General features: G+C 38.0%; 1 protein-coding gene across 1 annotated transcript; it reads left to right on the top strand.

Moving 5' to 3' along the window:
• Window positions 1-13113: 13113 nt before the first annotated feature.
• scel (sciellin) lies at window positions 13114-107796 on the top strand. Its single transcript, XM_039746316.1, has 38 exons — window positions 13114-13320; window positions 31471-31531; window positions 35462-35567; window positions 39589-39651; window positions 40593-40658; window positions 48107-48139; window positions 50373-50396; window positions 52018-52050; window positions 53578-53643; window positions 56038-56106; window positions 56846-56908; window positions 61722-61799; window positions 66920-66994; window positions 69373-69441; window positions 77146-77223; window positions 77446-77523; window positions 81906-81938; window positions 84251-84319; window positions 84540-84608; window positions 84720-84794; window positions 85591-85659; window positions 86004-86057; window positions 87449-87481; window positions 87998-88063; window positions 88147-88227; window positions 90216-90281; window positions 90793-90858; window positions 90942-91022; window positions 93051-93116; window positions 93200-93280; window positions 95990-96055; window positions 96139-96219; window positions 97431-97508; window positions 99208-99273; window positions 101002-101073; window positions 101186-101294; window positions 107411-107513; window positions 107610-107796. Exons 1-38 carry the CDS (start codon window positions 13114-13116, stop codon window positions 107624-107626), a joined length of 2670 nt encoding a protein of 889 aa, XP_039602250.1. The 3' UTR covers window positions 107627-107796.
• Window positions 107797-144179: the final 36383 nt, after the last annotated feature.

Consider the following 144179-nt stretch of genomic DNA (forward strand, 5'->3'; position numbering starts at 1 on the left):
TGTCGCTTCGTACCGCAAGCTGCAAGTAGTAAGTCTGTGATAAGCGGAATACCGCTACGCTTTCCACTCACAGGACGGAGGGACAATCCCGACCACTTTTATATAGTAAGAAAGAAGAAGAAGATATCGCACAGTCTGGAGTAGAAAATCATCTTTTACCTAGAAAAACAAAACTACAAATCCCATCGTGCATTGCAAGCTGGACGGGGCGTGTGAAACTCCGCGCCTGCGTAGCACTCACGGGACGGAAGGACAATCCCAACCGCTTTTATATTAGAAGGATAACATGGTTTGTGGAGTACAAGTCCAAGGAGATTAAGCTCAAGCTTTATAACACACTGGTGAGGCCTCACCTGGAGTACTGTGTGCAGTTTTGTTCTCCAGGCTACAAAAAGGACATAGCAGCAAAGAGACGAGGCATGTTCCAGGGCTCCTGTTACGAAGAAAGATTAAAAGAGCTGAGCCTTTTCAGTTTAAGTGAAAGAAGATAAAGAGGAGACAAGTGTTTAGGAGATTGAAGTGTTTAAAATTATGGAGGGAATTAGACTAGTGGATTGAGACTGCTACTTTAAAATGAGTTTATCAAGAACACAGACATTTCGCACAAACATTTGGAAGTTTTATTTTACACAGAGAACCGTAGACACTTGAAATAAGCTACCAAGTACTGTGGTGGGACTTTAGGGACTTTTAAAATTAGACTTGATGTTTCTTTACAAGAATTAATTAGATAGGACTGGCAAGCTTTGTTGGATTGAAAGGTCTGTTCTCGTCCAGATTGTTCTAATGTTCTAATAACAGCTGCACAGAAGCAGAGTACAGTATGTGTGCAGCTGTAAACACTGAGTTGTATTAAAGGACACTCTATTATCTTATAACTGTACTGTGTATTTTGGCAGGTTTATTCAACGTTCATAAAAGTGAAAAGTGACAGTCTGGACTAGAATAAAGTTAAAGATTTGGCCTACTTTTGGATAGTTTGGATAGTTTATCACTTGCGCCTAGAATATTTGGTCCTTATTATTCAGGATTCTTTGGGTGCTGAAATTGACAACCAGGCTGCGTTTCCAAGAAGAGGATATTTCTGCCTAAAATGTATGGCATATCTTGGCTGTCTAGAGAACTTCTACGTATAGGGCTTGACAGATTTTATTAAAATGATATTGTATGGTTTTACACATTTCACATAGCACAAATTAAACCAATCTTTTATAAGTTGTTTCCATTCCTCTAAGTGAGATATTAGGACAGCTTGGCTATTAGCTAAACAAAGAAGTTTAATACACTGAATGGTTTCCTTTCATTTGTCAAATTTCTTATGTTCTAACTGAAGTAGTGCTAATCTTCTCTGATCTCATTATGACTGGACTAATGCCCAGTCGTTGTCTCCTTATTTACACCTGATCTAGGACTTCATAAGTCTGTAATCAGTCAGAATTATAACCCTTTTAGACCTTTATGGTGATGTTTTCATTATTAAATATACTACTGTAATAAAGCACCAGGGGTACATACAAAGGTAAAAAATAAAATAAACAGAAGGATGAACACTGAATAAAAAAATGAAACATATGAAATAGGAATAAAAACAAAGGAATAAAAAGCAAAACACTTTGATGGACACAGAATAAGGAGTAAGATACAAGACATCCAAAGGGTGAACACTGAGTAAAGAATAAAAACATGAGATTGATCGTCTAAGCATATGAAATAACAATGAAAGAAATGAATGGGCACTGAATTAGGAATAAAACGTAAAAATGAGGTAGATGGGCACTTAATAATGAATAGAACAGGTGAATGGACACTGAATATAGAATAAAACACAAAAAGGTATGGGTGCAAAAAAGGAACAGAGAGAAAATTAATAAGGAATATAATACAAAAACAGATGAAGACTGAATATGGAATAAAACATGCACAAAATTGTATAGAAAAAGAATCACAAATAATATAAAAGAAATGGGAGGACATTGAATATCTTTTATTATACTAAGGCTATTACCACTGTACCCTTGAACACAGCACTCTATGCATGACATCGTCTTTCTCCAAGAATAAAAACCAAATGAGTCTATTTTGAGCAAAAGTCACAAACTAGTGACACTGATGATAGAAATCTCCCTACAGATATCCCAGGTTTGCTAAATGTATACTTTTCAAACATTTTTGAAGTATTCAGCAGGCAGACTATACAGATGCTCCACACCCTTTTAAAGGGAATAATGATATGCTAATATTGTGAGTGTTTTACAATCCCTGCATGCTGTTTTATTAAATACCAGAAACAGCACAGAAACCAAATTCCTGTCCACCCAGATGTTTGTAAAGCAAAATATATAATTATGAAAAGTAAACAAACATGTTCATAGCAATGCATCCCATAACTCTTCAAGATCTGCAGAACTGCATACTGAAGTAACCTGATTTTCTCTTTAAAGAATCTCCAATGCAGAACATATGTCAGAGGGGGACATTTTTTTGTACGCTGGGTGGTTCCATTAGGCACCCATTGTTGGGCTGGGGTGAGACGTTTAAAGGCTGTCTGCACATTGTAGGTATTTGCTGTATTGCAAAAGAGTCACCACTTTGAAGTTTTAGGCTGGTTGAGATTACAAACAATACCAAATTGTGATAACAGAACTGCTCCTTCCTTGGAGGATGTCTGTATTTACCTGACTTGGAAATTAACATGTTTGACAATATTGGTTTCTAAATAGCAGATCTGTACTCATTAATGGTTGGTAACAATACATTTTGTTAACTTGTGTTTTCATTATTTGTTAAACCTAGGAAATTTAGATGTGCCATTGTTTAATCCGATTGTTCAGAACTGATAATGGCAGGAACTGAAGGAGATTTAAACTTCTGGGCAGGAGAAAGAAAAGAGAGGGACGGTCCACTGAGAACGCTGCCAAGACACTCAGACAAAGCACAGGGGCTCTTAGGCAGACTGGGGTACGAGGCTGGTGCGACGTGAGGGACACGGATGACAACACTTACTTCCAGGGAGAAAGAGACAGCTCCACAAGAAGACGCTGGTTGTGGGTCCAGCGAGAAGCCGCATGAAAGGACCGAGCAAAGCTGGCAGACGAGAAATGAGGCGTGCCTAGATCACAGCAACACAAGGAGCCCAGAGCGGAAAAAATGAACGACGAAGAGACGCTGACAGGGATTCAACAATATGACAAAACTTCTGTTGGGAAACGAGTGTCCGGTGAACAGACTGCATCGGTGGACAGTTGGACGATTAATTGTTGGGGTAACAGTGCACAAGCTGGACTCTGCACCACTAAAGGTTGTATCCTCCAATCCTTGTTTTAAATGGACTTTTAGAGGGTGGACTGTGTGCTTTCCTTTCTAAAAAAGGAAATTTGGTCCTGATATTATTAGATTTTGTTTAAGTTCATTTATCTTTTTAATGTACTTATTATTGTCTGGTGTAATAGAAGTTACTGTTGCTTTTCCTAAAATTACTGTTGTGTCTGTCATTGAGTGTTTACTCACCGCCCAATTTAAAGAACCCTGTGTGCTATTTTCTGTAAATCTCAAGAGTTCCCAGTCTCTTAATAAAACTGGGTGGCGTAGCCTGATATTTTAACGGTGTCTGTTAGATTACCTGTAAGTGTGACCAGACACCTGTCACACATATAGTGATTTAAAATGAAACACACCCAGATTAACACACAAGACTCAAACACATGCTAATATGGCAACATTGTTAGGCAAAATAAAAACTGGCAGGGTGGGTAGTCGAATAAACAAAGATAAAAAAAAAAAACCTGCCTGTCTGGGTTGACTAAAACAGGCTTTGAACCCCTGTCTTCTCGATGGAGCAGCTCACCCTTTTGCCCATCAATCTCGCCTCTTCTTATCTCCTCCAAAACTTTGCACTCAGTTAACCTCTGGCACCAAGAGAGTTATAAACTTCTCCCTGAGGTACTTCCAGCCTATCCCAGCAATTACTTCTGATGATAGATAGATAGATAGATAGATAGATAGATATAGATATAGATATGTATATGTATATATATATATGTTATAGATATAGATATCTATATAGATAAAGTATCTATCTATCTATCTATCTATCTATCTATCTATCTATCTATCTATCTATCTATCTATCTATCTATCTATCTATCTATCTATCTATCTATCTATCTATCATCAGAAGTAATTGCTAGATAGATAGATAGATAGATACTTTATTAATCCCAAGGGGAAATTCACATAATCCAGCAGCAGTATACTGACACAAAAAAAAAACAAAACAAAAAACAATATTAAATGAAATAGAAATAAAAATGCATTTAAAAGCAGACAATAACTTTGAATAATGTTAGCATTTGCTCCCCCGGGTGGAATTGAAGAGTCACATAGTGTGGGGGAGGAACGATCTCCTCAATCTGTCAATGGAGCAAGACAGTGACAAAAGTCTGTCACTGAAGCTACTCCTCTGCCTGGAGATGACACTGTTCAGTGGATGCAGTGGATTCTTCATGATTGACAGGAGTTTGCTTAATGCCCGTCGCTCTGCCACAGATGTTAAACTGTCCAACTTTAATCCTACAATGGAGCCTGCCTTCTTAACAAGTTTGTCCAGGCGTGAGGCGTCTTTCATCTTTATGCTGCCACCCCAGCACACCACCACGTAGAAGAGGGCACTTGCCACAACCGTCTGGTAGAACATCTGCAGCATCTTATTGCAGATGTTGAAGGACGCCAATCTCCTAAGAAAGTATAGTTGGCTCTGACCTTTCTTACATAGAGCATCAGTATTGGCAGTTTAGTCCAATTTGTCATCCAGCTGCACTCCCAGGTATTTATAGGTCTGCACCTTCTGCATGCAGTCACCTCTGATGATCACGGGGTCCATGAGGGGCCTGGGACTCCTAAAATCCACCACCAGCTCCTTGGTTGGGATGGCCCTCTATGCCTCAGCTCAGAAAAAGTCGGGAAGATAAGGAAAATGCAAATAAAATCAGAAAGCAGTACTTAGTAAATGATAGTAAATGATCTTTGACCTTAAAACATTTTAGCAGCCCATTATTTTATTTTACAACTACTGGATTTTATAGTTTTTTCAAAAAGAAATGCTTACTTTGATTTTGATATTTGCAGCATATTTCAAAAAAGGTTGGAGAGCAAAGTATTTACCACTTTGTAACGTTGCCTTTCCTTCTCACAACACTTAATATATTTTTAGGTACAAGGACACCAATTTATTGACTATTTCAGGCATATTTATTCCCATTCTTCTTCAAAATAAGACCTAAGGTACAGTATGTAACAGTATGGGGTTTTCATTGTCGCATTCTGTATTTCGAAATATACCACACATTCCCAAGTGGGGACAGGTCAGGACTGCAGGCAGGCTAGTTGAGCACTCACACCCTCTTCCTATACAGCCATGCCTTTGTAATGTGTACAGAACGTGATTTTGTACAGTCTTGCTGAAATATGCATGGGCGTCTATGGAAGAGATGTTGACTTGAAGACAGTAAAGGTTGCTCCAAAATGTTTATGTACTTTTCGGCATTAATGGTACATTCACGGAAGTGCAAGTTACTCTTACCCAGGGCACTAACACAAATGTCAGTCTGGATGGTCATTTTCTTCTTTGGTCAGGAGGACATGATGTGCATTTCTTCCAAAAAGCCCTGAAATATTGATTTGTCTGACCACAGTACACATTTCCACTGTGTGATGGTTCATCCCAGATGCCAAGTCCAGAGAAACCGACAGCACTTCTGAACACTGCTAACATATGGCATCCTTTTTGCACAGTACAGTTGTAACCAGCATTTGTTGATGCCACTATGTATTCTGTTACTTAATAAAGGCTTATCAAAGAACTCCTGAGCTCATTTGGTCATATCACTTAATGATGAATGGTGGATCTTGATGCAGTGCCGTCTGAGGGATCGGAGATCAAGAGCAGTCAGCTTAGCCTTGTGCCCTTGCCCTTTATGAACCAAAGTTTCTCCAGATTTCTTGAATCTTTCAATTATATTATGCACTATTAATGGTGAAATACCCAAATCCTTTCTGATCTGTCTTTAAACTATAGAAAGAATCTTGGTGATTCTGGGGCCATCCTTGGTTCTAAAGGACCGGATGCAGCTTTTATACAAAAGCATGATTACAATCACCTGCTGAACATCATCTGCTTCTACTCACATCATTATGTTCTTTTTTGAACTCATTATTGGCCCTAAATTACCACATCCCAACTCTTTTTGGAATGTGTTGCAGGCTCTCAATGGCAAGAATGGATGTATATTTACTAAAATGAAGCTGACCAGACTAAACATTAAAAATCTTGCATTTGTACTGTTTGTGATGAATTACAAGTCAAAGTAAATTTTAAAATGAATGCTTTCTATTTTTATTTGCATTCTCCATACCATCCCAACATTTTTTCAGCAGGAGTTATATCTTCTCCTGGGACAGCAAGATAGAACTTCCTCAGGTGTTCTCTTAATACTACAAAACCTTTGAACTTTCTGTTGGCTTTTCAGGGTCAGGTCTCCAAGGTGGCAGCCCAGCAGCCCAACCCTTCTGAAGGACAATAGAATTTGTTATATTCCATTGTAGACTTTGTGTCCTCTAGTAGCCACAAGGTCTTTCCATCTCTGATGTTTCCTCCTTGACCTCTATCTTTTACTTGTAGGTGGGCCACTGGAATGCTAGGGTTCTGAGAGAATATATGCTTCCTTCTGGGCTGCTTCTCTCATCTCCGTTTACTTTAAATAGATAGATAGATAGATAGATAGATAGATAGATAGATAGATAGATAGATAGATAGATAGATAGATAGATAGATAGATCTTTAATTGTCCCCAGGAGGAAATTTGGATTCTTATAGAAACTATTTTAATAAATAAATGTATAAATATATATATATATATATATATATATATATATATATATATATATATATATATATATATATTGTCAGGGATGCCAGGGGCAACGGCCCGGCCGGTACGCCGAGAGGGACCGGATGTGGGTCAAGGCCCACCCTGGATCACGTGGGGGCCGCCTTCCTGGTTGCTTTGGGGGCCACGGGTTAAGGGCATGGAAGCCCCACCTGCAGGGGCCCGTGGTCACCGCCAGGAGGCGCCCAATGCCTTGGGACCTGTTCCCTCAGCACTTCCGCCACACCAGGAAGTGCTGGGGAAGATTAGAAGGACACCGGAGAGCTGCCGGGAGAACAGCCGGCACTTTTGCCACGCTGGGGCGTGGCCAACGAGGGAATGCCGGGAGCCACCTGGAGCTCATCCGGGAGAGAATAAAAGGGGCCGTCTCCCTTCATTCGAGGCTAGAGTCGGGTGGAAGAGGACGAGGCAAGAGAGGAGAGTGAAGAAAGGCATTAGAGTGGCCAGGACTGAGTGTTGGGGTGTTTTGTGCACAGAACTGGGTCTGAGTGACCATAATATTGTAAATATTTGTAAATAAACACGTGTGGTGGTTGAAGAACAACATGTCCCCCTGTCTGTGTCCGGGTCGGCTCCACATCTGGCGTAGTCAGCAGGATGCTCCGCCTGTTTCAAGGGGGGGGACCTGAAACAAAAAATCTTGTTGTGGATGGCCCGGTGCAGCAGGGGACCCCACCCACGTGCGTTTCCATACTTCTAAAAAAATAAGACATTTGCTCTCCCCTTGAGTAATGGAAGGTGGGTTTGGGTAATTCCAATTAAGCAAGATAGGTCGGCATGCAAGCAGTGTAGTGTAGTGTAGGAGATCACACTAGATATATCATTGCATAGTCTTACCCCAACTACTCTGTAGCTCCAAATAATGATTTTGGGTGTTCAGTGCTATATGACACATAAGCAAGTATTTACCATATCATACCATTTTCTAAGCCTGTTTAATCCTGAGCAGAACTGCAGAGTAAGCAAGTATTTGCCTGAAAAATGATCTTAGTGTCGAACGTTCACAAATACAAACTTAATATAGATGGTACATGAAGAAACTGTTTCTTATATATTGTAGATATATGTAATCTTGAAAAAATAATTTTAAGATATATATGGAACATTAGTCCATCACAGAAAACACTCATGCACACATGCACACCTACAGGCACACACTGGGGCAATTTAGAATTGCCAGTTACCTTAACACATACATACACTGTGTTAGTTTACAATTCATATTCAAAATGCATGTATCATGTGGATATTATGAAGGTGTTGATGTTATGCTGATTTTGTTAACTGCTGAAGTTAAATATAACCAAACTGTCAGTGTGTGATCCTGCAGTCTCCTCCTGGCTCTTGTCTGGCAGTATTCAGTAGTCAGAACTCAAAAATGAAGGTATGCTGAATGTCGAACACCTTATTAATCACTGTACTCAGTCATTTATAGATAGATAGATAGATAGATAGATAGATAGATAGATAGATAGATAGATAGATAGATAGATCGATGACACTGTTAAGTATTGGGGTCTCCCACATATCCATGTTTATTAGCTGCAAGGCTAATAAAGAAACAAAAACAAAAGCTATATTTTAGTCAGGTATTTTCAGTGTTTCTGTGGGCAAATGTGGTGCCAACAGTATGTATCTGAAACTGAATGCCTACTTCTGGCTATCATCCTCATTGCTTCATTTTGCTACATGCCTTCAACACCCAGTCCATACAAGCATTGAACAAAGCAGGAGCAAGAACACACCACTGATGAACCCCAGAATCAACTGGAAAAATGCAGATGTTCTGCCTTCACTCTGCACAGCACTCACAGTACCAGTGTACAGGCTGGCCATGATATCCAGCAACTTTGGAGGGATCACGTAAAGTCTCAGGATGTCCCACAGGACAACTCGATCAATCGAGACGAACACTTTATGAAAGAAACTCTGCCGATATTCATGTTTCTACTCAATGCTCCTGGTATCTATGCGAAAAGGATGAAGGTCTAAGTGTTCAGAGTCCTGGTGCTTCTCGTTTTGCTATATGGTTACGATGCATGGAAGCTATCCAGTGATGTGAGATGAAGACTGAACTCCTTCAGAACTGTGCCTAGTCGGAGAATCCTTGGGTACCGTTGGTTTGACTTTGTGTTGAATGAGCGGTTGCTCACAGAGTCCTAAATGAGACGCATTGTGAATGAGCATCAGTTAGGACACTATGGCCAATGTGACATGTTTCCCTCAGGGTGATGTGGCTTGCAGGATCCTCATTGTTGAAGACCCAAGTGGTGGGACCAGGCCAAGAGGACACCCACATAACACCTGGCCATGGCAGATGTTTCCGGAGGGTGGGACTGGACCACGTGCCTGCCTTGGGGGTTGCAAATTGGGATCCTAAGCTGTTTTGTTGTGTGTTGGGGATGTCAATTTGCTGTACCAGTGCATACTTCCCAATCTGACCTGACTTGTATGGTATTTGCATGTTCTCTTCAAGGTAGTGGAGCATTTATCTGGGCCCTCTGGACACAAGTACTACAGTTCAAAACGTGAAGACTAGAAGTCAGTATAAAAAGATCATGTCCTGGATGGTCAGGTGACATCTGGCTTGAAGCCACACCCTGTGACTTCTGAGGAAGGAACTTCTGGGGTCAAGAGAACTGAGGTAAACGAAAGACTGGAAGAAGGGCAGTCAGCTAGCTGCAGTTGAATGAACTCCATACTTTAGGTGGAGGGTAAATGTTGAATCCAGTGGGATCAAGCCTACAGACACTAGGACAAGCATAAATGGACTTCCTCAAAACACTTTAAGAAACTCTACTAGACCCTTATATATTACTGAAAGAGCCTTGAAGAATTCTATTGTTTGACTAGACTTAATAAACCTTGTATCATTTGGTCTTTGAAAACATAGTTTGGTCCTTAAATCAGTTCTGTTTGTGATGGTCAGAGCACCCCTTATGATACTGCAGTATTAAGAACAAAAATATGTACTGTGAACGAAAAGACAAACCTGGTGGGGGTCCAGCGGACTCTCCATTAAAGTCCAGATTGACAGATGTAATGAGATAGATGCTTATTAGGTACCTATTGTCAGCTCTGTGGTTATGAGGAGCACCACTAAATAATGTAATAATCTAGTTTAGCAAGGCTCTACTTGGTACTGGTTTAAGGGAGCACCAGGAACACTTATGGTCATAAGTCCAACACCATAGATGACACATTACTGACACCCAAGAGTCATTTTTTTTGTTCCTTTTGAACATTTTTTCATTTTTGCCAGTTCAGCCTATTGCAGTTTAAATGGTGTTTTCCATCTGGGCTGCCAACGCCTCTCACAATTTCCTCCTCCTTTGTCTTGCATGTTCTATTCTGTTATGTCAAAAATGTACCTTTTAGCTTGTCAATATCTGGATAGTTGTCAAAAAAGAATGTAGAGAACGCTGAGATTTATGGAATGTCAGGTTGTTTGTTTACATCACAGAAAGTCAACCAACCTTTGAGCCTTGTGTTTTAAAATGGCCGTGTCATAAAATATTTTTGTAGAGGAAACTCCATTACAGTAGAGTAATCAGTACAATAAGAATAAAAACAAACAAATACAAATACAAGGTACAGCACAGACAGATGCCTTAAAGAGATAAGAACAGCTAATTTTACCAGCAAACTGAGCTTTAGGAATAAGACATGCTACAATATGAACCTCTTAAAAAAGGAGACGTACCAGAGTTTACTCTACAAAGATCAACATGGGTAGAATGTTCATGGACAGAGTAAGAATACAGTGTGGTGGCAGTGTCATTACTATCAAAACAGTTTTTAAATGAAGGTAAAAGTTAAGATTTATAGCTATAATGACATACTTAAAGCTGCAGTAGGTTCAAAATGTATCAATCTAAACATCTGCTAAAGTGATTTCTCTATTTGTGGGTCACAGAGAGTGTCACTCATTTTTTATCTTTGGTAGGATGGGGTGCAAGTGAGTACCAGTCCCGGATGGTAGACTCTAATTTGGACATCATGGAAAATTATAATTGCTAACTCTTATGATATGACAGGCAACCTAATATTGAGAAGAAAACTGCAGCTGAAATGTGAAGACAGGCAAACATGACAGGAACCATTCTCACACAACTGTGAGGAAACAGAATTAATATCCCACCTAGATTGCAAAAGGGCTCAAAATAAACTTTATACAGTATGTTCCACATAAGTATTATTTTCAAACCCCATAAAAGTTCTGGTAATCTTTTGTCTGCCTTTTTCTATTCTTCAGCTGCCCCATCACGGAACAAGCACTGCGATTCTTATGAAATAAAGTTCAATCACACCACACACTCTGCTCTCTTTTGAAACTGCATAATCCATTTTAGGCTTGGAGGCCATCCCAGCAGCCCTGAGGCTACAAACAGAAACCAGGTCAGTTTGGAGATGACAAACAACTTTACAAGCACACTTGGGATTTGGGAAGAAACCGGAGTATCTGATAAAAATCCCACATTGGCTTGGAAAAAGTGTCCCGACACATCTTTAACACGTAAATGGAATAGAATATCCACCACAATAAAAGTCCATCCTGTTTTCATGTCTCTGCAATTCCAGCAGATATCAAACATTGTAGTAATGAAACACGTTGCATTTGGCATCACAAACATTTGTAGTAATGCATTTTATTATTACAAATGTTTGCGATACGCCATCTGTTGGAAAGAAAAGCACAATGAATTTTATTTTTATACTGTATGTCTTGTAATTTTCTAACTAACTTGATCCAGACTAGGGTCAATGGGGGTTCTGGTGCCTATCCCAACCAAGATAAAAGGCAAGAACAAACCCTGGACAGGATGTCCACCCATTTCAATTTTATTACTATATTAATTACAAAATGCATTCCAAAAGATGGAGCACTGTAACATTAATGCTGAGGTCTATGTTGACCATCTTAGACAGGTAGCCCAGCTAGAGACTACAGTATATAAATTCTTATTACTTTGATGAGTTGCATGTTTTGTGTTTGAAGGGTCAGAGTCATGAAAGAGTAAAGTCTATTATTTCAGCCTGTTTATTGTCAGTATAAAGTTAAGATGTTCTCCTGCATCCATCCCTGCATGTAGGCCCTCCAACCTGCAGGGAAAAACTTGGGGGTTGGTGGCAGAATTGGTACTCCAGCCACCATAAAAAACCTCACACTGGTCCACTCCATCTGAACTAGTGTGGTGTTGAGGTGTCACCATGTTGCATGGCTGCACTTTGGTCCTAATCTGGAGATCCTGAGATGGTTTGTCATGTGGTGGGTGCGACAATGCACTGTATCAGTGCGTGCTCCTAACCACCTCCTCATGCCCCCTAGTGGACCCACGGAGCGGAACAGCAGCTAGCTAGAGTTTTTGTTTTCTTGTCTTTTGTACTCAACAAGCTCAATTATAATGTTAATGGACTTTCTTTCATGTGCGTAAATAATGCATAGTGTGAATGTTTTGTCATTGCCTTACAGTTAGAACCTGTACTCACTGAAGCGAACTATACAAAAAAAAAAATTAATTCAATGTGATTGGCTACTCCAAAATAAGAACAAATGCAGACATAAATTGTATGCACATGTAATACTTTATAATGCTGTGGTTTTTGTTTTGTTGCACTTTATTTAATTTTATTATAGTATATTTACAAATGAATGCAAATGCTTGTTAAAGGAGGGATGATGCATTGAAGTAAGTTAAGTTGAATTGAATTGAAGGGTTTTGTGTTCAGTATTCATGAAATTACTGGAGAAGTGATCAGATGCTGGTGCACCCCTTATCAAGTGCATTCCTCTTTACCATTTAGAAATTTCAAATTGTGGACATACTATTGCCATGAAAATTGTACATCCACATACAAGCCCAAGCAGAACTACCCATTCTCATCACATTTTGTGCCTGACTTTCTTTCGTTAGTGACACATTGTTCTCTCTCTGTCTGTGTTACACGTTTCTCTTTGAGTTAGTGTCCTCTTCATTACCCTGGAATTGCTTTATCAACAACATGACACCATTAATTTTGAGAAGTGCTAACAATCGACTTTGTCAGACTGTGATTTTCACTTGTGAATATTCCGAAGAAGAAAGATGTTTATTTGTGTATGGTGGTCGCTCACAGTGATCAGTGAAACACCTTGTCAGATGACTTTTGCAGCAGTCAATGAGCCGGCATGCGTCAATTCTCTGGAGTAGACGGTGTCTGGCAGGTGCAGAAAAGCGACATTTCAGGTTTGAGTAGTTTCAGGCACACCTATTCTGCTCCACCTCGTGCCGCCACCCTGAATGAGTCAGGTATCAAATTTTTAGTGGCAATCACAGGAAGGATTCCTGAGGAGATCAACACAGAGACTGTAAGAGAGAGGCAATTCAACAAGGAGGTGAGTTCTTGCTGTCTCCTTTAATTCGATTTCTTTAATCTACCCTCAGTACTATTTGACACTGACTAATAAGAATTTAGCGTTTGACAACTTTGTTCTTTACTGGGCTTAAGGGTTCTGAATATTGCACTGCAAGGTGTAAGGTCCAAGTACCTAAACCTCAGGTAAACTGGGGTTAATAATGTATGGAGTTATGAGTGTGTCCTAACAAGTGTGTTTTTCCACCAAGTCTGTCACCTATTTTAATGTGACTTGATATCTCTAATCACTAAGTGTCTTGTTTTATTATTTTGTGTAACACTAGGCCTTTTCCAGATTTCTAAATAAAAGTCAATTTTGGCTCCATTCTTGTTTGACGGAAGGGTAGAGGGTATCATTGTTTTTTATAAATGAAAATGTATGAGAACAAGCAATAGAGTTCAGCTGACTTTTTAGCTTTTATGTAAGTGTAAACAGTTTGTGACAGTATCTGCGTGTTAAAGTGGCAGTTCGAATACCTGGGTGTACTCGGTCCACACCTTGACAAACCAGTCAGGGCTGGAGGCGTCACTGAGGATCCTGAGAATTTGTTTCATTGTTTTTGTTTGCACAGTCCCTCCTGGGTGTTTCAAAAATCTCACATATGTACAGAATGACATTCCTACCTATCCATCACAGAGACGTCTATTAAACCCTGCCTTCTACTTTTAATTCTGTTACTTGATGCACAGTTTCAGCAATTTCATATTTTTTGGTGATTCTCTCAGTTTGCATTTATTTGCATGTACAGCACTATGTGAGGAGAAACATGTTACAAGGAAACCTTTTTATAGGGTGGCATGAATTCTGTTGTTAAGCCAAAGTTTTGTCCCAGACTCAAGTAAAGTTTTCTATAATTTAATATTTTCGCTATTTGTGAAATAAAATTTATATATTTAGTTATTGATAATGTGTCCTCTTGTGTGTTATGTGTTCTGACTAAAAAGACAGTCATATAAGAGAAAAACACTGAGTGAGGATCAGGAGAAAAATCTGAATCAAAAATCAAACAAAGATTCAAACCAGAAGTTAAAACGAGAGTCGTCGAACCAAATCGTAAACCAAAATTCAGAGTCAAAAGACAATGCTTTGTTTCAATAACCAGTCATCAGAATATTAAAGAAAATAAATCGTTAGGTTTGGTTCAATTTTGGAATACAAGTAGCTGTTTAGGGGGGATCTTTATACTTGTGCACTGATGACATCACAAATGGCACAGTCCCAGTGCAGCATGGGAGAATCCCCATGGAATCAAAAGATGCAAAAGCCACAAAATAGTGTCATACCAACACCAAAACAGAATGGTGCTGGTAAAAAAAATAATCGACTCTAGTGTGGAAGCTTGAAATAATATTCCAAACAACACCAAGATGATTTTCTAAAAATCCAAGAAAAACTAATAACTAAAACATAATGTTTTGAATATTGTTTATTGATTATGTTATATATATATATATTATGTCTATCTAGGTTTGAATGCATTTATGCTTAGTTATGTGTCCTGTCCCCTTAAAGCAGACCATCTGGTGACAGGGCCATGATGACAATCAGCTTTATTTATTTGAGACAGAGTGTCAGGATCCTCCAGACTGGCATTGTGAAGTAAAGTGTTGTATTATTGGATTTTCTGTTTTTTGTTTTCTGAATTTTTCTACTAGTTATTGGATTTTGTGTTTGGTTTACAGATTGGATGTTTGTCTTGGGTTGCCTTTTTAGGTAAACCGATTTTGCATTAGTTTTCCCAAGCTTTTCTATATTTGATCTTCTTATATTTAATATAAATAAATAATTTCATTGGCATAGCACATTTATGCCAGTGGTTCTAACAATTTCCTTTACCGTGAAGGACATTTTTGATACATTTTGGATATTTACGATATTTTTTTGAACTTCAAAAAACTCTTCCCCATTATTGGGGCCTGGCCAAGTCAGATCCTGCCAGGAGATTTTGGTGTCTGGATGCATGGGGTGAGGCCTATTCTGGGAGAAAGACTCTTGTGTGTCTTCAAATCTTAATACCCTTTTCACGATTTTGTGCTGCAGTGTTTACAACATTAAAGTCCAGGTGTGAAGTACAGTATTTTAATTGCATATTTGCCTCATGCTCTTATCAAAGAGATCTAGAGGAATACATGCATTTTGTACAGTTGGGGAACAAGAGAGTTAAATCACTTGCTCAGGGTTGCACAGTGAGTCAGAGGCAGAACTTGAAGTAGCAAGCTTGGGGTTTCAAGTTTGATGACTTAGACCTGACAAAACACTAACTGGGTGGATTTTACATTTGTTGTACCAGTTACTCCTGTTCCCCTCCCACTTACACATTGCATATTTGTTAGACTACCTGGCTCCAAATTTGCCTTTTTTGGGCGAGTGTCTGTCCCACCTATACAGTGGCCTATTTTCAACTTAGATCTAATGCTGGCAGGATGGGCCTTGGATCATCTTGCAGTTGTAAAACTGAAATAGATTGGTTTCAGGAAATTGATACATGAATGGATGGACACCTTTATCCACAGCAACTTACAACATTTCAAATACAACTGGTTACATTTCTTTTGTTTTTCCAATTGGCGCACGCATAGGTGAAGTGACTTGCTCTTGGTCAAATGGTGTCAATAGCAACGTTTAAACCCACAGCCTTAGGGTTTGAAGCCCCAAGCCTTAACTAATACAATACACTGTTTGCCTTGCCATGTATAGATAGACAAATTCCTATAATCTGAATGGATTTATTCTTATCATTTTGAGATGAGGAGGTTAAGAATATTAATAGTAGCTCGGTCTGCAGTCCAGTGACTTAAAGTTGAGCTCTTTGTCCACCACCCAGTGACTGAAATATCTAAGCTACTGGCAGAATGTTTGGCCCATGTGGATTGTTGTTATACTAATGGTTTGCATGGGAGCTAGATGCGAAATTACATTACAAATGATCTCAGTATAATTACAGGATCTTAACAGTTCTCTAGTATAATACTCCTCACTTAGCGTTAATTTATCTGCTTTGTGAACTGAGTATTATTCATACAGATGTTAGCTGTGCTCACCATCTAAGACAAGTTAAAATCTGAGTAATCAAAGTAGATCTCAGTGTTAATGCTTGCAGCGCATCATCTACTAGAATGTATTTTTAATGTATGTGTAATAAAATGCATTGCATTTATCATTCCAACATTTCCACAAATATTTGTGATGCACCATCAGATGAAATGACAAATTCAGTGTATATGTCTCTGTTGTATGTCTTTTGGTATAGCAGTGTTAATCTTTGTAATGTGCCATCTGTTGGAATGAGAAATATGATGTATTTTATTACTACTAATTTTTGATATTTACCATCTGTTGTAATGACAGAGACATAGCAACCGAACCAACAGATAGATACACAGACACTTATTAAGGTAGATAACACCTTTACCGAATTAAAACATTCCTTCTTGACAGTTTTTGTATTTGTATTGCTTTGGGTTGAAATACAATTTGCTTTATGAAAACGTTTTTTTTAATGTTGTCTCTCATCAACAGATTTATATAAAACAAAAATCAATTACTTGCTTGGTTTGTCTAGTGGCTTTTAATCCTTTATTCACCATATACAGTTTCATGTATTAGGATTGTGTCATTTTTTTGCATACCCCAATTTACTCTCCAGAGAGTTTTGGGGTCAGAACGCAGGGTCAGCTATTTGTACAGCACCTCTGGAACAATTGCAGGTTAAGGGTCTTGCTCAAAGGCCCAACAGAGTAGCATTCCTTCTGTCCATGTCAGGATTCCAACCAGCAACCTTTGAGTTAGCTAATGACAATGTGGCTAACACTCCACTTCATTAAAGCCAGATCCTCTTTGAACATGTTGCAAGTGTAGGTCTCCAAATGTTCAGCAAGTGCCTTCAGCATTTGGCTGTGGATTCCTCTTACAACTGAAAATTTCTTTATGCACTTCAGGTTTATAGTGACACTGACAATTACGCTTGGATGTCGAGCAAAAGGGCATGCTTCAAGCACTTATATACACACCCATATACACACTGGCCTCGATGATTTTGAGGCAGTTTTAACATATCCTCCTTATCTAGGATTCCTATCTCCACCCAAGAGTCCACCCACCTGGCAAGTAAGACAATAAATTAAAAGTATTTGTATTTTTGTTTTCTAGAAAACAAACAAACAAACAAACAAGCAAAAAAGCATAAACTCTTACCTTGGGATTAATAAAATATCTATCTATCTATCTATCTATCTATCTATCTATCTATCTATCTATCTATCTATCTATCTATCATATAGCAAGTTGACGTTTCATGACATGAGGTGAATGATTATGTACAAGCTCCTCATCACTGTGCAGTGGTCTTCCTCCTCTGTGGAAAGAGTTTATTATTACTTTGTGGGTCAGTCTTGGAAATGCTGTGTCTTTCTGTAGCAGGCTGGTGTTAAGCGCTACTAGTTGGAAATGTTAAAATGGAGAAAGATTTCATTGTGAATGTGACTACTGGGAATAACTGGGGGCATTCTTAAACCATCAAAGAATCAAAATGAATGTGCCAAGATGCCAAGATTCACGTAACATAAAAAGATTTTTAAAAAAGTAAATAAAGCACGCAGAACACAATGGGAGTTGCTCAGAGTAAAAAACTGGGATATGACATCAGAATCCAGAAGCATCTAGTTTTATTTTGCCGTTAATTTCTTGATGTGTTGCACTGTATTGTTTGTGAGAAACTGATTTTATTAACAGGTTTGTTTATATTTTGTGTCATGATTGTCCTGTGATGTCTCCACCTTCTTCTTCTTTCTAAGCATGTGTTGTGCATTGTTCAAATTCTGCGTGACAACAGGGAGTGCCAAGTTAAATAAAGACAGGGGCTGCTTGCAGGTTAGATGTAAACTTTGAATAAAATAAAGAAAAGATATATTTTTGCTAAAGAAATGAGCTGTAGCTTAAGAATTTCAGGTTGTTTTGCCCATCTAGGGATGTGTTTCTCATCTTTATGTTTCTGTTTCTAATTTTGTGATTGTATCCAGCAGGGGGCACATGCTTTCTGGGAAGAAGTTTGTTAGGGATTGCAGCTTTTACTAAACCCATAGGTATATATATATATATATATATATATATACTAGCCATGTGCGCCCAACTACATTGCGTGTGTTAAAGTTGTCTGTGAAGGGCTCCCTGTTTAAATGCAACTGCCAGTTGTGAACTGGGCCCTTCATCGCACAGCATTATGATTTTTTATAAGGGAAACAAAATTACAAAAGAAAACCCTTGGATATTGATTCGATAGGAACGGCCTATTCGGAATCACTGTCCGAATAGTAATTATGTGGTGGTGTAGGAGCATTTCTGCTTCTGTCTGTTCACAGTCCGTCTCGTTATCACAATGCTGTTGTTTCCTCTCACGATCTTTTTTCAACCTTTCTCCAATCTCGCAGGTTGCTTTGTGGCAATCCAGAGTAAGGCAATATACACAGAGCAATGGTTATAAAAGGGGGACACATAGGTATCCAGGCTCTTTAAAGCATAAATAGGGATCACTTCACTGACATGTGAGCAAGCCACGGTACAACTGTGAGACGCGCAGCACTCGCTGGCTACAATGTAACAATAATAATTTCTGGAATGTGCTGTTACGTTGTCATTCATTTTACCCACTGTCTTTCTTTCAGTCATATGTTACGTAGGCACGTACCTTTTATCTTCGGAAATCTCATTTTCTAACCAGGCCTCAGGAGCTAACCAGCGTAACACTGTCCACCACCCCTTTCGTTATTCCGGCACATTGTTGACATCCGTGAGTAACAACACCGTACTAAACTGGAAGGTGGTCTACGCATGCGTGGAATTCGCGGACAAGCAAAGATCAAGATCTAAATGAAGATCTCTTTAGTTAATTTAAAGCACAACAATTTGTTTAGTTTGAATGTCTGTGTTTTGAGGTGTGACTGGCGTACTACAGTCTTCAGTAGTATAAGCCTGGAGAAGATTCTTAATGCAATGCCTATGTTTTAGCTGTCTCTCTACTGCCATCTAGTGCTTCTTCTTCTAATTCTAATTCTGATCCACACTGGGAGGACCGGGGAGCAAGCGTGGATGGAGCATTACCTCCCTCTGGACGCTAGATGGCAACCCCTCTGGGTTGTAGCGGTGCCTTGGAGTCCCGCAGGGCTTCATGGGAGTTGGAGTTTGATACAGCTCTGTTGGGATCCACAGGCGCCACCAGGGGATGCTGCAGCAAGAGTTGCTGAGTGCTTATGGGCTGTTCTTCCACCACACCCGGAAGTTCTGCCGGAAATGCATAATCAAACACCTGGAGCACTTCTGGTGCAATATATAAAGGACCAGCAGACCCCGATCCGGGAGTCAGAGTCAGGAGGACAGGGACTAAGCTTGCCAGAGAGGAGTAGAGGAGAAAGGAAAAGAAGAAAAGTGTGTGTGTTTCAGTGCTTATTGGGACTGTGTTGTGCCTGTGGGAAACGGGGAAGGCATTTCCCACATGGTGGAGAATAAATAAAAACATTTATTTGTTTTATAAGTGTGCCGTGCCTGTCTGTGTCAGGTCAGGCGTTGCTATAACTATATATATATATATATAGTGATATGGCGGTGATCAAAATAATCAGTAACGCTAACAGAAGATTATTGCTTGCTTCTGTTTAATAATGGTTTAACACAATAACGTAATAGTCAAAGGAGAGCTATATCATTCAAGCTCTAAGCATCGGTACATTCTGCTCTGCTGGTTCATCACTCACAGAAAATAGAACAGCCACTTTAAACCAGAAACTGAACTTTTGGGTCACTGTACACTCCTTCTTTCCCTGAATATCCTGCCTTGATTTATTTGGTTATCTTCTTGTCATATTGCTAACCTAGCGAATCTGCCTCCCCCTCCATCAGCCAGCTTGTCTTGTGTGTTATGTGAGAGGCACATATTCTTTTCTCTCAGCCATCTTACCTAAATATATCTGGTTTCTGTTCATATGAATAAAAACAGATACAATGGCTACCTCAGCCCCACAAACACATTCTAAAGTCTCCACTCCTCTCCTATAACTTCCTTTCATTATTGTGGCCTTTCTAATCCCCTCCATTTGAACCCTTGTCCTGACTCACCACCCAGAAGCCTATAATAAACAAGCTGCTTTATACCTTATATTGAACTTACTTCTGGGGCAAACTCCAGCGATACATAGAGGGGTCACACATGTGCTGTGATACCCCTGAGAAGTAAAGGGGACACCAAGTGACTTGTATTCTGCTCTGTATGACAAAAAGGGCTCCTTGCTATCATCTGGCAAATATTAAATTTTATGTTTATGGTGCATTTCTTTTTTATATATAAAGCATGTCTAATTATTTTGTAGTGCACTGGGCTCATATGTACAAGTGGGCTTAATAAGTGTAAATTAAAATTAAGATATAGTGGAGCAGCAGCTATTTTTGTGTGCTATTTACTGTATATTTCCCTGCTTCCAACTTCTTGCATTTGTTTCCTTGGAGTCAATACTTTCTCTACAACAAAGGAAACTACAACCCATGGTGGTATTCTGTCTCATAGCCTGGCATGCTGATTAAAAACTGTTCCTGCCAGGGACTTTTGATCTGAAATTACAAGGTTCTAGCATGGCTCTGCTCTTATCCTGAGGTGGTCTCTTTACCCTGCAGTGTCATTCCTGACTGGGCACCTTTACACTACTTTAAGATTTCATGTAAATGTCATCAAATTTAAAGTGTTAGTTCACTCTTTTGCTATTGCACGTTTTAATCTTTGACATAACATGTTGGTCAAAAGCAAAGGGTTCATTTAGCATTGAATTGTGATAATTCTATTTATTTCATTGGATATACAGTATGTTATTACGAGAGGAGGCAGCTGTCTCCTCTCTGAAGAAAGACATAGATTAGAAATTTTTAGGCAGATCATATTATCCTCAGCAATATGAAGCAAGTGAACACTGCGTTCTGTACCATTAAAAAGAAGTGGATAGTTGGTGTTGTGTGATAGGCTGGCAAGTACTACTGGAGTTAACAGTGGCTATGCAATACATAACACAGTGGTTCTCAAACTGTGGGGCGGGCCCCCCTAGTGGGGTGCGAAGTAACAAAAATGGGGGCACGAAGATGTGAAAAAAGAAAACAAGAATCGAAAATATGAAACCAAAACAAGTTAACTTAAACTACATTCTGATACTAGAAAAATAAATATAGAGTTAGATAAATGTCGAGTAAAAAAAAGTTAAGTAGATATAATAAAATATGCATCTATGATATATCATTAATTAAAAAAGAACAAATTGGTATTAGTGGGCTCCTTTCAAAAAAACGTTGTGCAATTAAAACTGTTATGAAAATACTTAAAGGTTGAGAAACGCTGACATAACACTATTTTGAATTTCTTAAATATCTAAACAGTTTTTTTTTTGATTGTTCATTTTCTGTACCTCCTTCTTTTTAAGACGGGGGAAATGAAGGAACCCACCGAGATGGGGTGGCTTTTCATTACTGGGCACATTTACTTGGGCACTCTACAATTATTCAATGTAACCCTCAGGACTCCAAAGCAAATGTGTTTATGCTGCCATTACTACCCAGCTCTTTTGCTTGCAGGCACACATTTATATACAGTATATACTCTTCCCTTCTCTCTCTCTCCATATATATAGAAATGAATGTGTGTGTGTGTGTGTAAATCTATCTAGTGTAAAACAAATCATCATTACCTAACTTAGTAAATAGTACATAAATCAACAGACAAAGGACAGATAAATGAAAATGGCAATAATCTGAGCCAGCTTTGTCTTGATGGTGCCACCCATATCATATTGCATTTCTAGGAGACAATATTGTTTTGCATTCAATTTTTTTTTGTTTTATCCTTGAATTAATAGTGCTTTGATTGCCTGGAGGTACAATCAGAATAATGAAACCAGGAATATAGAAACCAAAGATCAAACAAACAAGTATATAGTCAGGGAAAGGCAAGATGGCAAAAACCAGAAGGTAGAAAGACAAAGATGATCTTCAAAATCAGGGCAATAAACTAAAACTGCGGTAAATGATCAAAATTAAAGGTCATAACACTAATATCTTCTACGAAGTGCTTTTAAACTTCCTCTGCACTAGTAAAAATCAAAAAGAAAGGATAAAGTGATCAAATACTGGGATGCTTGCTCAGCCAACATTTAAAGTGAGTGTGTGAAGACAACACAAATAGTGACAATGGAGGTGACGTCATATCAACAGATGCTGCTGGCCTCAGGTGTCCCTCCAATCCTGAATCCCACCTTAAGGTCACTTGCTTATTACAAGGAGTAGGAGAGGGCTCTTTGTAACTAAAAGAAGACCTTTGCTGCCACCCATCAGCATGGAGGACTCTTAATCTAAATCCTTCCATTCTTGTTATTCAGTGAGATCAGGGTGCTTAACAGACAGAATCCTCCTATTAAAAAAAGGTCAACCAACTCTTTTAAATACTGGATTGACAGCCCTCTGCCACCCCGGGGGAACGTATTGCTTACTTCACAAGGACACACTTGTTTCTTCTGCTTTTGGGCACCCTTACTATCAGCCCTTTGAAGGCACTCTGCATAAATAAAGTTGATAGCACTCCCTACTAATGGTAGACCAATATATTAATATGGCAATATACTTTAATATTATAAAAGTTAGCTCCACCAGGGTGTCTTACGACCTGACTCCTGGTCTGTATGGCACATAATACACTGCAGCCCAAGTCCCAGACTGAGACATCTGTCACAAAGACTTAAAATAAGCCCCATCTACACAAACAAGCTTCTGTAAAAAAATAGATTAGATTAGATAAATTGTATTAGTCTCACAGAGAAAATTCAATGTATAAAGCAGCAGAAACATAAAAAAAACAAAGATACAGACTCACAGGATAAATAATGCAACAATTTAACAGATAGATAAATAAATAAGTAATTAATAATAAATACATATTTGTACAGAAATAGCAAATTAAAGAGTATAAGTATTTAATCTGGGAAGGATGTCTTGAACAGCATGACAGCAGCAGGCAGAAATGACCCTCAGAGGCGCTTCCTAGCACATCGGGGTGGAGTGAGCCTGTGGCTTAAAATGCTTCAAGATAGCACCTCCTGGAGGGGAGTTGGAGATTTTTCATGATGGCATTCAGTTTTGCCATCATCATCTTTTCAACAACTGTTTCCAGCATGTTCACGGTTAGCCCTTTGATGGAGCAGGCTTTCCTGATAAGATTGTCCAGGCATATGTCTTTTAAACTCAAGTTGCTTCCCAGGAGACCACAGTATAGAACAATACACTGGCTACTACGGACTGCTAAAACATCTCAGTTGGCTTTCTGCATACATTAAAACTCCAGAGTCTCTTCAGGAAGTACAGTCTACTCTGTCCTTTTTTTGTACAGCGTGACCGTACAGACTAATTTGCTGTTGATGTGAACTCCCAGATACTTGTAGCTCTGCACATCTTCCATGTCCTCCCTTTGATTGATGGCTGGTCTCAAAGGCTCCTTAGCACACCAGAAGTCCACCATCAACTCTTTTGTCTTGTTGATGCTGAGGTGCAGGTGGTTCTCCCTGCACCACAAGACAACGTCCTCCTGTACTCTGTCTTCTCCATTATTAATGCAGTGTGTTATGTAGAAGTCATCTAATAACCTCTTTAGATGGCAAGCACTGGCATTGTACCTCAAGTCCATTGTGTAGAGGGTAAACAGGAAGGAAAACAGGACAGTTCCCTGAGGTGCTCCAGTATTACACACCCAAATTTCTGACAAGTAGTCCCTCATCCTCACAAACTGATGTCTGTTACCCAAGCGGTCCATGATCCAGGAGATTGTGGGGGAATCAAAATGCATAGTCTTCTGTAGTCCATAAGGCAGAATGGTGTTAAAGGCACCGGAAAGATAAAAAATATTATTCTGACTGTGGTGCCAGCTTTGCCCAAGTGGGAGTAGGCACTGTGGAGCATGTAGATTAGAGGATCTGACATACGATGTTTGTGAAGAAAAAGCAAAAACTAAAAAATACTAAACTTATCTTTTAAGGGATCACCCCAGCCCTACAAGAACAAGCTGGGAATCGATGTCCTGCGCACTATGGTGGTATTATCATTTTCTTTGATTGTTTTTCATTGGTTCTTGACTTTTTGCTTCTTGATTATTCTTGAGGATTTTGATTTGGATCTTTTTGTTGTATACTCTTATTTTTGTCAATAGGTGCCACCATTATGAAGATCTTTTACGACCTCACTCGATACAAGCCAGGGGTTGGTGGTGATTCCCGCATTTTGAGAGTGTTTTTGGACAAACAATTAGTTTTTCCTATTTTTGACAGTGAAGCACATTTTGCCATATGTAGGCTGAAGCCTGGCACTCAAGTAGACATGAGGCTGTCCTTTGTGTGCACATTTTCTGGACAGGTCTTGTGACCAAATCAATTACAGCTATATTTTGGAGTTTTCAAGCTTACAAGTTTCATCAATGAAGAAAAAAAAATCAAATAAATAATAAATCTATTTTGGCACTTTTGATTTGTTATAATAGACTCAGTGTTTTTAGCAAAAGGCTGGATTTGACCAAGACTCAGCACAAATATCATCACAAATTACATCTAATGGTGTTTTAAACTACTTTCTTTTCTTGACAGTCTATGAAATCACACTGGTTTGTGTGATTGTGTGGTTTGTAAGCAGCACCACTTTTTCTATGAGACTGTCTACTTCAATGTAATAGAAAAGTAAATTTTAGTGAACAGGAATGCCCTTTTACTCTCACTGTTCAGTGCCTTCTTCTGAGCACAATACCTCTGGCAGCTCCTTTGAACTTGCGACACCTACAATCAATCATCAGATTAGCGACTGATTTGAGGTTTTAATGAAACTTCTTGCTCAATTAGGCAGCTGAGCACTGTGGACGCAATACCAATGAAATGAAGTGACATGTGACTGATTTCATTGGTCTTTTATGCAGTTGTGTATTATTATGTATTCATATTTGTGAACCATTCACCATCAAGGATGTACTTATTATCTGCTAAAGAAAATTAATATATCATTCTTAAATGGATAAGGTTTACAAAACAACATGTATTTCAATACTATAATTATTTTTGGCCAGATGCATGTACAGTGTATGAAGCTGAGAAATGTAAAAAGTGTCAGGTCAGGGTCAAAGCTGGAATGAATAAGGGGTGCTATGCCATAAGAAGAGGGCCCTACACGTCCTTGTCCTTAAAACAGATAGCTTAGGCAAGCGCAATAGACATGGCTGTACAAGGAACATAATGGGGTTTTCAGCAAAGAGTGTAATGACAACTCCAGAAATGGATGACAGATGGCAGCATCACTCTTGTTATAACGGTCAGGTGACTTGGGAGGTGTCTGTTCCTTTAAGTGAGACCTGGGGTTCTGGATGGCATGGGAATCTACAAATGTTTAAAGGATGGTTAAGGAAAGGGTCAGGAGCATGGTCTCAGTTGTTCTGGAGGGTAGTCCTCCATCCATCCATCCATTTTCCAACCCACTGAATCCGGGGGTCTGCTGGAGCCAATCCCAGCCAACACAGGGCACAAGGCAGGGACCAATCCTGGGCAGGGTGCCAACCCACCGCAGGACACACACAAACCAAGTACACACTAGGGCCAATTTAGAATCGCCAATCCACCTAGCCTGCATGTCTTTGGACTGTGGGAGAACATGCAAACTCCACGCAGGGAGGACCCGGGAAGCAAACCTGGGTCTCCTAACTGTGAGGCAGCAGCGCTACCACTGCACCACCGTGCCGGGAGGGTAGTCCTGACCAAGGAAATGGTTACATGACTGATTAAGCTTGGAGTTGGGAAGATTTGGGGAAACAGAGGCCAGGGAGGACACAGGCAGCCAACTCAATTCAATTAACTTTATTGTCATACCATCCATACACAGCATTATATCCTACAATGGTGGAAAATAACATTCTCAGAGACCGCAGTGCAACATATACATAAACACAGGACAAGGCAAGACAACTAAAGAATTATACTATAATATAAACAGATCAAAAAATAATAGATAAGTGAATAAGTGAATAGTAATAATTTGAAATAGATAGTAAAAATGAATAAATAATAACAACAACTAATAATAAAAACAACAGTAGTAACAAATGTAACAAAGGTACCACATATAAATTTGCTACAAGAAACAGAATATGAAAGCAAGGGGACAGCACAGAGTTCAGAGTCTGGGTAGCCAAAAGGTAGCAGCTGTTGCAGAACATGGCAGTACTGGTTTAGATGCCACAGTACCTTCTGCCAGATGGAAGTGGGACAAAGAGACAATGGGAGGGGTGGGAGTGTTCCTTCATAATGCCATAGGCTTTGCAGATGCAATGTTTTATAGAGATGTCCTAATGATCTCTTCTGCTGTGTGCATGATCCATTGTACTGTAGGACCTTACTGTCAGAGATACTGCACTTCCCTAACCAGACAGTGATGCAGCTGGTCAGAATGCTCTGGACAGTGCCACTGTAGAATGTGATGAAAATGGGGAGAGGGAGAGCTGGGAAGGAATGTGTTTGGTTTAATATCGGGGTAAAAAGTGAATTAGCAAATCTATCGAACAGAAAGTAAATAGTCCCAGAGGGCCATTAAATCAGATTAACTTTGAGAAACTTCATCCAATATAAACCCTCTTCATTTGTCTTTACTTTTTGGCCACTTGGTTATTTGTTTTTATGGATGTCTCAAAGGTATCATAGATGGGAATGGGCTCTTAGGAACTATGATGGTCACCTGTCTAGGCTAAACTAAAGCTAAGCAGATTTCAATTTCATCAGTGTATGTTAATTTGTAATTTTTTTAGCATCATGGTTTAAACTGTGTACAGCATTAAGTTTTTAATTATTTTTAAAACCAATTTTCCACAGAATTAATTGATTTAACCAGGATTAATGTCCTGTGGTTTTGTACCGGGGTCCATCTCCTGGCATAAGGGAGGGCTGCGTGCCCACAACCAATGTGCCCCCCTCCCCCCCAAACCCTATTAGAGAACAGGGTGAAGAGGGCTGGGGCACCAAACTTGGAGTTTGATTAGAAGTCCTAAAAGGGCTAGAAATGGATGGGGAGAATAATTTTCCCGTAAATGTAACCTTTTTGATTAGTATCACTTAGTATATCAGTGGTTATCACTGCTGCTTTAATTTTCCCACGTTGTGTTGCTGCTTTTGAGTTTGTTCATTCCCTTTGTACATGAGTAGGATTTTTTTTGGCTGCTCAGGTTTGCCTCCCACATCTCAAAGACACCTAATATGTTAAACTGATGGTTGCTATCTAAGTGAGTGTCTATGTGTGTTTATGAGTGTGCCCTGTGATGAACTGCAGCAAACATGGCACACAAACAACAGGAAACAGGAACAATCCCTGGATAAGTAACCAATCCACACACGTACACATACAACCACATATCAGGGCCAAGATAACAACGCCAAATCACTCATCATTTTCAGGCTGTAGGAAGAAACCAGAGCACCCAAACGAAAGCCGTACAAACATGGGGAGAAAATGCAAACTCTATTCACAGACCATTTGTGACTTCAATTCTGGTGTCCTTGATTTGGTGCCAGCAGCACTATCACTGTGCCACTGTGTCGCCCCATCCATGAAGCAAGAAAAATCAGATACTTACAGGTCCCAGCATCAGGGTGGCCCTGCCTCCTGGGGCTCTACCCACAAAGTACAATGACAATTAAAGATACAAGGCATAAACACTAAACAATAATTACATGGGGAAAATACTTCAAACACAACAATGAAAAGGAAAGTAAACAGAAGGCAGGGAATAAACCCTGACTGTGATAGAACAGAAATATGGGGCACCAACACAGTAACCACCTTGCCATCCTATTATTATTATTACAGCCGTGCTACCCATCTAAAAAGGGCTGAAATCAAATTAATCAACATAGACCTCAGTGTTAACATTTGCAGTGTACCATGCAATCCCTACTTTTGGTACACTGTATTCATCCCCCTGTTATATGCCATTTGGTATGGAAGTCAGAAAAGCAGTGTTAATGTTTGTAATGTACCATCTATCAGAACGATGCAATGCATTTTGCTGCTAAAAATGTTTGTAATGTGCCATCTTTTGGAATGACAGAGACTTAGCAACTGGATGGACACACAAAAAGACAGACACTTATCTTTTTGTTAAGGTGAATTATTATTATTGCTTGTACTGCTTTAATTATTATTAGCAACATACAGTATATGACATAATAACTGCAGAATCTGGCAGACAGGTGAATGAACTTTTTATGCACAATAAAGGAACAAAGGTTATTATGTTCATTCAGAGAAAACTGTTTATTTTGCATGCAAATATAATCTGCTTATTACTTAATATAGCCCATAATGTAAATAATGAAAACAATATATCCGGAACATGTGTACAGAATTTGAAATGTTTGCAGTTCTGGGAATATTTTTTATTAAAACTTGAGTTTTAATTAAACATTAACTCAGGTGCCTATTAACCCCTGACAGTGTATACTTTTGCTAAATATGCTGCCTTTTTCTAAAGTGCTTGTGATTAGGGCTTGGTTCGAATAACTTGATAAACCTACATTCTTTCACCATTCTTTGGTGTCTGTAAGTCTAACTTTATTAACTATAAACCCGAGCCTAATGTTATCCACTTTTCAAAAAACAGCATAAGTTCTCTCACAACCATAATTTATGAATAATTGCAGGAAACCCTGCAGGTACATTTTTTAATTTCCATGCCACTTTAAATTTCTACACTCCAATATTTCATCACTATTTAAAGAAGTATTCAGTGGCCCACTGAATGAAAAACAATCGCCTGCTCTTGTGCCCTGAGGATTTGCTTTCTTGACACTGATGTTGAAGACTGTCATTTGAGGCTGATGATCTTTGCCTTTTGTTTGTGGAAATCTACTTATACTTTAGGAAATCTGATTGACAGATATGATCTGAAACAAAAAGGCCCAGATTTATGTCTAAAAATCCAGACAGTCATTTTTCAGCAGGATTAACCTTCATTTAGTTACTAATGCTTTGTCAGTGCTTTAAATGGTTTTACCTTTGCAACAATGCAGCAAGTTCATCACACAATGGAAGAACAGACTTGACGTCACTCAAAGATCAAAAAAGTCACATTGAGTCAATGAGGAGCATTGTCAGGGCATATAAGGCACTGCATAGCAGGGACTGCAAAGACAGGAGTTTAAGGTGCAGTATAGGGGCACCTGGGTTAGAGAGGTACTGGATATCACAATGAGCCAGAACTTTGGATACAAACGTCAATTAAGTAGGAGCTAGACTGCCTTTAAAGGAATGTGATTATGATGATGACAGTTGTAAATCACAGTGCCCTGATGCCAAATATGAAGGGTCCTTCTGTATGCCATACACTCTACAGTGTAATTGCAATTGAAGTGGGTTTATGCATCCTTACTGGAGCACATTTTGAAAATAAAGTCATATTTGTCTTATTTTTATGAGAATAGTAGATTTGTCTCACATTTTGCAGACTGCCTACTTCTCAGATGTAAGTAGTGCTTAATTTGTAAATCACGAGGTGCCGGAGGTCATAGTGACTGTCTGGCAGTGGAATAGGGTGCGCTGACAATGGCAACTTAGGTACTGCAGCACAGTGCTGTTATGTTGAATTACATCCTTGGCCTGATAGGTGCATGAAATCAGTATTGTTATTGCTACTATATTGTATTAGTATTACATGTGGCTATCTTGAAATCTTAAATCGTTCTACTGTCCGCACTCTCTGTAGCACAGTCATATGAGAGTTTCCACTCTGCTCAGCCAGTTCATTCCACATTTCCTCACTCCTGTTCCTTTTACCTCTTAACCTACATGTCACAATTTACATCCACTACATTAGAGTCACTCTTGTTTTCTTAGCTACACTGACCTGACAGTTTATTTTGATTTGCACTGCCTCCAGTGGATTAAAACACTTTTTTCCTTTTTCCATTAGCTATGTAAAAAAACATAGTACTTTTTTAAAGTTTAAATAAAGTCGACATAATAAACTTTTGTTATTTTAAACATTGTTGATTTTGGTGGTCCTGGAGCAGAGAAAGAACAAAATTTAGAGGAGTAGAAGCTCCACTATACGTGAAGCTGTGGATGTAACAGAGAACCCTTACTGGAGGGTCATCTATTGCGTGTAGGGAATCCATTCCCGGATGGATTTATCCATTCCCGGGAATTCAGGAATCCCAGGCTCCCAGGGATGACACAGTGCATGGGCATCTAACATGTGAACGGTTTTAGAACGACCAACACTTATTTTTAATAAAACTACTGCAATGTGTTGACACCAATAAAAGACTAACCTTATCTACAAGCAGTTCATGCTGTCATACAAGTACATGTGTCTAGTTAGTTGCGGTAATAAGAGCGTAGAAAGCACAACATGTCTAGCGTGTGGTCGTCCAGGTGAGAGCACACTTTGTGCAGAGTACATCAGCCGCTGAGAAAGCATGCTCTGCCTCCACTGAAGTAGGCGACACAGTCATAAGATACAGATACGCTTGTTCTACACAATGCCCGCGCTTGCCGTTGCTCTGAAACACTGTCATTTCAGCTTTTACTGATGCATCCAGTTTCTTGTCATCATTCTGTGATGGCAAGTTTCTTGGCACAGATAATGCTGAAGCAACAGACTGACGCATTGCAATTTCAAGTTGCTGTTCAAAGCTGTTGTCTGACAGACGTCAATGAAGTCTGCCCTGTCCCGGCATTCGTGAGCTGCAGAGTGCAGACTCCTCCCAGTCCACTATACCCAGTCTTAGTCGGAGCTGGGAAACTGACGACTGCTGCTGGTCTGTTGTTGACTGAATTAATCGGCAACACACTACACCGTGGGCCAAAAAACCGGGCCACTTAATTATTTTCAACTATAACTCTGTTATTTCTTGATTGATTTTTACACTTTTACACGCTATATATGTGAGGTTGGCCGTTCCCGGTTTCCCGGGAATTATAGCAGTTTCATTCCCGGGAATGTGGGAATGAAAAATGCCCGGGATTCCCTAATTGCATGTTTTGTTCAGAACAAACAAGCAGCATTTTCATTGTTTTTCTCTTTCTGTTCTCTTTTAGATCAGACGTCCAGCAGGAAAGATGTCTTCTATATTCAAAAAAACAAATGACTCTGACATAGGTAACGTATTTCTTTCTGAATCATTAAGTTAAGTTTACATTTTGTTAATTTTTCTATTATTGTTGTTCTTTTTCTGTTAACTTATTTTCTTGGTTTAAATAGGTTTGTCTCTCTTTTTTAATGTCATTAAACATGTTTGTGTTTTTGATGGAAGTGGGAGCAATTCTCCCAAACGGATTACAAGCCCCAGGTGCTCCAAATCACCCTCCTTATTTAGAGGACCCACAGCCCCTGCATGTTTGCGGTTGTATTAACATTGGTTTGTGTTCTTCTGCTCCCATTTTGTTCCCTTGTGCATTTTTTTTGTTTGCAACTCTTCTGACTTTTACTTTCAGCTTAGTCTTGTGCAGGCCTTTTGGATTTTAACTTAGGATTTTAATTTTTGGATTCTGGACACTTGGTTTGGTATTGTAAATTGTTTCCCTTATTACTCACACACAAGTATTGTGCAAAAGCTTTAGGCACTTTAGTTCATAGACATACTTGTCTTAGAAGATTATTTTATGTCTTCTACACTAGTGTGTTAATAGAAAAATATATTTCAGAATTTCAGATGTTCCTTTTGCAAAATGTGAACTAATACAATAAGATATTTTATATTAAAGAAAGAAAAAATATTCATAGACAACTTTCCGGTTAAAAATAATGAAATATTTGGAGGCAAATAGCCCAGTGCTTGATTAACCTCCTTAGTGTGTCTGAGTGTAGGCTTTCACTAATTATGAAATATTTGCTGTAAAAAGGCGCTATAAAAGCACCCGACCCAACACAGATTCACATTAGAGGCACATATAAAATAAAGAGACTTCTATATTTCTTCACCTGTGGGGTACGTCTTCCCTGTAATCCCCACAGACACAACACAGTCCCAAGTGTGCAAGCACCACCAAACACACCACACTAATTCTTTTCCTTTCTCTTCCACCACCACTCCTCCAAGCTTTGTTGTCCTCCTCCCAGTTCTGGCCATTGAGTGGTGGCTGCTGGCCCCTTTTATAGTTCACCGGGAAGTGCTCCAGATGCTTGATTGCCGAGTTCTGGCTGCACTTCCGGGTGTGGTGAATATGCTGCCCACAAAGGCTCAGGAGTTCCAGCCGCAGCCTCCCCTGGTTGCGCCTGCGGGATCCAACAGGGCTGCCCCCAACTCCAATTCCCATGGAGCCCTGTGGGAAACCAAGGCACCGCTCCAACCCTGGGGTAGGCATTGCACCGTCCATGGCTGCTCCCCCTGAGCATATAACGAAGGGGCGTCCCGGCTGGTCATGGACCCTGGCCGTATGCCACACTGCACTTTACCAACAATGAAGACTTTGATGAGAATACCCATCCAGCACCTAAAATGAAGAAAATTTTGGAGATATAAAAGACAATTGTAGTAAAATTACATTCTGGACCATGAGTTCAGCATCGATGAAAGTCTCATGGCTTATAAGGGTAGACTGTCATGGATACAGTACATTGCATTTGGCATAAAGCTTTACGAGCTTTGTGAATCTAAATTGGGATCGTATGGTCCTCACAGGGCCCTGAGCACAACATGATTTAGCCAGTCTTTTATTACTTGCAGAGACAGAAGTAAGTAAGACAGCCAAAGTCTACAGTGGAGCTGTGGCAAGTTTTTTGAGAGAACTACTGTATGTCAGTACCTTCAGAAACTCAATGCAAGTGGACCTAAGAGAATTGCTGCAGTTTTTAAGGCTAAGGGTGGTGTCTTTGTGTGTATATATATATATTTATATATATTTTTCATCACTATCTTTTAACATCTATTCCATTGGTTTCTAACAGTTCTATTCAGTGCCCTTTTGCATACTACGCTAAGCACTGAAAAGCTCCTCTAATTATTTCATGTTTGTACTTATGTAACTGTCTGATGCTTAAACACTGAAAGGTGGGCTTTCAAATGTGCAGCCTGCATTCGCCTGTTTGTTATTAGGATGTTTTTCCCAGTTTCCCATTCTTGGTCTCTCCATACCAGAAGGCAGCAGCACAGAAAAGATGAAAAGGATGGCTTATGACTTGCTTACAGATCTTTAGCTTCATTTCAGCTTGCTAAAATGGGAATAAAGAAGGAAGGAATTTAAATGATAGTTTGGGGTAAACTTTATGAAACTAAGTAAAATGTATTTACACAAACCAGAGTACACCAGTTTTTAGTTTACAGAAATGTGCGCTCATTTCCTGTTACAATAAGAAGTAAGTGACCTGTGTAATAAAGAGTTAAACTTAACAAATATTAATCAAGGCTATTCCACATTGAAAAAGAATAAACAGTTTCCAAAGACAAAATTTGCTTACTTAATAGGTAAATGAAAACACACAATCTCATATAAAGTAAATACTTTACACAAAATACTGAGGAAACATAAGGAAGGGGAATCATCCTCCAAAATGAAAGATCCATCCATCTATCCATTATCCAACTCACTATATCCTAACTACAGGGTCACGGGGTTCTGCTGGAGCCAATCCCAGCCAACACAGGGAGCAAGGCAGGAAACAAACCCCAGGCAGGGCACCAGCCCACCGCAGGGCACACACACACACACAGTCCAAAATGAAAGAGCTAAATCAAACCTGTAAAATATAACCAGTCACTTAATATATTTCTTACTGAATCACGACTTATTAATAAAAAGAATGCAAAGATTTTCAATGCACTCTTTTAAAGAAAATTGAATTAGTTACAGAGTACAGGCTCCTGGACATTTAGATAGATAGATAGATAGATAGATAGATAGATAGATAGATAGATAGATAGATAGATAGATAGATAGATAGATAGATAGATAGATAGATAGATACTTTATTAATCCCAAGGGGAAATTCACAAATTCCAGCAGCAGTATACTGATACAAAGAAACAATATTAAATTAAATAGAAATAAAAATGCATGTAAAAGCAGACAATAACTTTGAGTAATGTTAGCATTTACTCCCCCTGGTGGAATTGAAGAGTCACATAGTGTGGGGGAGGAGAGATCTCCTCAGTCTGTCAGTGGAGCAGGACAGTGACAGCAGTCTGTCTGCTGTCTGTCTCTGTCTTGAGATGACACTGTTCAGTGGATGCAGTGGATTCTTCATGATTGACAGGAGTTTGCTTAATGCCCGTCGCTCTGCTACAGATGTTAAACTGTCCAACTTTACTCCCACAATAGAGCCTGCCTTCTTAACAAGTTTGTCCAGGCGTGAGGTGTCCTTTACAGTCATAGGAGCGCCACCCTGTCACAAATAGGCTAGGAGCAAAGACAGAGTGAAAACAGTAAGAGCACAAATGCTTTGGTTTTAGATGTAGCACTTTAAAAACTCCAATATCATTATTTTAAAAGGAGTAAATCAACATACTTCTCTGCCCATCACCATTGCTTCCATGGCTATATTATGAAAGGTGCCAGGTTAAAAGCATATACTGAATTTAGAAATTATCATTGTGCACTTCATCAGAATGCACAAAATAAGTAGAACTGATGATGAAGGATTCTCCAACCTGTTTTAACTGACGTAAAACCTGAGGTCAGAGGTCAGTTTGCTTTTTAGAATACCTAACTTGATTCAGCTTGTGCAATTTTGATTTGTAGTATTGTTATGCTATTTGATAAGGTAGCTATATTGAATATATTTATTGGAGTGAGTAATTGGAGGGAGCAGCAGATGCTTAGGTGCTAATAGTTTTGTAATTTCCTAGATTGTTTCCATCGTCAGCTGTTATTCACTTGAAGTGAAATGTCATTTGTTTCGCAATTTCTTTGAGCAGTGAAACACTGAGTTTTGGTGCAAATTCATTTTTGCACAAATTGTTTCACTTCTGTTAATTCTGTTAGTCCATTTGTATTAATTACTACATACCAGTTTAATTACATTTGAAGCTAAACTGTGCAATATTTGAAAACAGTCAATTGCAATTCAATGTTTTGTTTTCTCCTCTTGCAGACAAAAATAAAAGTGACAGAAGCCGAGTCCTTCAAGACAGCAAGAGGAAGACAGCTGTTCTTCAAGATAACAGCTGGATAAGGAAAAGACAAGACGAGGAGGTTGTGTAAGTGCAGTATCAAGACAGAAAAACAGAACTAAAACCTAATGCTTTTTGTATGTCATAAAGTCTGTAAATGCAAACATAAAAAAGGTCAATTTTTTCCTCATTTGCTGGGAGTTGCCAACTTTTAATCTAACTTTCATTGTTTTCTGTGTGATTTTTAGAGTTCTTATTTGAATGGACAATGAATGGAAATGATAAATGAGATAGAATTGAGTGACTTTACATGCACATACAAAAGCTGGATAAGTTCAGTAACCTGGTTAAGGCAGAAACCAGGTTTCTATGAAAAACTGGGTTATTGAAGTGCATGTAAACAAACTCATTGACTGGTTAAATTAAGAAAAAAATGTAAAACATTCTTATCAAAAGTGAGGTCATATTAAAATGGAAAATTCCTTCATGCACACACAGTAACTGACCACGTAAAGTCATGTAAATGATTTTATATTAATATGCTATTCTCTTAGTGATCTCACAAGCAATGATATGAATCAAAGCAGCCCAATCTGATCCACCTCTCGCTTCGCTCGCTCACCCCCAGGTTTGGTTTACCGGATATACAATTTAAAGAGATTGTTAGTTTCATGGGAATTGTTACATATACATTATTTTCACTTTTATTTTAAAACTTTTGTAAAAACAATACTTTATTTCCGGCCCCGGGCGTGGTTACATGTCTTTCTCACAGGACGTATAACGCTGCTCGCGTTGTGAAGGGGGTGCGGCTGAATGCACGCTAAAGAGATGCTGTCAGATCATCTGCTGTCTTTCTGCTCCTGGCGAGCTGCCTGTTCTCCTTGTCTCGCTGCCCGATCATTTCAAAGCCTGTACAGCAGCTGTCCTTTTGCCATGTTGTATCTCTGTCACTCGCGTTGTTGAAGGGGGTGGGGGGGGTGAGGGTTAGTTTGGCTTCACGCACGCTAAGGAGAAGCATTCTGATCATCTGCAGGCTTTTTGCTGCTGGCGAGCTGCATGTTTTGCTTGTCACTTGTCGTTGTTTTAAGAGCTGGGAGCAGCTGAAGCGTGCCTGCCAACAGCAATCCAACAACTACTAGATTTAGATGTCCGTGGACTTGTTTTAAATGATGTCTCACTGCGTTGTCTCACGTGACGTTGTAAAAACAATACTTGTCCTTTATTTCCGGCCCCGGGCATGGTTCAATCTCTTTCTCGGGACGTATAATGCTGCTTGCGTTGTCAAAGGGGGGGTGGGGAGCAGCTGAACGCATGCTAAGGAGGTGCCGTCGGATCATCTGCTGTCTTTCTGCTGCTGTCGTGCTACTATCAGTCTTCTGTGCTGTACTCCACCCTCCCTCAATCGGACCTAACAGTCACTTAAAACAAAGAAGGCTTCAACCTGGCTGGGACGCTACAATACTTTTGAATTTTACTGCTTTCATATACTTTACCTTTCTCTGCATGTGTATCACACCATCGTTTGTTTGAGCCTTTCGAATTCCACTGCTTTCATAATCTCTTATCTGCCTTTTTTTCTCTCCAGTGCTTTTGGGTCTCTTTTCTCCACGCTGCTCTTTCTTCTTTGCTTAGTCATTGACGTTTAATTTAGAACGCATTGTCCTTATACTCTCTATATGTGCTGAGTGCACAGGATCTGTGTGTGCTACGTGCCTTTACACGACTGAGTGTTATTTGATATTTTTTATGTCTCCCGGGTCTTTTAAGTGTCTTCCGAGAACTTCCGAGAAGATCACGCATCATCGCCCTGCTTTTCCTTTCCAGGATTTTTTTTTATAATGAGATGTGCTGTATATTTTATACATTTTGAATACCTCCCTTTATATTTCTTTGATGATAGAGATCTATTTTCCTTATTCTGTGATGGTATATATATTATTGAGTTGACGGTGTTATCATCCTCTTTAATAAAACCCCTGTGTGCGTCCAGGTGTCCGTGTATGTGTCTTCTGTTGAAGTGCGCATGCGTGGGGTCACACGGCACGTGTTCAGTCTCTTCCTGTGCATTCCCTGTGCAGACACACACACAGGCGCATGAGAGACAGACACACGCACGCACGCACACACACACACACACGGGACACACACACAGGCGCGCGAGGGAAGCACACACACACACACACACACACAGGCGCGCGCGGGACGCACACACACACAGGTGTGTGCGTGCATTGTTGCAATGTTACTTTTCTTGGTTGTTTATTAAATTATCAAATGTTCATTTTTTCCCCTGTGCTTAAAACTCACTAAAAAAAAGTGTTTTTAGCGAGCGGGTCATAAGGCTATAGCGTGAACTCATCCAGTCTTAGTTTTCTCAGTTGTTCAAGGTTTTCTTAGTATTATTCAATGTTTTTACATTTAGTTTACTATTACGCTGTGCATTCAGTGGTGTAATTAACTATATTTGTGCTTAAAAACATAAAAAATATATATTTACATACAGTTCATACGGTCTGGAATGGATTAATTGTATTTACATACAATCCTATGGGGGAAATTACTTCGGTTCACGACCAAATCGGGTTACAACCAGAGTTTTGGAACGAATTATGGTCGTCAGCCGAGGTTCCACTGTAATACTGTCATACAAAATTACAGGCATTTTATGGAAATACAAACCAGTATTACTGAGAGAGAAAATTAAAGGCACACAATACAGTGACGCATATTTCAGCCACATACCAGGTCTGTTCCTACTAATGTTTATGCACTACTGTTCTAGCCTTAATGTCTAGTGGATTAATAAAGGTTGATTGTTACATCTGTCATTTCATCTCATTTTCATTCCAGCAGAAACACTGAGGTGGGGTGGGCAAAAAAAAAACAAAAAAACACCAATACTGTGAATTACAGGAAACAGTGCTAGACAGACTGCCAGTCTATCACGGGGCTGATACTCACACTGGAGCTGATCTGGATTTAGCAATTAATCTAACATGCATATCAGTGAGAAAGTAAAACCCATGCAGACACAAGAACTACTTGCAAACTACAAATGGAGAACAAGAGAGCATGGGATTCAAACCCAGGACACTGTATACTGTTCGGTGGCAGCACCAGTCTCTGAACCACCCAAGTATGTTACTTATAATCTTCAGTTCTATGATGAAACTTAGATAGTTGGTATCCCAGCAGGACGTCCAAGTTGTTAACAGCCACAGTTTAGATTGGATTAGGCGCAAGCAGGTTTCCATTTGGTTATTACTGAAATAATGCTAGATAAGATAGATACAGCATAAATAAATAACCAAGTTTGGGTCTTATAATGAGTTTAAGTACAACACGAGACTTACTGGTCTTAATATCAGCTGTGGTCTATGGCCGGCTTGTCACCACGGCCAATACCCCCAGGCCACCAGATGGAGCTCTCCCTGCAGCATGGAGGTGCCCTGGATGCCAGCAGGGAATCATGGACCATGGAGTTTTCCCTTACAAACCAGCTGGATACCCCAGGGGCCAACAGAGGATGCTGCAGGGAGGAATAGAGAGTCATATGTGCCCTATAACCCGGAAGTGCATCATAGGCAGAGCGACAGCAGAAGTGACGTACTTCTGGGATGAAGGAAAGGACTTTTTATCTGACCCAGAAGTGATAGCTAGATAGATAGGGAGCTGAGCTGGGTGGAAGGGTGGCAACGCGTCTGGGAGTGGTGGAGAGTTTATTATTGTGTATTGTGATTGATTAGATGAGTATAGTGGAGGAGAGGGTGCTTTGTGTACTGCTGTGTAAAAATAAAGTCTATTATTGGACTTTTACTTGGTGTCTGGCGTATTGGACAAGGGTTCAAGGGAGCGATACTGCCCCCTATCTGTCACACAGCATATCAGCAAAAGTGACCCTTGTTGCTTTACTTTACCATAAATTATAAACCATTGATATTTGTTTTATTTATTTATATGTACATGATTTAATTTCTCAAGAAATTAAAGTGATATATCATGATATCACTCTACAAAAATCCAAGATATATGATTGGAATCCCTAAAAAATGTCTAAAATTTGGGAAACAAACTTTGAGAGCTTTTTTTTTCTTTTGTTTTGTAGAAAAGATGAAAACTTTGGAAAGACTGTGCTTCACCGATATAAATCTGAAGATTCCCTTGGACAGTAAGTAAATCTGCAACATTGATTGTATAGCGAAAAGGGTGTCTAAACATCCGCTTCAGTGGAAACAAATTCCTTCTAAAACATAATTTCTAGCTTCTTAACAGATCTGCATGCTAAAATTCTGAAGAGACGCCCAACCAACTTGTTGAACGCTTCACCGATCCCTTTTTTGCAGTATAGCCCTTTTCAATGGAAATATCATTCCATAGATGCTGATCATTGAAGATTTTTACAGAGCAAAGTTTAAAATTTTTTCTGGATTTCCTTCATCCTGTATTTTTAACAGGCTGTAAAGTAGCCGAGGTGCATATAATACACACTTTTTGTCATAAAATCACACTACAATCCATCCCAGAATGCACATTTTGCCATTTTGTTTGTAGCACCGCCACTACCTTTAACTCATCCACAATGAAAATGCTGCCGAATACACCAAGTGTTCCATCATGCAACACTACAATCCATTCCAGGCTAAACAGTTTGCACTATGGCAACAGTGCCACCACTACAAATTATTGTCAGGTTTTAGATATTAATGTCTCAGATAAAAATGTGTCCTTCAAGACTGTAACAGGAGGAACGAGTTCAAAAAGGGAGACATATCTTGTTATTTTGTTGCTACGAACTGTCACAACAGAATACTATCCAGCTGTATTTCATTCAAAGCTAGAATCTTAAATGATTTTGTGTCACAAAATGATTATTTTTGTTCTGTCAGTTTAAATAATTTCAGAATTATTGAACATTTTGCTTGTGAAGAGTTTAACAGTCTGTTCCATTGCATCATGAATTGAATATCAAATTTCTGTTTATGCAAAAAATTCAGTTTTCTTTGTTGATTTTGAAAGTAAATACGTTTAAGCTACACCTATTATGTGTGACTTAGTTCTATTAACATTGAAACTTATTAATACATAATATACGCAATGTTCTTGACACAGAAACAACAGTCCCCAGGCTGACGAAAGAGATGGCTCAACTACATCTGTGACAAAATTAATGAAAAGGTAAGAAAATGTAATTTTACACATTTTGTTACTCCTGGTTTTACTGACCTAAAGACCATGGTTTTTTAAATTCACTACAGATTCTTGTTTGTTTGAAATGCTTGTGGCCAGAAGTAGTTTGGAATTAAAATTTTTTATATTTGAACTAGAGTCCACCGTGGGTATGGGTACAAGTAAGAAGATACCAATAACCCTGTGAGGATGGGTTATGAGACACTCATAGGCAATGTCATGTTTGAGAGAAAAAGCTGTGGGTCTCCATAGGCATGGACTTGATGTTTGTAATTTATTCCACAATAGTGTAAACTAACAAGAGGTACTTGGTGCTGCCCAAGGTGGCGGTGTGGGTTCACAGACAAAAACATTACCTGATGTCTTCCCATTTACAAATGGGGAATCTGTGCAAAATGGATTCAACCATCTACACTTGCATACTGGTCAAACACACAGAATTGTACATTCAGTGAAATACACTGAAAAAAATAACTGAATAATGAAATGTAAAGAGCTGGACTTGAAAGTAACAAGGCTTCAAATCTGAGCAAAGTGCTGTTCATTAGGTGAACTTACTGGGGACATTTACTTCCTTCTCAACGGCAGTTGAGAGTATGTAGGCCTACTTGAGAAATGCCAAACAATAGTAATTGGCCTACTCTGCCTTAGTGTTGTGAGGAGTCCACTAAAACACTAATTGGTATTAATATACAGCTCTGCACCGCTTAATGTCTGTTCGTGCATATACGTCCATCCACGGTCCCATAATAATATATAGTTATAATAGAGTTTAGACATCCCTATTGGAGAACAGGACATAGCAGACGTAACTGAAACAGCTTCCTGCACACAACACGTATACCTCATGTCTCTCGTATACAAAGCGATTGAGCTGCCAGTACTATACTGAGCTTTCTATCATTATTTCCCTACAAATAAAAAGTTTACCGTATAACAGTGCATGCTACGACTTATAGGGAGTAGCAGCCAATCATACATATTGCACTGCAGTATCTCATATAGCTTTGCTAAGTACTGTATAAAATATGGTGTTTACACAACGTCCAAATCTCATAATATCCTATGTTACAGAACATGTTGTGGATGTTAAGTGGCACATACTTGTACTCAGAAATCAACTACTGAGTTACTGTACATCTTTGGCTTCCTCACACACCACAATATCTGTCCCTTGATCAACTTATTCATACCTTGAACTTCCAAAAAACTGAACTACTACTTCAACTATCAATTCATTCTTTAGTCATTTATGCAGAACTTTAAAGTCCATAATTGCGTTACTTTCCAGCTTATAGGTTACTCTTAAATCCCCATTACTACCAAGAAGCATTCGAAAAGCTGTTAAAGAACCAGTGTCCAGTATAAATTCCCTTTCAGGCCCAATGTCTGAGACAAACATGGCACATGAGACGTTAAGTACTAATGACAGTCTTCTTTCTGGAAGAGTAATCAGTCAGACTGTGATACTGTCTGGTTTAATACTCAGCTCTGATTGTACGAGCCTCTGTTCTCTTAGGAATCGCAGTATCTGGTCTCATGTTACACATTGTGATGCACAACTCCACCTGCCTTTAAAAACATGCATTGCCAGAGCTAATTTATAGGTCTTAATGGAAATGACCCTTCCTCTGGGACACAGATGTTCTGTATGGAGTGAGAAAACAAGCAGCAAGAAAAGCCGGACCAGGAAATTAAAAAAAAATAATTAACATTTAAAACGTACAAGGTGTCAAAAGCCAGAAGGCAAAATGAAAATGAAAGTTCCAAAATCAAAGCATTGACTGGAACATGTTGTCAAAAAAGGGAAAAATTCTCTCTCGGGTTGACTTGTTCTCAATCCTACTTTTTGTAAAAATTGATTGATTTGTATGGAATGATTGCAATAAAATTAATAAAATTTCAAAAAAAAAAAAGAGTTTTGGAAATAGCTACATGCAACATAAAGAATTGTATCCAGAAATATAGACACTTAAAAGTATATTATGTATGCTGGGAGTGATGACATACTGTGTGATGTGACCTCCAGGAATGGCATGTTGAAACTTTAATTACATGTACTGAAAACTAAAGAATAATATTCAGGAGGCTCAAAAACTGATTTATAACAGTAGGTCAATGACACTTCTTTATGTCATTTCTTAAGATATTTTGTTTTCTTAAAAGTAACTGTTCTTTTTCAGAGTAGCTCATTTTAGAAAAACAAAATGCCATCAATCTGGTTAGCATTTTGTTTTTTCCTACAGTCTGGAAACTTTCATCTAAATTTTGCATTTTTTTTTATTCCTTTAATTTTAAATTATTGATTAATCGTGTTTTATAATAATAACTGAATCCATCCATCCATCCATTATCCAACCCGCTATATCCTAACTACAGGGTCACGGGGGTCTGCTGGAGCCAATCCCAGTCAACACAGGGCGCAAGGCAGGAAACAAACCCCGGGCACGGCACTAGCCCACCGCAGCAAATGAATTAACAAAGTGAAAAAATGAATAACAAATGCTGGAATAAATGTAAAAAAAATCATGCATCATTGCTAGAATAAAGAATGAATTAAAACATCAGTTGAACCTTACAACGATACAGTATCTATTTGCAGGTGTAGTCAGTCTTTGATAAGCTTTTATAAATAACTGTTTCCTTGGTAGAAAAACGGCCAAATGCCAAAGCTGCTTACTATGAAGGATTACAGAGAGCTGATTCTAGTTAGCTAAGGTGCAGTGGACAAACACACAAAGAATGGGGCCTCCAAGTCAGTTTATGTCTGTCAAATAGAAATTGATACAAATGTGCTTGGAGAAGTCGTCTGTGATTCATGTGGCAGAAGGACTTCTCATTTAGCATTGTTATTTCATTGACTGACTGCACAATCAGTTTTCAATAGGTGACAACTTAGTTATATGCAAATGAGAGCTTTAGACTTCTTAATTATTTAGATTAACCCCCAAAATTAAAGATACTCCTGTTTATAGGCCACCTAAGATTAAAGATTAAATGAATGCCAGTTTCCTTACTTAAGTTCCTTATATGTATGGAAAGGAACAAACAGCAAACAAGGTATTTATTATTAAAATTTTAAATTGCTTGTTACATGTCCTACATATCATTCCGATAACACTGTTTCACAAGCAAAAGTGAAAAGCCTGAAGTTTGCTATTATTAAAGTAACACAGCATAATGTTCTTAAGTCTGTTGAAAATAATTCAGAGGTCCACTTCTCTCCGAACTGGATCTGTGAGTTAAACTGATCATTACATGAAAAATGAATGCTAGGACAGGTCTAGTGATGAATGAAACTTGCAGAGTTTGCTTGCCGTGAGTTCAGTGAAATCATGGAAATGTTCAGAAACTTCACCGAACTCGGCATAATGCATTGAAATCATAGATCATACAATGAATCTATGCAGAACAACAATGTATTTTCATAATATTTACATTATGGTCAGCTAATGACCCCTAAATGCCTGTGGGGTGCAAACCGGCTGAAGTAGTATCATCATGCATGTAAAAAGCAAATCATGCAGTGACATGAAATGAGAGGTGGACTATGCTTACAGTACATCTGCGTGAAAGTTCTGTGCTTGGCTGCTACAGTTCTGTGATGACACGCTGGATTCGCAAAGCATCATCAGGCACTGGGGAAAATGCTTGACCACACAGTGAATTTCTCTGAAAATATTTGGTGAACAAGGTCACTGGTGAATACAGCATATTCTCTGTGAAAAACACTTTGGCGAGGGTCACCGATTAACACTAGTGTGTACCTTTATTTCTGAAATCATTTCATAACTGTAAACCACCTGAAGCTGACTGTAATGAGAAAAGTAGTTTCTGGATTGTTGAGATTTGAAAAAGGACCAGAAGATGGAAAACACACCAGAATCATGGTCAAAAAGGCAGACAGAGGTTGTGAACTAGGAGGAAAAAAGATCGAGATGCCAAAAACAAAAAGCAGACTAGGGCGTACCTGAAATCCAATAAACATTAAAGTTCTTCATACTGTATATTCCCTACATGTACTCACTGGGGGAATAGCGAATGAAATGAACAGCACCATCTTTATAGTGTCATATCCTCTGACATCAATAGCATAACCCAATAAGTCACAGGACGTGTAAACAATGGAGTTGACATAAATTAAACTAATTCTAATCTAAATGAAAAATAAACTATAAGAGTAGAATTCTTTACGTAAAAAAATTATGATCAGACTATAATCATACATTTTAAATAATCCAAATACTACACTAATTCAATATGTCAGGGTAGAGACAGACTAAATTTGATTCCATTTTTATCTGTGTGGTTATGAGAAAACTTAAAGATGTGAAGTGAATACTCTTTCTCTTGATTTCTACCGATTTAAATGAAACAGTTCTCTTTATCAGTGTCTTAGAGAATTTTGAAGACCTGGATGCAGTACACAAACAGCCTTCTCTGCTCAGTACTAAAGAGTTGGAGTCCTCCATCCTGTCAGAATAGGACATGACCCGTAGTCCCAGGCTGCACTTGGTTGCTATGACTTTTTGAAGTGTTATGATTTATTCCCAAATCAGAGGGCCATAACCACCAAAAACCTTGGCTCAAAACAAGCTTATTATTTCAACCATTTATTAACCAAAAAAAATAAAGAATTGAAATACCAAGCAAAAAATCTGAGTTACATAAATAATAAATTAAAGAAAGGAATGAAATACAGAAGTACTGAAAAAACAATATTTAACGTACACCTAACCAAGAAAATAAATAAAAACCTACTGAAAATTAAACAATATTAGCAAGTTCTTTCAAGAGGACTTTAAAAACAAAACAGTAAATATCCTCAAAACCAAAACTGAAAAATCCTACTTACTAAAACATAAGTCCAAAGTTGGAAAATGGAAAAAAAAAATTAAAATAGACAAATGACCACAAATTATAATAAAACGGGAATTGAAGAACACAAAGGAGTCTTACATAGGTCTCTCAGGTAACTGCTGCTTTATTTAATTGACTCTGGCCTTTCACCCTTTTCATCTTGCCTAGAATTGTTCCCTCGTCACCACTCATTTTTCACCTGCATATCATATCTTGTAATTCCATTTTGAGCAAACATTTATGTTTTTCAGCATGAATTAATCCGCACCCCTTTTTCCTGATGCATCTCGACACTGACTCTCCCCTCTATATGCTTTATAATCATCAAGGCATGTACAGTACATAGTATTCAAAGCATAAATACTAGACAATAATAGATGATGTAAAAAATGTCTCCTACATTTTATGAATAAAATTTGATTCAATTCCTTTAAGAACGAGGCTGAGTCAATCTCAAACAGCAGAAGACCATTTGCTAAAAATGAATATTTGTATATTTTTTAGTCAATCAAAAATGAATACTTCACCCAAAAATTAATTTTTATATGTTATTTACCCCATGTACTTCCCATATTTTACTTTTAGCCTAATGTTTCAGGAGCAGAAGGCAAATACAGTAATCCCTCCTCGATCGCGGGGGTTGCATTCCAGAACCCCCCGCGATAGACGAAAATCCGCGAAGTAGAAACCATATGTTTGTGTAGTTATTTTTATATATTTTAAGCCCTTATAAACTCTCCCACACTGTTAACATTATTAGAGCCCTCTAGACATGAAATAACACCCTTTAGTCAATAGTTTAAACTGTCCTCCATGACAAGACAGAGATGACAGTTCTTTCTCACAATTAAAAGAATGCAAATAGATCTTCTTCTCTTCAGGAGCCGAGAATTTCAGAGGGAGAGAGAGAGAGCTCGCAAAGAAAAGCAAACAATCAAAAAATCAATATGTGCTTTTAAGTTTGCCGGCATTTTTTAGAGGAGCGTTAGTATCTTCTAAGCAAACAGCCCCTCTGCTCACATCTGCTCCGTCAGGCGCAGAGAACGTCAGAGAGAGAGAGATAGAGCGAGATTAAAGCAACAATCAAAAAATCAATACGTGTGCTTTTAAGTATGCCGAGCACCGCAATAAAGCAGCATTTTTTTAGAGGAGCACCAGTATCTTTTAAGCAAACAGCCCCTCCGTCAGGCGCAGAGAATGTCAAAGAGGGTGAGAGAGAGGCAGAGACAAGCAAACAATCAAGCACCGCGCGGGAAGCATATCTTATAGCATTGAGGAGTTTTAGTTAATATGTAATACTTGCTCTGATTGGGTAGCTTCTAAGCCATCCGGCAATAGCGTCCCTTGTATGAAATCAACAGGGCAAACAAACTGATGAAGCATGTAACCTAAATTAAAAGACCCACTGTCTGCAGAAATCCGCGAACCAGCGAAAAATCTGTGATATATATTTAGATGTGCTTACATTTAAAATCCGCGATAGAGTGAAACCGCGAAAGTCAAAGTGCGATATAGCGAGGGATTACTGTACTATTTTACATTGCTTTGTATGTACTGTAGGTTACTGACCATCAATATTGTATAATGATAATAATAACTCTTAATTTAAAATTATAGTGATATATCCAAGTTTCTTCCCTTGTTATGATATGCTTCTGAAATTTTTCCTAGTCTAAATTCATTAACTTCAGATCCTTCGTTGAAGATTAGCTCCAGTGTTTTTTAAGCCAAACAATTACCACTTCAATAAAGTTTATTGTGATGTTGATCTTTCAATCTGATATCTGATTCACCTACACAATAGGTAAAGGAATACTTCACCCAAAAATTATATTTTTTTTACATATTACGTACCTCTTGTAGGTTGTAGTGGTTGCTGAGAAAAAAAATGTAATCTTATATTTTTATGAAGAATGGGGAGGAAAAAACAGTATGATATAATAGAAGCCAGCAGTGGCAAATGCTGTACAGAGGCAAATAATGTGAAAACTCGTTTATGGGAGTAACTTTGTGAACTGAAGACAGGAGTCTTGACCAACAATGGAGTAAATCCCAAGAGGGTTTAGTTTTCTGTTTATGATGTGTACTGATTATTCTGGAAGTCAATATTTAACAATGTTTTATCTACAAAGGATGTGTTTGGTACAATCTGTGCATACCACTGGACAACTGATGTGTGGAATATGTGATACAAGCAATGTAAGATTTTTTTTTCTGTTTTCCATCGAAGTTTTTCACATAGTCGAACACCATTGGTCATTATTATCTTCTATTATGTCATGCATTTTTCCCTCTTCATTTTGAAGATATGAGATTAAACTTTCTTCTCAGCCACTACTACAAAGTATATGGGGTACAAGATCACATCACATTCTACAATTCACCCTTTCTGACTTACAAGATTCAACAATAAAATTAAAGTGTATTTATTTTATGTTCAATTTGACCAGAATCTGCCATTGTTACAAGAACTTATAAAATGTTAATGTTAAGCACATGCTATTCATATTCTCATAAAAGGCCTCTTTATTATAAAACAGTCAAACTAATACTTCTTTATATTTTCACATTTATAGGTTTAGTTCCAGTGAACAGCTTCCTACTGGAAAGTAAGTATTTTTTCAAAGTATATTAAACTGTATAGTTTTTGCTTATTGTATTTGTAATCTACATAATGTAAAGCTTGTAACAGCTATAATTTTAAATAATTACAACAGATGCAATCAATAGCATTTGAATGAGCTACAGAGAGTTAAAGGCAAGAATGAAATATTTACAGTTTGTAGCTCACCGAGGTAGACAAGCCGATTCAGCCTCCCGATAAAGAGCAGAGGTGCGACGTTCGAGCCTCAATCTTTCCAGCCATGATAAGAGGCCAACCCATTTCTTTGGCAGTACGGTAGCGCAGTGGGTAACGCTGCTGCCTCGCAGTTAGGAGACCTGAGTTCACTTCCTGGGTCCTCCATGCGTGGTGTTTGCATGTCCTCTCCGTGTCTGCGTGGGTTTCCTCAGGGTGCTCCGGTTTCCTCCCACAGTCCAAAGACATGCAGGTTAGGTGCCTTGGGAATCCTAAATTGTCCCTAGTGTGTGCTTGGTGTGTGGGTGTGTGTGCCTTGTGGTGGGCTGGCGTACTGCACGGGCATTGTTTCCTGCATTGCACCCTGTGTTGGCTGGGATTGGCTCCAGCGGACCCCCATAACCCTGTAGTTAGAATGTAGCAGGCTGGATAATGGATGAATGGATAGCTCACCGAAGTAGACAAGCTGATTCAGTCCTCCCGGTAAAGAGCAGAGGTGCGGGGTTCGAGCCTTGTTCTCTCCAGCCGTGATAAGAGGCCAGCCCAATTCTTTGACGGCATGATGGTGCAGTGGTAGCGCTGCTGCCTCGCAGTAAGGAGACCTGAGTTCGGTTCCTGGGTCCTCCCTGCATGGAGTTTGCATGTTCTCCCCGTGTCTGCGTTGATTTCATGCAGGTTAGATGCATTGGTGATCCTAAATTGTCCCTAGTGTGTGCTTGGTGTGTGGGTGTGTGTATGTGTTTGTGCGCCCTGTGGTGGGCTGGTGCCCTGCCTGGGATTTGTTCCTGTCTTGAGCCCTGTGTTGGCTGGGATTGGCTCCAGCAGACCCCCGTGACCCTGTGTTGGGATATAGCGGGTTGGACAATGACTGATGACTGGGATAAAAAGCACAATCTCAGAACTGAGACTCATTGCTGCAGTTGCAGTTTTCAAGTTCAAACCGTACTCTGGCACATGTGCACATGCATCATCTCATAAAACATTATCCTCACAGTGAACTTTTGGAATCATAAAAACTCAAGGTCAGGAATGAGGTCTGTAGGAGGTAGTTGTGCAAAATGATAATAACAGCATTTGACCAAAGTTTGCTTCTCTTTTTCGATTTTTGCAACATGAGTAGAAAAATTGAATCCAGGCTTTATGTAGTTTTAGAATGAGCAATATCGTCAGTTTTTAAAATTGGCGTTGGTGAAGCTTTTTTAATTGGCCTTGGTATAGAAGTAGAATTTTTCTGCTTGCTTAGCTCTTTAGGCCTTAACAATGTTAATATTTCTTCAGTTCTTCAGTCTGTCATAATGGTGACTGTGCTTCATTTAATTATTGATTCATTCAATGGTTAGAGGTCTCAGAGCTTCAGGATTACATTTTTCTGTGCAGTGTATATATTCCTGTAGTTTTTTAATGCATTTTTTCACCAGGTATTCTGGTTTTGCTTCCAAATCCCAATAAAGTGGAGATTACGTTAATTTGTAACTTCAAAAAATTATGATCTGCAAAAGGACTGGCATCTCTACTAGAGTTCATTGTGGCGTTGTACCAGATAAAGGGAAATAATTTTACTTGGTTACGTTTGGGAATCTGTACAAAATTTAGTTATCAAATATTTTTTGTGCAAATATAGTTTAATGGACAAATTATGAGAAATTATCAGTTTTTTAATTTACATAATGTATCTTAAGATTTTAATTTAACTCACCTACACAAGAGGCCACTTTAATTTCACCAGTCAGCATAACTTGTGCATAACTTTGAGATGTGTGAAGAAAGCAGCGTACACCAACCTATCTACAATATACACGGGAGAATGTGCAAACTAATCCTAAACAGAGAATATTCTGGGGCTCGATCCAAACGCTTGGGAGTTGTGACAAGTAACCATAACCACTGTGCTGCTTGATAAAGGAGGTTCTGCTTCAGAGTTTATCTGCAAAACAGAACAAAAAATAGACATAAATGTTCTTCTTACTTTATTTTTTAGTGTGGAAATATTTTATATGTTCTCTTTTTCATTTGAAATATGTTTTTTTATTTCTTCTTTTTTTTAGAGACACAGATGATAAATATAAAAGGTAGGAGCATATTCTATACAAGGGTGAACATGATTTTTAATATCTTGTATATCATTTAAAAATTGTACAGACTAGTATACGAAGCTTGTTTGATAAGTTTGGTAAATTTCTGTGAGATGGCACCACAATTCATTTGGTGACGTCACGGCTAGCAAGTGTGACTCTTCAAACTAGGTCAGGCCAAATTTCAGACAGAAGTGACACGTTGTTTACGTTCTACAGACGTTTGAAATGATGTTTTCCAAAAAATGGCGTTTAACTTGGCTTTTTTAACATACTTATCAAATGACCCTCGTATTTTGAAAATCTTAATACAGTATAATATTTCTAATTTCTACTTTTTTCATGAATGTCAATCTATGTCTATCCCTCTTACTCTTTCTCTCTCTTTATACACACACATATACATATAACACTCTGTGAAGCTGGAGTATCAGTAAGTAGCTTTGTTTAGTTATGCTTATATAGAGAACAAAAAAAAAAAAAAAACAAGAAATCCAAGAGTAAAGACTATCGTAGTCATGGAGTAAAAGTTCATTTTGCAACTGTGGCCCAATATTTATCAACATAAGCTACTGGTTCATAAATGAATTCTGACCTCTGGGGTTTTGCAGTCTTATGTAGTCATCCCAGCAGAAGGAGCAGGGTGTCCACCACAGCACTGGAGGTGACACCATGCTTCTTGGGAATTGTCCACCTAATCAGGTTTAAAGGGAGAAGGCGTTACCATCTGTACATTTCCTTTCCCCGTAGACATAATGCCTACCTGCTTTGAGACTTGAAAGTGATCCAATAGCACTTGTGTATGGAAATATATATATATATATATATATATATATATATATATATATATATATATATATATATATATATATATATTTATATATACATATATATATATTGTGAGACTTGCCCGGACACCACCAGTCAGAAACCACATCTTTATAAAAAGACACGTGTTTATTAATCACCACTACGTACAGGATCGCAGTCCCGAACACCACACAATGCACACAGCTAATTAATCACCACAATAATCCCTTCTCTTCCTCAGTCCTTGGCCGTCTGTCTCCTCCTGGGAGGTTCGTCCTGCTCCCACTCCCGACTCAAGCTGCTCGATTGTATGAAGGCGGCCCTTTTTATTCCCATCCCGGATGTGCTCCAGGTAGTTGATGATGACCTTCCGGCAGCACTCCCTGGTGTGGCGGAAGTGCTGGCTTTTGCACCGGAAGCACTCCGGGCGTCCCTGGCAGGTTCATCCGCCATCTTGCCTGGTGTGGCGGAAGTAACAGTTCTCTGGGTCCCACAAGGCTTGAGGCACCCCCTGGCGGTGTCCACGGGTCCTAACAGGCCAGAACCTCTTTGCTCCTCTCCCGTGGTCCTCTCCTAGTCCAGGGTGGTTGCCCCCTTGTTGCCCAGAAGCTACCAATGCCACCTTCCAGTCCTTCCAGTCATCCCGGCTGGGTAAGAACCCCAGACATCTGTGACAATATATATATATATATAACAAAACAAGCCGTGATAGAAGACTCTGAATATTGAGATTAAGACTCATCGCTTTATAATATCAGCCATATAAGAGTAACTACGTACAAAATTTTTTTTTTTTTTTTTTAAACAGGCAATCTTCAATGAAAGTAGAGGAACCAAAGATGTAAGTGATTTGCTTATTAAATGTAAAAACCATCAAGGAAAATTAGCAATCAAGTAATGATAGCTTTAATTTAAAAAGACATACTGTATTGACACAATCATAATCTTTTACTTTGTATAAAAAAACTTGCAATTTACTTGTAACTTTTTTCTAATTGTGCATTTAATCATAAAACCCCTTCTAAGAAACAATCAAGATTATAATAATAGAAGATGAAATAATACAACAAATGTGTAGTGATTGGGAATTGTTATGAATTGTTTTGCTTTAATAAATGGTTTATAAATGGTTTGAAACTTCAGGGAATCTTTTGGGGTGATAGTTTTCTTTAATGTTTTACTACAGAAGGCGTTCATATTTTTTAATGTTATGCTTAATGTTTGCTGTGACTCCATTTTGTTTTCCTTGTGTAAGCCACCATCTTGCAATTTGCTTGTTTTTATTTTTATTGCCAAAGCCACTGTTGTTGCATCACAAGTGCAAACTTTACGAGTCCTCACTGTGTGAGTGTTACAAGTTGAGATTATGGACAGGATCTACACATGATTTTAGTTGTGATTTCCTGATAAAGTTTTATTCCCATGAAATTCTGATTAGTTTTTGGTTTAATCTGTTTTTTTTTTTTGGCTTGATGAACATTTAAAAACTTACAGTTTTGTCCTTATTTCGTAAATTGTTACCATCCAAACCTGTGTCCTTCTTTTCCTCCTATTAAGAGCACTCACTACAAGTTGCTTTCCTTTATTTCATTCACACACATATTGTGAACACTGGTCTACTTTTTATTCAATAAATGACCAAGTAAAATCTATTAGGCATTGCTTGCCACCCAAAGTTAGACTTGTTTCACTATTAGGACCTTTGAGGACAGGATGATGTGTTTATCTGATGTTTTTTGAAGCCATAGATGGTGAAAGACGGTTGATTTTTTCACATCGAGAGTCAGGTGAACAGAGACAAGCTGTGATGGACTAAATGGGCATTTCTTGCCATAATCGTCGTGATGCTTCAGTCACTTTATAATGACTGCAGCTAAGATGTGAGACTCAGAGTCCAGAGCTGACTGCAATAGATGTTTCTTTGGTTGTCTATAGAGTATGATAATTGTAGGAATTCAATATATACAAGGAAATGTCTCCAACCCATTTTACTAATGTAAGCAGTCTCTTACAGATACCTTTAAAATACAGTACAAGGAATACAAATAAAGATGAATACTGCACACTGAGAAAAAGGGGCATGTGAAGCTTTTTAGGTAGTTTGGTGATCTTTTTGTTTTGAACATAGTGGCAATTTAAAAATACAACTACAAATGAGTTCAGTGAAGCAGGAGCAGCCTGAAATATCCAATCAGTTCCCTAGCGTTCTTGAAACCAGGCCCCTGTGTTGACATGGCACCTTTATGTTTGGTTTCGTAAAAGACACAAACTCAGAGCATAATGAATAGTGAAAGAAAATAGTTTTATTTTTTAAAAGTTTTAATACGAATCAGTGGAAACTATAATCATTTTTGTTTTTTAAATGTAGGACAATACTAACTTCTAACCCATTTTCATCTGGATTGAAAACTACAGAGATGGAGACAAAAACAAGGTACAATCATTAAACTACAACAATGTGAAGTAGTTTTTTTAATATCTATTTCATCTTCTATAGCAATCTACTATATAATGCATTGCGTTGCTCATTTATAAACCTGTTGTTTCCAGTTGAGCCATACAAGAAGCCTATATGAACAAAGTTAAAACATATCATTGTCACACAAAAGAAAATTCAGTGAATAACTGAAACAAGATATACTAATGGTTAAAAAGGTAGAAAAACATAAAAAACAAAACACCAAAAAGTGATTGAAACATGTCATAATCAGTAGGGGGGGCGGTACGGTGGCACAGTGGTAGTGCTGCTGTCTCGCAGTTAGTAGACATGGTTTGCTTCCCGGATCCTCCCTGCGTGGAGTTTGCATGTTCTCCCCGTGTCTGCGTGGGTTTCGTCCCACAGTCCAAAGACTTGCAGGTTAGGTGCATTGGCGATCCTAAATTGTCCCTAGTGTGTGCTTGGTTTGTGTGTGTGTGTGCCCTGCAGTGGGCTGGCGCCCTGCCTTGCGCCCTGTGTTGGCTGGGATTACTCCAGCAGACCCCTGTAGTTAGGATATAGCGGGATGGACAATCAGTAGGATTCCAGAGTTTTGCAAGCTGATAGTCCATCTTAGTAGTAGGGGTGTTGTACCGTGTTAGCCATTATGGATGCAATGAGAAGTCAAGCAAAATGACACCTTTTACTGGCTAACTAAAAAGATTACAATATGCAAGCTGATGAGGCAACTCAGACCCCTTCTCATAGTCCACCTTAGTAAAAGGATAAGTGACGGTGTGCCTGTCTGTGTGTTTGTCCGGTTGCTATGTTTCTGACATTCCAAAAGATGGCACATCACAAACATTTTTATTATAAAATGCATTGCATTTGTCATTTCAATGGATGGCACATCACAAACATTGCTTTTACGAATCCCATACCAAATGGCATATACCAGAGACATAGGCATTGAATGCATGGGGCACTGCAAATGTTAATGTTGAGGTCTACATTGACTACTCTGATTTTAACCCAAATTAGGCAGGTAGCACTAGTTAAATTGTAGAGCGGGTCATTCAGTGTAAATGACTGATCCTCCAAACTGGAACAGAAGCTGTAAAATACATTTTCATTCAACATGAGAATATGAACTAGAATCTGTAGAGGAAATACCATGGAGGAACAACTGTAAGGGCACATGTGGGTGTGATTTTTAAACCAAACCAATGAAGCAATGGCAATTTCTATGTACAACAAACTCATGGGTGGAAGAATCGTTTCAATTAGCATTTTCATCCCATGGAATGGAAAATGAAGTGTAACTTTAGTATAAAGCTTTACATTATCTTCACTATGATTTGAAGACTGCTGAGAAGTAGCAAAACTGGGAAAAAATAGCACTGAAAAGGTGATTCAGGTGAGCTTCAAGAAAACAGATACTACAGGCTTGCGTTTTTTTCATGCAGTTGTGAAAAGCTGAAATGTTGTGGATAATGAAATTTTAGCTGCCTGTTTTTAGGCACTGAGATTTCCTGTATCTCTGATCAATTGTAAAATTTGATAAGCTATTCCTATCTACTGTAATTACCATATTCGCGTATGACGATAATGGATTTTATAGTTAACTAAAGCAGTAGTTTCTAAGGTCAGTCCTGCAGGACAACTGTGGCAGCAGGTTTTCAACCCAACTAGCTTTACTATAATTGGAATGTTATTTACAGATGTTATTAGCCACTCTACAAAGTCTACAAAAAAAAACAGAATTTTATTTACAAGTGTCTTTGTATGGCACATGGACGTACTTTAATGTCCGTATCTTTAATTTTGAGATTTTCATCATCCTTATCATGATTTTCCAGGTATCCTAGCCACTGTTTCCTACAAAGCGCACTAGGTGGTCTAATACTCGCATAGCTGCTGCCATTCACCATTCTGTGTTGTACTGTATGGCCAGGTGTCTACTTCATTCATTACTAATACTCATTATTAGAATACAATTATAATAACATAAGAGTGAATTAACAGGAAAAATGACAAAAGGGAGAGAAGTATAATTGAAAAAAAATCTACATTCATTATAAATATACACCTCACACTACTGTGCTTCTTTGAATGCAGAATAAGAGAAGAAACAATAAATGACTAGCTAATAAAAAAAAAGATCAATTCAAAATAAAATGACCAAGTGATTGTAATACAAGTTGGGATGAAAACCAGCAGTCACAGGGATCCTCCAGAACTGAACCTGTGAACCACTGACCAGAGGTTTTCTAGAAAAGAACACTATTGGAAAAGAAAACGATTTACACATTACTGACGGTTTATGTACGTTTAATTTGAAGTTTTTGTTTTAATTTTCCACTAGGAGTTTCGTTGAGAATAATTTATTTTAAAATTATCTTTTTGATTAAGCATTTCTTCTAGATCAGCTCCAGATGGACAGAATGCTTCTGTAATGCCACAAGTGAAATCTCCAGTCAGGTGAGTGTTATAAATACACATTTAAGATAAAGGAGGAATATATTTTACACACAGACAAAAAGGCTTTCTTTCTTTCTATTAAATCAATGCATGGCTTTTGTTCATGCCATTATCTATCTATCTATCTATCTATCTATCTATCTATCTATCTATCTATCTATCTATCTATCTATCTATCTATCTATCTATCTATCTATCTGTCTGTCTGTCTGTCTGTCTGTCTGTCTGTCTATCTAGAGAATGAAAAATGTATCTTTCTTCATTTGCCATAAATTACTGGCTGCAAGGAATGTGGTTTGGTGAAACACAAATAAAGCATCAGTATAACAGCGACGTTCATCAGAGGCCTTTCGAGTTATACAGTAAATAAACCAACAACACAGGGTTCATAAGACTCACAGGTCAAAATGATAGGTTAATGCACCTCACTGCTTGTGCCTCAAGTGCTACTATGCAACCTGACAGGCTTAATCTTGATAGACCTCAATTATTTACTAGCTGGGAGAAGGTTGTATAGCCGGATATGAAGTCTCTGTATAGGGCGCCACTTAGAATAAAGACTGATTTCATTGATCAATCAAGTGAATGATTGTTGGGTACTGGATGGCCTTTGCAGCACCTTGGCACACAATAATAGGAAGGAAATAACACTTAATAAAATCGGCAAATAAAACATTCATTTAAATTATTGTTTGAATTTTATCCAAAATTAAATAAGCATTTTTTTCTTAATTTGCAGATCCGACTCCACAGAAACCAAAAGGCTATCACTGTACGCTTCAAAATATGACAACGCACCAAGGTATGGGTTTTATATTTGACTTTTTTCTCATCTCACAAATTCAATTTTGTCTCCTGCAACAACATAAACACACAGCTTGTGTAAAATGTGATGTCAAATGTATATAAAAAATTACTTAGGTTTCATTTTAAAAGCATAATGAATGTATATAATTCTTTATTTTATACTTATTCATATTTTGGCATATATTCAAGTGTGTGTGAGTATCCTAGAGTGGTTTGCCCATGCTTTTGACAAAATCAACAACAACAACATTTATTTATATAGCATGTTTTCATACAAATGACGTAGCTCAAAGTGCTTTACAAGAAAAAAGAAAAAATATGTAAATTGGGCGATACTAATTTGCAAAGAATAAAGTAAGGACCAATGTCCAAGGAGGAAAGATAAAACCAAAAAAAGAAAACTCCAGATGGCTGGAGAAGATAAAAACAAAATCTGCAGGGGTCCCAGGCCACAAGACCGCCCAGCCCCCTCTAGGCATTCTACCTAAATGATCTCAATCAGTCCTCATGGTTTTCAGGCTTCACATGGAAGAATTAGGCAATGACGGTCATGTGGACCTCTGGCTCATAATTTGACTCATAATTTGAATATTTGTACTGTACACGCTTTCTTGTACTTATTACTGGTTTACTCCGATGGATTGCAGACTTCTACTGATATTATATATACAGTAATGTGCAATATTTACTGTATTTCCTCAGAGATCTGTCTGAACATCCTAATTTCTGTCTTTTCTAACAATAAACAGTTTGCAGGTCATACCATCTTGTTGTGCAGTGCTAGAGATGATGTGTGACACAACAGAATTGAACTTGATTTTTGGAGTTTGAACTTGATCTTCACTTTTACCATTTGAAAACAGCTGACTAAATAGGAATATAACCCCCAAGAGTTTCCTCTACTGTATTTTATATTAGTCAGGAAATAAGAACGGCTGACTGTGAATTTAATGCTGAGCAGTTCTGAGCTATGAAAAATCACGACTTTGTATTTCTGTATGTTTCTGTTGGCTATGACCTTCTTGAATAAAAATCAACCTTTTGCCCCCTAATGAGCAAACATTTCATTTTAAAATCAACTGGAAAAATAACACAAAATGAACCAAGAATGCAGAACACTTTAAATGTCAATGATAAAAAAGCTTACTAGATGAATAAGGGTTGAAAATATCTGAAAGCGGTACAAACCATTATGATTTTGTAAATCTATGCTTCCATTGTTTTGCTTTAAAAATTTGTAGCTGCCTGCTGTATAAAGTCATTACTGGTGAATTCATGAAAACCTATTTAACTATTTACTATTAGTTGACTTCCAGATTCTAGAGTAAAATGGCTGAGGCTAAGTAACACCCATAACAATTCTTAAATGTTTTCAGGTAGCTGTGTGGCAAGCTAATATCGACATGTGCTGTTTTCAATACAGGACATGTGTTAGGATATCACGCTAATTGCCTTCTGAAAAGCAAATCACTGATGACTGAGCAGAAGGCAGCATATACTTGTTTTCCATTTTTATTTTTATCTGAAAGAGTCTCATTGCCAGAAAATACTAATTAATTTACGCAATGTCTATCAATTTAGAGAATATCTCAAATTAATTCAATATACTGAAGTTATTTCAATCAAGCACACTTCTGTTTTTAAGGTCATTCCACTATACACTATCAATTAAAAAAAAAAACCACACACATCTGCATGAGTCAAAAACACAGGAAAGGTCAAATAAAGTTAAAAACAGAAAATGTCATAGTAATCATTATAAATCAGTTATTTACGGCACAAAGGCTGAATCTGGGACACCACTAGGTTATGACCATTATTTTTCCTCTTATGTAATATTGTTGCTGTTTTTATCAGAATATAGTTACACCCAAATTTTGTAAACTATTTTGAAATAGCTTTAATATCAAATCCTATTTTCAGTGACATTTTAGGGTTTGTCTCCTAAATTAAAATGTAGAAATTATGAAATTATTTTTATCTGTGTGTTGTAAATGTATTATAGGTTTACCTTATTTTAGGTCACAAAAAATGAATCAATAAGCAGAGACCTTGATTTACATTGCTGCAAATATGCTGTGCATGCAATAGCTAAGAGAAAAGTATGCTGTACTCCATTTATCTACAGGGTGGTCCAGATCTAATTATGAAGATCCAGATCATCTGGATGACTTTGATTTATGTGGGGGCGATTCCAGTTCGGCACAAAGACGATTCTTCATGTTGTCAGCTCGCACACTTCTCGATGGTTTGGGATTTTTCGGGTGATTATCTATAAGTTATAGCATAATGAAAATTGCATAATTAGATCTGGACCACCCTATATTAAGTGTACTAGCAAAATACCTGCGCTTCGCAGCGAAGTAGTGTGTTAAAGAAGTTATGAAAAAGAAAAGGAAACATTTTAAAAATAACGTAACATGATTGTCAATGTAATTGTTTTGTGAGTGTTATGAGTGTTGCTGTCATCAAGGATTTGATTATCATTATTTCTTTCAATCAGGTTCGTATTTGGAGGATGTGTTGTGTTCAAGTTACATTCCCTGTTTGTCAACCGTTGTAAAGATAACAGGTTTCATTTATCGAAGTGTTCACTAACCAAATCGGTACTCATGAATCTAAGATGTTTAACAGGCATTCCCGGTATGAAGTTGTGGATTTGCCTGCGAATATTTAGTGGCAGCGTGTCTATGAACATAATTTAAACTTAAGCTTTATACCTTGCTTTCCTATTGATATGTCTACAAAGGCTTGCTCAGCTTCAGAGGGTTGTTCCTTTCTTACTGCATCAATAAACAGCTCGTCTTCCTCATTATCTGAGACATCACACACTGCATGCACAGGTTTACCTTTCCCAGTCCTGCAGACTTTAGCGAAATGCTTCAATTTACCACATTTTAACACTGTCTTCCTTTAGCTGGACATTGACGTTTTTCACTGTGTGCTTTGTTTCCGCAGTAGCTGCACTTATGAATATGATTGTATGCGTCACTCGCTTCATATTCTTTTGCTGCCTTCTCAATTGTGTAATGCATTTATTGTTCAGTGCTCTTTGGAGCTCTTGCTTGTTGTCTGTGTACTGCGTTCACAGTCAGTTCACGTGAGCCGCTCGGAGTACATGCATCGAAGATTCTCAGCTGTGCTTGTGCTATCTTGTGATGTCCACGGCTTTATTTAATGTTAGCTAAGACCCGTCATTAAAAAGTTTCTCTCACACTTTTGCTGCGTTTGTGCCAAACACTATTCTATCCCTGACTATCTCATTTTCATTTGCATAAGCACAGTCCTTCACCAGCAATTTTAACTCCATTACAAAGTAATCAAAAGTCTCATTTATACCCTGCGTCTTCTCATTAAACTTGTATCTCGCGAATATCGTATTCGTTTTAGGCATGACAAACGCCTCGTAGCGGCAGCGTGTCTATTGGATTGCTGCTGACGGATGCCCTTATATGGGCAGGCACTCAATTACATGGGAGCCGTGGGTATGGGGGACGCAATATAGGCAGGCAGCCAACTACGTGGGAGGCGTGGTGATGGGGAATGCAACTCTGCCTCACACGGCGACTGAGCTGCAGGCTATGGACATGTGTATGTACGGAAGTAGGATTCAGTTATGACCGTCACACGTAGAATTTCAAAATGAAACCTGCTTAACTTTTGTAAGTAAACTGTAAGGAATGAGCCTGCCAAATTTCAGCCTTCTACCTACACGGGAAGTTGAAGAATTAGTGATGAGTGAGTGAGTGAGTGAGTCAGTCAGTCAGTCAGTGAGGGCTTTGCCTTTTATTAGTATAGATTATAATTTACTATGTCACATTTGTGTAATTTTAGATTAATCATTACCTTTGTATGATTATATATAAATGTTTAAGAAATAAATTGCCTGCATGCTATAGAATTGTGAGTACAGCATGCCTGTTAATTTACTTTTCATGTTCTGATCACTGCATGTCATACAGTATATGGCAAACACCAAATATATTAAACATACTAAATTGTGCTCTTAAAAACTCTATAAAAACCGTATCAAGGAATTATACAGAATTAAATTTTATTGTGAAATACATACTGTATATGAAGTCAAAAGAGGCCAATGGACTGCTGACAAAATATGAAACTTGTGCTCTAACCTTACACAACTTTTCTTTGATTGTGAAACTTTCTGAGATGCTGGAAATTGCAAGTGTGTGACACCAACTTTTATATCATTGTGACAGTGACATCAAATGCTCTTTCTTCTGATGATTACATGGTAGCAATGTGGATAACAACCATACACTAACTCCATCAAAATGGAGACCTTCCATAAGATAGTAAAAGTAAAATTGAAACAGAATACTGTAGAAAAATAGGTGAAGATAAACTGCAAAAAAGACAAAAAAGAAAAACAAAACCCCAGAGTGGAGCCTGTGACTATCTTAGAGTGGTGTGCTTATGATTTTGGCTAAAATCTCCACAGCAGGACATACAACAAAATACCCAAAAAAAACAAAGAAAAGGAATTCTGGGGCATTGGTTGTAGCCATAGGTGTGACATGACTGAAGCAGAATAACGTTCTAAGGGAAATATGAAACACTGAAAAAGTCTCACAAGTATTTTGTAAAATGTTAAAAGAGATAAAGGTACTTATAACAAACACAGCTTTGATTCTAACACATTTGTACTGCCTGCCTATAATTCCCATGCTAAGCATCTCCATTGTTTTTAATGAGAATGTGTGTATTTATATATAGAATACAATACTATTCCACTGTAAAAGTATACATGACACAGGTTTAACCAACCCTTTTTATACTATTTAAAGAAAATCAGATGTGCAATCACCTGGTTATAGAGATGATTTGACAGATGTGACATCACCTACAGAGAAATTTGACAAAGGGTAAGAAAGGCCGTCTGAGCTACATGCACGTGACTAACCCTTAGAAGATGAACTATTTTCTTTGAACTACTAACACATTATAGGGAGGAGAGTTGTGCATGTCTGTGGGGTGCATGCAATATGTCAATGATGAATTTTTAGGCACAAATTGTAAATGCTAAACACTGGGGTTTATTGTTGGCAGAAGGTGAATATTTGAAAAGCCTATGGAAAGGACAATGTGTTGTTTGCTTTACGTTCCATAGGTGGGCTTTAGTGGTACAATTTATTTATTTATTTTTTTTGTGGAATCTTAGCAGAAATAAAATTTCCCTGGAACTATTGCTTGCTGAGAAATTAAAATTAAATGAGTCAATGAACAAAGGGAACACTTAAAGCAAAAAGATAAAGTGGAAATTATTCTAGAACAAGTATGAATGATGATGCTTGACAGAAAGTACCGGCACAATTTAATAGTGAACGAGTCACATTTATCAGATGAGAGTCATCAAAACTATTATTTATGTGGGCATACAAGTCAAAAGAGTAATGATACATTTAGCATATTCAGTGTTTTTATATACACTTTGTGTTTTGGACAGCCCTTTATATAAACAAGTGTAGAATACTGTAAAAGGGTTTATTTTATCAAAACTGCCAAAAAAATATTTAGAAAGCAAGAATAATGAAGTAAACACCTAATTTCCTTTTTTGTAAGTATGCAAAGGTTTTAGTTTCTTAAACTGGTTGGATCCCATATGAAAATGAAATATATTGCATTATATTATGAACCTATCAATATAATGTGAAATGCCTGAAGAAGGGGCCTGAGTTGCCTCGAAAGCTTGCATATTGTAATCTTTTTAGTTAGCCAATAAAAGGTGTCATTTTGCTTGGCTTTTCTCCATATGCACTAAACAAATGCATTTTCCTGCTCCTCATTTATTATTGTGAAACAGTGTGGTTTATATTCTGCAGCTTTATTAAGATGGGGGTTATCCTTTCATTTTATCATGCTTGTGATTTTGATCCTGTTCAGTCATTAATAAAACATAAGCAAAAAAAAAGAGAACAAAGGCTGCTGGAAGGGCATTACTGTCATAACCAGAAGGCATGTGAAAATAAAATAAACATCTTATGGTGGCAAAAAAGTGTCACCTAATTTAAGTAGTGACAAGGAGGTACAGCCTGTGCAGTCTGAATTCCCATAGGACTTTAATACTAATGTATACAGCAGCACTATACAAAGAGGCTTCAAAGAGCATGCCTCCCCTTGTCAGTATGGGCACCTCCATGTTTTAATGAATTTGTATTCAGTCTGGAAATATGGTGCAGCCTTAGTTTGTGGAAGACAGACACAGCTAAAGACATGAGCATAAAACAGTGGTTCTCAACCTGTGGGTGAGCCCCCCTAGGGGGGCACGAAGTAACAAAAAAGGGGGAGCGAAGATGTGAAAAAAGAAAACAAGAATCAAAAATATTAAAAAAAACATCTGTTGAAACCAAAACTAACTTAAACTACATTCTGATACTAGAACAATAAATATAAAGTTAGATAAATGTTGATAAAAGTTAAGTAGGTATAATAAAATATGCATTGTGATTGAAATAATTGCTTTAGACAAAAATAAAGGTTTGGGGACCGTCCCCAAATATTGTCGGTGAGACAATAAGCAAAAAAAAAGATGTTGATTCAAAGTCTTGAATTACAGTGAATACATAATTGAGACAAAATGGCGTTTATATGTAAAAGAAAAAACATGTGACAGGAAATGGTTGGCAGTCTGGAAGCTTTACAGGAAGTGACGTCTTCAGTGTTGGCTGGAAGTGACGTCATCAGGGACGGCCGGAAGTGACGTCATCAGGGGTGGCCAGAAGTGACGTCATCGCGGCCATCTTGAAAACCCGAAAGTTGATTTATTATTTCCCGTCTTGGTTTCTGTTGGCAAAAAGAGTTCAGGTAAGCACCACGTGACAACCCGTCATCTCGCGATGTTTCACTCACCTTTAGGCTCTCTGACTGCCTCCTAATCGCACATGTGTGACAGCATCTACATTTCAAAAAAATGTTAGGGGGGCGCGATTAAAACTGTTATGAAAACTTGGGTCGCAAATACTTAAAGGTTGAGAAACGCTGGCATAAAATGATGGTTGTCAATTTCAAACAGTGTTTCCTCAATGTGCTCCTTGAGAAAAAACACATCATCTGAACCAATCTCAGCCCAAACAAACCGATTAATCAAAGATACACTGAGAGCTTGCCCTAATGTTGACACTCGGATAACACGCTTGGTTACTTTTACCACCTTGACTGTACCCTCAGAAGGAATCATCAAATTTCCCTTGTTTTTTAATGTGAGCAAGTGGTGGCTTTGATGATATGATGCCAGTACAGAATCTGTTACCAAACTAGCACGGCACTCATCACAGGACAGCTTCTCAAAATCCCGTCTAAGGGCTACCTCCCACTGCTTCCTGAGGTGGATTTCTCTGGGAAACCTTCAAAGTTTGAGAAATGTTAACAGCTAACAACAATCTACATAGATAGTGACTAAATACGTTTAGCCAAAACGTTGTTTGGAGGCTCACTCGAGCACATAAATGCATAGCTTTTCTAGCTTAGCCTGGTGTAGCTAAAGTTAAGATTATAAAACAGGATTTTCTAATGGCCAAATATAACCAAAACAATTGTTCAGCCTTACCGATGAAATGTAATCCACCGAGATCTGATTTGGAGCGTACAGCGGTTTGTAGAATCCCAAGCAGCACATGCGTGAGACATCTTTATCCATTACTTCACTCCACAGCAGTGCCACTCGCAATATGGTGGCAACGTTGATGTACAATGCTTCTGGTCATGCGGTGTCTAATAATTCTATGTCTATGGTTCTCAAAAACAGGACAAATAATCATGGAGAGGAGAAATCGCATCTGCCCATCCAAGCTAAGGCAATTGGTGTTTCTGAATGCCAACCTGCACTAAAGACTTTTATCTAAAGTGTCATAAACTTTGGCCTTTATTTATTGATTTGTATGCTGTGGTTCCTGTGGTTCTGTGTTCAGTTGTTCATTTAAAAGTTTGATTAAAATGTTAAACAATAGTAACTGTGTATTTTTTATAACAAAAAATACATAAAAATAAGGCTTTTATGAAAAAAAAATGAATAAAAAAATGCTTACCAAAACACAAACCATTCATAACTGCTACATTTGGCTAAAATAGAAGGCTCCGAGTGACACTAAATGAAGAGCCATTTGGGAGCCATAAGAGCCGAGCCTCCCACCACTTTAGAGCACCTCTGCTCTTAACTATTTAAAATCACTGCCCCTGCTTTGAGTGCCACTTTCTTGAGGCATTGGATTGGCTAAGAAATGTGACACTCAGTGAGTCATCAAATTGTTCCCGCCCACTTTTAAATGCAAGTAGATATTCTGACTGACAGAGTCACACAAGTGGGTGCTGCTGACTGCAGCGTTTCAGAGGTTCTTCCAATTATTTAGTGAATTAAGTTAAAACCGAATTAGACTTTTAGAATTTATAGACGATGCACTCCTTTATATATTTTAGATTTAGACCTTTACGCAATATAAAGTACATCAATAGATTTTTAATAAATAAATGTGAAGAAATGCAGATAGGATTAAGTATCATACTAAGTCACTGTCCAAAACAAACTTGTCTCCACCAACCAGGTGGTTAAAAATAAGGATACTCAATTACAGCAGAGACTTTGGCAGCAGTTTAAAAACATTTAAGACACAAATTCATCCCTTTCTCAAAATGTTTTGCAATTTGCTCTGATTTCACCTTAGAGGTTGTAGTCATTATCTTAGCCACAGTATAAATAGAGAAATTATGCAGGATTAATAAATAAATTAATCCTCTCCATAAATTATCCTTTCCTTTTCTCAAAGAATATTTCCATTGTTTTTAGGTACAGTTCTGACAATATATTTCTGGTAACATTGTCTCGGACATGTCATCAATTTACACATGTACTGTAGAAAACTTAAGGCATCTTCAGATGTGAAATGCCACATAATACAATAAGACAATCAATAAAATACCACAAAAGAAAGTAAGCGATAAATAAGGAAAATATCATACACTAAAAATGAGACAAAGGAAATAATATTCTAAAACTCCAAAACTGTTCCAAAATGGCAAACTTTTTTTAGACATTCAAATGACTTGTGGAGCTGAAAAAAAATTTTCCTTTTTGACATATTTGTTACAGCTTTAGTTCTTTAAAGTCAGTCCTTGTTTGGAAACCTTAAATAAATAGGCATACATTTAACCACCATAGAGAGCGCGGAGTCAATACAGTTGAATAGTATGAAGGGTTCTTTTCCTAATGTCTAATTGACACATTTGGGTTACGCTGTAGATTCACCATAATGTGTCAATTGTTGTATTCCTGTATATCAAAAAAGCAAATTCTCTGTCATTCAATGGAATGAGGTGATTTATTTGTATGTGTATTTTAAATTTATACTCATAAAAAGTGTATGATAATGTATTTCAGTGTTCTTATATAGTTACAGTTTCTGTGTTTACAGTGAAAAGAACTCTACTGAAAAATACAATATTTTGATTTTCTGGAATACATTATAAATATATATTTTCCTTCCTTTCTTTAAAATGTTAGTGCATATGAAATATATTACATTTCCATATGGGAAAGTCCAACAGCTACCTTGCTTTTATTCTACAGTCACCTAAGCAGACATCTAAATTTCTAATTTCATTTTTCTGCTTTTTATTCTACATATTTATATGACAGCAAGTGTTTTGGCATACAATTTTAAGTGTAATGTCTGTTTAGTTTACACATCTCTGAATTAAACAATAATTAGTAAGTGTAGCATTTAACAAATCAATATTTTCTCCAGACATATAGGTAGATTAACATTTTTAAACTATGGTATTTCAGTTATGGGTCATTAAATCCCAAGCAAGTCAACTGCAGTCAATGCCCAGGAAATTTATTTAAAATACTTACTCTGTGAAGCTTTTATTTTCAAATACAATAATGTTAATTCTTATCGACAAGAAATGATTTTTTAGTGCAATACTTTGCTTTTTTGTGTTTCTGAAATTGTTCTATATCTGATGACATAAACTGCATCTTTTTTTAAAGAAAACCAGCTATTTTGAGTCCTAAACCTTCATCAGGAAACATGGTGGCAGACCTTAAGGGAAAATTCTCCAATGGGTAAGGATAGGTGCTGGTGGAAGGGGGTTTCAGTAGCCATTTAAGATTCTCGGGCATTCATATTGGGTCTGATATTCTCAGTTATTGTTTTTAATTAATGTACAGTATATTGTTGGAAGAATATGTGGTAGGCGCCATATCTGCAATGTAGGCTGTGTGAGACAGTATCGAATTTAAAATGGCGTAACAACAGGTTGACATTGCCTGCACGTGAGTGGACAAACCTTCATTGGTCATTTAGCTAATCAACCTGGAGGGAGTGTGAATAAATCCCTGCCTATAAATGACAAGGAGTTCAAGCAAACAAAGACATTTTTATTACTGTTCATTATATACACATACAGTATAGAAAATTATTTTCTACCTTCCTGATTTCCTCTATTATTGCATATTTTAGACACTGAAAGTTTTTATGTCTTCAAGAAAATCTGACATTAGATAACAATCACCTAAACGAACAAATAACAAATAAATAACACTTTTTTACTTATATAATTCCTTAAATAAACAACGTTATTCAGTACCAGAACCAATTACCCCCTAGTTAAACCGGTTAAAGGATAACTAGAATCAGCTGATTGCGGAGTCTCAAACAGTGAAGTTGTTTTGTTTGTACAGTTATTCGCCTCCCTTAGAGTCATTTTCACAGACTCCGCTACTCCTGGGAGGTTTGATTACAGTGTTTTTTTCATTTTGGAGGTTATGTCTCTTTCTGTGTTTTTGGGGAGAGTTAGAAATGGCTTTGCAGTCCAGTCAAAACTCATTAGTAACTTCTGATTGTGGCATTTGTTGAAATTTGTATTGGGAGCCTGACTCTGGCGGTAAGGTTAAAAATAAATCACATTTATATTGAGTATGGCTGTGTTCAATCAGTTGACAATGCTGATTTAAGTGAAACTAGTGATTCTGTTTGAAGACTAACAAAATTGTGTCAAAAATATACCACAGTAGAGGATATCAGGAAATTACAAATATTATTTTAACAGCACTCTACATATAATGAGTGAGGACGTTTTGTAGAAAGCTTCCTCCCAAGACTACCAAGAAGAGCAAAATACATAAAAATTGTGATTTTTTTACGGAGTAACTACCAAGTAAGGATAAACATGGGGAGAATACTAAATGCAAAAGTGAGCACAATTAAAACTTACAAGCACTCATCTTCTATCTCAGCAGTTGTCCCCCATCGATATGATGGGTTGCCTCCCTTCACTTACCCCCTATCGCTCACTTTCTGTTTATGCTGGGTGGTCTTCTTCCTGCCAATGACCTCTTGCTCCAACTCACCCACTAGGCATACACTTAATGGACCTTCTGGCTTGAGACAGCATTAAACCCTTTCAAAAAGTCACTTCTGGCCAAACCCCTAAGCTTTTTCTGGAGCTGGGAACAGAGACACCAGGCAAGAACTTCCTCCAACTTTGACCTTTGAACCACTGCATTCTTGGGCTCTACATGCTCCCAGATGGGATGCATCTTTAAGGCAGTTCCCTGGTGCCTGTCCTCTCAAAGAGAGACCCAATCCTTATTTTCTCAAGCTAGAGCCATGGACCTAAGAGTTATTTTATACTCCAGGCCCTCACCATTTCTCTATAAGGAGAGCCAGTTTCCATTAACTTCTGCCAGTTTCCCCTCAGGCCAAATTTCACTCTCTCTTTCCAGGCATAGGCACCTATTGAATTTTAAATATCTTACATGGCAACTCTTTCTCCTGCATTTAATGATGGCATGTGTCATCAGTGCTATGCCAATCCCCGTTTCTCGTCCTAGGGCTTTGCTGGGTGATGTAACAAAGTGTTTCTGTCAGATTTTGCAAAGCATGATCTGTATGAACTTTAAACAATTTACAAAATATCAGAGAGTACAGAAATCAGAAAGTGTCTAGAGGATGGGAAGGTGCCTTTCATCCTAGCCTTGTCCTCCAGTTCGTTTTTTACGGATTTTTTTTTAGTGTATTGTTGAGCTAACTTGCATTCTTACAGACATTTTGCATGAAACAAAAAGGCACTGTTGATGAGGATTCATTTCAGACACACAAGGGTTTCCCAAAATACAATTTAAAGAGAGGCAGGGTGGGACACAACCCATGTTCATGTGGAGTTTGTCCAGACGCTTGTAGTTTGCTATGACATATTAAAGATGTGCAGGTTAAACGGACTGATAACTCCAGATAGGACCTGTCTGGGTGGCGTTTCATGCAGATGGATTATTTATTGGAATATCTACTGGATTATTATTTATTGAAAGCATAATCTTACAGTATGTTCAGATGTTTTTTTGTGCTGGATAAATTTATTGCATGCAGTTGAAATATATAACCTCAGTGATTTAATTCAAAAATTCCACAAAGTTGTCTTTTATTCAATTTATGTTTTAAGAACTGCAAGTACCCCATCCACTACTAAATCCAGTGAAATTGCTCTGAATAAGGCGAACTTGAAAGACGGGTAAGGGTCTTGTTATAGAGTCATTTATTATTTATTGGAGTAATAACATTTACACGTTTCTCATCCTCATTAATGGCAGTGCGCCTTTTTTGTGCTTCAGCTTTTCTGCATTATTTGTCTATGTTATAAATATTTTTCATATTTATTTAATAGACTGTACTCTTAACATGTTCTTTGTGAAGGAGCTGCTGTTACCAACTGTGTTGCTTCCCTTAGAAATATTCATTTGGACCAAATTACTTTCATAGCATGGTACAATAGCTTTTCTCTACACGTAAATTTATTTTTTGGACTTCACAGTATACTTGCTAAATCTATCTAGTTAAAGTAACCTGTCTCTGCTTGTTTTTAAAGTTTCTATACACTTATAAAAACTAAAGCATTATAATCTGAGTGGCCATTGCAAGCCTCTCTCTCTAAACTATATTTCATGAATTTCCTTTGGACTGTAAGGTCCAGTGACCAACACTCAAAGTTAGTAAAGCATTTTGACACGTGTACAGTATTAGTCTGTTTGGGATTACACAGGCTGCACTCTTTTTGTTTTCCTAATGGCTCACAGCTTAAGACTAACTGACAGGCTACAGAAGCTTGCAAGCTTTGGTCCCTTCTGCGAATAACATAACAGATACAATTTTTACCTTTTCTTAGTTTTGTGTTGGCTTTGGGCTTGTTTACTTTACAAGATATTAGTATTTCATTTTTCAAGATGTGATTTCACCAAGCCCACCAGTTTTTTAATTCAGAGCATTAGAGATGCGGACAACCTAAAGAGAGAAATCTATAAGAATTGCCAACAAGCCAAAGTCAGTAACAGTAGCTAGAAATCAGGACAGAACCAGCATTCAAACATCAAGTTCAATTATTTAAATACTTTTTAAATTTGCCAATTTAACCTGCAAAATCTTTCCTTTAAAAAATAAATTGTTGATGCTAGATGATGCAAAATCCTGTAAAAAAAATAAATTGTTGACACCAGCTGATGTGTGCCATCATCTTTTATTGGGGCTCTGAACCATCTGACTGGTGGTTATTGCTACAAAAAGAGGCCATGAGGCAAACCAGCACACAAAACAACACAAAACTCATGGTAAAAAATGGCAAACATTATGTCATGAAGTCTGCATGAATATAAATCCATTATATTACAAATTATTTCCGTCGTGTCTGTGTTATTCAGCCTTGACCTCACCCCTCCACACTGCTTACCCAATCATTACTTCAACTGTCCACATCCTCTCACCGGACAACCCTGTGACGCTCTCAGTGGTGTTAAGTCACCCGTCAATGCAGTCGGTTATAATGGCAAGGAAGAAAAGCAAATGATCTATTCAATAATGTCGAATTTTATATTGCGATAGAAAAAAGAACTGCAAGAGCTGGTAATGAATGTCCAAAAAAGAAAATTAACAAAAAGCAGCTCTATATAATAAAATTCAAGAACAAAGAGAATCATCCAATAAACAAAAATGAGAAAAGTATCTTGAAAAGTATGTGAAGAGAAATGGAAAAGAGCAGCGCTTATAGAATGTAAGACAAAGTAATTCATAATATTGTTTTTGACAAGGCGTTAATGTAATTTAATTTTTTATTTAGTTTTTATTACATTTTACTTTTTTACCTCTACTTTTACTTTTTACTATTCTTTATTATTCATTGGTATGTAAAATATACAGTTACTAGCCATGTGCGCCCAACTACGTTGCCCGCGTTAAAGTTGTCTGTGAAGGGCTCCCTGTTTAAACGCGGCTGCCAGTTGTGATCTGGGCCCTTCGTCGCACAGTATTATGATTTTTTATAAGGGAAACAAAATTACAAAAGAAAACCCTTGGATATTGATTCGATAGGAACGGCCTACTCGGAATCACTGTCGGAATAGTAATTATGTGGTGGTGTAGGAGCATTTCTGCTTCTGTCCGTTCACAGTCCATTTTGTTTTCACGACACTGTTGTTTCCTCTCACGATCTCTTCTCAACCTTTGTCCAATCTCACAGGTTGCTTTGTGGCAATCCAAAGAGTAAAGCAATATACACGGAGCAATGGTTATATCCAGGCTCTTTAAAGCATAAATAGAGATCACTTCACTGAAATGTGAGAAAGCCACGGTATAACTGTGAGACGCGCAGCACTCGCCGTCTACAACGTAACAATAATAATTTCCGGAACGTGCTGTTGCGTTGTCATTCATTTTACCCACTGTCTTTTTTTCATTCATATGTTACGTAGGCATGTACCTTTTATCTTCGGCAATCTCATTCTCTAACCAGGCCTCAGGAGCTAACCAGCGTAACACTGTCCACCACCCCTTTCGTTATTCCGGCACATTGTTGACATCCGTGAGTAACAACACCGTACTAAACTGGAAGGTGGTCTATGCATGCGTGGAATTCGCGGACAAGCAAAGATCAAGATCTAATTGAATATCTCTTTAGTTAATTTAAAGCACAACAATTTGTTTAGTTTGAATGTCTGTGTTTTGAGGTGTGACTGGAGTACTACAGTCTTCAGTAGTATAAGCCTGGGGGAGATTCTTAATGCAATGCCTATGTTTTAGCTGTCTCTCTACTGCCATCTAGTGCTCCTTCTTCTAATTCATTCGCGGACAAAGATCAAGATCCAAATGAAGATTATATATAGAGATAATGAAATGCACAAGTAACTGATTTTCCATCTATATAACTAAGGACCAAACCATCTTCCTCCTGTGACCATCTCTTTAAAAACAATCGCATTCTGTAACGGAGGAGCACCCCGGTGGCCTTCAGTTGGCTCAGCCACAAGATAGTAGGCACTCAGCTCCTGCACTTGGGGGTTGGAGAGTGAAGGCGAACAGCGGGACAAGCAGTTAAGGCTAAAAATTTGTGATCAGTGGATCAAGTATAGCCTAAATGAACAATTTGGGCCCATCTCAGATTAAGACAGGAGTTTCAAACTGAACTTGTTTATGTGTGCCTTGCTTCTTTTAACATAAGACTGTAAGATATTAATAGTTATTAATCTGAGTCACCCTCTTTGTGTATCGTGAAGAGATCCTAGCGTGGACATTACATGTGTTTTTGCATTTGTCCGTTTGCTTTATATCTTGAAATATTATTTTTAAAGAGAATCTTAACTTTCTTCTCTGGTAATACTGGAGCTGAACTATTTGTTTGTGCTTTTTAACCTCATTCAGCTTCCATCATCATTTGATTTTCCATTAGGAACTTCTTTGAAATTGTATATATTTTTAATTGCATTGCTTATCCCTCTGTTTTACACACAGACGGTGACACAGTGATGCTGGGGTTTGCACTGCTGCCTTTAATAATTTTGTGTGTGTTTGTCTGTGGAGTTCACGTTATTCTCCTTGTGTCTGACAGGGTTTTCAGCTAGTACTCCGACTTTCCTCCCACAGCCACCCTGAACATGAGAGTGGGGTTATGCCAAAGGGGACAGAGATAGGCCCAGGCCCATGTTGTTATGAACCTCTGTGCAGAAGGAGCACAACTTGTTTATGTATAGAAAATATGCTGGAAGACTAATAACAAGTACAGATAGTAAATTAAGTCATCATCTGGAAAAAGCAGTATAGTAACCTGAATGTCAGAGCCTAAATAATCAAAATGAGGGTCCTGGTCAAAAGTACAAGCACTGTTCCTAAAAGTATTTTGTGTTTCTTATCCCTAGCTACAATAAGCAAAGGACTATTATTTATTTATTTTAAATACATTTTGCAATGCCAGGACAATGCTCCTGTCACAACACTTTCTTTAAAGGCCCCAGATGATGACATTGTAAATGAATGATGCACATTACCTGCCAGGTGCTAAGAAACAACATGACCGTGTCCATGATCTGAAACACAACATGGTGGTGTCCTACACCACAACAAAAGCACCCATTGGGAGTAAAGCAATCTTAAAATCTTAATGATAAAGATTGTTAAAACTAAGAAAAAGAAAAGCAACATGGACCAAACCTGGACAGATCATTCCATGCACTACAAAATGGCTCAGAATAATGACATTAATAATGATGGGTTGAACTAGTGGATAAGAAGATAGATGGATAGATTATTGGTGCCAAATTATCATTGATAATATACCAATACATTTTATAAATGTACTCATATGTAGGTCCTTTTAGTAACACAGGACCCTAGAATACAATGGTTTCTCTTAAGTTGATTAAACTTATTTTTCAAAAACAATTATTCATGTTTTGTGGTGGGCTTTGTTTCCTGCCTTGCGCCCTGTGTTGGCTGCGATTGGCTCCAGCAGACCCCTGTGACCCTGTAGTTAGAATATAGCGGGTTAGATAATGGATGGATGGATTATTCATGTTACATTTTTTGATCACATGCTTATAACTAGGGTAAAAATTATCTGAATACTACAAGGGATGAAATAACTAATACAGTACTAATGTTATGGTACATGTATTTTTCTAAATTGGAAAATTAAAACTTTAACTCCTGGACACACTTCTTTCTTGTTATTTTCTTATTATATATTTGGCAGATATCTCCACCCAAGGCAAATCATAATATGTTAACCTTGAGAGGCTTCAGTTTAAATGTTTTCCGAATTAGTTAAACACTGTGTCAGATTTTGTTTAAAATCTCTCTCTTTTATTTACTTGTAGACTCCAAATAGTGACATTATTCTGTGCTATTAAACGAACGGCTCCATGTGCCAGAGCAGTGCAATTAAACCACCATCTGTTTTTTCTTAGCTCTGTCTTTCACAGCAGATTGTTTTAGTAATCAGGGTCTAATCCACCTACATGTATGGCTACTTAAAGTCACATCAGTCTGATAATCTGAGTTAAAAAACGTAGAGTGTTTTTCTCAGGGCCTAACTGTAGCATTAGTTTTAAATAAACCTGTCCCATGTAAAGCATCTGTGGCACTCGTTTTAGACCTGGATGAGTTCTGGTGGATTTTTGCTGGTCCGGTATGACCTTAATCTCATTCGGGAGCACATGCTGCAGTTACTTGGTCACCAGGTGACTCGGACCACACCAAGTGGCATCACGTGTCTTTAAGAGGTCACCTTCTGTTAAATGGCTTCAGTCATTATAGCAGAATACAGTTATAGTATAGCAGTTCATCTCCTGTTTGAGTTTTTAAGGTTTTGATAAACCACCTTGCAGTAGGAAGTGCTGCTGCCTAGCAGTTAGGAGATCTGGGTTCGTTTCCCAGGTCATCCCTGTGTGGAGTCTGCATGTTATCCCCGTGTCTGCGTGGGTTTCCTCCCACAGTCCAAAGACATGCAGGTTAGGTGCATTGGTAAATCCAAATTGTCCCTAGTGTGTGCTTGGGTGTTTGTGTGTGTGTGCGTGCCCTGCGGTGGGCTGGCGCCCCGTCCGGGGTTTGTTTCTTGACTTGCACCCTGTGTTGGCTGGGATTGGCTCCAGCAGACCCCTGTGACCCTGTAGTTAGGATATAGTGGGTTGGATAATGGATAGATGGATAAAGCACCTAAGGTTTTTAAATTGGTTCTATTTGTATGCATTGCCAAAGTACGTGCTGCTGACGATTAATTTAATTTACATTTGGAAATGCAATAATAAGTCTTTATTATTGAAGAAGTTACTGAACTCCATTTATCTAGTAGATATTATAATTAATAAAGACATTATCACAGTGTGTGTAACCATGAAATGTTGCTCCTGGAATATCCAAAACTCCACCTACAGTATATTCTGAACCTGCTTAATCAGGTTTGAGCCTCATGATTATTCAGAGTGGGCAGCATCAGGCACAGGTCAGAATCCAACAGCAAACCAAGCATTACTTCATTATATATATTGCATTATGTGAAGAAAGCCATGTCAGCATGAGGACATCATCTGAACTCAATACCCAAGGTAGACATTGGACTGAGGTGACTGCATACAGTGCATTATATTGCCACTTACCTTAATTATCACCATTCGTTAAATCGTTTAGCAAGTTTGATCTTTTTTGATACACCTACTGTACTTGAAATGAATGGTATAGAATATTAATTTATAGACATTACAGAATTACGAGTGTTGGTCACTAGGCCCTCTTTCTTTCTTTCTTTCTTTTTTAAAAGTGACAGAATTCCTTTCAAAAAAACATTAAGAAAACAACATTAAAAATTAGGTTGCTGTACATTTATTTGTAATATAATTGTTATGCATATGTTTTATATAAATTAATGTTAATTGGCATTAAGTACTGCAAATGACCTGATGTTGCACTTATATTTATATATACAGTACTTGAGAAGGACACCTTAGGGTATCCTCTAATTTGATATTCTCTTTATAGTTTAGCCTCCTACTAAGTATTTCTCTTTGCTCCCTGCCAGCCTTTGGAACACCAACTTGTTCTCTAAGTACTTTCAGAAGAATTTGACCTGCTCCCTTTCTTATTATTTCATACGATGTATGTCGTCATTGGCTATTAGTTACACACAAATAGCCCAATAGGTGTCACCCTTAAAATGTTACATATGGGACCATTGCTATCGTATGTACACTTGAAAATGTAAAATTAGAGGTAGTAGAGTGTTTGCACAAATTAAAATAGTCACTGTATCATTACTGATGTAGTAATTGACAGCCTTCATGTGCAATAAAATCACAAGCTTTGCCATGGGGTGCACAAATGTAGATCTTTTCAGACTATGACTGAATGTCATTTTGTAAGTTGTAGTAACTATTGGTTCACTTTTAATAGTAGTATATCTTGTATATTTTTCTAGTTAGCTTGTGAGGAATATAAAAAAAAAACTCTCTGGCTGTCTTTTCTCTTAAATGTTGCCTGTCTTCATTAGTCTATGTTCATTATTACAGGTAACTTTTGAAATTACCCAGCAATGTTCGACTATAAGAATAATAGTTAAAACAAAAGTGATATTGTTTATTGTATGCACTTTCTCTTCATCAGTCATCAAACGTCTGATAAATAGCATCGTATAAGGTGATCATGGGTTTTCATCTCGTGTCCTCTCCTGCGTGGAGTTTGCAAAGCTCTTTGAGTAGTGAGAAAAGCACAATATAAATATAAAGAATTATTATTATTAATTGGTAAAAATGAACATATTTTATTTTCTGGAAATTCTCAGCCACCTCTCAAACTTGGCACACAAAACATTTTAAGTTCAGCTCCTGGAAGCTCTCGTAAGGTTCTGAGATGTAATTATTTATTTTCGGGATCCATTTTTTCTGATTGAATCATGAAATTTTGTTTTACACATTAAAATGAAATTGCATTACAAATGTTAATCCTAGTTATGCTAGGCCATTTTATTCTTTTTATAATGTTGTAATTAAAATTAATGACATCAGTGGGAAAGGAGACAACCCAAAATATTACCAAATGAACTACTTCCTTGAGATCTTACTTTAAAGGATTTTAGTACTCCAATTTCTAGAAGTGAGAGTTTGAGAAAAGAATTGGTGCAGTAGTTAGCGTATTTGTCCTACTCTTGGGCTGAATGACTGAGTCTGTTTGCTGACTGTCTGTGAAGGCGCTCATGGAAGAAGCCTTCTTGTGCTCTTCTGATTATCATTCCATATGAGAAGCTTTTTTGCTACACTGTATTGCTTATCTGTGTCATTCTTATTTTTCTCAATTACTGTATATTTGTCATCTGAATTAGTATTAATAATAATGTTAACTATTGTTATGTTTTAACATGTGTCGCTAATTTTAACATGACTTCACTAATCCTCTCTTAAAATTAAAGAAAAGTGCCTCCAGTTTCCTCTGCTAAAACCAGTGAACTTATTGATGTATCCATGACCTCTCCAAGTTTGGAGAAGGGGTAAGGCCTGTTCTTCACTTATGATCTTTTACTAGATATTCATTTCACATTGTTTAATCAAATGCATGTAGTAGTCATTTAAACCTTCTAATTTTAGCAATGGATGTTGATATTTATTAATAGCAAACTGTTTAATGTGAAACCTTCCTTAACAGCCTAACTCTCTTCTGTTACACTAATTTACTAATAAGAGTTTCCATTAATATTTTTTCCTCTTTAAAGCAATACTGGCTCTGTTTTAAATACTAAAACAGTTGGTCCCGCTGTTCAGTCTGCAACCACAGAGAAGAGCACAAAAGGGTAAGATCTGGCTTTTAACAGGCTCTTGTGATATGCTGAATCATTCCTTTCTAAAGATAAGGCTCAAAGAACTTGGGGGGAATCACACGGTCTCTGCAATAAGATAATAAAACGGAGTGTTGGTGAATTTGTTTTTCTTTTGACTACAAGCTGCTTTGGTGTGGTTCGGGAAAATAAACATGACTTCCTCTGTAAGCGTGCCAGTACAGAGAACAGAAATCTTATTTATGGGATATGTTTGCTATGAAGCCAATGTCTTTAATAACTCATGTGCCTTTAGGCATTTAGATTGTTTACCATTGCAAAAATCATTACTATATAATTAAAGAACCATATTAGAAATGTGGCAATTGACACTACATGCATGAGATTGGTGAATGCAGCATGGTAAGCATGATACTTTGTGGCAAAGCATGGGGTAATCACAGGAGCAGGACATCCGTAAAGCATGACAAATGCATGATAAAATGTAGTACTGCTTGACAGAGGCATGTTGGACGTGTGACAGAGGCCCGGCCTGAAGGGTGTTATTAAAGTTTGTCCAAAACGTATCAAAGGACTCAGAGAAGCCTGAAGAAATGTGGTAAGGATTAAATATTAAACACTGCCAGATTGACCGTACAGTATTGCAACTATTTCAGGTTGTATGGTGGACCATTACCTGACTATCCATTTCATTTACCTCGGTGGTCCAGAGTCTATCCTTGAGTGGAAGGCAGCAATCATCCGTCTATATAGCACACTCACTCATGCGCATGGACAATTTAGAGTTTTCAATTCAGATAATATTTTGAGGATATATGGAAAATTACGATTATTTCTCCACTGCTGACTCTCAGTGTATTATGTAATATAATACAGAGTCATCATTGTGTTGGCATACAATAATCTCCTGTTCCTACACTAAACATAACAGAACGGAGCTTAAACTGGTATTAGGTAATGTCAGGGAATTTAGCTCTTCTTCAGGAACAGAATTTCACTGCAAGTGGCACAGTGTTTAGTACTACCATTACAGAGCAAATGCAATGTCATTCACTTTTTCATTCTTTCTTGAGATAATGGAAACATTTTCTTGAGGAAATGCAATATCATTAGTTTTTGAACTTTGAGGTTTTTTTTATTGTTTTCTTGAGATAGCAGAAAAATTCTTTTGTGATATTTAACTTTTGCTCCTGGCAAGCTTGCAAACCCGTGTGGACAACTTAACAACTGATAACAACAATGAGAGCAGCTGATGAAATCACATAGAGATGTATTTCTACTAGAAGTGTAATTGTGTTGTGTTTGTTATTGCATGTTTGCTTTGTGCCAAACTGGTACAGCTAATGTAGGCCCATTTTCATTACTGAGATCTGATCTGACTATTTTTGGGTAGCCCCTTTAGTGCCCCGACCCTCACTAGCACCACTAATGAAGTAAGTTGTAATAACTCCAGATTTACCGTTAGTGATGTACATTTGCATCCAGATGATATGACGTAAGAAGCCATTGATGCATCCATTTACTGTGATGCGAAAGAGTGTGAGTGTAACATAGCTACCCAAATGCCAAATGTAATTTGGTCCCATTCTTCAGAGTCTCCTACATCTTTTTTGCAGAATGCCCTCTGGGTCAAGACATGAATGTACTTCATACACAAACTCTCTAGTGACCTACAATCCAGTCATTGTATGATATCTAATAAGTTAAACATTAAGCTATATGTTTATGCTTGGGAAACATTTAGATTTTCTCGAGATCTTGAGAAAATTATTGTATTAGTTTGAGAAAACAACAAAAGAAGTAATAATACTTCATGTCCTCTCTTGACTTCCATTGGAAGGACTTTAATTTAACTGTGTAATGCATCCACTCTTCTTGTTTCTGCGTGTAGTTTTTTTTGAGCATTCCAGTTTCCCTCTCATATCTCAAAAATTTCCAAGTTAATTTAAATTGTGACTCTAAGTTGCCCAGTTCAGGGCAAATGTGCCCTGCGATGGACTGGTGGTCTTGAATCCAATGCACCCTGAATAGGATGCTACTTCCTGTGATCTTACAATAGAAAACTGGTCACAGAAAATGAGGAGATGGGTAGAAAGATCTGCAAGAGGCACAAATGTCACAGTACATTTCAAACCGGGTACTTAACCCTCTGAGAATGTGTGTTTTCAAGCAATTTTGCATAATATGCAATCTCGTATTTCAATATGACATTTATAAAGTGTCAAACTGATTCCACAAATAAAAAATTCATTTCAGAGATTGTCACTAAATTGATTTTTTGTGTTCTAGTACATATTGAGTAGACATGGCCAAAAAGGGCAAAGAAATCACATTCAAGTGTCTTGTTATCCAAATGTGAAAGAAAGATACGTAAGGTGAAACTATTTGGCCTACACAAGACTGTCCAGATTGTGTTCTGACCTGTAAGCTGTACATCAGTCGCACTGACTGAGAAGGAAGTGCCAGGGCAAAACTCCAGAAGAAGACCATTCAGGTCATCACGTTTCTAGTAATCTGGACATGACCCACTGAAAAGGTCCAGGATTTTCTCTTCTAGGACTCGTATAGAATACACTCTGTCAATTCCATGATTTCTTAACTAATACCCACAAAATATTTCTATTGAGTGTGTAACAGTGTAAAATATAAACAGAGTCTTTCATTATCACAGGAAGGAACACAGTAGCACTTTCATACTGTTTTGATAGCCCATGACTTTCCACTGGCCACAGCTTATTCACTTCTACAGAACTTACGTGAGGCTGTGCCGCAGTGCTTCATCTTCTAGAAGTTTTCATATATACATTTGTTTGGATCAAACAAGTTAAAATTTGATTATTCCTGTTGACTTCCTAAAGCAGGGATGTCGAACCGCAGTGGCTGCAGGTTTTCATCTTAACTATTTTCTTAATCAATGATCAGTTTTCACTGCTAATTAACTTCTTTTCCCTTGATTTTAATAGCCCTTTTTTAAGGATTCAGTCCTCTGAATTGATACTTTTCTTTGTTAAATGACAGCCAAACACAAATGAAACGTGAAATGAGCCAACAGATGACCAGCTAAATTGGGGTTTCAAACTCCAACCAATTTTACTCCAACCACTTGTTTAATGAGAAGCTGATTGTTGCTGTTAAATAAAACCCGTTATTTAATTCCATGGTTTGTTGCTGCTCTCATTTTGCCGCAGCAGACATTTCCAAAACTGTTCATTTTCTGTTTTTCCTAAGAACACTGTCAAAATGTTTCGATGACCTGAGAGATCAACCTTACCGAGATCATCACCTTTCTTTATATTCAGATACTATGAGATGGGCACAGATGAGCTGGTCATGTAGTGGCTTGTTTTGTGTCTCATTATTGTTTGGCTGCCAATTAAGGAAAACGAAACAACTAAGGGGTCTCAGTCAAGTTAATTAAAACTAGATAGTCGACGCCCGACGTACCATACGGCGGTGTAAGAATAGGTATGGAAAATGGTGCATTGCCTTTGTCAACCATTTGTGTCAAGAAATAACCCACTGATAGGAAGAGGCAGTTGCCGGATACTGGAATACAGATGACGTTGTACAAAAACCCATCGACAGAACTGTCGTTCATTTTATAACAAAGGCTTAGGAAACAACCATCGCAGTATAACGAAAATAGCAAGGAGCGAAACCAATGCCAATGGTCGAGAGAGTACCTTCCTGTAGCTGGCTACGGAAAAGACTCCCAGGTGCACACATGGCTGAAGTGAAAGGTCATGCGGTCAGGCTAAATATAGGGCGATGACGTGACACCAATGGGGTCATGAGAGAGGAGCGGGGAACGCTGTAGTCTGAAGGAGGAATAGGACTCGAGAAAAGCGGTGTGGGGGTGTATGGGAGGCCGTAGGCAGCGTGGGGAAGTGTTTGGAAGAGGATGAATAGGAATCGAGAAATGCAGTGTGGGCTGCGTGTGGGAGGGACCGGTTTTGAAGAGGAAGCAGGATAAACCAGAAGAGAAATATATATATATATATATATATATATATATATATATATATATATATATATATATATATATATATATATATATATATATAAGGCAAAAGAAGTTAATTATCAGCAAATACTGGTCACTAATTAAGAAGATGGTTAGAGTGAAAATCTGCAGGCAGTGTTCTGAGTCTGACACCCGTGTTCTAAGGGAAAAAGTCTCACCATTTTTATGAACTTCCCAGCATCTTAGTGTTTAATCCACATAACCCATTTCATCAAACCACGTTATTGGGCCCAAATCAGTATTTATTATTCATTCAATCCAAACTCAGACTTGGTAAGAACTATTTAAAAGTTAATATCAGATGACATCTTAATCCAGTTTTACATTTGTGGACTAATATTCTGATTGTGGAATCAATTTGTTTATGTTTCAGAACTTGGGAGCCAGTAAAAGCACCAGGCAGCAGGTAATGATCTTTGTTTGCAATATGAGAGTACATGTTTGCCATATTACGAGCATGTGCATAGTTCAATATCCATCCAGCTTTTCATTTTCAAGCCTACTTATTTTAATTCAGGATCACAGGGGGCTGGAGGTGATCTCAGCTGCTGGCTCAAGGCATGAAGAAACTTTACATTCTGCATCAACATTTCTAAACAGATCAGATCATATTACTTTTCCCAGTCACTTCTTTTGTAAAGAAGGATGTGGAAGTCTTCATCCTTATTAACATTGGTATTCAGGACATCCAGAGGTTAGGACTTATAATGTCACTAAAGAAAGGATGTAAAGATCAAGGGTCATGCACTTTCTGATTATCAGAGATAATTGAATAGAAACCTAAAAACTTTGAGTGGGTCTGTATAGTCATAGTTTTTTTATTTATTCTTTATTTAGTGATTTGGCTTTACATTATGAGCTATCTTGAATTTTGGTGGGTTATCTCTTGATCTTTAGGAAACCTAACCTTAACTGCAGCTGACTTCCCCTTAGTTTCAGCCACTTTATTGATGAAGAAGGTTCATGTGAACTTTTATGGGAGATGGTATACTCAGAGCAGTGCTTCACAACATTTATATTTGTATTTTTCTTCATGTTTACTATTTTCCCCTATCCTTTTTGATTGTGCTGGTCTTATTTTCTGTTTTTCATTTTACCCAGGTCCCTTACCCTTTATTGCTTTTTATGGTTAGAGAGATGAGCCCCATGAGTGAATTGCTACCCACAGATGATGACCATTAGGGCCACATCTTTCTGAGAGATCTATTTAAGACACCCGCTGGTTACAGCTACTGGCCAAATGCTGTGGCATTATCTATCATTTTGTGCTTTGTTCTTCTGCTTCCTTTGTACTCTGTTGTAAAATGTTTAGTGTGCTTAGAATGTTTAGTTGGGTATTTTTGGCTTTTCAGTTTATTTTTTGATCTACGGCTCAGGTCAGGTTGATGAGCATGCACTGGTACAGCGCATTGCCACAGACACGCTGTCCAGTCCCAACCTCCAGGAATGACCCTCCATTTGCTGCAGCCAAGTGTTCCGTGGGGGTCCCCTTGGCCTGGTCCAGCCACTTGAGTCCTCAACAATGAGGATCCTGTGAGCCGAATCACTCTCTGGAAATCTCGTCACATGGCTGTAGTGCCATAACTGACGCTCCCTCACAATGCAGGTAATGGGCCTCATTCAGGACTCTGTTAGCAACCCAAAGTAAAACCAGAGGTTTCCAATGATTCTCTGAAGAGGGACAGTACCAATGGAGTCCAGTCTTCGTCTCAGGTCACTGGATAGCATCCATGTCTCGCAACCATATAGCAAGACAGGAAGCACCAGGACTCTAAAGACTTGGACCTTCATCCTTTAGCATAGATATTGGGAGCGCCACACACCCTTGCCCAGCGATCTAATGACCGCCGCATGCGATTCCAATCTGTCTACTGACTTCACAGGAAGAGTCACCAGAGACATGAATGTCATTACCGAGGTAAGTAAACCTCTCGTTGAGGTTGACATCCCCTCCGCAGACAGACACACTACTGATGGCTGTGCCCAAGAGGTCTTGTTTTTTTATCCAGGACACTCACAAGCCCAGACACTCAGACTTCTCGCTTAGTCTGTCAAGAGTTCCAATCAGAGCCTCCATTGACTCTGCAAAGATCACAGCATTGTCGGTAAAGTCAAGATTAGTGAATCTTTCTTCAACAACAGATGCCTCACAGCCGTTGGACCCCACGACCTTGCCCAAAACCCAGTCCATACAACCATTGAACAGAGTAGGAGCAAGAACACACCCTTGACGAACCCCAGAATCAACTGGGATAAACACAGAGGTTCTGTCTCCACTCTGCACAGCATTCACAGTACCAGTGTACAGGCTGGGCCATGATATCCAGCAATTTCTGGGGGATCCTGCAAAGTCTCAGGATGCCCGACAGGCAAACTTGATCAAATGAGTCAAATGCTTTACTAAAATCGACAAAGGCTGCAAAGAAACTCTGCATTTGTGCTTGATGAGAACCATCAGTGCCAGGACACGGATTTAAGGTGCAGTTCAGAAGGTGTTGGTTATAATTAATAAGGTGGGGTTTGGCATGACCAACACCTTCTGAACCTCACCATTTAAACCCCCACAACTTGCTACATATTGCCTTTGATTCCTATATTTGTAATCGTTTTCCTCTGATGATGACACCTGGTAGGTTGTCGAAAGCTTAGGAATAAAAAAACAATTTTAAGATACTGTATCTGCTTCATATTCTCCCTTTGTGGATCTCTCATTTTTAGAGATGTGGACATTGCAAAATCAGAATCTCCATCTAAGCCTTCTTCATCATCATCATCTTTTTCTGTCAAGTAAGAAACAAATATTTTATGAGTCAACAAAATAATTGTCTCAAATACGTGAAAGTAAAATTATAATTGAGTTCAAATGCATGTCAAAAATCCCAATTTACATAAGTTTTAAACTGCTAAGTGTGCAGGAATGTTGTTAATTATAAAGAAGTCTGTTTGCTAAAACCTAAAAATGCAACTCAGAACTTATACAAATTTTTTGTTTCTTTATTCTCTACAGAGACACTGAATTTATTAAACCAGAGATTCCAGAAAAATCACCAACTTCCACTATAATTTCTAAAGCCAGGTATGAATGAGATACAGTGAGATTTTCTGAGAGTATAAGTTTCCATTTAGAAAATCTCTGTGTTCTGTATGATAATAATAAAATAATAATAATATTCATTTTCATTTTTAGCGATCAAACTTATACAAAGTCGGATTCTTCACCAAAGTCCTCTCCATCATCTTCATCTTCATCTTCTTTGGCCAGGTAATTGTAAGAAATGCAAATGTTTAATAAGCATGGTGTGAGAACAGATATACTGTACATTAGCTTCAGTAAAAAAACACAACACTTAAAATGCATGTGTATATTTTATTTTATATAATACATATATATATACACAACCTCAAATCAGAAAAATTTGGGGTGGTACGGAAAATACAAATAAAAGAAAAACACAGCGACTATTAAATTTACTTTGACTTTTATTTCATTGCAGGCAAATATTTCATGTTTTGTCTGGTCAACTTCATTTCATTTTTTAATATACATCCATTCCAGCATTTCAGGCCTTCATATATCAGAATAATCTCCAGATACAGGTGTAAATAGCCACCTAAAACCAATTTAAATAAGACTTTTCCAGCTCTAAAGAAAAACATCAGAGACAAAAGCAAGTGCCATTCTCACTGTAATTAACAGATTTGGTGCCAGGGAACTACATCTCTTTTGCCTTCTTGGGTCGAATGACCTTATTTCTAGCCTGACTGTCTGTGACCTGATCCCAGAGGAGGTAGAACTTGGATCACTCTCTGGGGTATGTCCAGGCCTCTTCTCCTGGGAATGGCTCAGTGCTTCAGAAAAAGTAGAATTTTGTTAGCAACAGTGCACCCCTGGCCTCAGTGTGGTATCAACGTGCTTACCTGAGCATCTCCAGCAGTCCATATTCGCACATGCGTGATTGTAGATACACAGGAAAAGGATGTCACTGAGTGAAAATCTCCATCCTATCTTCATGTAGGGAGTGACACATGTTGGACACATTATTTTTTTTTCTTTTTAGAGACCTGGATTTTATTAAACCTGAACCCCCATCAAGGCCACCTGCATCTTCCAATTCTTCCTTGTCCAGGTAAATAACAATCAGTAGGTAGCGTAAGTTTCATTAAGGTTCAAATCATTCTCTTTGAAATGTAACATACTCAATTTCATTTATGAAAATTTATAATCAAATGTGTTTCTATAGTTCATTTCCCAAAAAACAAACAACCTCAATTTCATGCAGTGGCATTTTCCCTTTAGAAGCTCAGAGCTTTGCTTTGTTTAATTAAAGCCTGAGCTTGGGTGGGTTATGTGATTTGACAAGGAAACACACAGTGAGACTATCGGTGGCTTTTTTGCTTTAGGAAACACACTTTGTGCCAATGGACATGTTTACATTTTTTTCTATACTTTATCATTTTTGTTCTCCTTCAGAGATCTGAATTCTGCCATGAGGGCCCAGGTGTCATCCATGTCCACGGCGAACAGGTAAACGAACAAAATGTACCAAACAATATTACAGCTTGGAGTTTTTTATGTAAGCATTTCTTTTATGATTCATGATTATGATTATGATCATCTTGCCTGAAGAAGGGGCCTGAGTTGCCTCGAAAGCTTGCATATTGTAATCTTTTTCGTTAACCAATAAAAGGTGTCATTTTGCTTGACTTTTCTCTACATTCATAATGGCTAACACAGTACAACATCCTAGTACTTCATTTTATGAGTAGGCAAAGCTATTTAGAACAATGTATTGAAGGTCATGCTTGCATGCACAGAATAAAAAGCATCTGTCTTATTTTTTATTTTACATTTCTCTGCTGTCTTAACAACATGAGCTGCATGGAATTTAATTTAGTGAAGCTTATACAAGTAACACATACATACACACATACTTGACATAAACATTGTAGTGGTAAAAAAGCCTAATTAATAATAATTCTGTTTCACCACATTCAATAGCCTGCTATTGGCAACATTTATTGCTAAATTCAGAAAATAATCATGGGTAAATTAAAGATTTCTCAGCAGATGACTGTAGTAATACTTACTTGCTGAGACTTAGTTCCTCTTGTGCCATATTTATATATTTAAACAAAGCATTAAAACTGTGAGATGTCTGAGGAGCCCAGTTTTCCATACACAATGGAGTGAATTTTTTAAATACTTTGTGAAAGACATTTGCTTTTTAACTTTTTATTTATAGGTAACATTTGTACTCTTTAAAATAATGACCAGATCAATGTAAATTCTTTGCTTCAAATATGTATTTGTAGTGTTTCATTTTTCATAAAGCAATAACAACAGCACTACTACTACTACTACTACTACTACTACTACTAATAATAATAATAATAATAATAATAATAATGCTCCAACCAGACTAGCATCGAAGACACAGACATGGCAAATTAAATTAAACAATCAACACAAAAATATAACTGTATCTCTCAGCTCTGAATGCTTTACGAAATGGACTTACATTACGACTTGTGTTAAACCTTAGTAAAAATGATCCTCTGTTTTTCACTACAATGTGTGAGTCCAAAATGAAAGCAAAGTTTATTGTCACTATACTATATTGTAAACATGTCGTTCCTTTAAGATACCGCCATTTTTTACAACAATGCGATATCATCACAAAAAAGTTGAAAAAGTGTTTCCTCATCAATTCCAATGCAAACAGCAAACACTAACAATAAATGCCTGCACCGTGATGTGGCTCTGCCTGTCACCCCTGGCAATACCCTTTTACTGTGAAACATGAAATAAACTTGAATAAAAGTTCCTGCATGCTGTGCCTTTGTATATTGAATGTATTCTCTTTTGACATTTTTCATTTTCAGAGAAATTAATCCTGGAAATTTAATTTCTTTCAGCAAATCTGGACCAAGCACAACAACTACCATCCGGTAATTCTTCAAATGTACAATTGCAGTGATCAGAATCTGTAATGTTATACTTAGTGTAAAGTGTATTTTTATTTTGAAAGGGAGGTGGCCCCTTTTATAGCATCCGGATGTGCTCCAGGTGGGTTCTGGCAATCTTCCACCGACACACCCCAGTGTGGTGGAAGTGCCGGCTGTATTCCCGGAAGCACTCCGGGTGTCCCCATTCTTCTTCCCCCAGCCCTTCCGGGTGTGGCAGAAGTGCCAAGGTCCAGGGCTCCAAAGGCACGGAGGCGCCCCCTAGCTTCAAAGCTCTGTACCCATGGCCCCCAAAGGAACCAGGGCGGTCACCCCCACATGCCAAGGTCTGGGGAAGGCGTAAGCCCTCCTCCGGTCTTCCTAGGTGTCCCGGCCGGGTCGGCACCCCAGCCATCTCCGACACCTTTTACTTTGAAATGTGAAATAAACTTGAATAAAAGTTCCTGCATGCTTTGCCTTTGTATATTGAATGTATTCTCTTTTGAAATTTCTTGTTTTCAGAGAAAATAATTCAGGAAATTTGGATTCTTTCAGCAAATCTGGACCAGGCACAGCAACTACCCTCCGGTAATTCTTCAAATGTACAATTGCAGTGATCAGAATCTCTAATGTTATACTTAGTGTAAAGTGTATTTTTATTTCTTCACTAGGACAACTGAACACATTTATGACACAAATACTCCGTCCTCTACTACAACTTCATATTCCATCACCAGGAAGGGTGAACCAAGGTAAGGGCTCATTTATTCAAAAGAGATGCTGAGCTGTAAGCAAACTTCCCCAATACATTCCTAAATCTGTACAAACAGTAAACCTCTCAGATAAGATGAAATCCGACTACACAATACAGTGTTCAAAGGGATTTTAATTGCTTGCACAAGATGGTAAAATGTATATAACCGATCAAGTGATTGTTATTTATGAATAGCGGCCAAATCTCTTGATAACTGAGAAACACAAACTTTTATCAGTTTGCATCCAGCCTCTTCTTAAATGCTTACAAAACTGTGTGGCAAATGAGCTAAAGATAGCAAGAACCATCCAGTTTTAGAATTGTTTCAAATAGTTGCATTCTCAATGAAAAAAATGACAATGGAAATGGAAATGGATTGTTGCTTTGAGATTGCTCTATTTACTCGCTTTTGAAAATGAAACCTAGCTGTAAACATTATAAAGATAACCTGGCTACACAGAGTAATTAAATTTACAAGGTTTTATCCCTCTGGTGGTTTTGTCTTGTGTGAAGAAACATAATGTTCCTAAATTACAATGATCAGGTCTGGAAACGGAATCCCAACTGAACCAGAAGATTCTTGAACAATCGTAAATTCAGCTTTGGGCAGGAAAACTCCCATATAATCTCCACATGCTACAAGATCAGCCAATCCCAGGGGCACGATTTATCTTTCTATCTGCCTCATTGTGTAAGCTGCATAAATAGACACAAACGTATTTTTTCCTTCTGCCTTTAAAATATGGAGCTCCCTTGCTCCATCTGGGTTTCTAGATACTTATAATCATGCATCCATCAAGAGGTGGGTTCCTTAACACTAGCAGGGACTCTCCTAATTGAGTTTATAGTTCTTTTATTTTAATTACGTGTTTGCATTTGTTTAATTTTTTCCTCCTTTTATATTCCTATTTTATTAATTTCATGGGCTTTTCACTTTCTCATATAAGTATAGGGAAAGTATTGTAATCGTCCAGAAATTCAATGTCAAGATTTTGATGAATTTTGACGTTTTAGACTGCCCTGACTTTCTCATATACCGTACATAGTATAGGGAAAGTATTGGAATCCTCCAAAAATTCAGTTTCGAGACTTTGATGAATCTCGACATTTCAGACCTCCCTGAGTCCAGAAATACCATTTTTGGAATCATGTCTGAGTGTCTGTCTGTCTGTGTATGTAAACACAATAACTTGAGTATGCTTTCACTTAGGTCAACCAAATTTTGCATGCAACGTAGATTTCTATCAACTTTCCGGCTATTTCCTCTATTTTTCTTTTTTAATACATGCAGCTGCAGAGTCCGATTTATTCAACTTTACTTTTATAATAATTGTTCAATATATTATTAATTTGATTTGATTTGTTGTTGATCTTTCTTTAATGTACATAATATAAAAATATAATCATTGTCTTGCGATTTACTCCTCAGATATCCATCCCCATATCTGAGTATATCAGAAAGTGTAGGAGAGATGACTGCTGGTTTTTAGTTTTGCAATTAAAGACTTCAAATTGGACCCTGTAAATGCTAAAGTTGCTCTGGATTTTGATAGATCTAGAAGGATGAATGTTGAGCATGCAGTAAACCAAACACAGACAATTAAAAGAACATAAGAACGTTTAGGAAGTGCACAGAGTCAGAATGTTTAACACTAAAACCTAATAAAAATAGCCTCATGATTTTGCCGTTTATTATTTTGCTGTAAAATATTGCTTCATTGATAAAATTTTGAAGCAGATATTTAGGGAACACTATCCATTGATATCATCACATTCCATAATTGGTGGTAGAAAAAGTGTTTCCTCATCAATTCCAATGCAAACAGCAAACACTAACAATAAATGCCTGCACCATGACGTGGCTCTGTCTGTCACCCCTGGCAATACCCTTTTACTGTGAAACATGAAATAAACTTGAATAAAAGTTCCTGCATGCTGTGCCTTTGTATATTGAATGTATTCTCTTTTGACATTTTTTGTTTTCAGAGAAAATAATTCAGGAAATTTGGATTCTTTCAACAAATCTGGACCAGGCACAGCAACTACCCTCCGGTAATTCTTCAAATGTACAATTGCAGTGATCAGAATCTGTAATGTTATACTTAGTGTAAAGTGTATTTTTATTTTGAAAGGGAGGTGGCCCCTTTTACAGCATCCGGATGTGCTCCAGGTGGGTTCTGGCAATCTTCCACCGACACACCCCAGTGTGGTGGAAGTGCCGGCTGTATTCCCGGAAGCACTCTGGGTGTCCCCATTCTTCTTCCCCCAGCCCTTCCGGGTGTGGCAGAAGTGCCAAGGTCCAGGGCTCCAAAGGCACGGAGGCGCCCCCTAGCTTCAAAGCTCTGTACCCATGGCCCCCAAAGGAACCAGGGCGGTCACCCCCACATGGTCTGGGGAAGGCGTAAACCCTCCTCCAGTCTTCCTAGGTGTCCCGGCCGCGTCGCCACCCCAGCCATCTCCGACACCTTTTACTTTGAAATGTGAAATAAAGTTGAATAAAAGTTCCTGCATGCTTTGCCTTTGTATATTGAATGTATTCTCTTTTGACATTTCTTGTTTTCAGAGAAAATAATTCAGGAAATTTGGATTCTTTCAGCAAATCTGGACCAGGCACAGCAACTACCCTCCGGTAATTCTTCAAATGTACAATTGAAATGATCAGAATCTGTAATGTTATACTTAGTGTAAAGTGTATTTTTATTTCTTCGCTAGGACAACTGAACACATTTATGACACAAATACTCTGTCCTCTACTACAACTTCATATTCCATCACCAGGAAGGGTGAACCAAGGTAAGGGCTCATTTATTCAAAAGAGATGCTGAGCTGTAAGCAAATGTCTCCAATACATTCCTAAATCTGTACAAACAGTAAACCTCTCAGATAAGATGAAATCTGACTACACAATGCAGTGTTCAAAGAGATTTTAATTGCTTGCAGAAGATGGTAAAATGTATATAACCGGTCTAGTGATTGTTATTTATGAATAGTGGTCAAATCTCCTGATAACTGAGAAACACAAACTTTTATCAGTTTGCATCCAGCCTCTTCTTAAATGCTTACAAAACAGTGCGGCAAATGACCAAAAGATAGCAAGATCCATCCAGTTTTAGAATTGTTTCAAATAGTTGCACCCTTAGTGAAAAAATGACAATGGAAATGGAAATGGATTGTTGCTTTGAGATTGCTCTATTTACTCGATTTTGAAAATGAAACTATGCTGTAAACATTATAAAGATAACCTGGCTACACAGAGTAATTACATTTACAAGGTTTTATCCCTCTGGTGGTTGTGTTTTATGTGAAGAAACCTATGGTTCCTAAATTACAATGATCAGGTCTGGAAACTGAATCCCAACTGAACCAGAACATTCTTGAACAATCGTAAATTTAGCTTTGGGCAGGAAAGCTCCCATATGATCTCCCCGTGCTACAAGATCAGCAAATCCCATGGGCACGATTTATCTTTCTATCTGCCTCATTGTGTAAGCTGCATCAATAGACACAAACATCTATTGTCTCCTTCTGCCTTTAAAATATGGAGCTCCCTTGCTCTATCTGGGCAATCTAGATACTTATAATCATGCATCCATCAAGAGGTGGGTTCCTTAACACTAGCAGGGACTCTCCTAATTGAGTTTATAGTTCTTTTATTTTAATTACGTGTTTGTATTTGTTTCATTTTTTCCTCCTTTTATATTCCTATTTTATTAATTTCCTGTGCATTTTTACTTTTTCATATTTTACGGAAAGTATTGTAATCGTCCAAAAATTCGATGTCAAGATTTCGATTCATTTTGACACATTAGATATCCCTGACTTTCTCATATACGAAGTGTAGGGAAAGTATTGGAATCTGCCAAAAATTCAATTTCGAGATTTTGATGAATCTAGACGTTTTAGACCCCCCAAGTCCAAAAATACCATTTTTGGAATTACTGTATGTTTATGTCTGCCTGTGTGTGTATGTAAACACAATGACCTGAGTATGCTTTCACTTATATCAACCAAATTTTGCATACAAGTATTAGGTACAAAACGTAGATTTCTATCAAGTTTTTGGCTATTTCCGCTAACCGGAAGTGGTACTTTACCTGATCACATACTCAATTTTTTATTTATGCAGCTGCAGAGTCCGATCTGTTCAAATTTACTTTTATAATAATTGTTCAATATATTATTAATTTGATTTGATTTGTTGTTGATCATTCTTTAATGTACATAATATAAAAATATAATCATTGTCTTGCGATTTACTCCTCAAATTTCCATCCCCATATCAGAGTATATCAGAAAGTCTAGGAGAGGCCACTCCTGGTTTTCAGCTTTGTAATTAAAGACTTCATATTGGACCCTGTAAATGCTAAAGTTGCTCTGGATTTTGATAGATCTAGAAGGATGAATGTTGAGCATGCAGTAAACCAAACACAGACAATTAAAAGAACATAAGAACGTTTAGGAAGTGCACAGAGTCAGAATGTTTAACACTAAAACCTAATAACAATAGCCTTGTGATTTTGCCGTTTATTATTTTGCTGTGAAACATTGTTTCTTTGATAAACTTTTGAAGCAGATATTTAGGGAATACTATCTGTTGATATCATCACATCCCATAATTGGTGGTAGAAAAAGTGTTTCCACATCAATTCCAATGCAAACAGCAAACACTAACAATAAATGCCTGCACCGTGATGTGGCTCTGTCTGTCACCCCTGGCAATACCCTTTTACTGTGAAACATGAAATAAACTTGAATAAAGGTTCCTGCATGCTGTGCCTTTGTATATTAAATGTATTCTCTTTTAACATTTTTTGTTTTCAGAGAAAATAATTCAGGAAATTTGGATTCTTTCAGCAAATCTGGACCAGGCACAGCAACTACCCTCCGGTAATTCTTCAAATGTACAATTGAAATGATCAGAATCTGTAATGTTATACTTAGTGTAAAGTGTATTTTTATTTCTTCACTAGGACAACTGAACACATTTATGACACAAATACTCCGTCCTCTACTACAACTTCATATTCCATCACCAGGAAGGGTGAACCAAGGTAAGGGCTCATTTATTCAAAAGAGATGCTGAGCTGTAAGCAAATGTCTCCAATACATTCCTAAATCTGTACAAACAGTAAACCTCTCAGATAAGATGAAATCCGACTACACAATGCAGTGTTCAAAGAGATTTTAATTGCTTGCACAAGATGGTAAAATGTATATAACCGGTCAAGTGATTGTTATTTACGAATAGCGGCCAAATCTCCTGATAACTGAGAAACACAAACTTTTATCAGTTTGCATCCAGCCTCTTCTTAAATGCTTACAAAACAGTGCGGCAAATGACCAAAAGATAGCAAGAACCATCCAGTTTTAGAATTGTTTCAAATAGTTGCACCCTTAGTGAAAAAATGACAATGGAAATGGAAATGGATTGTTGCTTTGAGATTGCTCTATTTACTCGCTTTTGAAAATGAAACTATACTGTAAACATTATAAAGATAACCTGGCTACACAGAGTAATTACATTTGCAAGGTTTGATCCCTCTGGCGGTTGTGTTTTATGTGAAGAAACCTATGGTTCCTAAATTACAATGATCAGGTCTGGAAACTGAATCCCAACTGAACCAGAACATTCTTGAACAATCGTAAATTTAGCTTTGGGTAGGAAAGCTCCCATATGATCTCCCCGTGCTACAAGATCAGCAAATCCCAGGGGCACAATTTATCTTTCTATCTGCCTCATTGTGTAAGCTGCATCAATAGACACAAACATCTATTGTCTCCTTCTGCCTTTAAAATATGGAGCTCCCTTGCTCTATCTGGGCATCTAGATACTTATAATCATGCATCCATCAAGAGGTGGGTTCCTTAACACTAGCAGGGACTCTCCTAATTGAGTTTATAGTTCTTTTATTTTAATTACGTGTTTGTATTTGTTTCATTTTTTCCTCCTTTTATATTCCTATTTTATTAATTTCCTGTGCATTTTTACTTTCTCATATACTACGGAAAGTATTGTAATTGTCCAAAAATTCGATGTCAAGATTTCGATTCATTTTGACACATTAGAGATCCCTGACTTTCTCATATACGAAGTGTAGGGAAAGTATTGGAATCCGCCAAAAATTCAATTTCGAGATTTTGATGAATCTAGACGTTTTAGACCCCCAAGTCCAAAAATACCATTTTTGGAATTACTGTATGTTTGTGTCTGCCTGTGTGTGTATATAAACACAATGACCTGAGTATGCTTTCACTTATATCAACCAAATTTTGCATGCAAGTATTAGGTACAAAACGTAGATTTCTATCAAGTTTTTGGCTATTTCCGCTAACCGGAAGTGGTACTTTACCTGATCACATACTCAATTTTTTATTCATGCAGCTGCAGAGTCCGATCTGTTCAACTTTACTTTTATAATAATTGTTCAATATATTATTAATTTGATTTGATTTGTTGTTGATCATTCTTTAATGTACATAATATAAAAATATAATCATTGTCTTGCGATTTACTCCTTAAATTTCCATCCCCATATTAGAGTATATCAGAAAGTCTAGGAGAGGCCACTCCTGGTTTTCAGCTTTGTAATTAAAGACTTCATATTGGACCCTGTAAATGCTAAAGTTGCTCTGGATTTTGATAGATCTAGAAGGATGAATGTTGAGCAAGCAGTAAACCAAACACAGACAATTAAAAGAACATAAGAACGTTTAGGAAGTGCACAGAGTCAGAATGTTTAACACTAAAACCTAATAACAATAGCCTTGTGATTTTGCCGTTTATTATTTTGCTGTGAAACATTGTTTCTTTGATAAACTTTTGAAGCAGATATTTAGGGAATACTATCTGTTGATATCATCACATCCCATAATTGGTGGTAGAAAAAGTGTTTCCTCATCAATTCCAATGCAAACAGCAAACACTAACAACAAATATATGTACCGTGATGTGGCTCTGTCTGTTACACCTGGCACTGAACATATTTCTGTATGTCTTCACCTGAAGCCTGCAAGCAACTGACTACCTGAGTGGTGGAGTGTGACCTGATTGTGACCATATCATTGACAACTCACACAATAATCCTTAAATAAAAGTGTGATAATTAGAATACCCTTTGTGGAACATGACCTGGGCACAGGCAGGCAGACATGTTCAAATCACCCCACACACGTTTATTTACAAAGTGCATACTTACAATAGTGCTCAACAGTCCCCCAGTCCCCAAAGTCCTGCCCACACAACACAATGCCTTCACTCTTCAGGCCGCCTCCTTGCCTCCTCCTAAGACCTCGTCCTCTGCACTCCCGACTCCAGCCATCATTTGAAAGGGAGGCGGCTCCATTTATAGCATCCGGATGTGCTCCAGGTGGGTTCTGGCAATCTTCCACCGACACACCCCAGTGTGGTGGAAGTGCCGGCTGTATTCCCGGAAGCACTCCGGGTGTCCCCATTCTTCTTCCCCCAGCCCTTCCGGGTGTGGCAGAAGTGCCAAGGTCCAGGGCTCCAAAGGCACGGAGGCGCCCCCTAGCTTCAAAGCTCTGTACCCATGGCCCCCAAAGGAACCAGGGCGGTCACCCCCACATGGTCTGGGGAAGGCGTAAGCCCTCCTCCGGTCTTCCTAGGTGTCCCGGCCGGGTCGCCACCCCAGCCATCTCCGACACCTTTTACTTTGAAATGTGAAATAAAGTTGAATAAAAGTTCCTGCATGCTTTGCCTTTGTATATTGAATGTATTCTCTTTTGACATTTCTTGTTTTCAGAGAAAATAATTCAGGAAATTTGGATTCTTTCAGCAAATCTGGACCAGGCACAGCAACTACCCTCCGGTAATTCTTCAAATGTACAATTGAAATGATCAGAATCTGTAATGTTATACTTAGTGTAAAGTGTATTTTTATTTCTTCGCTAGGACAACTGAACACATTTATGACACAAATACTCCGTCCTCTACTACAACTTCATATTCCATCACCAGGAAGGGTGAACCAAGGTAAGGGCTCATTTATTCAAAAGAGATGCTGAGCTGTAAGCAAACTTCTCCAATACATTCCTAAATCTGTACAAACAATAAATCTGTCAGGTAAGAGGAAATCCAACTACACAATGCAGTGTTCAAAGGGATTTTAATTGAGTGCAGAAGATGGTAAAATGTATATAACCGGTCAAGTGATTGTTATTTATGAATAGCGGCCAAATCTTCTGATAACTGAGAAACACAAACTTTTATCAGTTTGCATCCAGCCTCTTCTTAAATGCTTACAAAATAGTGCAGCAAATGACCAAAAGATAGCAAGATCCATCCAGTTTTAGAATTGTTTCAACTATTTGCATCCTTAATGAAAAAACGACAATGGAAATGGAAATGGATTGTTGCTTTGAGATTGCTCTATCACTTTTGAAAATGAAGTTATTTTGTAAACATTTTAAAGATATATTGGCTGCACAGAGTAATTAAGTTTACAAGGTTTTATCTCTCTGGTGGTTGTGTCTTATGTGAAGAAACCTATGGTTCCTAAATTACAATGATCAGGTCTGGAAACGGAATCCCAACTGAACCAGAAGATTCTTGAACAATCGTAAATTCCCATATAATCTCCACATGCTACAAGATCAGCAAATCCCAGGGGCACGATTTGTCTTTCTATCTACCTCATTGTGTAAAACGCTTTATTAAGGGCAAGCATCAGTAAGCACAGCTCTATTGACCTCTTACAGTGGTCAATCATAGGATGCACACACAGAAATGGTTAACATTCAATGTAGCAGCAAAGTTTGTGACTCTAAAGGAGATGCTGCTGTGCAAGTGTCCAGTTTAATTGGTTTATAATATTATTGAGTTACCCCTTTCATGTTTGAATAACCATCAGCCCAGTGACATTTTCCAAACTCTCTAAGGTTCATGAGCAGATGAAAACCTATCCAGGGAGCAAAGCAAATGAAAACACCAACATATTGTTGCATATTCACTGTCATGGACCCATTTTGGCATATATCATAATATTAGCTGCAAATGCTGAAAACTCAGAGGCTAAGATAAAGAATACTTTTAGAATAATGTCTCAGTTTTGTAACTGGACTACACTCAGGTTAGTACCACTACATCAACAAGCAATACAGAAGATTAACAACTTTTATATTTAATCATCTATCTGTTCTTAAAGTTGCCATAAGGCATAAAAATGCATTGTTTTCCTTTTTTAGAAGTGAATACAGTTATGACTTCATTGATGGAGCAAGTCCTCACACATCTTCATATTCCAGCAACAAGTTTGATTCCAGGTAGGTAAAATGAGCTTTGAGAAACCTATTTAACCTAATTAAACCTACACCATAATTACATGTTTAACAGTTACATTTAGTGGCTACTTTACAATGACTGTTTTACAGTATCTATATTTGTAGATAATAAAGTTTTAGAACATGCATATTTTTTTCCATTTTCTACTGAAATGTGAACAGTTCACATCCAGTGAATAACTTGAAATAGTACAAATGTAAGTGGTAAACTGCCAGAGGTTAAAAAACCTAGTTTAGGTTAACAAAAAACTTTTTGGAATGATTAAAAAAAGCCTTTTTTCAAGGAACAAATAATATGTTAACATCATGCCATTTTTCTGCAGCAGTGGGAGTTGATTATGCCTTGAAGGTTAATGCAAACAATTGCTACAAGTGTCCCAACTTTCAGTGATTACTTACAAACCCACCATCTATATAAAAGAAGTGCTGGAACAAAGGAGGTGTTGCTACACCTTCTGAAGTATTACCTTGACAATATTGCACTGTGTATATCGCTATCATGTTGGCAAGTAAAAGGAAATTAATAATCTAAGACAGACAAGATAACCCTTAAAATGTGGGTCTTTCCTTTAGAGAGACTGCAAAGGAGGTCAAGGTGTCAGAGGGTAGCAGTTCATATTTAAACAACATCTTTGTTATTTTGAAATGCAGAATTTCAAAGCAGAAATGTTCTTAGTTTTTAAAATTTTAGAAACTATAGGATTTAGTGCTTTAATAAAACTCCTTATAAAATATAGGCAATACCCAATAATGGTATCAGAACTGCTCTGACACTGGCATTTTACCGCCTTTTGAATAGAACATCTGTTGTTCCAACAAAACAATTGTCCACATGCCTCAGATTGTTATTAAATCATATTACAGAAAGATCTTTTATCTTTATGTACATGGAGAATTGTGATAATCAGTTTGTTATAATATTAAGTTTAATGTCACAGTCTCTGTGCACACTGTTATGAATTCATTCATACAGGCAGACCAATTATGGTACACTGGGGCTAGGCAGCATTTAGAAACCATTAGCCTAGCAGTTTGGAGAATGGGACAAACTGCAGTGTGAGCATTGTGCTATTCTTGTTGGAGGTGGGGTTTGAGCTTTTACTGTCCTTGTTTGGAGACCAAAGAGGACCAGCACGTGGAGAAGACACTATATAAGGATTGGACTGCTACCAAACCCTTTGAAGCCTATGGATGGATAATGTCATCCGTCCGGAAAAACCTTTCAGTGCAGTGACGAAAATGGCAGACTCTGTAGATCAAGATCATACCTTGATATTGTCTTGCTATGGCTTCCTTTAGTCTTTTATACCATGTAAAATCGTCATTAAAGAAAGCTAAGTATAATTCTCTCATGTGATTCTTTGTTTGTACCGCCATAATCACTATGGGAGGGATATCGCCTTTGAATATCATATCTCTATATTTTCGGTTATTTAAAATGGCGCATTTTAAAAGAACTTATTCCAACAAGGGAGCTTTTGCTTTTAAAGGAAACACGAATAACCGATTGACTGCCAAAAGGGTAAACATCAATACCCACCTACACAGAGTTCAGTTCATTCAAAAGCAGTTTTCAAATTTGTTTCTCCACTTCTTGTAATTAGAGTCTGAAAAAATGATCAAGTCGAATATAATTTTTTTAATGTACCAAATTATCTTGATATTTCTTTTTGCATTACAGCTTCAATTTAAATTCTAGTCCTCCAGAAACATATGTGTATACGAAAACCTCCCTTGTGGAAAACAGGTATGGTATTTTGATTTTAACAATAAACACCCAGAATTGCATATCATTGGTAACACTAGCAGTATGAAATAGAACCTCATTGAAAATGCATGTAAATAATTTGTCAAATACTACTCAAAAGTAGGCAAATGTGTTTCTCGTGCTTAGTTTGCACATAGATGCAATTTAATAATACTATATTTTTGGAATAAAAATGTAATATATTATTCAAAGTACAATGTATTTACGTTTATATAGAAATAATATTTAGGCATGTGAAAATAAAATATAATTCTAGCTGCAGTACAGAACTGTGGCATGGGCGGGTGATCTCTAGAGAAAGATGGCACAGCATGGCAGTGTGGAGGGGCTGAGCAAGTCTGAAACAGGAGCTCCTAGATAAGACGTTCTTGTGGGCATTTGAACCAATAAGAAAGAGGCAGGTCAATGAACTCTTTGTATGCATGCCTCTAACAAGTACTGTATGTTTCTGCTTATTTATACCCATGTATGCAATTGTGGATGTTCATTTTTAATTAAGGCTGTGTAAATGGAAGTTAAGAGATGAGGTCAAAAATTTGCTATTGAATTAAACTCAGATTCTGATTGTATGATGTTCAAAACATTAAGTTGATTTTAGCATTTTATTTGTATGTGCATCTGTGGAAACTCATGTACAGTGATAACTTCTAAAAAAATGTACATCATTTTTTCAAATACAGTAAGTTGCATCATGTTTGTCTTGTTACTGGTTCAAGTCCTGTTATTTTTTTGTCCAGTTTGGTTCCCTGCAAATATTTTCAAAAACCGTTTCACTTATGTTTGGCGATAACTGCCATAGAAATTGTTTAATTTAACCTTGATTTTTTACAGTCTGTTCCATTTAGCTATAGGATCAGGGCCTATTGATTAGAAAAAGAAAAAAAAAACTCCACAAGTAGTTTTTTGAGAGAAATAATTTATTTAAATATACATGTACACCCTCATGGAAGCACACAGAGGCACATGCAATTTTGCATACACACTCACACAATGAAATTTATAAGTGAAGATAACTGACAGCTTGTTTGTCCTACCAGAGTACATGCTGGATGATAAAGAGAAAGAAGAGAACACACAAACCCACAACTAGGATTGTAACAGTGGACAGAGACTTAGGCATTTAGCCACCCCTATACCAGTCTCTCTATCTGTGTAGCTTGTTTGTGTCTGATCACCATAGGTGTTTTGTTTCAAATTAGATATTATTTAAATTGTTCACCTCATTCAGTTTCCTGTTCATTTTACTCTACATTTATTTGTGAACATAATAAGTATAAGTGAATGTATTTGGTTATATTATGTTGTAAAATCTTCTGTCGAATGATTACCTGTGGTATCACTAAAGTGAGATTTACATGGAAATACTGTATGGACCATTTCATACCATTTTTTCCTGTTATAATTGATTAACATGCATACTGTACAATCCGTGTTTGAATTTCCAGGGCTAGAAGTGGGAACTTTAAGGAACAGCTGCTTGGTGATGTGTTCAAGTGTAAAACTTGAAACTGGGTAGCACAACAGACACTAACTTAAAGTAACTGATCCTCAATGTAATGCAATCTAAAAAAACTTTGGGATTTCTTGAGATTAAATTACTTAAGCCTACCTGTAATTGCAGAGCTGTTCATTTTTTAGCCATGTACAATGTAAAGTCTTCTCAAACCTTTATGAGGTTGCTATAAACATGCTTTTTTTTCTTTATAGCAAACCTCAAGTAAATGTTAATGATAATGTTTCATCATCATCCATTAAGACGGTATATTCTACTTCTGACAGGTCAGTATTTTTTGACAATAACAGAAAAATAAGATGTAACTTTATCATATCGTAAAATAAATTGTTAATGACATAATTCAAGTAAGAACTTTCCCTGATGTATTGCCTTCAGAAACATTATCGATAAGGACTTGTGTACTTATTGCCGGAAACCACTTGGCATCGATCCAAAGATGATCCTCAATGAGCTGCACATCAATTGCCATGCAACCTGTTTTAAGGTTAGTGACGGTCCTCTCCTCAGCATCACATGCAATGAGATTGTCATTTCATTCAGGTCTGAATTGTGTTCATTGCCAGTAGACTAGGCTACAACTACCTGTGACTCTGATGATAAATAAATGGGTATATTATCTGTGGTAGTTTACCAATTTTTAATACTAATTTCCAGCATAGTGCTGTAATGAACTCTAAGATGAAAATCATTGAAGCCACACTGAATTGATAGTTCAGATCCACTTTTATTTGCAATTCAAATACAGTGATCCCTCGCTATATCGCTCTTCGACTTTTGCAGCTTCACTCCATCGTGGATTTTAAATGTAAGCATATCTAAATATTTATCACGGATTTTTCGCTGGTTCGCGGATTTCTGCAGACAATGGGTCTTTTAATTTATGGTACATGCTTCCTCAGTTTGTTTGCCCAGTTGATTTCATACAAGGGACGCTATTCGCGGATGGCTTAGAAGCTACCCAATCAGAGCATGTATTACGTATTAAATAAAACTCCTCGATGATATACGATATGCTTCCCGCGCGGTGCTTGATTGTTTGCTTTTCTCTGCCTCTCTCACTCTCTCTGACATTCTCTGCGCCTGACGGAGGAGGTGTGAGCAGAGGGGCTGTTTGCCTAGAGGATACGGACGCTCCTCTAAAAAATGCCACTTTATCGCGGTGCTTCACCTTATTTAAAAGCCCAAAAGCACGTATTGATTTTTTGATTGTTTGCTTTTCTCTCGCTCTCTCTCTCTGACATTCTCTGCTCCTGACACACATTCCTTTGAAGAGGAAGATATGTTTGCATTCTTTTAATTGTGAGAAAGAACTGTCATCTCTGTCTTGTCATGGAGCACAGTTTAAACTTTTGACTAAAGGGTGTTATTTCATGTCTAGAGGGCTCTAATAATGTTAACAGTGTGGGAGAGTTTATAAGGGCTTAAAATATATAAAAATAACCATACAAACATATGGTTTCTACTTCGCGGATTTTATCGTGGGGGGTTCTGGAACGCAACCCCCGCGATCGAGTAGGGATTACTGTAAAACCATCCACAACCTCCAGTGTAAAATTCCCAACTGTTAGTGTCTTGGGGAATTCTTTCTTTCTGACTTTGTAACTAAAGAACCTTTTCTTCTCAAGTCAATTTCTATTCACTCATGCCTATGCCACTTGTTCTCCCTGTATGTTGCCTCTTCCTTGTTCCCCCTCTCTCCTCTGACAAACCTCCACGGAATGTGTGACCCCAACAGAAAAGATCTTATAGCATTTTTGGAAAATGACACTTATTTTGTCTGCCCGGGACAATATACAAAAACATTCCTTTTACAATGGCCCTATTTAAGAACTAAGTACAAAGCTTTAACAAGAACATGCTTTCAAACCTGGCATAGTTTGCCAATTTTTTCTACTCAGTGAATCTCTGCAACAATATTTGAGACAGAAAGGTAATATGTTTTTACTTTTAAAGTACTTCTAGGTAGATGGAAGCATGTTTTCTAAAACTGGCTGTTAAATTGACTTTTACAGTATACAAACACATCTTTTATGATGCAGGTTGAACTAAATTCAATTCATTTTTGTTTCTAGCAGTGCTATGTTTAGAACTGCTGCCTCAGAGCTGCCATGTCCTGCATTGCACTCCCATGCTAGTCATTGTCTGCTCAGACTTTTCAGTTTCTCAGTGCTATTTTTCTAATAATCCAATTTTCTACCATATGTCAATGATATCTATATTAAGTTAACTGGTTACTTTATGCTACACCTGAGCATGACTGTATTCTTAGACATGGGATGCACTGCCATAATGTCCAGCTTTGGCTTCCACTTTAAAACTGATGCTGCCAGAAATGGTTCCATCTCACAGGGAAAAAGCAGCTTCAGAAAGTGAAAGGCTTTACAAATGCTAACTGACAATCCTTCAGTCTCGTTCACTACCTCCATTTAAAGCAGAAAGGCACCTGTCTTTCAGCTGCCCTGATTTGCTGTAGTAAAAGTTCAGTCATCTGGAGAACTAAGAGGCTTCCAAGTGACTGGTGGCCAGTATAATCAAACAACCAATCATCCAATTAGTCAATAGATGTTTTTATACAGTGCTCTACATTATTTTTTCCACAAGAGAACAGCATTACAATTCATAGGAAAATACGACAGTGTAGAACATCATACAGTCAGGATAAATCACAAGGAAACAAACCTTAAAGAATTACAAATAATAATAATAATACATTTTATTTATATAGCGCCTTTCCCATGCTTAAGGCACTTAAGTCACAGAGTTTAAGAAAGAATGGCAAGGTATACAGTACATAGTATTGTACTAAACCAGATAAATAAATAAAGAAGATTAAGGCAGTAAATTCAGAGAAAGCCTAACAGACAACATAATTGATGGTCTCGCACACACATACAGGTTACATGAGCATCTTGACAGAGAGGTAAACTGAGAGAAGGGGAATGAAGTCAAGTAGAGCTAAAAGCCTTCCTGAGCAGATGAGTTTTGAGTTGTTTTTTAAAAGAATTCATGGAGTCAGCTGACCTGATTAATTTCGGTAGGACATTCCAGAGTCTGGGCGCTATACAGCTGAAGGCCCTGTCACCCATGGAGTGTAGATTAGTGTGGGGCACAACAAGATTGGCAGAATCAGAGGACCTTAGTGGGCAGGCAGGCACATAGTGATGGACAAGGTCACTGATGTAGTTTGGCGCGAGGTTATTTAAGGCTTTGTAGGTTATTAGTAGGATTTTATATTCGATTCTGTAAGACACAGGGAGCCAGTGAAGACGGAGCAGGATGGGTGTGATGTGCTCGCTGCTGCTGGTTCGAGTAAGGGCTCTTGCAGTCGAGTTTTGAATAAGCTGGAGCTGTGATATAAGATTAGAAGGAGCACCTGCCAGCAGCGAGTTACAATAATCGATGCGGGATGTGATAAAAGCATGGACAAGTTTCTCAGCATTAGAAAAGGAGAGGAAGTAGTAAACACGGAATATGTTACAGAAGTGAAAGTAAGAAAGTTTCTTAATGTGATTTATGTGGGCAGGATAAGAAAGGGAGGAATCAAAAATGACAACAAGATTCCTTGTATCAGAAGAAGGTCTGATGAGATCACTGTCAAGATTGACTGAAAAGCAGCTCATTTTCTTAAGTAGCACTTTAGTTCCAATTTGCAGGAGTTCAGTTTTGTTGCAATTTAATTTTAAAGAGTTCTGCCCCATTCAATTTTTAATTTCACTAAGGCAGGTTGTGAGATGAGAAAGCTCTGATGAAGTTGAAGTAGATTTGAGTATTGTCTGCATAAAATGATAACCCAGTCCATAGCTACGAATAATATGGCCAAGGGGAAGCATATAAATACAGAAGAGAAGAGGGCCGAGGACAGAGCCCTGAGGAACTCCTTGTGTGACTGGTGCTGAGCTGAATCTGCTGTTGCCAAGACTAACAAACTCTTGCCTATCAGTCAGATAGGACTTGAACCACTGGAGGGCAGTGCCAGAGATACCCAGCATGTTCTCCATTCTGGACAGTAGAATGTCATGTCTGACAGTGTCAAATGCTGCACTGAGGTCTAACAAAATTAATATTAGAAAAGTAAGCATAAACTCTATCAATTAATACTATGGGTTAACATTATGCAAAAATAAGGATAACTAATTTACAATCTCAATATATAATCATTCAAAATATTTCCATCAGTTAATATCTATCATGTAGTTTGCAACATCATTCAGTCTTGCTAGGATTTGCAAATTTGTTATTGCATGTTTCACAGCTCTATCTATCTATCTATCTATCTATCTATCTATCTATCTATCTATCTATCTATCTATCTATCTATCTATCTATCTATCTATCTATCTATCTATCTATCTATCTGTCTTTTTGTTCTTCTCTGCTACATAATGAAGTTTAGAGTAAACACAATATTGGTTTTACTTACCATCTGGAATTGATATGTTGGGTTTACCCTCCCACTGCAATATGCAGTTATTCTGCTTTTAAAGTCTGAGTCCAAAATGTTGTGGAACTTACAGTAGTTGCCTGAACAGTCAAGGCATGCCAAATTCAAAACTTCTTTTAAAAATTAAAACTTTGAAAAAAAAAGGCTGTGATAATGGAAAATGTCGTTTAACCTCCTTTAAGTTAAAGGTAATGGAATGTTAGCTATGTGTGACAATAGTATACCCTTACATTGAAGTTAGACAGCTGGAAAGAAACATGAACTGTAAGACAGAAGGCCATATAGGTTTCTGACTGTTGTGTATGTTATATACATAAATACAGTAAATGAGAAAATATATAGCAACCTTAAGAAATCTAACCTGGATACTTAATCCTCAAGCAGAATACCATAGGTTTCCCTTTTCCCCCATTTTGTGCATGTATTATGAACTTTTTTTCCTTGTTTTTTGTGTGAATTGATTGCTTTGAATTTCATTAAAATCTTTAAAAAGAAGGCACTTTGGACTGTGCAATTTTTTTAGGTACATTAATTCATACTAGTGCTGGAATGCTCTTCTGGTAGCCACGTTTAAACTATTTTTGAACTACAGCATTTGGAAATCCTTGAAAAATGCAGGCTACACTGGGATTTCATGCAGTTCCATAAGCAAAAAGAGTTCTGAAGGATGAAATAGTCCCATAGCTTACAGTTATGATATTTAGACAACACAATTCTTACCTAACAGTACCAGACATGTAGAGTCCACATAACGTGGATGGCACACACATTTTGGTCTTAATTAGAATGCTCTTAAGTTAATGGTGAGTGAAAGGAGTGCTGAGAGCTTCCGTAGAAGATTACTTTGGGGTGATGAATACTCCCAGGGATGAAAATGTCTTGCTAATCTAATTAAGCAATTATGAAAAGGCAAACAAATTGCATCCGCTGTTCGACTGACAACCGTCTCCCCACCATTTTGGAATGCAGGGCAGGTGCTGCCATCTATCGGCAATAAAAATAATTTTTTGTGAATTCCCTATGTAATAAACTTAATAAGTTATAGCGTAATGAAAATTGCATAATTAGATTTGGACCACCCTATACAGAACAGGAGAGGGACAACTTCCTTCCCATCCATTATCCAACCTGCTATATCCTAACCACAGGGTCATGGGGGTCTGCTGGAGCCAATCCCAGCCAACAAAGGGCACAAGGCAGGAAACAAACCCCAGGCAGGGCGCCAGCCCACCACAGGTTGCGCTCACACACACAGGACAATTTAGAATCACCAATGTACCCAACCTGCATGTCTTTGGACTGTGGGAGGAAACCGGAGCACCCGGTGGAAACCCATGCAGACACGGGGAGAACATGCAAACTGCACACAGGGTGGACCCAGGAAGTGAACCCGGGTCTCCTAACTGTGAGGCAGCAGCGCTACCCACTGCTCCACTTTGCCGCCTGAAGGACAACTTAAGACAGGAATATTACACAAAGATAGAGAATTGAATCATTTAGGTGGGTCAAAGATTAACAAATCTTTGTGGTATAAGAACAAAAATTTCTAATAGGTACAATTTGGTGGTAAAGGTTTATTTTTATTTGCTTTATCTTGTGTGCTCGATCTCTAACTTTCATAACAATACATCAGCGTTTCTCAACCTTTAAGTATTTGCGACCCGAGTTTTCAGAACAGTTTTAATCGTGCCCCCCCCCCTAACATTTTTTTGAAATGTAGATGCACATTTTATCATGCCTACTTAACTCTTATCGACTTTTATCCAACTCTATATTTATTGTTCTAGTATCAGAATGTAGTTTAAGTTAATTTGTTTTGGTTTCAACAGATGTTTTTTTCCATATTTTTGATTCTTGTTTTCTTTTTTTCACCTCTTCGCGCCCCCCTAGGGGGGCCCACCCCACAGACTGAGAACCACTGCAATACGTAAATGTGTCCATTAATTCTGATACAAAATGTATTTGTGAAGATCTACTATTATACTGCATCCTTAGCTATAAAATATAAAAATGAATGTTGCTCAAGTGAAGAAAGCAAGTGACTATTGCATGAGCTCAAAGTCATTGATCAAGTATTTAGCTGGTTACCACAAAGCAGTAGTGGTGATTAAGGGTACCTTCTGCTGCACTAAAACTTTCTCATAATCCTTTTGTTGCAGTGTGAAGTATGCAATGCTTCCCTGGGAAATTTGAAGGCAGGTGACAGCTTGTGGCTCTACAGACGGACCGTGCACTGTGAAAACTGCTTTGGAATAACCAGAGGTATGGCAGATTGAGACAGATGTATTGATTTAAGTGTCAAAAAAATGATTAGCCTAGCAAGGTTCTACTCTTTGTTCTTTTGCTGAATTTCTTTAGATAAATGGCGCATCTAGAAATGAAGAAAGAAGTCTGTGTGAGGAACTGAACTGAAACAAGCGCTTCATGGAACAAAACACTGCTTATGGCTGCACTAGAGAAAAATACGTTTATTGGTGGTGGAATAACTTTCAACTTACAGGTTCAAGGGTTTAAATACCTAGTAGTGTGCAAATAACGCAACAGAGACAAGGGAAAAATATTAGGGTTTAATATGTACGTTTTCTACATTTCTACAAAATGACCTGTGGGACTGTTAGGTAACAAAACATACTTCATTTGTTAAGTCAATAAAAGTAAATGTAGATCTATAGGTCCTGAGGGGTGAGGGCCATGAACACATAATATTGCATCTGCATTATCTTACTTAATTTCCTACACCAGCTCTATAAATGCCTGGGAAGTAAGACTGTCATCACATACTATGTTTTTGTTCATCTTGCTTGGAGAATTACTTTGTAACATTTGTCTTGTGCTTGTATTATATATATATATATATATATGTTCTCTAAAAATAATGATGTGCAAATAAATATTTTATGCATTCTTTGAGCATGTAAGATTCTTTATTAAGTTTGCTCAGTAACAGCATGCAACCAAATTGTTTCACTTTTTGCATTGTGAAGAAATAAAAAACAGAATAAGAGGATCAAGAGTTGTGGGAATTCCTCCTATAATGTTGCTGCTGGCAGAGTAATCACAAAGGACTGAAGCAATGGTCAAAATTTGTAGGACAGACAACTGACAGCCAGAGATTTCTTTGCTGAATTTCTATGTAATAATGACAGGAACTGCAATATGGAGGAAAGGGAAATGAGTTGGCAGGAAATGACGTTTTTAACGGAAGTCGGAGGTGAAGTTATCAGAACGGACAGAGGTGAAGTGATCAGAGAAGGACCAGAAGTGGGAGTAGAGATATCACGGGGAGCCAGAAATGGCTTATTGTCGTGATATTGAGGTGAGGGTGATTTTTTATTCTTCTGTTGGTCTGTCGAGAGAGGAGAAAAAGCATTAGTACTCTGTTCCAATCCCCTATCTTTTGTTCTTTCACGCTCTTTTGGGCCCTTTGGCTGCCCCCTAAACGCGTGTGTGTGACAACATATAACAAACATATATGTATGTTTGTCAGGCTATTTTTTGCAATTACACAGTAAGCCTAGTCATAACACAGTCAGAGGTGAGGTGTCTTGGCCCTTGTCCAAGCTGGCACACATTTTCTTGCACTTTGCACAATCTGGTCTTTGGTGATTGTCCAATTGCTTTCCATGCCTGGGATAGCAAAGGTATTCATACTCTGAAAGAAAAAATTTGATGAATCAAGCTTGCAGACATCCTAGTCTCTAAAATCTTCCTTCTTCTTTTACTTACAACTTAGATCTGTTTATAAAGCTCATGGATTCCAGTATCGTCTGTTCTTGCCTCCCATCTTCTGTCTAAATTCTAGGTGTCCCCTACCCAGAATCCAATGTCAACCTTATACGCAATTCTTTGTAAGACATCCCATCACCTTTAATCAATTAAATCCATTTTGTACAGAGATCTTTCCTCTGCTCCTTCTATATCATGAAATGTATATTTTAAAAATGTCTCCTTAGTATCAAGAAATCCTAATTATCAACAAACTCAATTTAAGTTTCTTCACCCTTTTAATATTCTCCTCCATGCAAACAATATAACTGGGGACTGACCTCTGATCTCACTGTTACCTCTGCTCACTGAACATGCCAGGCATGTCCATGTATATGTTTTGGGACATCCCTTCTGTGTTCAGATTTCAGTTTGATGTGTCTGATTTTCTTACTTCCATTCTCACTGCTAACATCTCTTTCACTTACCTCTCACTGGAAATCTTCGGATTGCTTTTCTCTGTCTGTAAATCTTCTTTTGGTAATACTTTAGGTACTGCAAAAATGTATCTATTATTCATTTACTCTTATGTAACAAGACCTTAACAATGGCTTGCTTTGGTCTTCATAACATTTACAAAAGATCAGTACATAGGCTATTCATCTCTGTGCAGTTTGGTATTAGATCTATACTAATAAAAGGCAAAGCCCTCACTGACTCACTGACTCACTCACTCACTCACTCACTCACTCACTCACTCACTCACTCACTCACTCGCTCACTCGCTCATTCACTCACTAACTCACTCATCACTAATTCTCCAACTTCCCGTGTAGGTAGAAGGCTGGAATTTGGCAGGCTCATTCCTTACAGCTTACTTATTTCATTTTGAAATTCTACGCGTAATGGTCATAACTGGAACCTATTTTTCTCCATATACTGTAATGGACTTTAGCTCGATGGCCGTGGGGGGCGGTGCCGCGTGTCACATCATCACGCCTCCTACGTAATCATGTGAACTGACTGTGAACGCAGTACGTAGAAAAGAAGGAAGAGCTCCCAAAGAACGCTAAAGAAAAACACATACAAGCTTATTAAGTGCAGCTACTGCGGAAACAAAGCACGGTGTAAACTGTAAGTTTAAATTAAGTTTATGGACACGCTCCCACTGCCGTTTGTCATGCCTTCGTTGAATACTTTATTCGCGAGATACAAGTTTAATGAGAACACACGAGGTATAAATGAGACTTTGGATCACTTTGTAACGGAGTTAAAATTGCTGTAGCGAGAAACTTTTAAGTGCCGGGTCTTAGCTAACATTAAATAAAGCCGTGGACATCGCAACGGCAACGGCAAGATTGCTTTTCTCCTGGACAACTATACGTTACATTCTCAACAGTAATCTCAATGCACAGCTTGGTCATATTACAACCGGAGTGCTGAACTGACAACGTGGTATACAAAGAGATCCTTAACAGATAGTTATTGGTATATTTTACCTGTCCTGGATTATTATTCTTCTTTTACCATTTGAATTCTTTTTGTTGATAAACTGTAATATTCCGAGAAATATTGTTTTGTTATTTGGATTAGGGGGTTTCCTATGGTTCCCACCTCTAATTTGAGGTTTAAAAGGTCTGTTTTTGAGTTAAGGGAAAGACGTCTTTTGAGTTTTGGGGAATGCGTTACTTTGCATTTCACACCTTAGAGAAAGGGACCAAGCAAGGAAAGCCATAGAGAGAAAATACTGTAGATGACAAACACAAAGTAACTCAGACCAGAATCGGATTCACATATTGTAAAGGTAGCAAATAAAATGGGCTAGAAAGGTCCGATTCTTTTTGGTTAGATTTCTGAGTGGACTATAGCGTTAATGGAAACTTTGAGAAACAAGCACAGTATTTTAATGTATTCCTTTAACATCATCATAATGCATTTTTCTCCAAATGCAATTTATTTTAACATTTGATGTCAAAAAAGAAGATTCTATATTGATGCTAATCTGTGTCTGAGATGATGAAATTGAAAGATAACAGAAAATGAGGAATGCATGGAGAAGACCTGCAGGAAAATCTGCTTCATTCCATAAGAGACCAAAAAGATGATGAAACAGTACGTATCACCGAGGTTCATGGCATCAAGACCAAAACGTTCTCAGATACCTGTCCCACTGAGAACAAGTAGAAGGAGTGAAAAAAATGTTTAATAAAAGTCATTATTCGGTGTGAAGGAACTTGAGGTATACTGCAGAAAAACAATTTCTATGCAGAGAATAATTTCAAGTTATTCAGTTTCCATTCTTTTAAGTAGTTGGGATCAATAAGAGAAAAAAAGCCATTAGAATTTGCATCTTTTCAGCATATAAAACTTAATAAAAAAGTGGAATTTAGTCCTCTGAGCTATTCACAACCCTAAAGGGTTCAAGAATTGATTTAAAGCCAGATTCAAATTTAGTCTAATAGCAGAAATGCATACATGAAGTATATTTGTGATTTTTTACAGTATGGCAGTGTGTGGTTTTAATTGTAATTTTTGTCCTAAGGCACCTGGCTACTGATTGGCTGAAATTCCTTTAAGCCTATAAATGGCTGTCACTACAGATGGTATCCATCTGTACTGATTTGAAACAGTAAATGCGTGCAGCCTCTAAACATTTTTATACTTTAATGCTTCAGTACACACATGTGCAGTATAGAAAATAAACTTGAGGGTAACAAACACTCAGAGGTCAGAATCATCCTGCTAAGCTTCTCATTAGATGTGCTGCCAGTGCTGCTAGTATAGGTCTGCACTCCTGATTGTAACTGGCACATACCTAAACAGAAGTGGGCACATTTCTGCTTTTATTGAATTAATATTTTTCATTAGATAGTTTGAAGAGTGAGTGCCTGTCAATACTAAAAAAGTTAACTATATTATTTTATTTTTCTTTTTTACTACTCAACGAAATTTGTGTGTCCATGCCTTTAAAATGTGTATGATTTAATTATATTATCACTGTGCTATGCTATCCGTCTAAGATGGGCTGAAATCGAAGTAATCAACATAGACCTCAGCGGGTAATGTTTGCAGTGCATTATGCAATGCCTGTGTCTCTGTTATATGCCATTTGGTATGGAATTCATAAAAGACGTTTTAATGCTTGTGATGCACCATCTGTTGGAATGACAAATGCATTACCTTTTTACTAAAAATGTATGTAATCTGTTGGAATGACTGAGACAATTATCCTTTTATTAGAGTGAGGTGTTTTACAGAAATTTCTGCATGTGCTCTGAGCCTGTGATCCATGAAGAGCACAACAAAAAAATAAACTCAATTAAACTGAATTAAATCAAACCTGGATGCAACATAAAAATCTACTTATGTACTGAGGATGTCCAGCTCTACGTGATTAACTCTCTTTAATGCATGCTGTTTAAAGGTAAACTTACGTTATGTCTCAACAACATTAGTACTTGAATGAATTCAAACTTCTTTTAACTAAATTCTAACAAGACAGACTTACTTCTTCTGGAATCTCTTAGGCAAATCAAATAGCTTTGTTTCTTTTTGTTAAAATATTTAATTGTGTCAAATCATTCTATTTGTGGCAATTTTACTTTTAAATCTGTCAGAATTTACACCTTCAATGCATACATCATTTTAACTTCACAAGAGGTAATCCCTATCTCTTCTTGTCGAATGATGAACCTTTGTTAGATAGTGTGAACGCTGGCCCGGACACACACAGACGGACATCCTAAGTTCACCACACACCCTTTATTTACAACTATTTACAGTCTGTGCACTTCCCAGTGCCTCCAGCACCGATTCCCCCAATGTCCAGGCCACACAGTTCCACTGCCTTTCTCCTGGCCGCCTCTAGTCCTCCCTCCAGCTCCGTCCTCTTCCACCCGACTTCTGCCGATGACTGGAGGGAGGCGGCCCCTTAAATAGAAACCGGATGGGCTCCAGCTGCTTCTCGGCATTCCTCAGTAGCCACGCCCCAGTGTGGCAGAAGTGCCGGCTGCGCACCCGAAAGCCGTCCGGGTGTCCCCTGTCATCTTCCCCCCAGCACTTCCTGGTGTGGCGGAAGTGCTGGGCTCCTGGGATATTCAGGCACTGGGGCGCCGCCTGGCGGTGGCCACAGGTCCCTACAGGGCTGGGCTTCCAAGCCCTTCACCTGAGGCCCCCAACATAACCAGGACGGGCGGCCCCTCGCGGTCTGGAGGAGGCACAAGCCCTCAATAGATAGATAGATAGATAGACAGATATAAAGGCACTATACCATAGATAGATAGATAGATACTGTAGTAATGTAACATAAGATAATTGTTCTTCTCTTTAATGGTCACTGTCTTTGTGGGCTTTGCATATTCTCTTTTTGTTTGTGTGTTTTTGTCTCCTTACTTCCCAAACACATTTATCTTAGGCCAATAGGCAACTGAAAAATGGACAAGAGTGTGAATGTGTCCTATAATGGACTGATGTCATTTCCATTGTTTTGCTTTGCCTGCTCAGATAAACTTCAGCTTCCCTTCATCCTGAAATGGACAAAGCCGATCTGAGGTTGTAATGTTTTGTTATGTTACATCATGTTATGTTACATGTAATGCTATTACTACAATAGGATTTAAATGGTACTTGTAGTCATTAGAATGAAAATTCTATTTGATGACATCTCAGTGTCCCTGGATCGGAACACACTAATATTTGTTATGACTCATAACCCTTAATTTCCTATCTTTTCTTTAAACAGCTGAATTTTGGTTTTAATTGATTGCTTGTTTTCTTAACTAGCCTTCAGTTAATAAGGAGGTACAAATGACAAAGGATTCACAAGCTCTCCAGATAACTTGCTTCCATGTAAACATGACTATATTGTCATAGATGGTGCACTTTGGCTGACATCCCAGTTGGGATGAATGACTCCTTACCTGGAGGCCTATATCATGGAAGGAGAAGGATAGATGGGCATCCTGACTGGGATGGTTAGTGGCATCTTTCCTGGTTAGGAGACCTTTATAAGGTAAGGATGGAGGTAGACTGTCTCCCAGAGCCATGTGTTCCCACAGTACACTTCCTAGTGATATCCCTCTGGTATGGCTCCTGGTTGGACACCCGCAAGGCTGCATTGGTGTTGCAGCCATGTTGGGGCCCTCGGATGCCACTAGGGAGAGCTGCTGGAGGCATGTTCTTCTGACACAGGGAGGTGCAATGTGGTAGTACCGGAAGTTCTCCCAGGTCTGGTATAAAGGAAGCTGTTCTGCTTTACTCAGGAGAGTTGGAGTCATGTGGAAGAGGACAAAGCTTACCTGGAAGGAATGGAGGGGAAAAAACAGAAGAGAATTGTACTTGGCAGCGGATTGAGGTTGAAGTCTTTGTGAAGGCATTTTGTTTAATAAAATACTTTTTTTGAACACAGGACTCATGTCCCTAAGGTAGTGCTCACAATATGCATCATGAAGTATCTGTGCTAATTCAATGTTTTGAAATAAATGAGTGAGAAAGGAATTGTCAAAAGGTACAAATCTGTTCCGGACCACAAAATACATGCATAATGTTCTCCGAAAATTTAAAATCTACAATATGAAAGATTATGCTTAGAAAAATGAAAGCACTAACATGCCACATAATGAAATGCCAAGTCTCATTATTTACTAGGCCTGGCTTCTAATTATGAAGCTGGTTGTAATGAAAACCTTCACCTAATGCAGACCCTGCTAAAGATACTCTCTTCCAAAATTGGGGAAAATTTTAAAGAGAATTTAGGGAAGATGTTTATTCCAGATTATTGTTCCCCAGGCAATGATCAATTGCTTTGAATTGCCAAGAAAGACCAAGTATTAAAACCATAGACAGAGTTTGACATTATGGCTGGGCAGAGGGGCAGACAAGCCATAAAAATAACTGCATTTGTTTTTAGAGTCCTAACCTGTCTGCTGCACATTTACATCATATCCCAAGTCAGATGAACATCAGCAGACCATTCAATATGTGTGTGTCAGTTGCAGGCGACCCATAATCTTAGCAGTTACACAAAGTCTCTTGTCAAGTCACCATCTGTGGTCAGTTCTCTCTGAAGTCAGATCATCTCGTCTGATTTCTAGTCAGCTCTTTCTGTGTCTTTCTGTCTTCTCTCCCTAGCCAAGTCTGCAACTAATTTTTCACTGTTCTCTTATCACTGAGGCTCATAAAACCTGCCTTTAATTCCCTAAGCTTTTTCCCAAAGGGGTAGAGCTGTACTTATCCAAACTAAACCTGTGCTTTTTCCAGGAGTTCATAAAAACACATTTTTTTCCTGTCTCAGATATTTGGGCCTCATAAAACTAAATACACACTTATGACTACATGGGTAGAATATTGAAGAATATTGAAGCATTCCCCAAGTTCAAGCATGATGCTTCAAAACCATGTGAAAAGTGACAGTGTGCTATCAAATATCATTTTATCAGAAGAGGCAGCTTCGTCCTCCATCACCACAAATTCCACATCCTGAGTCAGCACTTAACAAAAAAACCCAATGGGCAAGTTAAGTAAACATTAAAACAAAGCCATTGTAAACCGGAAGTAAAACATGCCTCCTGAAGCAATGCATATGATTTACTTGTTACAAAACTGTCTTTCTTTAACCTATATAATACAAACTTAAGCTTATTGTTAAAAGGCATTATAAACATACATTTATAACAACACTAAATATTACAAATACACAACAGCTACAAGAACATTAACAAACAACATTTCAGAAAACAAATATTGTTTGCAGTTCTTAACCCTAGTTCATTTCTCCTTAGCATATTTGAATTTTTGAATTTTCAAATCCCATTACAGTTGCATTATTTAAAGCTGACAAGAGTAGAGTGGTACAGATGGTGGAAGACATGAAATCTGCTTTAAGTCATAGTTGGTAGAACTTCTTTTGAAATTGGTCACCTACAGGGACAGAGTGGGCCTAATAACTTGTGTCATCCAATTTTTGCTAGTTTAGGAGTAACCATTCTGTTATGTGTTTGGTAAATATAAATTTACTATCGACTATGACAGCTACGGTTGGAGACTAGGAAAATATCAGGTAGCGTAGCAGTAATGGAGATTTTCTGTTCACTGGTAGAGATTGACACAGATTTGCAGGAACACCAGAATTTTCTTTCTATGTGGCCTTTTTATGAGGAAGATAAATAAATGGGTTTAAACAAAAAAGGAGGAACTGTAGCCGAACAATTCAAAAAGTATATTTCTGTATATTTAATTACTAATGTGTTCTGAATGTGCCTGTCCTATGGAATTAAAATATTTTGTACTTGTACCTGTACAGTTATGGAGGGAACAATGTGATAATTATAATATCCATCCATCCATTATCCAACCTGATACATCCTAAGTACCATTTTATTTTTAAGAATTTATAAATAAGAAGCTTCTCTTTAGAAGTAAATGTGTGTGTGTGTAATTATGTGTGTGTCAAAGACTTTTATGTAATTTATAATTATTTTAATAATTTTAAAGCATACAGTAGGTGTTATAACAATTTACCATTAATCTATATTTTCATAAGTGGAAACGGAAATGCTTCTTAAACTATGTTATGTAAATGAACCTACTTTATTTAAGGCCATTGCTTTGCTGTTTTAAGCAGTCAGATGTGGTGAACTGATAAACTGTACTTGGTAGTGTTATTAATTTGGTTCATTTATTAAATTCAATTCTCAGTCAATATTTTTTTTCTAACTGATTATTACATTTTTTACATATTCTGCAACTTACAGAGTCTATTTATTTACTTTCATTGAGGTAATACCTTTTGCATCCAGTTATAATCAACACTTTATTATCATTGATCGATATGCCACAACACCATTTTTGTTTTTGGCATGCGTGCCGTCATTTTGAATGTGGGTTGTCTGGATGCACTGTTGGTTTACCAGGGATGCCAATCTGAAGTTACGTCTGTATGATGTCAGAAAGCGTGCCAATATTTAAACCAGTCCAGTGTGTTTGACAAATATCCTAGCTGTGGAAAAAAAGACTAATCATCATTTACTGAAATTATAGCTTCAATCCCTGTGCAACTTTGCTTGCTCTTCTTTGCTGTAGAACTCTCTCTTCTTCATCCTTTCACTCTGTTCACAGTAATCGTCTGATTTCTTGTAATTCCGTTCCATTTCCCGTTCCTTTTAAATGGCGGATACAGTAGTATATGCTGATTCCTTTAAGCTCGTCATAATAAGAGACATTCATCTTGAACTTAATTACTTATGGAGACTGTTGACTATGCTTTAGTTATAGAGTATTTGCCTTAAAAATGTGTATTTTCAAAAGTATTGACCAAATTTTGAATCTTTCACAAAATTTTAAAAAATGAAACATTAAAAAGATGTTTCTTAATTAAAAAACAAAGTAAGTACAAATATTTATGAAATGTACTAATTAAGATTCATAAAAACATTATTTCATCAATTAAATAATAGAAGAGAAAAAAAAGGAAGGAGACAAGGTACGTGTGCAAATGAAGACCATTTTACTCCAGCGGTAACGTGAAGACATTCAGACCTGCAAGTAGTGGTTTGGATGAGTGTTTCCAGAGTGTGTATCAGCATAGCTTTACTCCATATTCACAGATTCAGATGACAGGTTCATCCTAGTACTTTATCTTCAAGAAAATGATCCTGTGGCTAACTGGGTCTTATTAGCAATTCAACTTATAAGAAAAGATGGTTGAATTATAATTATTCTTTTGATACCATTTCAGATCTTTAGAATATACCTTACATTAAAATTGCTAATGTTATGATTAGGTGCTTTATCAATTTTTTTTTAGCTTTCCCTTTTTACCAAAATTTCCCATTGCAGAATAATGTTTTAAAGATGAAAAAAATCAGTTTTTAACATTCATTTTATGCCTTATATTATTTTTCATAGTCTCTCGTGAAGCCATTTTGTTTACTTTTGGATGCTGCCATTTTGTGGAATTTTTGTTGATGGTTGCTATGCGGTTGTTAGGCAAGGTCAGCTGGGAGTGCATTAGAAAAGTCAACATCACACACTTCCTAGTTGTCTGAGATTGCTGGTAACAATTTCAAGATGCTAATAAATGTGTTTAGTCTTTACTTATTTTTTGGTAATGCTTCTCTGCATATACATCCCTAAGTATTTTGATTTCTTTTTTTCAGGGTTAGAAGGCACTATTTATTGACTTATTGGTACTTATTGGCATGGTGTTTTGAAGACATTTCATCTCCTGATCTTTCTTTCAAAACAATTTCACAATCACACAATTGCTTTTGGGGGCAGAGCGGCTAAACATTTAAATTAGAGACAAATAAGAAGGAATTATTTGAATCCATTTAAATTTTTGTTTTCCTTTTGCACAGACAAGTTCAGAAGAGTATCCTAAGAACATAAGAAATTTGACAAACGAGAAAAGACCATTCAGTCCATCAGGTTTGTTTGTTTAGCTGATAGCTACGCTGTTACCAGTATATCTCATCCACATAATTCTAAAAGATTAAGCAGAATTAAGCAAAGTTAAGCAAAGATAAAAAGTTTCAGAATGATTTCAAACCTCGTATCCTATATGAAAAATATCTTAGCTCAATTTCTTTTTATGAGGAAAGATACAGTTAATAAAACAGAAAGAGACATTTCTCTTCCTGAAGAAATCCCAAGGGAATGTTCACACATTCTTACATAATTCAGCTACTTTCTGGAACTTTTAAACTGATAAAAAATGTAAAATTCATAAGAAGACCTTTCTTGTGGCCCACTTGAAGCCCGGATATTAAGGCTTAAACTAAGGCATATTTTCATTCTGAAAGATTTTGTTGTCACTTTTCTATGGTTTCTTTTATGGTTAGTCTACCATGTGATTGAGGCAGTGATGTTCAAGTGAAGGAGGTGAGCCCCAGCTGTCCATGTGAACGACTGCATTGAATCCACTGGGAGAAAAACAACAAGGAATGATTTAAAAATATTTATGTGTAGGTAGAATGTGCAATGGGGACTAAGTGGTCTTTTAGTCTTAGAAACCCTGCAGATTTTTGTTTTTTTTCCCCAACTTTTTATTTTTATTATTTTTATTTTCTTTCCTCCCAGCCATCAGACCTTATCACTTGGCTGATCTTTAGAATAGAATCTATAGAATGCAATATTATATATATGGACACTACTCCTACTACTCCTACTTACTACTAATTATATGTCTATGTTATTTAAGCTGAAATTGATTTATTTTTTATTAGTTATTCATTATTATTCTTGCCTAATTTATATTTCTTTTCTTGTAACTATTTATTTGCAATCTTGTAAGGCACTTTGAGCTAAATCCTATGTATGAAAATGTGTTATAGAAATAAATGTTGTTTGAGTGTTGATTGCTAATTGTGAATCAATCATTCATGCACACGTCTGTTTGTGAATTTTATAATAAATGTACTATGCTGAATGTTTATAATCATGAAATGTCTTAAAATTTTACGTAATTAAAAGGTTGCCCACAGCAAAGTGTCTAATGCATATCTTAGTTGATAGTATAAACATAAAGTTTCAGATACAACACTATGCAAGCTTTCAAGGCAACTCAGTCCCCTTCTTCAGGTAAGGTGTACATGATGATTACGTCTTGTCTGAAGAAGGGGCCCGAGTTTCCTCGAAAGCTTGCATATTGTAATCTTTTTAGTTAACCAATAAAAGGTGTCATTTTGCTTGACTTCTCACTACCTTCATAATGGCTAACATGGTACAACACACTAGTACTTCTAGATACAACACTGAAATTTCTATATAAATGTTGAGATTATTTTGTTGTCTACGTGGTAGTTCTGATGATTTGCACTGCATAGCCATTGTGAAATGAGTACTGTTTGCACTGCAATATCTGTGTGTTCCAAGATGTCTAGAGGACATTACTGCTGAAGTCTTCCTATGTAAGGAATAACTTCAGTTGTAGCACTACAGGTGTTTCTCTTTTTAAGGCTGGAGTCCATGACCAACCCAGGAATCTTAAAGCTAATCTCTTCGTTAGAAATCTGATAATGGTCTGAACTGTGGTGCACGATAATCTAGGTGTAGCCACCTGAGACCAGTTAGAAATCTGCAGATTTCAAGCAGGAAGTTCTAATGAAGTTTCAAATTGAGCAAAAGGCTGGGCTGTCTATCAAGAACGTCTGCCATTGGGAAGCTAGATCTTTAAATCACAAAAGTCAATAATATCACTCAGTGAGTGGGACCAGTCAGTTATAGGCTGGCATTTTCAGGTATTGTAAGGTAGCCTTTGGGTTTTCGTCCTGTCTTTTTACCTATTGGATTGTAAGTAGAATGTCTGAAAACATAATACAAATAATATGTCAATTCACATCATCACAGGGGACACCTTGTTTCCAGGAAGAGATATGGCTCAGTGGAGTGTATTTGAATGTGATATTAAGATTTAAATACATTAACATTAGCAAGGAATTTGCATAGCTTGCTTCCACAATCAGCCTAAGTAATGCATTTGGTAGCAGTGGTATTTGGTGGGGTTCTCTCTGCATATGTAGTTTGTATGGAGGTTAAAAAAATGACTGAATTTTGCCTTTTATGCTTTTGCACTTTAATTGTGGCATTCCACATGGATCAGAAATAACAGATTTAAGTTCACAGCTGCAGTATTTGGGACATACTATTATAAAACCACTGCATTTTCAATTAGAAGCGCTTGAACCTAGTTTTTGATTAAGAAAATAGCTATTTGGGAGAGTTTTGGAACTGGTTTTCCAGAAGCTAAATTTTTGATTTGGATTTATTTTTATCTTGACTGCTTGAAGGGGGAAATGGGGTCAAAAACAAAAGCAAAAATGGGGTGTTGTTTCTAGGGGGCCTCACATAGATGGCAGCTCCTTTGCTACACATTGGAAAGGTCAAGTAACTGGGTTCAAAAGAGCTGCATGACCTGGTGTTACCAGAGGGAGCTCTAAGCATATGACCAAAGTGTTTCTGTATAGCCTATGTTATACAAGAAGTACCCGGTAATTCAATATGGCTTTAGGGTCTAGGCAAGAGGAAAAGAGGCCAGAGGTTCTTAAATGGTATGGCAAAGGAGAAAGGGGAGTATTGCATCTCCAATGGAGTGGTTAAGTGCATTAGGCAGCAATGAGTTAATGAGAATTTTATATCATGTCTAAGTATGCCCAGTGGGTTAAGAGGTTTATTGTTTCAATTTGTACTTATTTTGATACTTTTGATGGTTTTCCCTGAGTTATTCTTCCTTAAGCCAATGTCACATTATGCAACATTTAGCCATTGGGCATTCCAGATTGGTCAACTCCATTCTAGTCATTGACCAAAGTCAATTTAAAACTGAAAATCGCTGAGCATGTCTAATTAACCAGCTGCATGCTGGTCTTCCAGCAAAGTGTTGTTGCCCCTTTTTCTCATTGCCAATAAAGTACTGCCTGATGAAGCAGGCACTGTGTGAGGGGCTAACAGCTGTAGCAATTTCAGTCACAATCCCAGCCTTTTTCCATTCTCTTGTGGTATATAAAACACAAAGCATCAGACAGACAAACGTCTGTTTGTGAAGACAAAACCACCTGTGCTCCTTGTTGTTTGTCACTGCATTGTAATCATTCTACGTTTGGATGAGCATTCATAGGTTCTCAGCTCTCATACACACAGAGCCCCTGTAACTGAAGTCAACATTAAATTAATTATGTCATGGACTAGTTAGAGTGAGCTACTTGGCATGTCACATTACACTACTGGTTTTATGGGAACATACAGCCGGCTGCCCCCCAGATCCTGAGATTATGTAAATGAAGGTTACAAATGAAAATCAATGGAAAATTCATGCAATGAGACATAAACTTATGTGCTAATATGTTAAATTAATCTCTATATATAATCTTCATTTGGATCTTGATCTTTGTTTGTCCGTGAATGAATTAGAAGAAGAAGCACTAGATGGCAGTAGAGAGACAGCTAAAACATGGGCATTGCATTAAGAATCTCCTCCAGGCTTATACTACTGAAGACTGTAGTACGCCAGTCACACCTCAAAACACAGACATTCAAACTAAACAAATTGTTGTGCTTTAAATTAACTAAAGAGATCTTCATTTACATCTTGATCTTTGTTTGTCTGCGAATTCCACACATTTGTAGACCACCTTTCAGTTTAGTACGTTGATGTTACTCACGGATGTCAACAATGTGCCGGAATAAAGAAAGGGGTGGTGGACAGTGTTACGCTGGGTAGCTCCTGAGGCCTGGTTAGAGAATGAGATTGCCGAAGATAAAAGGTACGTGCCTACGTAACATATGACTGAAAGAAAGACAGTGGGTAAAATGAATGACAACGTAACAGCACATTCCGGAAATTATTATTGTTACGTTGGCTTGCTCACATGTCAGTGAAGTGATCCCTATTTATGCTTTAAAGAGCCTGGATACCTATGTGTCCCCCTTTTATAACCATTGCCCCGTGTATATTGCCTTACTCTTTGGATTGCCACAAAGCAACCTGTGAGATTGAAGAAAGGTTGAGAAGACATTGTGGGAGGAAAAGATAGTGTTGTGAAAACGAGACGGACTGTGAACGGACAGAAGCAGAAATGCTCCACACGACCACATAATTACTATTCGGACAGTGATTCCGAGTAGGCCGTTCCTATCGAATCAATATCCAAGGGTTTTCTTTTGTAATTTTGTTTCCCTTATAAAAATCATAATGCTGTGCATTGAAGGGCCCAGTTGACGACTGGCAGCCGTGTTTAAACAGGGAGCCCTTCACAGACAACTTTAACACGCGCAACGTAGTTGGGCTCACATGGCTAGTAAATTGATGGACAGTGCTATTGCTTCATACAATGCATTGTTTCCTTCTAGATTGCACAGCATTCAGGCGGTGGTGGTGTGTCCTCAATCGCATTGAAACAATTGGTCCCCATGTGTCAATCGCATCAAAACAAGGACGGGGAGGAGTCAATCGGGTTGATGCAATGTGGGGATCTCCCATGCAGTCAATACTGTGTCTATGGTTTCAAGAACAAATAAAGTTCTCTCTATCTATCTATCTATCTATCTATCTATCTATTGTGAAGGACAGCCGGGTCCCATGCCCGGCAGGGACGCCCCTGCTACTTATGTTCCGGGGGAGCGGCCATGGGCAGTCCAATACCTCCCCCGGGATGCTTGGTGGCAGCCTCCCTGGCCGACGGTGACTCTCCAACCGCCCGCAGGGCTCCATGGGAGATGGAGTCCTCCACAGCTTGGTTGGGGCCCGGCGTGGCCGCTAGGGGGAGCTGCCTGCTTCCCACAGCCCGGCTGGACAAACTTTCAGCCCCACCTGGAAGTGCAATCAGGACCAGGTGGTTAATCACCTGGAACGCTTCCGGGTGGGCTATAAAAGGACCCAGCCACCACCACTCGGGGAGCCAGAGTTGGGAGGAAGGAGACGAAGCTTGTCTGGGAGGAGTGGTGGAGCGAGGTGGAGAATTGTGGTTTGTTTTGTTTTGTGCTTTGGGACTGTGTTTGGGCTGTGGGCTCGGGGAAGATGTGTTACACAGCTGAAGAAAAAATAAAGCCTGTGTGTTTTTGTACACGTGCCTCTGCGTGGTCTGTGCCAGGTCGGGCGCTATATAGTGCCTTTTACACTATCTATCTATCATGTATTTCCTTGTATTATCTATCTATGATATAGTGCCTTTTTATCTATCTATCTATCTATCAAATAAATCAATTTTCTACAAACATAACATCAAAAAACAAATCAACCCCCACCCCTGAGAAAGAGACCTAAGCCAGCAGAGTAAAACTTAAAGCCAGTAAAAATAAGTAAGTAGATGAATTAATAAGTGAATAATGATAAATGAATAAAAGGGAAAAAGGGAGAGAATCTGCTTCCTCAGTACTTTAAAAGCTTATTCTAAAATGTTATTAATTAGATTCTGCCAGGTTTTCAAAAAGTTCTGCACAGATCCTTTAAGTTAGAATTTGATTTTTTTCCAGTTTCAACTAGTATATAACATCAGTTACCCACTGACTAAGAATAGGGGAGTTAGGATTCTTCCAGTTGAGCAAGATAAGTCTATGTGCCAGTAGTGTAGTAAAGGCAATCATAGTTTGTTTGTCCTTCTCCACTTTAAGCCCATCTGGAAGAACACCAAACACAGCTGTCAGTGGATTAGGAGGGATTGTGACACCAAGACTGTCTGAAAGGCATTTAAAGATTTTCGTTCAGAATGATGTTTATTTGGTGCACACCCAAAACATGTGGCCCAGTGAGGCCAGAACTTGATTGCAATGTTTGCAGGTTGGATTTTGCCATGGAAACATTTTGGACAATTTTAAGCGAGACAGATGTCCTTGATAAATACTGTTGAGTTGAATAATCGTATGCTTTGCACATATGGAGCTTGAGTGGATTCTCTGCATTGCTTCTTTCCATTCCTTTTCTGAACTGTTGAGTGAGAGATCATTTTCCCATTGTCCTCTTGGATCTTTAAAAGGGAGGGACTGTAAAATAGTTTTGTATATTACGGAAATGCTGTCCGAGACCTTGAGAATGAGCAGTATTTTTTTCCGGCATAGAGGTAGGTAGAAGGTGAGGAAAATTGGGCAGGTTTTGTTTAACAAAGTTTCTGATTTGAAGATGGTGGAAGAAATGCGTAGCTGGAAACTTAAATTTGGAGTGTAATTGTTCGCAAAGATGCATGCAAAGATGCAAAGACTGTGTTTATGTACAGATCTCTAAGTGATTTAATCCCAAATGTTTTCCAAACAATAAAAACTGCATATGTTTGAGAGGGAGGAAAAAGGTGGTTCTCTTGCAGAAGTACAACAGTTAAAAGCTTCTTTATCTTAAGATGCTTCCCAAATTCGTTCCATATTCTGAGTGAGTGAAGCACAATTGGGTTGTTAGTATATTGGCGATAACTTGCATTTATTGGGGTACAAAGCAAAGAATATAAAGGAGTACTGCAGGATTGTATTTATGTTACGGACCAAGCCTGTGTATGTTCACTTATTTGTGTCAGTGTCCAGGTTTTGATAGCTTGTATATTTGCTGCCCAGTAATAAAATTGAAAGTTAGGTAGAGCCATGCCACCTTAGGTCTTTGTAGCGTCGCACTTTGGATACTGGATATATTGGAATGTTTTGAAGCTTAGGGAGGATATTCATCTTAACAGTGTTAATTCTTCCAGCTAGAGTGAGATGAAGGGTTGACCATCTATGCAAATCTTGCTTAATTTTTCCCATACAGATGGCGAAATTTTGTTGATAGAGAGCTTTATGTCTACTTATAAAGTTTACCCCTAGGTATTTAAGCTAATCTGCGATGATTAAAGGGAAGGTGTCTAATCTAATATTGTATCCTTGAGAATTCACTGGGAAGAGCACACTTTTAGTCAAATTAATTCTGAGACCAGAAATCTTTTGAAATTCTGTAAGTGCTGTTAGGACTGCAGGCACCGTATTTTGTGGGTCTAATATATGGGATATATGCGTCCTCAACCCCATTCTCTACACCCTGTTCACCCACGACTGTGTCACCTCCCACAAAGATAACATCATCCTAAAGTTCACATACGACACCGCAGTGATAGGACGCATCACTGGTGGGGATGTGGCAACCTACAGGAAGGAGGTAGACAGTCTAGTGTCAGGGTGTGAGGACAACAACCTCACCCTCAACACAGAGAAGACGAAGGAGATGATAGTGGACATGAGGAAGGAGAGGAGACCTCACTGGCCACTGTTCATCCGAAGGCTTGAAGTGGAGAGGGTGAGCAGCATTAAATACCTGGGCTTCTACATCAGTGAGGACCTCACTTGGACACTTAACACTACACAGCTGGTCAAGAGAGCTCAACAGCGGTTGTACTTTCTGAGGAGGCTGAGGAAGTTTGGTATGTCGACTAAGATCCTCGGCAACTTTTACAGCTGCATTGTTGAGAGCATCTTGACCAGCTACATCACCGTGTGGTACGGCAACACTACTGCTATGGACCACAAACACCTGCAGAGAGTCGTAAAGATTGCTGAGAAAATCACCAGGACCCCACTGTACTCTCTGCAGATCATTTACAACTGCACAGTCCGCAAGAGAACTGCCTCGATCCTCAGGGAACCCACACACCCCCAACACTAATTGTTCACACTTCTTCCCTCAGGCAGGAGGTATAGAAATATAAAATTCAGGACTTCCAGGTTAAAGAACTCTTTCTTTCCCAAGGCCATTAGACTCCTAATTAACTGACTGGAGTTTATAACCATAGTTCACCTCATTCTATCGACCTCACACAACTGTAACTGTATTTGACTTGTCCATCACACACCTACCTGCACATTACACTTTATATTTCTATTCAGTTTTTATACTTTATACTACTCTGTTACTTATCTATCTGCTACTTATTATTTATGTTTATCTTTATACGTTGGTTTTGTCATTTGATGCGGAATGCAACGAAAGAATTTCATTGTGCAGGGAAACGTGTTTCCTTACTGTGCATATGAAAATAAACTTTGAACTTGAACTTGAAGTGAAGTATAATTAGTAAGTAAATTCCGCAAACCCATGCAGTAGCAGAGAGAGAAATATAAACATCAAGAAATTAGACAGTGTAAGCTCTTTAATGAGAATTATTATTTTTGCTGATCCTAATCCTGGTGTAATACACTTATTTGTAAACAGGCTTTACTCCAAGAGTTACCCTAAATCACAAAGTCCTGAATGTGCTCTGAAGATGCATTTGCATGTAAACTAGCCATTGTTTACCTTCATTCAGAATTTGCATTGCAGTTGAAAACAAAGCCACTGACAGAGCCAATGCAAATTGCTGCTTAGTCCAGTAGTAACACTTTGCATGTTTAAATTTGCATCCCATCTGTTCAAGTGTAAAAATTATCATTTTATGTATCTCTATGTCTGTGTGCATGTGAGCACAACAAGGCGACATTAAATATTTACACATTTTTTAAATAATATTATAACAATATGTATTGGTGTATTGCTATTAAAATGTTTGTTTTATGTACCCTTCATAATTGAATTAGTGCAGACAAATTCTTATTGTCTTCTTTTTCCACTGCAACATTACAGACATTACACTAGACATTCTTTATATGAGATTCTGATTTCCTTTATCTCGATATTTTCCAGGGTAAATGTAAGCTTGTTCTTCTTCTTTTGGCTGCTTCTGTTAGGGGTTGCCACAGCGGATCATCTTCTGTATCTTGTTCAGTTATACCCATCACCTGCATGTTTTTTCACACCAAATCCACAAACCTTCTCTTAGGCCTTCCTGTTTTTCTCTTCCCTGGCAGCTCTATCCTTAGCATCCTTCTCCCAATATACCCAGCAACTCTCCTCTGCACATGTCCAGACCAGCGCAATCTCGCCTCTCTGACTTTGTCTCTCAATGTCCAACCTGAACTGACCCTCTGATGTACTCAATTCTAATCCTATCCATTCTCGTCATACCCAGTGTAAATCTTAGCATCTTTAACTCTTCCACCTCCAGCTCTGTCTCCATAGCTGGTCTCACTACTGTCCTGTAGATCTTCCCTTTCACTCTTTCTGATACTAGCAAAATAAAACTTAAGCTCACTTTGAACATGATAGCATCACAAGTGTGTAGGTAGAGAACCACAGAGAATCTAAACTTATGGGAGGTCATCTGTAGAGAGTAGTGGAATTCTGCTTCCATAATACAAACATTAAAATAACAGAAAATGTTTCCAGATTTTTCAGAGTAGCTATCAGTGTTATGGGCAAAAGATTTCATAAAATTCACAAAACAGGCAACTCATTCACAAAGAAACAAATCTTTATATATATATAGTATTATATTATTGGTATTTGTACTAGGACATTTTTCGGAATTTAGTAATCCCAATTCAAGGTTTTGTGCATTGGGTGCAAAGCAGTCAGCAACTCTGGACGAAGTGTCAGCTTATTGAAGGCCACATGCTCCCAGACAGGACCAGTTTGTATTCATTAAGCAATGTAGTAATTACATCTGTGAGAGGTAGAAAGATAACACTTTGCCCACAGGTAAACAGATAAAGATGTTTTTAAATGTTAATCATATGAATTTGTCATTATCTGCCTTTGAAAAAATCTCTTTTCAGAGTGAAACTGTTGGAATCTAGTCCATGAATATGTGTATATATATTTTCAAACACACAGGGTGAGTGTCTGGTTAAATGCGACATAGGGGAAGGTGGGCAGAGTGACAGACTCTCAAACACAATTTCCGCTTCCACTCCTAGACTGGAGCAATGGAGTTGTGGCTGTACTTATTTTCCCCTGCAGAAAGAAAAGAAGACAACACAGTCCTGAAAGTAATATTATGAACTGCCATTTGCCAATTAAATTTCAGTCCCTCTTTATTTTCCCCTTTTTCCCTAAAAAATGTATATGTGATGTTCAAGCTAAGAGCTCAAGCTTTTTACTTCTTTTTTTGCTTTTGTTTACAACATATACAGTATGTTTCCACATAGTGCATAATGTTTTATTGTTTAAGTTATATTTTGTATTTATGTTGCATTTTTATACTATTTGCAATTATTTTTTTCATACAGTGTGTAAATTATTGTATTCTGTTATTCTGTTTTTAATTGTTAATTATCTTCTTTTAATTTTTTATTGTTTTGGTGAGAGCTTGTGTTACCTTAGAACTATTTAAATCTTAGGAGGCCACTGCATTAGTGCAGTGGCATTATCTTTAAACTGTGTCCTTCTGTTCCCATTTTGTGTTTTATGTAAGTTTAGCAGTCTTTTAACCTTTTTTTTTGATTATCTCGCTTTGTTATTTAGGATTGTGTTATTGGGTGTACATATTTTAACCTAGTTATTACTTATAAATCATTTTGTTGTAGATTTGTATTTTGAATTTCAGCATTTAGTCTTTTTATTGAATTAAAAATTTGAATGTAGTATTTTGCATTTACTGTTATCTTCTTATTGTTACAGTTTTTGACCAGCAATGGTACCAGAACCTATAAGGTGAATTACTGGCCCATGCTGTCACTCAGAATGGGAGAGATGCCTTAGAGACATACCATTTAAAGGACAACTAAAGGCTCAGAGAGGGTGAAACACTAGTTGCCAGTACAGCCTAGCCAGAGAGCACAGGAGAAAATGGAAATCCACCATGACTTTAGATTTTTACCAGAAGTAGCCCTTGGATAGGGTTTGATGCTTCATCATAGTCAAAAGCTCCTTGAGTTCAGATTAGGGATGAAAACAGACAAACACTTAACTGGTGGATGGAGGGAGAGAGAGAGAGAGAGAGAGACAGGAGAAGATGGGAAGCATAAAGGGAAGTGCTTTGGTGTGGTAACATGGAGGATGTTCACCCCATCTGATAGACAGGACTTCAAGACTGATTTACCAGGCCTAGCGATGATGGGGCTTTGTTGTTGTCCTGTTCTGATTAGTTGTATTTTGTCTTCTTCCTTTTGTGCTTCTCTTCCTTGAGAATTTTTCAAAAAAAGGTGGCATATTTGTGTACCTTCTTGGAGTACTTCTGTGTGCAAAATGCTTCCCTTGTCAGAATCAGGTAAATATAAATTTAGAGTGATTGGATATGTACTATTCAACAATCAGATCTTTGTTGTGTTATTTTTTTCTCAGTGCCAAGTTCAAGCAGAATGTTAATGTTCAGCACACGTTGCTGTATATGGGAACAAATTAACTGTTACTTATATCTTACTATTAATTTCCAAATTAATTAATAATATTAAGTTCCTAATTAATTTCATTAGTTACAGACAGTCAGTATGCTTTCAATATAACATGCTGTGATAATAGGTTCATGGTGCAGTGCAGATTTTTAAAGAAACTAGGGGGATTTGCCCCCTGCTTGCATCGGTTGCCAACCCCGGCCTGCGCTACGCAGTAGCCACTTTGCATCTCTGCTGCTCTGAACGCACCCCAAGGAGACGCAGTCGCTCCTCTGAAACCCCCTGTTAAACAGTGATACAATGGGAAACAAATACAGTTTTTTTTTACCTCCTCTTTGCTCGATCAGCTGCTTCTACCGTGCCACATGATCTGCATCTTGCACGGCACTTCAAACGTTTAAAAGCCTGTACAGCAGCTGTTCTTTTGTCTCACTGCCTTGTCTCTCTCCTCCTCCAGACATACTCTGCTCCTGTTGGGGGTCCCGCTCTCGAGGCACGTCCCCATGAAGAGGAAAATTTTCTATTCTTTTAACTGAGAGATGGAACTGTCTCCTCTGACTACACACGGAGCTCGATTCACACCAGAAAGAGACTTATGTTTGTTTGAAGTGTCTGAATAACGTTTCTGTCTATAAAATCTCCTGTGTATCTGTGCAACTCTGTGACCCAAGCGTGACAGTGCATGTGGATTTCACTTTCACAAATCTTTTAATTCTCGTGGATATGATTCTTCATTGGAAAGAAACACTACTTTTCCCTGATGGCTACATGAATTAGACGATCTACAAGTCTCCGACTTAAAGTTTAAATTGAACAATATATTCAATCTCTTCTTGCTGTCCTGTCATTTCACCAAGTAATAATTTCCGTTTGTTTGCGCTAATGTGATCTTTACTATCATTTTTTGGAGACTTTCGAATTTTTGTACTTCCATATAACGTGCTCTGCATGTGTATCGCGCTAATGTTTTTGAATTCTTTACGACGTTCTATTTTGTCATCTACTCTTTGTCTCACGGGACGTGAAAGTGTGTCTCTGAGAAAGTCACATCTCGTCTTTCTAAAAAAAATCTCGTCTTGTCCCAAGATTTTTTATATAATAGAAAGATGATCATTTCCTGAGAGCCTGCAGACTCAGGGCTGGTGCTGGTGTGCACATGATGGCTCCATTCCGGGGTTGATTGCAGTGCTTGGCGGATCCCACACTCACGTGCAAATGTGAGCGGATCAGTCAGGTGCCCCATTCATACCTCAGTGTGGCAGAGGGTGCAGATACAGAACAAAAGAAAACAGAAACAAGAAGAGTGAGAAAGAAAGAAAAACAGAGAAAGAATGGGAGAGCTAGAGAGAGGATTGGGAGGACCCATACAGACAGGAATGGAGGCAGGTAGCTGGGGGCGAGCCTCAGTGAGAGGAGCCTAGGGCTGATGAAGGTGCGCTCCTATTGAGCAATGATGGGGAGTAGTAGTGCCCTGTTATGTGGTGTCTCTCACAGACACCAAAGGACTAGTGATGAGAGATGTGTGTGTTGCTTGGCACAGCACTCCATATGGATGTTGAAGGCCTTGCAGTGGGAACCCAAGTCAAAAATTCAGGGTTAACTGCACCTGTTGGCGGGCATGTCCTCTTATTGTGAAGGTTTATTTAAGGTCATTTGTTGCACTGCATTTGCCTGGCTCATCTTGGTTCCTGACATTTTCGATAGTTTTGGGTGGAAGAAGCTCCTGGCAGTGACAAGGGAGCATGGAGCTGACCTGGACCATCACACACGCATAATAGTTCCATAGGATGATAGTTAAAATTTTCATTTTACTCAGCCTTTTTAATGAATAAATAAATAGTATTTTTAGTAAATATATTTTAAATGTAAGCTATTATCCAGTATGAGTCACATATACTTAAAGCTTCTAACTCTTTCAAGTTGATCTCCATTCAAGATCAGTGGTTGTACATTCCAGCATGCTTTCTGAAGTCAATGAGCACCATTGCATCCTTTTAGCCTCTTCTACAAAATGAAGCACATTTTTAGAGGTGTCAATCAGTACTGTACAATCTGCAAACATGTCAGCTAAACAATTGCTGTCAGATCCATTCAAGCTTTTAGTATAGATAGAGAAGAGCATAGTTACGATCATTGTGCCTTGTGGAGCTCCTATCTATGTATAATGGACTGTAGAATTATAATTATCAACCTGCACCAACTGCTCCCTGTTAAAGAGAAAATCTATAATCCATAGGAACATTTAGGGGCCCACTTGTACGTCCATAGTTTATTGCAGGGGATATCAGGCTTCATGCAGTTAAAGGTTAAAGTTAAATCAATAAACAGTATACTCAGAAATATATAACTGATATGGAGAACAGTCACAACAGCATCCTCTACTGAGCAGTTCTGTCTATATGCAAACTGCAATGGATCCAAAGAGGAGCCAACCTTTAATGTAAAGCAAGCAAGAAACAGCTGCTCCAGATATTTAAAGTAGCTAAGAGTTTTGTAACGGCCAATGGACAATGATCATTTCATTTAATTGGAATTAAATGATTTTTTGGAATCAGCTGATTTTCAGAGCTGTTCTAAAGCTTTGGCTATCTGTGCTCTTTGAAGGAAAATTTGAAAAGCTGACACAGGATTCCTGACAGCTCTCCAGAACATGTTTTAGGGATCTTTCCCATAATTAGATAACTTCTTGGAACTTTATGAGGCTTTACCTTCCTCAGAAATTCTCTTGCCTCCCCTTCAGCAAACCCTAACCCTAAGCCTAACCCTAGCACCTAAACATTATCCATTCAGTGAAAGAAAAGTGGAAGCTTGATTGACGCTCTTTACTGGAGCTTTGTGCTTCCTGCTTTTGCAAAATTCTTTTGTCAAATTTTGTTGTGCTCTTTAAATTTTTATATTTACTTGAGATTTCAAAATTTTTGCATTAATATTTGATTAAAACTATATTTTGGAACATATAATTCATTACTAAATACTGAAGTTGTATTTTATTATGCCACGACTCTCACTTTATCAGATTATCTTATTCTGCACTCCAATCAGTTTTTACATGGTGGCTAGCTGTGCTTCTAGTGTGGCACCTTGGCATCACCCTACAGGGAAGCAGATCCTGATGGCCTGTGTTGTGTACAGTCCCAGCAGGAAGTGAACAGTAACAAGGACGAGACAAGCAAGATTGATGAGGATAAAGGTTGTGTCATTAAGAAAGACGGTCGGATTTAACACCTCCTTTACCCGATACACAAAAAACAAGTCAAGGCACCACTACGTATGTTCATTAAATCCACTAGAGCTATGGTAACTGTAGAGCGACATGATCTAAACACACATGTGGTCTCGAGAAGAGTCATTTTTCTCTCATCTGTATGTTATATTTCAGGCAGGGTTCCCCTTATGGCTTAGAGTCAAATTCTTGTTTTGTGTCTTTTTTGTTCATTTTTGATTAGGTTATTTATGACACTCTTACTTTTGTTAAACATTTGTATTATTCACTATACCTTTGTGGTGTGTCTTGTGTTTTATGGGCTGTTCCCCAAGAGGTGAGGATTCCTGCCATCACCACAACGAACTTCCCACAGCCCTATAAAGCTGAGCACAACCTACAGTCCCCTGTGGTTCATTCAAATGCACTTGGGCATTGGTGAGTGTTTCTTTGATTAATTAGCTGTGCCTTTTGTGATTTATTGGATATTTGACTTCATGCTCTGTTCTTGACTTCACTTTCTGTATTCTGTATTTTGACCTTGTCTTGTGATCAGGAAATTGGCTTTTCTACCCCACAGAGCTTACTTTGTGTTCAGAGTTTGTTTTGTGACGAATAAATTTTATTTTCTAAACATACCGAGTTTTTGCCATTGTCACTAGCTTGGTTTTTGATAATTTTCCCCTCTAGTAGGCATTTTGAGTAAAGTCAACACTTGGTGTGCTTTGGGAACTGTCCAAGTTCATAACTCTGTGTTGACTACTTATTTTTGAGTATGGAAAAATAAACATTAAAAAGAGCATAAGTATATTACTGTATATACTCGCATTTAAGTTCTCCTACAGATAAGCTACAATTTTCAGTATTTTATAATGCTGGTCGTATAAGTCGAATGCAGAAAACTCACACTATTAGTCCAACTAACGCCCACCTGAGAGAGTAACCATGGAGCATACTGCCTTTTTTTCTATGTATTGTGCCTACGTAAACACACGGTAATACCCAAACTACTCCGAAGCGACATTTGCACTGTTTTGTGATTTTTGTATCTCACACCCTCAAACACCTTTATCGTAAGAGCATCCCTTATCTACGATGGAATGTTTGATCAGAAGAAAATTTGAGGCTGGTTTTAAATAAAAAGTTGTTGAAGTGGTGAAAGAAATTGGTAACTGAGCTGATGCAACAAAATTCGATGTGTCTGAGAAACTAGTGTGAGATTGGAGGAAGGAAGAAGATGTAAAAAAAAATATTTACTTTCGTATTTTTGAACAGGCATACAAGTCTGTGTCTGATTTTATAATCGGTTTTTCAGGCTTCAAGACCCAACTTATACTCGAGTATATACAGTAGTTAATATTAAAATGTGATATTTTATATTGTAAAGCTGAGTAAAGATACAGGAAACAGAAAGTAGCTCCCATTTTCTTTAGGCAGCGAAGTCTGATAGAAGAACATGTTGCCCTGAGGAACAAATTCTATGAATCCTCTTGTTGTAACCACCAGAAATGGCTGTAAGGTTATTTTTTTGTCTTGTCAGTTTGAAATTACATGTTGATCAAAATTATTCCTTATAAAAGTAATTTACAGGTCATTAATTAAGAAAATGGTTAGAATGAAAACCAGCTGCCACTGGGGCCCTCCATGACTGGAGTTTGGGACCCCTGGTCTATATGTTTATTATATTTATGTAGTATGTATAGTTTCTCATAATTATGCTTCTATGTGTGGTTATGTGTTCCCTTGGCTCCCTTCTGCTTTGCAAGTAGTCCCTCAAGAGATAGGATTATCTGTTTGTGTTCATGTTTGAACTGCCCCCAGCCTCTCTGGCAGTGTCTTAAATTGGTTTGAATCCTACCTGGCAGGTAGAAAATTCTTTGTGAATTGTGGTAATCACATCTCAAAGACACATGATATCCGATATGGTGTTCCACAAGGCTCTATCCTGGGTCCGCTGCTCTTCTCAATCTACATGCTTCCGTTAGGTCAGATTATCTCAGGTTACAACATGAGTTACCACAGCTATGCTGATGACACACAGCTGTACTTATCAATAGTCATCAGGTGCTGTCATCAACTTTAACATGGCCTTCTCATAACTTCACTTTAACTTAATACTGATACTCTGTATGTTCAATTCATCACAATAACTATTCATAGTGGCTCTAAAATCTGTACTGACCCCTACTCTCTCTTCTGTTTCTTTTTCCGGTTTCTTTGTGGTGGCGGCCTGCGCCACCACCACCTACTCAAAGCATCATGATGCACCAACATTGATGGATTGAAAGCCAGAACGCTACGTGACCATCATCATCAAGTCCTTCCATGAGAACCCTAAATACAAAGAGGACTGTTTGATTTATGTTAGGTAGATTGCCCAGAGGGGACTGGGCGGTCTCGTGGTCTGGAATCCCTGTAGATTTTATTTTTTTTCTCCAGCTTTTGGAGTTTTTTTTTTGGTTTTTCTGTCCACCCTGGCCATCGGACCTTACTTATTCTATGTTAATTAATGTTGACTTATGTTTATTTTTTATTGTGTCTTTTATTTTTCTATTCATTTTGTAAAGCACTTTGAGCTACATTGTTTGTATGAATATGTGCTATATAAATAAATGTTGATTGATTGATTGATTTTGAATATTACTGTTAATTTCATTATCTGGATTTCTGACCTCTGCTCTGTTTTTGACTGCGATAATTGAATCTTGCATTGAGACTGTGTTTGCTATCAGAGTGCCTTCAGGTATATCCATTTTACTTTTTGCACTCTTTCTTTGGAGTTTCAAAGCTTTTTGGAAATAAATATTTTATTTATACATAAAGATTCTTTTTGTGCCCATTATAAACTGCCAGAGGTTGACAATTACCCTTTCTCTGTTTGGGACATTGTGAATATGCTGGCTCCATGCTCCTGTTGCTTTCAGGAGCGTCTCGACCATGCCACCGTCGATAACGTAACCAAGGATGAGTCAGACACATATATGCAGCAAGGGGGTAGGCGCAAAAAGGAAGAGTGCTTTATTACAAGCAACATCAAAGTGTCCAAATTAAAGTGTTCCATCCATTATAAATAAATAATCCAATAATAAATGTGCTGGTGGAGGTTAAAACAAGTCCAACAAAAAATGGCCCCAGCAGGACACCATGCCAAGCCTCTGACTCCTGGTGCCAGGCTTGCTTCCCTGTGGACAATGGCTCCCTCACAGGACACAATATGGCAGCACCCAACGCCTCTCTTGAGGCTTATGCGGTGAGCCACTAAATCGAGAACTGTGTCACTTCCTGAGCCACTCGGCCTGAGTGGGCTTCTTCAGTCCCCCAGTGTCAACCGCATGCTCTCCTAGGATGCCCCCTTTCTGCCTACCTTCTCTCTCTTCTGTCTCTCTGTCACACACTGGCTCTCTCCATGATCTTCCTTCATCTCTCCTTTTTTTAATCTACGTCTCCAGTAAGTCCCTTCTCTGTTCTTTCACCATTGAGGCACTTGACTGATCCACCCGCCTCCACACATGTACGTGGTACAATAAACCAGCACCTCATTTAACTGCAGAGCAAAACGCACTTGCGAACACCCACACTGGTTGGAGCCTTCACTTTTTTGGGGCATGCTTTTATTTAAAATGTGCTCAATGCCATTACCCAAAAATGACCGACATTTGCTACAGTATATTGGGACTTATTATTGGTTGTGGCCAGTTTCCCATTTTGAGGGTCTGAACCCCCTGAACTCAACAAGTCTCCTCTGGGAATTGGCCAAATTAAGAGTGCCTCTGCTGGGTGCACCAGTGAAGAGCCTGGCCTGCTCTTCATCCAAGGTGGAGAACCCTGTAGATTTCACTTGTGAAGAACTCGTGTCACAATAAACAATGCCTTTTTATTTTGGACAGTTCATTAAAGAAGAAATGACACTCACTTCCTAACTTGTGAATGAAGTTTATCTCTACACATTACTTTTATCTGTAAAGTAACATGTAGAGTGAACAATACAATCATTGTCTACTTTAAAGCGACTATCATACTGGTACTGTAATAAAAAAAATACTGAATCATACATTTTATATTGGATATTTAAGGTTTTATTCTGTTCATTTACAAACAACTGCCAAAATGTGGCCCTTCCATCCCTAGAAATAAACTGAGTTATTACTTACATAGTATTTAATTAGATGGTAGTTAGCACTTTAATGTGCAACACAAATATTGTTTTATAGAAGGCTGAATGACTTCAATGTATTTGTTAACTGTGTCTCTCCTGAGTTTGGAGCACAATCACTTTATTTTGTGGCTTTCATTGATTCAGAGTGATGAAGACTAATCTGACTTCCCTGAAGTTGGTTTAAACATTTAGCTGTGCTTGAAAGACTTGTCATGCTATCCACAGTATGGCAAGACAAGTCACTGTCTTAAAGTGTTAACAGAACACATCCTGCAGCAATCATTTTAGTATACTGTACAGTGCATCCAGAAAGTATTCACAGCGCATCACTTTTTCCACATTTTGTTGTGTTACAGCCTTATTCCAAAATTGATTAAATTCATTTTTTTCCTCAGAATTCTACACACAACATCCCATAATGACAATGTGAAAAAAGTTTACTTGAGGTTTTTGCAAATATATTAAAAATAAAAAAACTGAGAAATCACATGTACATAAGTATTCACAGCCTTTGCTTAATACTTTGTCGATTCACCTTTGGCAGCAATTACAGCCTCAAGTCTTTTTGAATATGATGCCATGAGCTTGGCACACCTATCCTTGGCCAGTTTCGCCCATTCCTCTTTGCAGCACCTCTCAAGCTCCATCAGGTTGGATGGGAAGCTTCGGTGCACAGCCATTTTAAGATCTCTCCAGAGATGTTCAATCGGATTCAAGTCTGGGCTGTGGCTGGGCCACTCAAGGACATCACAGAGTTGTCCTGAAGCCACTGCTTTGATATCTTGGCTGTGTGCTTAGGGTCGTTGTCCTGCTGAAAGATGAACCGTCGCCCCAGTCTGAGGTCGAGAGCGCTCTGGAGCAGGTTTTCATCCAGGATGTCTCTGTACATTGCTGCAGTCATCTTTCCCTTTATCCTGACTAGTCTCCCAGTTACTGCCGCTGAAAAACATCCCCACAGCATGATGCTGCCACCACCATGCTTCACTGTAGGGATGGTATTGGCCTGGTGATGAGCGGTGCCTAGTTTCCTCCAAACGTGACGCCTGGCATTCACACCAAAGAGTTCAATTTTTGTCTCATCACACCAAAAAATTTTCTTTCTCGTGGTCTGAGAGTCCTTCAGGTGCCTTTTGGCAAACTCCAGGCGGGCTGCCATGTGCCTTTTACTAAGGAGTGGCTTCTGTCTGGCCACTCTACCATACAGGCCTGATTGGTGGATTGCTGCAGAGATGGTTGTCCTTCTGGAAGGTTCTCCTCTCTCCATAGAGGACCTCTGCTCTGACAGAGTGACTATCAGGTTCTTGGTCACCTCCCTGACTAAGGCCCTTCTCCCCCGATCGCTCAGTTTAGATGGCCTGCCAGCTCTAGGAAGAGTCCTGGTGGTTTCGAACTTCTTCCACTTATGGATGATGGAGGCCACTGTGCTCATTGGGACCTTCAAAGCAGCAGAACATTTTCTGTAACCTTCTCCAGATTTGTGCAAGACAATCCTGTCTCAGAGGTCTACAGACAATTCCTTTAGCTTCATGCTTGGTTTGTGCTCTGACATGACCTGTCAACTGTGGGACCTTCTATAGACAGGTGTGTGCCTTTCCAAATCATGTCCAATACACTGAATTTACCACAGGTGGACTCCAATGAAGCTGCAGAAACTTCTCAAGGATGATCAGGGGAAACAGGATACACCGGAGTTCAATTTTGACCTTCATGGCAAAGGCTGTGAATACTTATGGACAAGTGCTTTCTCAATTTTTTTATTTTTAATAAATTTGCAAAAACCTCAAGTAAACTTTTTTCACGTTGTCATTATAGGGTGTTGTGTGTAGAATTCTGAGGAAAAAAAATAATTTAATCCATTTTGGAATAAGGCTGTAACATAACAAAATGTGGAAAAAGTGATGCACTCTGAATACTTTCCAAATGCACTGTATATATAGTTTGGGGTTGTGAGTAACTGGAGAATATCCCAGCAGCTTTGAAGGAAAGGCAGGAATCAAACTTAGCCGGGGAATCTCTGTCTATTGCAGAGTGCACACATCGAGATAAATTAGGATCACCACAACTGTAGGTGCGTTTTCCCAAAATTACCAAAAATCAGCAGCTCTAGCATACAAAATGTGATTCAGCAAAGGCCAGACTCGTCAAAATAATTCCACAGAGAAAATATCTTTGTTCATAAAAAAAATTCAAAATAAAACAATTCACACAAAAAAGACAAATGTGATATAGCAAAAAAAAAAAGTTCTTGTTAAGAAATTTCTGTTCAAATCTTAAAAATCTTGCTTCATTTCTTTAAGTTTGCTTATTCAGTTAAGCTATTTCTAAATGGTCAGAAAACTGTATGTGTCTCATTTCTATGTTGAGAATGGGTGTTTTAAGTCCCTGTGCACTGGGACTTGTTCTAAACAGCCGACTCAGTTAACACACTGGATCTTAAATTATAGCAAGAAAGTTCCATCTCATACTAACTTACAGGGGGTAAAAGGCTATTCCATAGGGCTATGACTCAGCACACACGAATATGAATTTAACTTAAAGCATTAGCTTTCTAAGATTGGCTCTTACAACAACATACAGTGAATTCAGAAAGTCTTCAGACTGTTTCACTTTCTGCACACTTCATTGTGCTGTAGACTTAATTTTAAAATGGACAAATTTGACATTTTTGCCCCATTTACAGTACCTATGGCCAATAACCCATATGTATTGTCCTGTTTGGCTGCAGCTGGCATCACTCCCTTGATCTACAGACATTGATAGAGGTAAACTGAATTACTTGGCAATGAGGACACATAAGACAGCAGAGGTAGGTGCAAAACAGTTCTTTGTAATTTTTCTTTTCAATAAAGTGTCTCAAAACAAAGTGCAGTGCAAAAACCTTCCAATATACAAGTCAATAAAAACCAAGTGCTTGTAGAGGATAAAATGCAAATAATCCAATGTCAAGAAATAGAGATTCCACAGCGGAAAAGAATTGGAGACCATCCCCGTACAATGTCCAATGGACAAATAAAGCAAAAAAAAAAAAAAAAAAAATGGCAAAATGTATTTCAAAATAGTTTTTACAGCAATTGACAATGGAATTTACGAAGATGGCGTTTTTATACTGAAGAAAATGGTGGGCAGAAATGTGGCAGATATGACATTATCAAAAGCAAACCGGAAGTTATGTATTTGTGGAAATGATGTCATCTTCAAGAGACCGGACGTGACATCATTGAGATGGAGCCGGAAGGGACATCATCAGCGGGAGTCGGGTGAGGAAGGGATGTTTGGTGGCCAACTTGGCAACCCAGAAGTGTGCGAAGTAGGTTATTTTTCTTCTTTTGGTCTGACGGAAAAGAGAGAGAGAGAGAGCGCGAGAGAGAAAGAGAGGCGTTAGTACCGCAAATCAACCCTTTGTCTTGCGATGTTTCAGGGTTTGTTGACTGCCTTCTAAGTGCACATGTGACACCAAATAGTTAAAAATCAAAGGTTAAAACAGTCAGGATCCATTTGTAAAAACTCTCATGAGCCTCTGTGCTTCCTTCTACAACTGAATTCTACTCTGACTACCCTTTAAAGGTTGCTTTAGCTAGACAAGACGTCCACTGACCGGCACAGTCATCCATTAATCTGGTTCTTGTCCCCATCACCATCTCTTGGTATGCAGTAGGGCACCTCCACAAGCCCAGCTCCTTTCTCAAACTGCCTTACCTCAGCATTCAGTGACAGCCCACTCAATCACCATTGCTCTTTGCCAGCTTAGCAAGATTGACCCTGCCTCTGAAAGACCATCCATTTACTCTCCTCAGGGGGTCACTTCCAAACTATCTGCATCTGCCAGCTCAGCTACATCCTGGATTCCCTTCCTTACTCTTCTTTTCCTGTTAACCCCCTGTCTCTTTTTCTTTTCTCTTTGTTTGGTCTCCCTCACATTCCTAATTTATGCTTCTTTTATTCCTAAACGGATGCAGGTGCCTAATTGCAAACCCCAAATCACTAACGAGGAAACTGACCAAAAAGAAGTCATCTGCATGTGAATACAGGTCCAGCCAATCTCCCCATCAACACTCAGAGTCAGCTTGTTCACACTATCACGTGCACCTATGCCCACCTGAGGCCTGAATGCACTGTTTTTAACTAAAACTTGCACACTGCTAAAGACCCCAGCCTGCCTCATCACACCATGATGACAAAATGAACACATGTTATCAGATTGGTTCGTAAATGTATAAAGCATCAAGACTTGCATTATTGAGTGTAGATTGAGGAGCACAAAATTACAGATTTAACCAATTAAAATTAAATCTACAATGCAATGGACGATGCAGAAAGTGAAGAAGTCTGAATACCTTCTGAATCCATTCAATGAATGTGGAATGTTAGAGAAAAACCAGAGTACCTAGACATGGAGCGAGAGAGAGAAAAACAAAAGTGCATAAACTCCACACAGACGAGGCAGCCATGCTAACTACCCTGCCGGCATGTCACCATGAAGTGCTCACTTTCTTTTTATTTATCTACTGTATAGTAATTAAGGAGGCACCGCATGGAATGGCTGGCTCCTTACAGATTATTGTAAAACATAAAATATCTTACTAAAAGTGTTACAATAAGTGCCAGCAGGGCAATGATTTTCTCAAAGATGTTCACCTTGATCCATGTTGAATGTTATTGCTCCAGTTGTCTGAATTAGACTAATAAAAAAAAATCATTGAGCAAGAGAAACAATTAGTTGAAAGCAACTCAGCCCCAGGAGAGGTGTTAGTTACCTTTAGCAGTCTTGGCCAACTGTATGTGGCATGATGCCAGTGGATGTTCCTGAAATAAAGGAATAAAGACTTCATTGTGTTGTGTAATAAAAGAGACAAATGCTTTTGGTTTTGTGAACTTTACCAGATTTGCGTATTACATGCTTCACTGGGTTTTACTTCTCTCTGCTCAAGCAATGTGACTGTAAAAGAAACCCCTTAGACTGAGAACAGATCTTATACAAATAAAAAAAAGGAAATGGCTAAGCTGCACTTAAGGAGCTGATCATAGTAAGAACTGCATCCTGGGATCTATTAAAAAGGTGAAATTAAAAGACAAGAAATCATCAACAAGAGAAGACCTAAAAAAATTAATTTTCATTGGGAATAGCATTGCTGCAGGAACCTCCATTATCTACATGATTAATTTTATTAATATGATTATTAACACAGGGACCTCAAAAATCAAGCCTCATTTTGTGAAATACAGAAACGTACATCATGCTGCAGTTAATCTTTATTTCATCTGTTTCTCTTCACACTATGACAAGGTGCTTTACAAAGTAGACATGACTTTAATTTAAAATGATGATGTGAAAAGTTTTTTTAAAAGGTATAATATAATGAAGAAATAGATTGTAAGACAATAAATTGAATATAATTTTTGACCATACCCAAACTCCATTAGGGAAATGGCATAAACCCAACCTGAATGGAGCACCAGACCTTTGGAGAGCATATCCACACACACTCACCCCTGTCCTTATTACTTCTGAACTAATCAATGATACTGTAATAAAATGGACTAGCCAGAGAAACTCAATGCAGACACCAGAAAGAAAGGTGACCCGAAAGAACCAGCTTTTGAACTATGGACTCCATGCCACCATGATGCCCAATTAAATTTATTGACTTTATTTTTGATGAATTAATGGGACAAAAGGGGTAAAATAAATAAAAAATACTCAACAAAGCTGTATCTAGATTCAAGTGGAATTACTTATATTTTTATCCTTACATTCAGTTGAATGTAATAAATGATGTACAATAAAGACACCGCAGGCAGTGTGGCGTAATGGTTAAGACTCTGGACTTCAGACCCTGGGGTTGTGGGTTCAAATCCTGCTACTAACATCATGGGTCCACATGCAAGTCACTTGACCTGTCCGTGTTGCAAGTTGCCTTGGATAAAAGCATCAGCCAAATAAGTAAATGAATGGATTAGATTGCTTACCTATGCTTATAAAGTGAAATCAATATAAACACATAACTATAAAGTACAATATATACATATATAAGCCCACATTTATTAAAGAGAACAGTACTGGTGAGATCAATAAACCTTAACTAAAAATGATGGCATTGCGTCCATTTCTTAAGACCACTTATTGAACTATGAGTCAGAGGCAATCCAGGCATGGCTGGGCAAGAAGAAGGAACCAAACCTGGGTGTAGGGCTTCATTAACCATTAAGCAAAATAAGCATGTGCTTAGGGCAGGGGTCCTCAATCACGGTCCTGGAGAGCCGCACTGGCTGCAGGTTTTTGCTCCAACCCAGTTGCTTAATAAAAAGCACTTATTGCTAAAGTAACAATTCTGCTTCACTTTAGTGATTTTGAGCCCTTATTGCTTAATTTTGTCTTAAACAGCTATTTTAATTGCTCCTTATTATCAATAACATGCAGATGACAAGAGAGAGCAGCATTTCTCCATTTAGCTTATTTACATTTACACCTGTGTGTATTTATCTGCACTATTGGGTTTAATTAAATACTTGGAAGAAAAATGAAGAGAAAAAAGTGAAGGACTGAGAATTACTTGTCCATTTTAGCCTTCAAATCATTTGCATGATAGAAAGGGAAAGAAAATCTAGGATATGAGAATGACCTGACATAGCAGAGTTAATTTAATTTCATAGCTTGTTAGTGCTTTATTGGCAAGAATTGCTTTCTAATTAAGCAACCAGGTCAGAACAAAAACCTGCAGCCACTGCGGCTCTCCAGGACTGGGATTGAGGACCCCTGGCTTAGGGCATTAGGAACGGAGGCACCACAGAAATTTTCTAATACCAGATTTACCATGGACCATACGGTGCAAAATTGCAAATGGTGCAGCTGAACCAGGTTCCTCAAAAAAACAAAACATACATATATACAATAATAATAAAAAAATAGTAATAATAGAGGTTAATGATATAAATTATTATTGGGAACACATTAGAATTAAAATCTGCTAACTGCCACACAGGCCAGTGAGGCTCATCTGATCGTTCTTGTCTTGGTCATGTTGACTGTCCTATTCAGTCAGATCATTACAGCCCACATTCACTCACACATAGAGTACAAGGTTGATTCCAGGCAGTTCATTTAACCTGCAAGATTGTGAATGAGGAAAGAGCACCAGAGGAAAAAAATACACAATAACATAAGGTGACTCTGTAAACATCACACACAAATATTGGAGCTGGGAGGCAGCAATAC

Source organism: Polypterus senegalus, chromosome 2 (assembly GCF_016835505.1).
Source record: "Polypterus senegalus isolate Bchr_013 chromosome 2, ASM1683550v1, whole genome shotgun sequence".
In the NCBI taxonomy this organism is placed as follows: Eukaryota; Metazoa; Chordata; class Cladistia; order Polypteriformes; family Polypteridae; genus Polypterus; species Polypterus senegalus.

Bases quoted from the DNA above. Each gene is read 5' to 3' on its own strand.
- scel (XM_039746316.1), top strand. From the start codon at position 13,114: ATGCGTCAATTCTCTGGAGTAGACGGTGTCTGGCAGGTGCAGAAAAGC. The intron at 84,795-85,590 runs GTAATTGTAAGA...TTTTCTTTTTAG, and splicing joins TCTTCATCTTCTTTGGCCAG to AGACCTGGATTTTATTAAAC. The intron at 99,274-101,001 runs GTATGGTATTTT...TTTTCTTTATAG, and splicing joins ACCTCCCTTGTGGAAAACAG to CAAACCTCAAGTAAATGTTA.